The sequence below is a fragment of the Triticum urartu genome, chromosome 3A, assembly GCF_056163025.1.
Source record: "Triticum urartu cultivar PI428250 chromosome 3A, HENAU_Tu73, whole genome shotgun sequence".
Classification (NCBI taxonomy): Eukaryota; Viridiplantae; Streptophyta; class Magnoliopsida; order Poales; family Poaceae; genus Triticum; species Triticum urartu.
This window is the reverse complement of record NC_141875.1, coordinates 661,541,545-661,685,723: the sequence shown is the minus strand read 5'-3', so window position 1 is coordinate 661,685,723 and position 144,179 is coordinate 661,541,545. Positions and strand designations below refer to the sequence as shown.

Genomic DNA, 144,179 nt, shown 5'->3' with positions numbered 1-144,179 from the left:
GCTACCAGAATCTTCATCTTCAGATTCAGACACCGCCTTGGCCTTCAGAGCTCATGATCTGCCATAACTTGGTCCATAGAGATCTCTCTTCTCAACAAGCTGGAACTCATGAGTGTTTAGTCTCTCGAGGATATCAGTGGGATCAAGTGACTTATAGTCTCCACGTTCTTGTATCATCAATGCCAAGGTATCAAATGAGGAATCAAGCGATCTCAACAATTTCTTCACCACCTCATGGTCGGTGATATCAGTGGCACTAAGTGCTTGAAGCTCATTTGAGATGTCAGTGAGGCGATCGCAGGTTTGCTGAACATTTTCATTGTCAAGTCTTTTGAAGTGGTTGAAGAGATTCCAAAGAACGTCAACTCGAGAGTCACGCTGTGTTGAGACTCCCTCATTGACCTTGGACAGCCTGTCCCAGATAAGGTTTGCTGTCTCCAAAGCACTCACTCTGCCATACTTCCCTTTGCTCAGATGGCCACATATGATGTTCTTCGCTTGAGAGTTGAGTTGCTTGAATCTCTTCACATCAGCAGCGTTGATGGTGGGAGTGACAGAGGGAACACCATTCTCCACAATGTACCAGAGATCGTTATCAATTGCCTCAAGATGCATGCGCATCTTATTCTTCCAGTAGGGGTAGTCCGTCCCATCGAAGGTAGGACACCCAGCAGAAACCTTGATCATACCTGCGGTCGACATAACTAAAACTCTAGGCGGTTAAACCAAAATCACACAGAACAATGGAGTACCTTGCTTTGATACCAATTGAAAGTGCGCTATATCGACTAGAGGGGGGGTGAATAGGTGATTTTATGAATTCTTCACTGAGGAATTTGCAGGTGAGGAAATTCCTGAGTGAAGAACTACTTGCAGTGGAATAAGTACTCAGAAGTAAACATAACAGAGCATGAGTATGGTCTTCATGATGAAATGAAAACAAGCACAGAGTATAGAAAGCGTAATCACAGGATAAACATAACAAAGACAAACAGACTGAAGAAATTGAACTGAGGAAATTGAGAAAGTCTTCAGTCAAAGTCTTCAAACATATATGAACAAGCACACAACACAGAAATGAGGAAATGAAAGGGTTGAGGAAATGGAACTAGTTAGCTCGGTGAAGACAATGATTTGGTAGACAAGTTCCAACTACTGTGACAGTTGTACGTCTGGTTAGGGCCGCTAGGTATTTAAACCTGAGGACACACAGTCCCAAACACCCAGTCCTAAACACGTAGCTCAAGACACTTAGTCCTCACCATATTCCCCTTGAGCTAAGGTCACACACACCTCGCCCAAGCACTTGTGGTAAGTCTTCAGGTGACTTCCAAACCTTCACAGACTCTGTCACTCGGTGATCCACAATTTCCTCTTGGATGCTCTAGACCATGACGGCTAACCGTCTGTAAGATGCACAGTCTTCAAAGGTAACAAGCGTCGGATCCACGCAGGATCAATCTCTTCAGTGATGCTCAATCACTTTGGGTTTGTAGGTGTTTGGGTTCGGGTTTTCCTCACTCGATGATTTTCACTCAAAGTCCTTGGAGGATGGGATGCTCTCAAATGACAAGTGTCAATTTCTCTCAGAGCATCCAACCATCTAGTGGTTGTAGGGGGCGGCTATTTATAGTCTAGGGAGCAGCCCGACATGATAAGACATAAATGCCCTTCAATGATATGACTGTTAGGTGGGTAGATATTTTGGGACAGCTGGCGCATAGCACAACAACGGTCGGAATTTTGAGTATCAAATTCCTTAGGGCTATCATGTTCCTCACTGTGTAGGCAATCCGCACTGGCGAATTCCTAACTCCTCAGTGAAAACAAATTTCTCAGAGACCAGAAGAACATCGTCTCTGTCACTGAAGAAATTGACAGAGGTGTATGAGGTTTCTAATGGCTTCACTTGAAGGGATTGGTAGGTGTAGGATTTGAGTTGAGCATCACTTGGAAATTTTTCCTTAGTATTTCCTCGACCCCCTTTAATAGTACAGTGTTTCCTATGACTCAAGAAAGAGAAAATGAAACTACAAAAACAAAAGTCTTCACGCTTCATGTTCCTCGAATGAATACCAAGTCTTCAGGATCACACCAATTTCTTCACTTTCAAAGTCTTCAGATATCCAAAGTCTTCAGTCGAAGAAATTCATTTTTAGGGGTCAACTTTCTCTGTAAATATCAAACTCCTCATAGACTTATAGATCTGTGTACACTCACAAACGCATCAGTCCCTTAACCTATAAGTCTTCAATACACCAAAATCACTACGGGGCACTAGATGCACTTACACAAAGACTATTATCCCATATATTAATCTTTATCTCCGGACCATTCCAGAGTTCCTTATCATGTCCGTGATCTTATCCGGAACTCCGAACAACATTCGGTTGCCAACATACATAACTCATATAATACTATATCATCAACGAACGTTAAGCGTGCGGACCCTACGGGTTCGAGAACTATGTAGGTAAGGCCGAGACACTTCTCTGGTCAATAACCAATAGCGGAACCTGGATGCCCATATTGTCTCCTACATATTCTAGGAAGATCTTTATCGGTCGAACCGCATAACAATATACGTTGTTCCCTTTGTCATCGGTATGTTACTTGCCCGAGATTCGATCGTCGGTATCACAATACCTAGTTCAATATCGTTACCGGCAAGTCTCTTTACTCGTTCCATAATGCATCATCCCGCAACTAACTCATTAGTCACATTGCTTGCAAGACTTTATAGTGATGTGCATTACCGAGAGGGCCCAGAGATACCCCTCCGACAATCAGAGTGACAAATCCTAATCTCGATCTATGCCAACTCAACAAACACCATCGGAGACACCTGTAGAGAATCTTTATAGTCACCCAGTTACTTGTGACGTTTGATAGCACACAAAGTGTTCCTCCGGTATTCGGGAGTTGCATAATCTCATAGTCATAGGAACATGTATAAGTCACGAAGAAAGCAATAACAATAAACTAAACGATCAAGTGCTAAGCTAACAGAATGGGTCAAGTCAATCACATCATTCTCTAATGATGTGATCCCGTTGATCTAATAACAACTCATGTCTATAGCTAGGAAACTTAACCATCTTTGATCCAACGAGCTAGTCAAGTAGAGGCATACTAGTGACACTCTGTTTGTCTATGTATTCACACATGTACTAAGTTTCCAGTTAATACAATTCTAGCATGAATAATAAACATTTATCATGATATAAGGAAATATAAATAACAACTTTATTATTGCCTCTAGGGCATATTTCCTTCAGTCTCCCACTTGCACTAGAGTCAATAATCTAGTTCACATTGTCATGTGATTTAACACCAGTAGTTCACATCGTCATGTGACCAACACCCAAAGGGTTTACCAGAGTCAATAATCTAGTTCACATCGCTATGTGATTAACACCCAAAAAGTACTAAGGTGTGATCATGTTTTGCTTGTGAGAGAGGTTTAGTCAATGGGTCTGCCACATTCAGATCTGTATGTATTTTGCAATTTTCTATGTCTACAATGCTCTGCACGAAGCTACTTTAGCTAATTGCTCCCATTTTCAATATGTATCCGGATTGTGATTTAGAGTTATCCAGATCGGTGTCAAAGCTTGCATCAACGTAACTCTTTACGACAAACTCTTTATCACCTCCATAACCGAGAAATATTTCCTTAGTCCTCTAAGGATAATTTTGACCGTTGTCTAGTGACCTACTCCTAGATCAAAATTGTACTCCCTTGCCAAACTCAGGGCAGGGTATAAAATAGGTCTGTACACAGCATGACATACTTTATATAACCTATGGCTGAGGCATAGGGAATGACTTTCATTCTCTCTCTATCTCCTGCCGTGGTCGGGCTTTGAGTCTTACTCAACTTCACACCTTGCAACACAGGCAATAACTCTTTATTTGACCGTTCCATTTTGAACTACTTCAAAAACTTGTCAAGGTATGTACTCATTGAAAAAACTTATCAAGCGTCTTGATCTATCTCTATAGATCTTGATGCTCAATATGTAAGCAGCTTCACCGAGGTCTTTCTTTGAAAACCTCCTTTCAAACACTCCTTTATGCTTTCCAGAAAATTCTACATCATTTCCGATCGACAATATGTCATTCACATATACTTATCAGAAAGGATGTAGTGCTCCCACTCACTTTCTTGTAAATACAGGCTTCACCACAAGTCTGTATAAAATAATATGCTTTGATCAATTTTATCAAAGCGTATATTCCAACTCCGAGATGCTTGCACCAGTCCATAGATGGATCGCGGGAGCTTGCACACTTTGTTAGCATCCTTTTGGATCGATAAAACCTTTAGGTTGCATCATATACAACTCTTCTTCCAGAAATCCATTCAGGAATGCAGTCTTTACATCCGTTTGCCAAATTTCATAATCATAAAATGCAACAATTTGCTAACATGATTCAGACAGATTTTAAGCATCGATACGAGTGAGAAAATCTCATCGTAGTCAACACCTTGAACTTGTCGAAAACCTTTTGCGACAATTCGAGCTTTGTAGATAGTAACACTACTATCAGTGTCTGTCTTCCTCTTGAAGATCCATTTATTCTCAATGGCTTGCCGATCATCAGACAAGTCCACCAAAGTCCACACTTTGTGCTCATACATGGATCCCATCTCAGATTTCATGGCCTCAAGCCATTTCGCGGAATCTGGGCTCATCATCACTTCCTCATAGTTCGTAGGTTCGTCATGGCCAAGTAACATGACCTACGAGGTTCGGTAGTAACTTGATCTGAAGTTTCATGATCATCATCATTAGCTTCCTCACTAATTGGTGTAGGAGTCACAGGAACAGATTTTTGTGATGAACTACTTTCCAATAAGGGAGCAGGTATAGTTACCTCATCAAGTTCTACTTTCCTCCCACTCACTTCTTTCGAGAGAAACTACTTCTCTAGAAAGGATCCATTCTTAGCAACAAAGATCTTGCCTTCAGATCTGAGATAGAAGGTGTACCCAACATTTTCTTTTGGGTATCCAATGAAGACGCACTTCTTCGATTTGGGTTCGTTGAAACTTTTTCACATAAGCATCGTAGCCCCAAACTTTAAGAAATGACAGGTTAGGTTTCTTGCCAAACCACAGTTCATACGGTGTCATCTAAACGGATTTAGATGGTGCCCTATTTAACATGAATGCAGCTGTCTCTAATGCATAACCCCAAAACGATAGTGGTAAATCGGTAAGAGACATCATAGATCGCACCATGTATAATAAAGTACGGTTACAATGTTCGGACACACCATTACGCTGTGGTGTTCCAGGTGGCTTGAGTTTGTGAAACTATTCCACATTGCTTTAATTGAAGGACAAACTCGTAACTCAAATATTCGCCTCCACGATCAGATCATAGAAACTTTATTTTCTTGTTACGATGATTCTCCACTTCACTCTGAAATTCTTTGAACTTTTCAAATGTTTCAGACTTGTGTTTCATTAAGTAGATATACCCATATATGCTCAAATCATCTTGTGAAGGTTAGAAAATAACAACACCCGCCGCGAGTCTTAACACTCATCGGACAACATACATCAGTATGTATTATTTCCAATAAGTTAGTTGCTCGCTCCATTGTTCCGGTGAACGGAGTGCTACCTCTTGAGCACTGCGTTGGTTTTCCCTTGAAGAGGAAAGGGTGATGCAACAAAGTAGCGTAAGTATTTCCCTCAGTTTTTGAGAACCAAGGTATCAATCCAGTAGGAGGCCACACGCAAGTCCCTCGTACCTACACAAACAAATAAGAACCTCGCAACCAACGCGATAAAGGGGTTGTCAAACCCTTGACGGTCACTTACGAGAGTGAGCTCTGATAGAGATGGTAAAATAATATTTTTGGTATTTTATGATAAATATTAAAATTAAAGATTGCAAAATAAAAGGTAATAGAAATAGCTTGTTGACGGAAGATTAATATGATGGAGAATAGACCCGGGGGCCATAGGTTTCACTAGTGGCTTCTCCCAAAATAGCATAAGTATTACGGTGGGTGAACAAATTACTGTTGAGCAATTGATAGAAAAGCGAATAATTATGAGAATATCTAGGCATGATCATGTATATAGGCATCACGTCTGTGACAAGTAGACCGACTCCTGCCTGCATCTACTACTATTACTCCACACATCGACCGCTATCCAGCATGCATCTAGAGTATTAAGTTCATAAGAACAGAGTAACGCATTAGGTAAGATGACATGATGTAGAGGGATAAACTGAAGCAATATGATATAAACCCCATCTTTTTATCCTCGATGGCAATAATACAATATGTGTCGTTTCCCTTTCTGTCACTGGGATCGAGTACCGCAAGATTGAACCCAAAGCTAAGCACTTCTCCCATTGCAGGAAAGATCAATCTAGTAGGCCAAACCAAACTGATAATTCGAAGAGACTTGCAAAGATAACCAATCATGCATAAAAGATTTCAGAGAAGAATCAAATATTGTTCATAGATAGACTTGATCATAAACCCACAATTCATCGGATCTCGACAAACACACTGCAAAAAGAGTTACATCGAATAGATCTCCAAGAAGATTGGGGAGAACTTTGTATTGAGATTCAAAGAGAGAGAAGAAGCCATCTAGCTAATAACTATGGACCCGAAGGTCTGAAGTAAACTATTCACACATCATCGGAGGGGCCATGGAGTTGATGTAGAGGCCCTCGTGATCGATGCCCCCTATGGCGGAGCTCCGGAAAAGGCCCCAAGATGGGATCTCTTGGGTACAGAAGGTTGCGGCGGTGGAAATAGGGTTTCGTGGTGCTTCTGGATGTTTTCAGGGTATATGAGTATATATAGGAGGAAGAAGTAGGTCGGTTGAGCCACGAGGGGCCCACGAGGGGGGAGGGCGCGCCCAGGGGGGTAGGCGCGCCCTCCTGCCTCGTGGACTCCTCGTTTGTTTCTTGACGTCCACTCCAAGTCCTCTGGATCACGTCTGTTCCAAAAATCACGTTCCCAAAGGTTTCATTTCGTTTGGATTCCGTTTGATATTCCTTTTCTGTGAAACACTGAAATAGGCAAAAAAACAACAATTTGCACTGGGCCTTGGGTTAATAGGTTAGTCCCAAAAATAATGTAAAAGTGTAAAATAAAGCCCATTAACATCCAAAACAGATAATATAATAGCATGGAACAATAAAAAATTATAGATACGTTGGAGACGTATCAAGCATCCCAAGCTTAATTCCTGCTCGTCCTCGAGTCGGTAAATGATAAAAACAGAATTTTTGATGTGGAATGCTACCTAACATAATTCTCAATGTAATTCTCTTTATTGTGGCATGAATATTCAGATTCGAAAGATTCAAGACAAAAGTCTAATATTGACATAAAAATAATAATACTTCAAGCATACTAACTAAGCAATTATGTATTGTCAAAATAACATGGCAAAAGAATGTTCATCCCTACAAAATCATATAATTTGGTCATGCTCCATTTTCATCACACAAGAATGCTCTCATCATGCACAACCCCGATGACAAGACAAGCAATTGTTTCACACTTTAGTAATCTCAAACTTTTTCAACTTTCACGCAATACATGAGCGCGAGCCATGGATATAGCACTATGGGTGGAATAGAATATGATGATGGGGGTTATGTGGAGAAGACAAAAAAGGAGTAAGTCTCACATCGACGCGGCTAATCAATGGGCTAGGGAGATGCCCATCAATTGATGTCAATGCAAGGAGTAGGGATTGCCATGCAACGGATGCACTAGAGCTATAAATGTATGAAAGCTCAACAAAAGAAACTAAGTGGGTGTGCATCCAACTTGATTGCTCACAAATACCTAGGGCATTTGAGGAAGCCCATTGTTGGAATATACAAGCCAAGTTCTATAATGAAAAATTCCCACTAGTATGTGAAAGTGACAAAACAAGAGACTCTCTATCATAAAAATCATGGTGCTACTTTGAAGCACAAGTGTGGAAAAAAGGATAGTAGCATTGCCCCTTTTTATATCTCTTTTCCCCCTTTTTTGGGGGACAATGCTCTATTAATGATGATCATCACACTTCTATTTATTTACAATTCAATGATTACAACTCGATACTAGAACAAAGTATGACTCTATATGAATGCCTCTGGCGGTGTACCGGGAAGGGGCGCTGAATCAAGAGTGACATGTATGAAAAATTATGAATGGTGGTTTGCCACAAATATGATGTCAACTACATGATCATGCAAGGAAATATGACAATGATGATGTGTGTCATGATAAATGGAACGGTGGAAAGTTGCATGGCAATATATCTCGGAATGGCTATGGAAATGCCATAATAGGTAGGTATGGTGGCTGTTTTGAGGAAGATATAAGGAGGTTTATGTGTGACAGGGCGTATCATATCACGGGGTTTGGATGCACTGGCGAAGTTTGCACCAACTCTCAAGGTGAGAAAGGGCAATGCACGGTACCGAAGAGGCTAGCAATGATGGAAGGGTGAGAGTGCGTATAATCCATGGACTCAACATTAGTCATAAAGAACTCACATACTTATTGCAAAAATCTACAAGTCATCAAAAACCAAGCGTTACGCGCATGCTCCTAGGGGGATAGATTGGTAGGAAAATACCATCGCTCTCCCCCGACCGCCACTCATAAGGAAGACAATTAGATAACACCTCATGTTTCAAATTTGTTACACAACGGTCACCATACGTGCATGCTACGGGATTTGCAAACTTCAACACAAGTATTTATCAAATTCACAACTACTCAACTAGCACACTCTAATATTACCATCTTTATATCTCAAAAAATTTATCAAGTATCAAACTTCTCCTAGTACTCAATGCACTTTTTATGAAAGTTTTTACTATACCGATCTTGGATGCCTATCATATTAGGACTAAATTCATAACCAAAGCAAATTACCATGCTTATCTAAGGGACTCTCAAAATAATATAAGTGAAGAACGAGAGATCAACAATTTCTATAAAATAAAACCACCACCGTGCTCTAAAAGATATAAGCGAAGCACTAGAGCAAAATTATCTAGCTCAAAAGGTATAAGTGAAGCACATAGAGTATTCTAATAAATTCTGATTCATGTATGTATCTACCAAAAGGTGTGTACAGAAAGGATGATTGTGGTAAACTAAAAAGCAAAGACTCAAATCATACAATACACTCCAAGCAAAACACATATCATGTGGTGAATAAAAATATAGCTCCAAGTAAAGTTACCGATGGACGAAGACGAAAGAGGGGATGCCTTCCGGGGCATCCCCAAGCTTAGGCTTTTGGTTGTATTTGGATTTTACCTTTGGGTGCCTTGGGAATCCCCAATCTTAGGCTCTTGCCTCTCCTTGTTCCATAATCCATCAAATCTTTACCCAAAACTTGAAAACTTCACAACACAAAACTTAAAAGAAAATCTCGTGAGCTCCGTTAGTAAAAGAAAACAAACCACCACTTCAAGGTACTGTAATGAACTCATTCTTTATTTATATTGGTGTTAAACCTACTGTATTCCAACTTTTCTATGGTTCATAAACTCTATTACTAGCCATAGATTCATCAAAATAAGCAAACAACACACGAAAAACAGAATCTGTCAAAAACAGAACAGTCTGTAGTAATCTGTATATTTAGAATACTTATGGAGCCCCAAAAAATCTAAAATAAATTGCTGGACGTGAGGAATTTATCTATTAATCATCTTCAAAAATAATTAACTAAATATCACTCTCCATTAACAAATGGCAGCAAATCTCATGAGTGCTAAAGTTTCTGTTTTTTACAGCAAGATCACAAAGACTTTCCCCAAGTCTTCCCAAAGGTTATACTTGGCACAAACACTAAATAAAAGCATAAAACCACATATAAACAGATGCTAGATGAATTATTTATTACTAAACAGAACCAAAAAGCAAAGAACAAAAATAAAATTGGGTTGCCTCCCAACAAGCGCTATCGTTTAACGCCCCTAGCTAGGCATAAAAGCAAGGATAGATCTAGGTATTGTCATCTTTGGTATGCAATCCATAAGTGGCCCTCATAATAGATTCATAAGGTAATTTAATTTTATTTCTAGGAAAGTGCTCCATGCCCTCCCTTAACGGAAATTGGAATCTAATATTCCCTTCTTTCATATCAATAATTGCACCAATCGTTCTAAGGAAAGGTCTACCAAGAATAATAGGACATGAAGGATTGCAATCAATATCAAGAACAATGAAATTTACGGGCACACAATTCCTATTTGCAACAATAAGAACATCATTAATTCTTCCCATAGGTTTCTTAATGGTGGAATCCGCAAGATGCAAGTTTAAAGAACAATCATCAAATTCACGGAAACCTAGCAATTCACACAAAGTTTTAGGAATCTTGGAAACACTAGCACCCAAATCACATAAAGCAAAGCATTCATGATCTTTAATTTTAATTTTAATAGTAGGTTCCCACTCATCATAAAGTTTTCTTGGGATAGAAACTTCCAATTCAAGCTTTTTTCATAAGATTGCATTAAAGCATCAACGATATGTTTAGTAAAAGCTTTATTTTGACTATAAGCATGCGGAGAATTTATCACGGATTGCAACAAGGAAATACAATCTATCAAAGAGCAACTATCATAATTAAATTCCCTTAAATCCAAGATAGTGGGTTCATTGCTATGTAAAGTTTCCAATCCCACTTTTATCAATTTTTGCATCAAGATCTAAAACCTCTGAATCATTGGGACGCCTTCTAACTAAAGTTGACTCATCTCCAGTCCCATCATTATCAAGATTCATATTGCAAAACAAAGATTTAATAGGGGACACATAAATAACTTTTAGAACTTCATCATTATTATCATGGAAACTAGAAGAACACGCTTTCACAAAGCAATCTTTTTTAGCACGCATCCTAGCGGTTCTTTCTTTGCACTCATCAATGGAAATTCTCATAGCTTTGAGAGACTCATTGATATCATGCTTAGGTGGAATAGATCTAAGTTTCAAAGAATCAACAACAAGAGAAATTCTATCTATGTTCCTAGCCAACTCATCAATCTTAGACAATCTTTCTTCAATCAAAGCATTGAAACTCTTTTGCGAACTAATAAATTCTTTAATATTAGATTTAAAATCAGAGGGCATCTTATTATAATTTCCACAAGAACTGTTGTAGGAATTACCATAATTATTAGAGGAATTACTAGGAAACGGCCTAGGATTAAAATTACCTCTATACGCATTATTACCAAAATTGTTCCTACCAACAAAATTCACATCCATAGATTCATTATTATTCTCAATCAAAGTATACAAAGGCATATCATTAGGATCAGAAGGGACACTCTTATTAGCAAACAATTTCATAATCTCATCCATCTTTCCACTCAAAACATTGATTTCTTCTATAGCATGCACCTTTTTATTAGTAGATCTTTCAGTATGCCATTGAGAATAATTAACCATAATATTATCTAGGAATTTAGTAGCTTCTCCTAAAGTGATTTCCATAAAAGTGCCTCCCGCGGCCGAATCTAAAAGATTTCTAGAAGCAAAGTTCAATCCGGCATAATTTTTTTGTATAATCATCCAAAGATTCAAACCATGTGTAGGGCAATTACGTATCATTAATTTCATCCTCTCCTAAGCTTGTGCAACATGTTCATGATCATGTTGCTTAAAATTCATAATATCGTTTCTAAGAGTGATGATCTTAGCGGGAGGAAAAATACTTAAAGATAAAAGCATCTTTGCACTTATTCCACGAATCGATACTATTTTTAGGCAACGACGAAAACCAAGTTTTAGCACGATCTCTAAGAGAAAATGGGAATAGCTTCAGTTTAACAATATCATTATCCACATCTTTCTTCTTTTGCATATCACATAAATCAACAAAGTTGTTTAGATGGGTAGCGACATCTTCATTAGGAAGGTCGGAAAACGGATCTTTCATGACAAGATTCAGCAAGGCAGCATTAATTTCACAAGATTCAGCATCGGTAAGAGGAGCAATCGGAGTGCTAATAAAATCATTATTGTTGGTATTGGAAAAATCACACAATTCAGTATTATCTTGAGCCATCATGACAAACAAGCAATCCAACACACAAGCAAACAAGAAACAAGAAACAAGCAAAAAGAGGCGAACTGGAAAAGAGAAGGGGAACGGAAAAAGAGGGCGAATAAAACGGCAAGGGTGAGTGGGGGAGAGGAAAACAAGAGGCAAATGGCAAATAATGTAATGCGAGGGATAACGGTTTATGATGGGTACTTGGTATGTCTTGACTTGTGCGTAGACTCCCCGGCAACGGCGCCAGAAATCCTTCTTGCTATCTCTTGAGCACTGCGTTGGTTTTCCCTTGAAGAGTAAAGGGTGATGCAGCAAAGTAGCGTAAGTATTTCCCTCAGTTTTTGAGAACCAAGGTACCAATCTAGTAGGAGGCCACACGCAAGTCCCTCGTACCTACACAAACAAATAAGAACCTCGCAACCAACGCGATAAAAGGTTTGTCAATCCCTTCACGGTCACTTACGAGAGTGAGATCTGATAGAGATGATAAAATATTTTTTTTGGTATTTTTATGATAAAGATTAAAAGTAAAGATTAGCCGTCCTTTGGAGTCTGCGCACGACTCCAAACAAGTCAATCGGCTTCACGCCTTTCTTCCTCGTCTACGGTGCCGAAGCCGTCATCCCAACGGACATAGAGTTCGACCTTAGTTTTACCATTCGCCACCTAGCCTTTTTTTCCCTTGGGTTAGGCCAGCCCAAGGGTCATCTTTATTTTTAACCCCCCGGGGCCAGTGCTTGTCTAAGTGTTGGTCCGAACTGAGTAGACTGTGGGGCCACCTCGGGGAAACTTGAGGGCTGGTTTTACTCGTAGGATGTCTCATCTGGTGTTGCCCTGAGAACGAGATATGTGCAGCTCCTTTCAGGATGTCGGCGCATCGGGTGGCTTTGCTGGACTTGTTTTACCATTGTCGAGGATGTCTTGTAACCGGGATTCCGAGTCTGATCGGGTCTTCCCGCTATAAGGAATATCCTTCGTTGACCATGAGAGCTTGTGATGGGCTAAGTTGGGACACCCCTGCAGGGTTTTGAACTTTCAAAAGCCGTGCCCGCGGTTATGGGCAGATGGGAATTTGTTAACGTCCGGTTGTAGAAAACCTGAAGTTGATCTTAATTAAAATACATCAACCGCATGTGTAACCGTGATGGTCTCTTTCCGGCGGAGTCCGGGAAGTGAACACGGTGTTGGAATTATGCTTGACGTAGGTTGTTCTAGGATCACCTCTTGATCATAGTTTCTCGATCGTGCTTTGCCTTCTCTTCTCGCTCTCATTTGCGTATGTTAGCCACCATATATGCTAGTCGCTTGCTGCAGCTCCACCTCATACCTTTTACCTTACCCATAAGCTTAAATAGTCTTGATCGCGAGGGTGCGAGATTGCTGAGTCCCCGTGACTCACAGATACTTCCAAAACCAGCTTGCAGGTGCCGATGATACCGTGCAGATGACACAACCAAGCTCAAGGAGGAGCTCGATGGAGATCGTGTTCGTTATGTTGTTCCGTTTCCAGTTGATCAGTAGCGGAGCCCAGTTGGGGTCGATCGGGGATCTGTGTAGCATTTGGGGTAGTCTTCTCTTATTTTGGTTCCGTAGTCGACCTTGATTGTATTTGGATGATGTATTGCTTTATTCATCTAATTGTGTGAAGTGGCGATTGTAAGCCAACTATGTATCTCTTTCCCTTATGTATTACATGGGTTGTGTGAAGATTACCTCACTTGCGACATTGCTTTCAATGCGGTTATGCCTCTAAGTCGTGCTTCGACACGTGGGAGATATAGTCGCACCGAGGGCGTTACATATTCCCTTTTGCAGTAGAAGCACTCAGTTTCAGGCTTAGGTCTTTAGCTTTGGGCTTCTTCACGGGTGTCGGTGTCAAAACCGGCGGATCTCGGGTAGGGGGTCCCGAACTATGCGTCTAAGGCGGATGGTAACAGGAGGCAGGGGACACAATGTTTTACCCAGGTTCGGGCCCTCTTGATGGAGGTAAAACCCTACGTCCTGCTTGATTTATTCTTGATGATATGAGTATTACAAGAGTTGATCTACCACGAGATCAGAGAGGCTAAACCCTAGAGGTTAGCCTATGGTATGATTGTATGTATATAATCTATCGTCTAGCCTGGCCTTGGTTTATATAATGCACCGGAGGCCTAGGATAACAAGAGTCCTAGCCGAATACACCGGTGGGGAGGAGTCCTTGTCTTGATCACCAAGTCTTGTGGAATCTTGCATGTATGCGGCAGCTATCCGAACTGGCCCATGAGTATACGGCCACGGGGGTCCTCGGCCCAATCTAACAGATCGGGAGACGACGTGGTGAGTACCTCCTAGTCCAGGACACCGTTAGTAGCCCCCTGAACCGGTCTTCAAGTTAGGGACGCTCCTCGATTCTTCCGAACTGTTCTTCATCTTCGGTTGTCGGTCTTGAAAACTAGTTCAACAAATCTTCTCATCTTCGATCTTGAGGATCGCCGAAATACATTCGACGAGTTTACACGTCGGGTATCCGAGGAGCCCCTTTAAGTTTCTGGCCTTTATCAATGCCTTGTTATTTTTATGCCACACCTCGGGTTTGAAGTTGTTCCCGGGAGGCAGTGTCCTCTTGCGTCCGAGTTCTAACGCCGGACTGCATTCGAGGTATTTTTTGCAGCCGAGCACCAATGCCGGACTGCTTTCGAGCTCCAACGCCGAAATGTATCCGAGCTCCAATGCCGAAATATATCCGAGCTCCAAAGTCGGACTGTGTCCAAGCTCCAACGCTGGACTATATCCGAGGTGTCATATCACCTGGGTTCAAAAAAGTTGAAGGAGTTTAGCCGAGCTTAATGCCGGAAATGCCCTCTATGGAGCCAGCCACTAGCGCCTGAGCTTTATGCCAGACTGCTTCCGAGGTGGTGCACCACCCCGACTCTGGGCCGATTTTCTGTCAATATTTTTAATTGGTGCAATTTATTCTCTGCCGAGATATATAGCCAGTAGCCCTCAAGGTGTGTATCGGTTTAAAACCCGAGATGCACCTGAAGGATGACGTAAGACCGCTGATCCCAGTAGCCGCTGAGACTCAGGTTGATTTGCAAAATCGGCCTGAGGGTCAAGTCCTAGCTCGGCAGAATACTTCGGGACACAAAAAGCGGCGTGCTTAGTCCTCGAGACTCAGGTTGGGTGCGGCCGACCAACCTGAGGATCAAAATCTCCTCGGCAACTGTATTGCACTTAAAAATTTCTGCATTGGACAGGCAATGCAGTAGCCCCCGAGACACTGGTCGGGTGGAAACACGAGATTAGGGGATCGATGTGCCCCTTTAATATTTTTAAATAATAAGCCCGAAGCCCAGTAGCCCCCGAGCCTTAATGCGGGCATGGGTGGCCGAATTAAGGATCGATATCCATATTAAAATCACAAATTATGTGTAATGACTCTATGTATCCAAGTACTTTACGTCATTTAATGCTCGGATCCACATTGTGCGAAACTTTGTTGACCAACCATCGGCTTCCACCTCCTCGGCCAGTAGCCGAGGAGTGTTTGTCTTACTTTATAAAGCCTTTATGAGGGCAAAGATTTACGACAAACAAGGCAATCTGGCCATACGGTTTTATAAACAAAGGTACGCAGAGAGATATGTTATATTACTGTTTAACATAAGAAATGTCTTCCAAAGAAAATTGTCCTGCTATCGATCCCTTTCTTTGGGTTGTCATGCTAAGCATGATCATGAAACCTCAGCTCTAATGTAAGAGCAAAATATTGAGGATTTTAGTTTGGGGGGCTAGTTACTAGCCCCCGGTAGTGTTCAGCTACAATCGAGGTCAAGCCGTAAACACTTCGGCCAATGTTATGAATGGCCCATCATTTAATACGGTCATCGGATTGCTGACCAGTTTACGCTTATTGTGTCAGTCAGTTTTCGGCTTTCTCCACTGAGGTGCTTAACCAAGTGAGCTGGAAGCACAATCGCAGTGGTTCTCCCTTTGCACACCCAGCCGAACAGAGCAGAACGTAGGAGGCAAGCGCAGGAGCCGAGCAACCCAACTATTGACCGAAGACACAATTCGACACCGATGCATATATAGCAATATCCGAGAATGTTTTTGTCGAATCTCTAAAGGTGTCCGGCGTTGCACTGCGAGACTTGTGCTGAAAACACACAAATAGTTTAAAAGTGCCAAAAGCTTGAAAAACCAAAAAATGTCAGTAAAAACATGACGTCCGAACAAGATCAAGTGTTCGGTGCCAATCCGAAAATTGGAAGAGAAAGAAAAAATTGTGCTTCTGTCGTGTTTTGACAACGACCAAGAAGAAAACACGTTTACAACTCATATATAAATTTTAAGAGCCCCCAAGTGACTTGGGTAAGAATTTTATGTATAATGATTGTATGTACCAAAGTACTTGTATCATATTTGTGTTCACCCGAACTTTAAATGCGTCTTAACCGACCGTCGGCTTCTCCCTCTTCGGCCAAGGGCCGAAAAGTGTCATGTACTCCGCCTGTCGAGAGTATTGACGGTGTTTCCGATGACCAGGCAATCAGGCCATAAGGCTGTAACAGACAAAGCGCGCTCAGGGAACTTATACTATATTACTAACAAAGTGTAAGAAGCATCTTCGAAGAAAATAGTACCCCCCACCGATACCTTTCTTCGGTGCTCATTATTACTATGAGACTTGTGCAATAGATTTTTTATACTCATGAGTTCCGTTGTGTGCCGACCATGATTGAAAACAATAAGAGCGCTAGCTTTTGGCTTCACCCAGTCTGAGGTCACACCTCGGATGACCCGGTCGTGACAATCGCAGAGGTGCTCCCTTTACTCCCTAATCGAACAATCGGGAACGTAGGGGTAAGCACAGGAGCCAGGCAACCCAGCTTGCAAATCGCTTATGTCAATATGGTGCATATTCTGGCGTAATACACGAACAAGGAACAAAGCCGTACAAGTATAATCATATGCAAGAGGAAAAGCTCCGTCAAGGGAGCCCCCAAATAAACGGGGTATTTGAATTTGCATGTCACAAACAAAGTTTTGACAAGGAGATTTTTTACAAGCAACTTTTTTCCAAAAAAGTATAATGCTTGGTCGAACCGAACACAAGTTAAAAATTAAAACTTTGAGCATGAAAGCGACTTAGCTGGTTAATGTGTTCGGCATTGATGACACAGTCCGAGCTTGATGCGGGACAAGGTTCCATCCCCCAAGCCGGTCCCGAGGTGCGGAGCGGAGAGCTCGACACGCCGAAGTAGTGACATAGCACGGTCAATGCAGGCTGGCAGAGTGATGCCGAAGAGCCCAGCATGGGGTAATGAAGTGTTGACGAAGCCCCCCGTCTAGCCGAGGTGGCGTGGTATGTCAGTATGCTGAGTTGACGATACTGCCCAACCCGGATCATGTTTCTGTGCACAAAAATAATGCAAACCGGAGATAATAATAATAATGATGATGATAATAATAAAAAAATGTTGCATAATAAATAATTTATGCAAAGTGAGTAATAAAATAAATATGGCCTGGCGCCGAAGTCAAAGTCGATGCAGGGCGTCGGCGTGATGCGGTAAAGGCATGGCAAAGCCTGAATTCACAGGTCGGTCTGAGTTCCGTATGCGGCATTCGCTGGACTATGTACGGAGACTGACCGAACCACCATGCGACCGTCATTAATGCGGCCACCATTTGATAGACCTGTGTACATATGATGGACAAGTCAGAGTAATAATTCCTTGGAAAAAATGAACCCAAACAAGAAAAAATACTGGGATTAATAGCACCTGGTTTATTTGTTGTAGCAATCCGAAGGAAGGTGATTCCCAAAATTGGGACTCGATCCGCACACCCATTGCCTGATGGGCGATAACATGACGGCATGGCAATGCTGGCAAAGGTTGGCTCGCTGAGGCAAAGCCCTCGGTCCAGCTAACGTGACGGAGCTGGTCGGCTAGTGACGCCGAAGTGTCCGGAGTAGGTTGATGAAGAGATGGTGAAGCCCCCGGTCCAGCCGAGATGTCGAAGCCTCGATGTCAGCCGATGAGTCGAAGTAGGTCGGCGTGATGGACACCAGCTTGAAGAAGCAATAGTGCGGCCCTGCCGATGCAAGTTGTGACGTGGTCGATGCCGGCTTGATGAAGTGACCGTGCGGTGATGCCGGTATGCCCGCTCCGTGTAATCCGTGGGGCGGCGATGTTGGTGACGATTTATCCTTCGTGATGCCGGACTCTTGTTCGGCTTGCCGAGATGATGATCCGAAGAAGTTGAGCTCGGCTCAACAAAGTGACGACGTGTCTAGCGCAGGTCGGCAACCTTGGAGCAATATTGCCGAACTGGTTTGACACCAGCATGATGATGAAAATGACCTCAGGGGAGGCTTAAAATTTTACGGGCACGTGTTTAAAAACGACGCACAACACCCTAGAAGAGAACTCCTCTAAAAAGGTTGTCCAATATCACGTTCATAAAGAAACATGAATTCGGGTCGGATCCGTATTCGCGTAGAAAACAGATCCGAAAATTGGTCCACTCATGGGAAGATTCCCGGAGTTTGAACCGTCGGATCGAGCCGAAATTTGGAGGGGTGATAGATATGAGAATTCCACAGTAGATGAACGGTTGGATCTTCCAAAGAACCTCCGAGCTGGGCTCTGGAGACTACACCCTAAACTCACCCAGATTCCCGTCCAAATTTGACAGGGCTCCAGTATATCATAGATTGCTGGAGATTCCTCCATTAGAACTCGATGAAATTTTGCATGGTTGTTGTAGACTTAATTCCACACAATTCCACCTAAGGGATCGTCAAGGCGATGCTCAAAGAGGTGGTGGCAGCGAATAGAAGTTCGCTGTTCGGAAAAATAGCACGGTCGCCCGAGGGCAATGTTGACGTTAAGCCCCCGAGCTCCATGGATGATTCCTTCATGATCTTGAAAGATATCGGAGTTGATGTTGATGAAGGCCCTCATCCGAACATGATGATCGGAGGCAGGGCACAGTCCTCGGTCAAGCCAAGGTGACCAGTCGAGCCGATGACGAAGATGTCAACGTCGCAGTTAATCTGCAGACGAGCCATCGATCCTTTTGCCGATCACACAGCGGCCCTCTCAATGAAAGCACCAATGTCAGTGTCAAAACCGGCGGATCTCGGGTAGGGGGTCCCGAACTGTGTGTCTAAGGCAGATGGTAACAGGAGGCAGGGGACACAATGTTTTACCCAGGTTCGGGCCCTCTTGATGGAGGTAAAACCCTACGTCCTGCTTGATTTATTCTTGATGATATGAGTATTACAAGAGTTGATCTACCACGAGATCAGAGAGGCTAAACCCTAGAGGTTAGCCTATGGTATGATTGTATGTATATAATCTATCAACTAGCCTGACCTTGGTTTATATAATGCACCAGAGGCCTAGGATAACAAGAGTCCTAGCCGAATACGCCGGTGGGGAGGAGTCCTTGTCTTGATCACCAAGTCTTGTGGAATCTTCCATGTATGCGGCAGCTGTCCGAACTGGCCCATGAGTATACGGCCACGGGGTCCTCGGCCCAATCTAACAGATCGGGAGATGACATGGTGAGTACCCCCTAGTCCAGGACACCGTCAACAGGAATGACGACTTGCTTGCCATTTTTTTGAAGTTGCCTTTCTTTCCCTTGCCCTTTTACTTGAAACTAGTGGTCTTGTCAACCATCAACACTAGTTGCTTTTTCTTGATTTCTACCTTCGTCGATTTCAGCACCGCGAAGAGCTTGGGAATCGTTTCCATTATCCCTTGCATATTATAGTTCATCACGAAGTTCTAGTAACTTGGTGATAGTGACTAGAGAATTCTGTCAATCACTATCTTATCTGGAAGATTAACTCCCACTTGATTCAAGTGATTGTAGTACCTAGACAATCTGAGCACATGCTCACTGGTTGAGCTATTCTCCTCCATCTTGTATGCAAAGTACTATCAGAGGTCTCATACCTCTCGACACGAGCATGAGTATGAAATACCAATTTCAACTCTTGGAACATCTTATATGCTCTGTGGCGTTCAAAACATTTTTAAAGTCCCGGTTCTAAGCCGTAAAGCATGGTGCACTAAACTATCAAGTAATTATCATACCGAGCTTTGTCAAACATTCATAACATCTGCATCCGCTCCTTCAATAGGTCTGTCACCTAGCGGTGCATCAAGGACATAATTCTTCTGTGCAGCAATGAGGATAATCCTCATATCATGGACCAAGTCCGCATCATTGCTACTATCATCTTTCAACTTATTTTTCTCTAGGAACATATCAAAAAATAAAAACGGAGCTACATCGAGAGCTATTGATCTACACCATAGTTATGCAAATACTATCAAGACTAAGTTCACGATAAATTAAAGTTCAATTAATCATATTACTTAAGAACTCCCACTTAGATAGACATCCCTCGAGTCATCTAAATGATCACATGATTCAAATTAACTAGACCATGTCCGATCATCACGTGAGATGGAGTAGTTTTCAATGGTGAACATCACTATGTTGATCATATCTACTATATGATTCACGTTCGACCTTTCGGTCTCCAGCGTTCCGAGGCCGTATCTGCATATGCTAGGCTCGTCAAGTTTAACCCGAGTATTCTGCGTGTGCAAAACTGGCTTGCACCCGTTGTATGTGAACTTAGAGCTTATCACACCCGATCATCACGTGGTGTCTCAGCACGAAGAACTGTCGCAACGGTGCATACTTAGGGAGAACACTTATACCTTGAAATTTTAGTAAGGGATCATCTTATAAAGCTACCGCCGAACTAAGCAAAATAAGATGTATAAAAGATAAACATCACATGCAATCAAAATATGTGACATGATATGGCCATCATCATCTTGTGCCTTTGATCTCCATCTCCAAAGTACCGTCATGATCTTCATCATCACCGGCATGACACCATGATCTCTATCAATGTGTCGTCACATGGTCGTCGCACCAACTATTGCTTTTGCAACTATTCCTATCGCATAGCAATAAAGTAAAACAATTATATGGTGCTTGCATCATATGCAATAAAGAGACAATCATAAGGCTCCTACCAGTTGCCGATAACTTTAGCAAAACATGATTATCTCATACAAAAATTTATATCTCATCACGTCTTGACCATATCACATCACAACATGCCCTGCAAAAACAAGTTAGATGTCCTCTACTTTGTTGTTGCAAGTTTTACGTGGCTGCTACGGGCTTAGCAAGAACCGTTCTTACCTACGCATCAAACCCACAACAATTTTTTGTCAAGTATGTACTATTTTAACCTTCAACAAGGACCGGGCGTAGCCACACTCGATTCAACTAAAGTTGGAGAAACTGACACCCACCAGCCACCTGTGTGCGAAGAAAGTCGGTAGAACCAGTCTCGCGTAAGCGTACGCGTAATGTCAGTCCGGTCCACTTCATCCAACAATACCGCCGAATCAAAGTATGACATGCTGGTAAGCAGTATGACTATTATTGCCCACAACTCACTTGTGTTCTACTCGTGCATATAACGTCTATGCATAAACCTGGCTCGGATGCCACTGTTGGGGAACGTGTAATTTCAAAAATTTCCTACGCACACGCAAGATCATGGTGATGCATAGCAACGAGAGGGGAGAGTGTAGTCCACATACCCTCATAGACCGTAAGCAGAAGCGTTTATCAACGCGGTTGATGTAGTCGTACACCTTCATGATCCGTCCCGATCAAGTACCGAACGTACCGCACCTTCGCATTCAGCACACGTTCAGCTCGATGACGTCCTCACCTTCTTGATCCAGCAAGAGGGGCGAAGTACTAGATGAGTTCCGGCAGCACGACGGCGTGGTGTCGGTGTTGGTGAAGAACAATCTCCGCAGGGCTTCGCCTAAGCACTACAAAAACTATAACGGAGGATAAACTAGAGGGGATGGGGTTGCTGGCACACAGCTTGGTGTTTCTTGATGTGTCTTGGGTGCTATCCCCACCCCTCTATTTATATGTTGAGCCTTGGGGTCGAAACCTGGAGTAAAAGCCTCCACAAAGTCGGTTTCACCCGAAAGGCAAGAGTCCTTGGACTCCAGGGCCAGACGTCAGGGTTCCCGACGTCTGGCCCGGTCCCTGGCGTCTGGCCCCTGTACTCCGCAAAACTTCCTTTTGCGCTTTCCAAAAACCTTGTGGGCTTTCCCCTTTGGCCCAAATAAAGTGTTCTCGTACCCAAACATTTTGGGAAACATCCAGAACCCCTTCCAGTGAATTCTGGAACCCTTCCAGAGACCAAACACTATTATCCCACATATTAATCTTTATCTCCGGACCATTCCAGAGTTCCTCGTCATGTCCGTGATCTTATCCGGAACTCCGAACAACATTCAATTGCCAACATACATAACTCATATAATACTATATTGTCAACGAACGTTAAGCGTGCGGACCCTACGGGTTCGAGAACTATGTAGACATGACCGAGGCACTTCTCTGGTAAATAACCAATAGCGGAACCTGGATGTCCATATTGGCTCCTACATATTCTATGAAGATATTTATCGGTCGAACCGCATAACAATATACGTTGTTCCCTTTGCCATCGGTATGTTACTTGCCCGAGATTTGATCGTCGGTATCTCAATACCTAGTTCAATGTCATTACCGGCAAGTCTCTTTACTCGTTCCGTAACTAACTCATTAGTCACATTGCTTGCAAGGCTTATAATGATGTGCATTACCGAAAGGGCCCAGAGATACCTCTCCGACAATCGGAGTGACAAATCCTAATCTCGATCTATGCCAACTCAACAAACACCATCGGAGACACCTGTAGAGCATCTTTATAGTCACCCAGTTACGTTGTGACATTTGATAGCACACAAAGTGTTCCTCCGGTATTCGGGAGTTGCATAATCTCATAGTCATATGAACATGTATAAGTCATGAAGAAAGAAATAGCAATAAACTAAATGATCAAGTGCTAAGCTAACGGAATGGGTCAAGTCAATCACATCATTCTCTAATGATGTGATCCCGTTGATCAAATAACAACTCATGTCTATGGCTAGGAAACTTAACCATCTTTGATCCAATGAGCTAGTCAAGTAGAGGCATACTAGTGACACTCTGTTTGTCTATGTATTCACACATGTACTAAGTTTCTGGTTAATACAATTCTAGCATGAATAATAAACATTTATCATGATATAAGGAAATATAAATGACAACTTTATTATTGCTTCTAGGGCATATTTCCTTCACTGATAAGTACCCGGTACCCTCCGGAACACTTGCGGTGTCTGAATACCATCGTCCTATATATCAATCTTTACCTCTCGACCATTTCGAGACTCCTTGTCATGTTCGTGATCTCATCCGAGACTCCTAACAACATTCGGTCACCAAATCACATAACTCATATAATACTATATCATCATCGAATGTTAAGCGTGCGGACCCTACGAGTTCGAGAACTATGTTGACATGACCGAGACACCACTCCGGTCAATAACCAATAGCGGAACCTGGATGCCCATATTGGCTCCTACATATTCTATGAATATCTTTATCGGTCGAATAGTTATGACAACATATGTAATTCCCTTTGTCCATCACTATGTTACTTGCCTGAGATTCGATCGTCGGTATCTTCATACCTAGTTCAATCTCGTTACTGGCAAATCTCTTTACTCGTTCCGTAATACATCACCCCGTGACTAACTCCTTAGTCGTTTGCTTGCACAAATTTGGAAAAGGTTCATGTGGGTTGGAAAAAGTTTATCAATCTTTAAGAAAAAATCGCTAATTTGAAAGAAGAAAAAAAGAGAGATAAAGAAGAAAATAAAAGAAAGGAAAAACAATGAAAGGGAAAAAGAGGGGAAAACATGTATCAAATCACAGCAGGTGAGGTGGGAAGATGGTTATCGCATATTACATCGACCTTGCGCATCGTGGTTCGAATCACAACTCGTGCTTGTATTTTTGAAGTTTAGAAACCAAAAAAATGAAATGGCTGGCCCCTCACCGAGGGAGGTGTGTGCGCCCATCTACGAGATCTGAAGAAATGGGCACTAAAGACATCAAATAGCATTTGGTTAAACCATGATAGGAGGAGGATTAGCCACCTCCTGAAAAGCCTTCGTATGTTGTCCAGTAACCAGCGAGCCCGGGCAAGTACCCCGGGTGGCCAGGCGCTAGCTCCATCACTGGCTATAGTTGGTTGTGAGTTTGTAGCCCGCTTCTCTTCTCTCTCCTTTTCTCTCCCCTTTGATACGTCTTCAACGTATCTATAATTTACGAAGTATTCATGCCATGTTTACAACAATTTTATATGATTTTGGTATGATTTGATTAGAACTAACCCTAACTGACGTTGTTTTCGGCAGAACTACCATGGTGTCGTTTTTTGTGCAGAAATAAAAGTTCTCAGATGGGCTGCAAATTTACGGTGATTTTTTATGGACCAAAAGACACCCCAGAAGCACCGGAGCTGGGCAGGAAGTGGACGAGGAGTCCACAAGCCCTCTAGCCGCGCCCTACCCCCCGGGCGCTAGCTCAGGGCTTGTGGGCCCCTCGAGCACCTCCCTGACGTGAGACCGACGCCAAAATTCCTATAAATATAGAAACCCCCAAAAGAAACCTAGATCGGAAGTTCCGCTGCCGCAAGCCTCTGTAGCCACAAAAAACCAATCGGGAGTCCATTCCGGCACCCTGCTGGAGGGGGAAACCATCACCGGAGGCCATCTTCATCATCCCGGCGGCCACCATGATGAGAATGGAGAAGTTCACCCTCGGGGCTGAGGGTATGTATCAGTAGCTATGTGTTTGATCTCTCTCATGTTCTTGATTTGGCACGATCTTGATATACCGCGAGCTTTGTTACTATAGTTGGATCATATGGTGTTTCTTCCCCTCTATCTTCTTGTGATGAATTGAGTTTTACCTTTGAGGTTTCACTATTATCGGATTGAATACTTTATGGATTTGAGAACACTTGATGTATGTCTTGCATGGGATACCCATGGTGACAATGGGGTGTTCTATTGATTCACTTGATGTATGTTTTGGCACTCAACTCATGGATTCCCGAGGTGACATTGGGGTAATCTATGCATAGGGGTTGATGCACGTTTTCATCCTTGTTTCTCCGTTAGAAATCTTGGGCACTCTTTGAGGTTCTTTGTGTTGGATTGAATATTATGAATCTGAAGTTGTTTGATGCATATCGTATAATTGACCCACAGATATTTGTGGTGACATTGGTGTATCTAGGTGACATTAGGGTTGATTGATGTGTATCATATGGTGTTTTTGCCTATGAACTCTAGGGCTGTTTGTGATACTTATAGGAATAGCTCAATGGATTGATCGGAAAGAATAACTTTGAGGTGGTTTCATACCCTGCAAACAATTTCATCTTATGTTCTCCGTGATAGGAACTTTGGAGTGACTCTTTGTTGCACGTTGAGGGATTGTTATGTGATCCAAATATGTTATCATTGTTGAGAGACTTTGCACTAGTGAAAGTATGAACCCTAGGCCTTGTTTTCAAGCATCGCAATACCGTTTTTGCTCACTTTTGTTACTAGTTACCTTGCTGTTTTTATATTTTCAGATTACAAAAATCTATATCTACCATCATATTACACTTGTATCACTATCTCTTCGCCGAACTAGTGCACCTATAAAATTTACCATTGTATTGGGTGTGTTGGGGACACAAGAGACTCTTTGTTATTTGGTTACAGGATTGTTTGAGAAAGACCATCTTCATCCTACGCCTCCCACAGATTGATAAACCTTAGGTCATCCACTTGAGGGAAATTTGCTACTGTCCAACAAAACTCTACGCTTGGAGGCCCAACACGAGTCTACAAGAATAAGGTTGCATAGTAGACATCACTGTTCAACTAGGCAGAAATTTTGCATGGCATCACTTATAGCCCGCTTACATCACTCTATTCTACTTGCTATTAGGGGCAGCATGCTGAATCCATGAAAGCAAAACACATACATCACTTAGATACAAAAAAGTCATGGGATCCTCTGGGTGCTGTCGTCCGACACATGCCCTTCCCCATTCCTCCAATCCCAGAAGCCCAACACCCGACCACATCTTTATAAATCGCCCGCTAGTGTGCCTCTTGCCCTTGATGCCCACGACCAGATCCCATGCCATCTCAGCGCCTGATGGATGGGGGATTTGGCTGAGCTACACAAAAGGAAGCAAGCATGGGAAGAAGGAGAGAGACGAGAGGGGGAGCCCCTATGTCTTGCAATAAGCGAGACAGGAGGGAACCTCCCTGAAGGGAACCGCCAGTTGAGTCGGCCAAGAAGCGCGGGAAACACCAACCTTGTTTTCTGGTTTTTTTTCATTTTTTCTTTTTGTTTTTGCATTATTTTTTATTTTTGTTTATACTTCCAAAGATTCTAAATAAATATATTTAAAAATCACTCTTCATAACAACATTTGAAAAATGTTGACCACGCATTTGAAAAATGTTAAATGTGTATAGATAAAATGTTTATCACATTTATGAAAAACATATAAAAAATTAAATGTGTATGAAGAAATTTAATCATGTATTTTTAAAAAGTTAATGAATCATTTGAAAAAATGTTGAACAAGTGTTTGAAAAATGGTAATCAAGCATTTGGAAAATGTCAAATCTGTATAGAAAAAATGTTGACTATGTATTACAAAAATGATGAAAAAAAATTGATCATGTATATAAAAAATGTTAATCAACCATTTGAAAAAATTACTGAACAAGTATTTAAAGAATGTTAAATGTGTATAGAAAAAATATTGACCATGTCTTGAAAAAGGATGATTTTTTTATCATGTACATATAATGTTAATCAAGCATTTGTAAAAATGTTGACCATGTATTAAAAAATAATGATTTTTTATCATGTATATAATTTTTTTAACCAAACATTGGAAGAAATGTCGTAAAAATATTTGAAAAACGTTTATCAAGCATTTGAAAACTTTAAATTTGTATAGAAACTCTTTTTGACCTTGTATTTAAAAAAGATATTTTTTATAATGTATATAAAAATGTTAACCATGCATTTTGGAATATGTTGAATAAGTATTTGAAAAATGTTAATCAATCATTTAGAAAATGTAAAATGTGTATAGAAAAATGTTGACCATATGTCCAAAAAAGATAATATTGTATTTTTTAAAATGGTCAAGAAATTAATTTTTTAAATGTGCATAGGAAAAATTAATCTTATAATTTTAAAATGTTGATCAAGCCTTTGACTTTTTTTTAAATATGTATATAAAAATATGACTATGTATTAAAAATGTTAAACTTGTATTGAAGAAAATGTTAAAGGTGTATTAGAAAAATGTTGTTGACATATACAAACAATGTAGAATGAAAACAAAATAAAGAATGAAAATCCAGAAATAAAAACCGAAAAAGAAATAAAAGAAACAAAATAAACCAAAAATAAAAAACCAAAACCAAAGAAACAAATGTAGTAAGAATGAAAGCAAAAGAAAAAACCAGAGAAGAAAAAAGAAAAGAAACAAAAGAAAACAAAAAAACATTTAAACCCGTAGAAACAAATAAAAAAACAATAGAGATGAGAATGGAAAAGAAACAAAAAACTAAAAAGGAATAAAATGGAGAAAACAAAAAAAAATAGAAAACCTGTGAAAAACCAGTTCTTTTCCTTCTAAGGCCTTGTGTAATGGAAGGTGCTTAGAGAGATGCTTAGAAAAATAAACCGTTTTTTTTTTGAAGCACCGGTGCCTATTTCTACAAAAGAGGCACTTAGTTAAGCGTCTATCATGTACAAATAAGTACCGGTGCTTAAAAAAAGCCTGATTTATTTCTCTAAGCATCTTCCTTAAGCATCTCCCATTGTACAAGGCCTAATAAATTGCGCCCAAGTAGTTAAACACAAAGTGGATGTTGTCCCAGTAGCTATTAGTGCAACGAAACAACGTGCAGCTCCCAGATTCGATTCCATCGCTAATGGGCAGTTTGGCGAACGATTCAGCAAGAGAAATGCACGTGCATTTTGTCCGTTTTTATTCGTTTGGGTCAGCTGAATGGATGGCTGTATCAGTTTATTCATTTGAGTTGACACATACACGTAATGCTGGTTCGACACATTTTTCTGCACGCCAATTCATATAAAAAGACTTAACATAATTAAACATTTAACTGCCAGTCAACCACTGGCCAAAGTCTACTTTAAACATTAACAAAACTTAAGTTAAACAAAGAAAACTTTGAGCCTTCCCGCGCGCTGCCCTAGGCGTCATTGTCCTCCCATAGGCCGGTGACCTCAATCAACTCTGACATTGGTCCAGCCCATGAGAATGTCGCCTCCCATGACCGCGCCGCGTCCCGCGCCGGTGGTGGCGCCGACTACAATGTTGCGTCGCGGTGGGCGATCTTCCTCCCCCTTCAGTGCCCAGCGGGCAAGACGCTCCTCCTCCTCGCTCTGCCTGCATCCACCGCCCACCCTCGGCGTGCTCCTCCACCAGTGGGGGGGGGGGGGGAGGGGGCTGCATTACTGGAGGTATGCCACCTCTTGCTCCGACTCGCGCCCAACCACATGGGCGGCGTGCTAACCCACTCAGGAGCCGGTGGGTCCACTGGTTCCTCTTTGGCTCGGGCTCCATGGGCGGTGTCTCGACCTTGGGCTCGGGGAGCGCCGACCGCGGCGGGGAGTGTCGTCGTCCCCGGTCGCCGACAACGCGAGCGCCTCCTCCAGGCCCTCCCAGTGCGTGTCCTTGTCGCGCCCGCTCTCCTCTGGGGCGCGCTGCGCCGCTGCCTCCAGCATGGCTTGGTAGGCTGCCTCATCCTCCTCCGGCTTGACCTCTGGGAGTCGCTGCTGCTCCGACGTCAGGAGCTCACGGCGCCTGCCCACCTCCTAGGCGACCGCGGCATCGCAGGCACCAGGATGCGGTGCGAGTCCAGATGCCAGCCATGGGGCAGGTTAACATTTGGATAGGGCAGCGGCTAGCGGTACTGTCAGTGCCAACACGCCTCGTGCACAGGGATGTACAACATATCCCTTTCCCATGGCGGCCCGCCGTGTCGACGAGCCAGCGGCGATGGCAGAGGAGGCGCGCAGGACGAGCTGGCGCCGGGGTAGAGCTTCCCCTTGCTCTTGCTGTACAACCTCATGTCGAGCTAGGGTTTTTGCGGTCGTCGATGAAGGAGTATGCGTGGCCATATATGGACGGGGAAGGGAAGTGGATGAGGCCGGACCCCCGCACACTTGCATTAAAAAGGACGGCGACCCACAACTTTCATCCAGTGCCAAGCGGGCCCGAGGTAGGTGGCCGCGGTTAATATGACCGCATGCAGTGGTTGGGCGGCTGATAAATGGCCCCGCGGCGGACGCGCAGTGCGTCCTTCTCTTGTCTGCGTGGATGTAAACCGAACACAAATTTAGACCTGAAATGCATCCAAATGAACACCGAGAGAACGTGTTTTGGGTTTATATCCGTGCGCGTTGGATCGGTGTTTTGGTATGTTTCAATCCAGATAGACACGCGCGGTTGTGGATAGTTTGGATCGCCCGTTGGAGCTGTTCTAAGACAGTCGTGCGCATGCTTCTACTTAGAGTTTGCCAAAGAAGAGCAATTGGGGGGGAGGTGCCGCACTTAAAACGCATTATTGAGGGGATTAGTGGGGGAGTGACGTCCTTATAATTAATTAACGAACAACAATTTTATGTTAGCCCACATGTCCACCGCCGTTCACGAGAAAGGACAACATCCACCAGCCCTGCACTCACCCCACAAGGCAACGAGCCGTCCGCGAGCGGAGCTCCCCCAAATTCCTCGTCCTCTGACAATGACGGTTCCCACGCCGCACCGCCGGCTCCTGGCCGCCGTGGTGGCCCTGCTCCTCGTCTTCGCCTCGTCCGGCGCCTTCGCCATGGCGGGGATGAGCGGGCCGATCAAGACGGTGGTGGTGGTGGTGATGGAGAACCGGTCATTCGACCATATGCTGGGCTGGATGAAGCGGCTGAACCCAGCGATCGACGGCGTGACGGGCGCCGAGTGGAACCCGGCAAACACCTCGGACCCCTCGGAGGGGCGCGTCTACTTCGGCGAAGCAGCGCAGTTTGTCGACCCGGACCCGGGCCACTCGTACCCGGAGATCAGGCAGCAGATCTTCGGCTCCGACGACGCCACAGGCGCGCCACGGATGAACGGGTTCGTGCAGCAGGCCCACTCCGTCGGCGGCATCCACATGACGGACGCCGTCATGAACGGGTTCGCGCCCGACAGCGTCGCAGTGTACCGGGAGCCAGGGACGGGCCCAGGAATTCAAGACCGTGTATTCAAAATTTGAAAACTTTTTTCGAGGCAAAAAGCCTTCCTTTTGGTGCGTAAAACTGATTATAACAACGTATTGTACTAGTTCTAAACTATATAAAAGATATCACATAATATATTATATTCATAAAAAATGATCATAACTTGGTATTGTTTGACATATAGAAGTAAAAAATTGTTCGACATATCATGGCAAAATCTAAGATATATAGAGGATAGAAAATAGTAAATGATAAAAAAAGCTTACAAATTACATGATAACTTTGTGATCCTTGATGCTCTGGAAATGAGTGATGATGTCCTCATCCTTAACTTGCAAGAATGTATAAACAATTTCCCATCACAAACTTAAATGAAAAATTGCACATTCTGATGTCTAAACAATTCATAATTGGCTGCAAACTAGTCTTTACTTAACCTATAATTCAATAAGAAAGTCAAGTGGTGAAAATACTTACTTAGGAGCCAAACTATGCTCCTGCAATAGTGCAGCCTGCTGGACAGTGAGAAGAACCGTGCCTGTTGCTTACAAAATCAGAGTACAGAACCTACAGAAGTAAAAAAAGGAGACATAACCTGTAAAATGAATTCAGTGCCACTTCAGGTTCAGAGATGAGATTATTCAGAAATTCGAAGTTGGTTGTTCCTTACAAAATCAGTGCTTGTGTATTTGAAACTGAATCAATGCGGTCTGTTCGCTGTTGTCGTTGCCTGCTTCTGTGCTTCAGGTTCAGAGATGAGAAAATTCAGAGCTTAGAACAGAAGGGATGCAGGGAGAGGAAGCGAGGGGTTCGTCGCGGCGGACCGGCGGCGCGCCGTGCGCACGCGCGCCAGGCGACGGCGGCAACAGCCCTGCCGGCCGGCCGGCACAGTGGCTGTGGCGGCGGCCCGGCAGTTCGTGTGCGATCTGCGGATGCGGCTATGGCGGAGCAGCGGAGGGGAGGTGCCGGTTCATCTCGCGTCTGATAGATCGATCTATTTTTTGGCGACGATGTATCCGGGCGATGCGCTTCTGGGCCAAGGTGTGGACTCGAGGAGAAGGTGGGCTACTGGGCCAGCCTATGTTTTGGGCTTATAAATGTTTACCAAGCATGTTGGCGTACCAATTTCGTTTTTTCTTATACTGACACAGTATATATGCTATATATACCTAATTTTTTTGCCAAAAATAATGGGTATTCAGATGCATACCCTTGAATTGAGGTGGGCCCGAGCTCGTGGCGCAGTTCGCCGTCTGCGACCGATGGTTCGCATCTGTGCCGTCGGCCACCATGCCCAACCGTCTCTTCGTCCACTCCGGCACCTCCGCCGGTGCCACGAGCAACAACCCAGTGTACGTCGCGTATTAACTAATCACTTTAATTATGATTGATGATATGCTTGTTCTATGTACCCGGCAAATGCGTCTTGATTCGTCGTGTGTGTGACTTGGCCAGTCCTGGTCAATGTTTTTTTTTGACGGGCAGTCCTCGTCAATGTTTTGGACACCGAACTACTAGCTCCGTATCAAAATAGATGTTTTTTTAGACCTTTTTGGACGGAGGGGGTAATAAAGTTTTCCACCCACCGGCCGCTCGAAATATTTCATGACGTGCTAGGTGTTCATTGGCTGATCTTTTCTTTCTAGGGTACATTGGCTGATCTTTTTATAAGATCAATCGGGTTGTGAGCCGTCGGTCTGCGCCATCAAGTGACCAAGTGACGCCCTTCACGTTCACGATAAAGTGCAAGTTACAGGAACTTTTGCAACAGAGGTCATATTAAAAAAACTTTGCAACATGGGTTATATTTCAGAAAACTTTTACAACAGAGGTTATGTTTCAGAAAACTTTTGCAATAGAGATCATGTTGCAGCGAAATCGTCGCCCTCGCATTGTCGTACCATCGTGTTTCCACTATAATATTCTCCATTAGACCCCGATCCGGATCTAAAGCTCTACACTCGTCGCGCTGTCGACCTTGTGGTGGCCAGGGACGGGTCAGGAATTGAAGACTGTGTATTCAAATTTTGAATATTCTTTGGAAGCCTATAGCCTTCCTTTTGGCGCGTGTAACCAATTATAGAAACATATTGTACTACTAGTTATAAAATATACCAAGTTCAGACACTTATTTTGGGACGGAGAGAGTATAAAAGATAACGCAAAATATATTATATGCATAAAAATTGATCATAACTTGGTGTTGTTCAACATATCTATACCTATCTTGGTCTTTCATGCTATTTTGCAGAAAGCCCCTTGATGTTTCTGATAATCAATCTACAATCAATTTTAAGTCGGATTTTTACCTTTGAAAAAAAAACTCCCTGATGTTTTTGGTAATCATTACCATAAGCCAGTTATAAGTCAGATTTTTGCTTCTGGTGGAAACCCCTGATAATTGGTTTAATCAACCTCCATTAGATATCAAATGTTGTTTAAAAATACCCATATTTTTTAAATCATAACTTCAGTTTTAACATGTTTTATATGGAATTTGATTAGAAAAATATGCCAAATCTAAATATGATGTTATTTTACCTGTTAAACATTATAAAATGGTATTTAGGGTGCAACCTTAATCAATAGCCCATGATTCATCTTTCCTTCATACAGATGCCAATCCGGATCGGAAATGAACACTTCAGCAAAACCAGGATTATAGGCAAAGAAACCATCTATAATCACGCATGCATGCCTCAACAAAACCCTACTACAAAAAAGAAGATATTTCACTGACAAATTGTTCAACATATTGTGACAAAATCTAAATATATAGAGAATAGAAAATATCAAATGATAAGAAACCTTAGAAATTACGGGATAACTTTGCTATCCTTGATGGTCTGAACATAAGTGATGATGTCCTCGTCCTTGACTTGCAAGAAGAATTCCCTTTCAATGAATGTAACCAAGCAATCATTCAAGTATTTTTGCCCCATCATGTTTCTCAGCTTGTTTTTTCTATGTATAATTCATTGATGAAAAGACCCTCTCAACACTGGCTCTTGCAATAGGAAGAATTAGCACCAAACCAATTTGAGAAGTTTGTAAACAATCTCATACCGAAAAGGAAAACGCTCGCCTTCAGCCAGCGGATCGCAAGTGGGCGTCCGCCGTCTCGTACGCACGACGCGTGTCCTGTGAGGCTCACTTAGAATCATCTCTTGTGTTTTTGCAACTGAGCTCTTGTTGCAGTTTGCCCACTGCAACAGCTTGTGTGTTGCAGGATCTAGATCCTTGATGGTTGTTGCCCGCGCAGCCGAGGTACTCGCTGCCGCTCCCTATCTTCCTCTCGCTCCACTCGCCGCGCCGCCGTATCTAACGACACCACCCTTGCGACATCACCGATGCTGGCTCGAAGCTCCATGGAAGCGATCGGGCTCGCCCGTCGCCGGACTCTATCGCCGTTGTCGAGCTGTGCATGGCCGCCACCGCTTGGATCTGCTCATACCCAGCCCTTCTTTGCACCTCACTGTTCGTCCCGTGTTGCCGGCATGTGTGCTGCCGCTGATTACCAGTTCGCCGCCTCTGCCTGGGAAAAAAGAATTCTGCAACATCACCTTTGTTGCAAAAATATTTTTGCAACAAGAACTATGTTGCGAAAAAATTCTGCAACAAGTCCTCTATTGCAAAAAAAGAAATCTTGTTGCAAAATATTTCTGTAACAAGACCTTTGTTGCAAAAAGAAAAACTGCAACATCACCTCTGTTGCAAAGGTTTTTACAACATCACGTATGTTAGAAATGTTTCTGCAACATTACTCTTGTTGCAAGAGAGGTGACGCACATTGGTGAGTAGATCGGATGGCTCCCTGCATCAATCCAACGGCCAGTCAAGCGGTGGATGTATTCTAGTTATCCGCGGCTGACGCGTAGCAGCCCCCTACCGAAAAGCCCTCCCTGTTTTAACTTACTTTTGTATGCATGTACTGCAGCGATAGATGAATTCAATTGGACTAAGAAATAAGAATTGGAATGAGAGGAGAGGTCCCAATTTCAGAAGTGAAGGATTAATACATTTAATTAGCAATTAGAGCAACTCCAACGGGCCGACCCAAACGGACGGCGTTTTTGTCCGCTTTTTGTCCGTTTGGATCGGTCGTCCGCCCGCCGTCCGCCCTCTTTTAGTTTTGGATCGGCAGTGCGCCCAACAGGCCGCCCCATTTCATGACCGCGCGTGTTGCCGTCGCCCTGGTTTTGGCGCTCCAGCGCGCGGGAAAGGTTCGCACGCGCGGGGGAAAGCGGCCTAGCACGCGCTGGTTTTGGCGCTCCAGTGCGCGGGAAAGGTTCGCGCGCGCGCCGCGGCCGGCCCTCGCTATAAAGAAGGCGCTCCCTTCACATTCTGTCGGCCGCCCCACTCTCGCCGCCTCTGCGACATCATGTCGACCCGCCGCCTGGGCGCTTCGGATTTTCGCGGAGTCCGCGAGTGCCGCTCCGGCGGCTTCTCCGCTGAGATCTGGTTTCGCGAGAAACGTCTCGTCATCGGCAGCTTCGACACCGCAGAGTAGGCAGCCCGCGCGCACGACGCGGCGGCGTGGCGCCTGCTAAGGCCTCGTCGGGATATGAATTTTCCCAACGTGTCGAGTCAGCGGGCGCAGGATCTGGCGCCTCTCCTGACGAGGACATGTATTAGGGGTAGGGTAACAGGCCTGACCTAAAGGCCCTACCCATGGACACCGTATACTTTGTACTGGGCCCCTGGGCCAGATCGCCGTCTAGATGTACCGCGACTTGAAAGTCACTCGGGCGGCGATCACCACTCGGAGCACGGCACTTCACTCGACGAGCTCATTCCACTCGACCATGTAACTCACTCGGATATGCAAAGACCAACAATCAGCATGACGGTTTTGTAGTGGGCAGGCATTATGGCATTGATGCTCCACCGTGTAACATAAGGGGTGAGGGGGTGGCGCACTCTATATAAGCCACCCCCCATCACTAGACGAGGGGGCTCTCTTTTTTCATCTCTCTCTCTCTCTCTTTCTAGTCTCGGGACTTAGCTCAGGCATGGGGATCCGTTCTCTTCTCTCGCATACATTGTAATCTCCGGATACATACTCAGATAAAACAAAGCCTCTCCGGAGCACGGGACATAGGGTTGTTATCTCCACCATGAGAGGCCCGAACTCGCTAAAACCACCGTGTCACCCATATGCATCTCGATAGATCATGCTCCCTTATCCTACCCCTCTCTTATTGTCGGAATCGTTACCACGACAGTTGGCGCCCACCGTGGGGCATGGCGTCTATCGAGTCATGATGCAAATGGTTTTATTTCTTCGATCTTCGTCCGTCGATCAACAATCATCAATGGAGGGTTCGATCCAGGATGCTCCGGACATCACTCCATCCACAGGAGAGACATGACACTCTCCGTACAGAGAGATTAGGAAGTCCCATTCCATACTATCTTGTTCTTTACAATCGATCATTAATCTAACAATGGTTGTTTTTTCTTTTGTATGTACATGCACGAGCAAAGCATGGCAAACAGAGGAAACAAACATCCATCCAAGCACATACAAGGAGAACCATCCACCTTCAGGTTGACTTGCCTCACGTCTGCGTGAGCTGACCACCTGAATCGGCGTTCTGGACATCGCCAATAGCAGCAACGACGGCGTGAAAGCAGTAAACCGACTGCGCCTCCACGCACGGCCATCGGCACCGATCGCTTCATCGTCGTCCCTGACCTCGGCACCACCAACTGCGCCTCCACACACGTCCACCGGCGTCGTCCGCCTCTTCATGGTCACGCACGACCACCGGCGTCGTCGTCACGCACGGCCGCCGGAGCCGTTCGCCTCGTCGTCGACTTCGGCCTCGTGTTCGCGGCTGCTCGGCGACGACCTCCGCAGTGGAGGCGCAGGGCCGACGCAGCGTAGGCGTACAGTGCTTCTTCCTCCGGCGCCGGTCGCCGGCGACGGTCTCGGTGGCGGGGGTGCGCTGCAGCGACGGCCTAGGAAACGGCCTCGATCCGCAAGCAATGGCCCTTCATCCGAATTAAAGGAGTCAACGCCTGATAAGTGCATGCATAACGTTGGTTGTTTCCTCAATCAATTAACTGCATGCAGGGAAAAACAAGGAAACGGAAGGACGAGTCCCACCAATAGGCAACCCCGCTGGCTCCGCTTTGTCAAGGTATAATTGCCTCATTAAGCGGCCAATTGGTGAGGATTTACAACGTCAGTTACCTAATTATTGCGGCCAAAAGTGCGTTGCTTCAGCGCTAGTTAATTGGTGCATGCATGCATGCCGTTAACTCGGCGGCTATGCTGGCTATACTTGCTAACTTGCAGGGAAGCGCTGATACAACAAAATATATTTGTAGGTGTAGATGTACTTGCTAACTTGCAGGCACTGAGACGAATAACGTCGCCCCGTCGACTCATCATTTATTCCACTCGGCAGATGGCGTGGCGACCGGATTGCTGCCTAGCTGTGGTTCACTCGACCGATTGACCATTTCACTCGGCCGGTTAACGAACTGGTTCACTCGGCCAGCCAGACCGGAGATGATTTTTGCACTCTAGACAATTAACGTGTCGATTACACGGTTGGTTGGCTTCAGCGTGCGGCCATCGGCGCCGTCCGTCTCGTCGCCGTCTCTGGCTTCGTCTGCGAGGCCGTTATTGAACCTCCGCACACGGCCACCGGCGTCGTCCAGCTTGTCATAGTCTTCAGCCTTATCTGCAACGTTATCGACGAACCCTCACATACGGCTCCTCCGAACGCGGTGTCCGTCACCCCGCAGCAGCCTCCGTGATGGAGGCACTCGACAAAGATGAAACCAAAGAAAACGTCATCCACAACCACTCAGTTGGTCACCTCATAACCATTCGGCCGCCCCGCGCGTCGCCACTCGGTTGGTCACCTCATAACCACTCGGCCGCCCCGCGCGTCGCCATCGGTTGGTCACCTCATAACCACTCGGCCGCCCCGCGCGTCGCCATCGGTTGGTCACCTCATAACCACTCGACCGCCCCGCGCGTCGCCATTTGGTTGGTCACCTCATAACCACTCGGCCGCCCCGCGCGTCGCCATCGGTTGGTCACCTCATAACCACTCGGCCGCCCCGCGCGTCGCCATCGGTTGGTCACCTCATAACCACTCGGCCGCCCCGCGCGTCGCCATCGGTTGGTCACCTCATAACCACTCGGCCGCCCCGCGCGTCGCCATCGGTTGGTCACCTCATAACCACTCGGCCGCCCCGCGCGTCGTCATCGGTTGGTCACCTCATAACCACTCGGCCGCCCCACGCATCACCATCGGTTGGTCACCTCATAACCACTCGGCCGCCCCGCGCGTCGCCACTCGGTTGGTCACCTCATAACCACTCGGCCGCCCCGCGCGTCGCCACTCGGTTGGTCACCTCATAACCACTCGGCCGCCCCGCGCGTCGCCACTTGGTTGGTCACCTCATAACCACTCGGCCGCCTCGCGCGTCGCCATCGGTTGGTCACCTGATCACCACCCGGCCGCCCCGCGCGTCGCCGTCACCAAAATCCCCCAGTGGGTGACTTAGCTGCGAATCTGTTTCGCCTAAGTTCAAGAAATCCTACCGAGTGGAGAGCAAACCTCCCACTTGGGGGCTTAGCTGCAGTCCAGTACTCGCCTAAGTAAAAAAAAATCCTACCGAGTGGAGAGCAAACCTCCCACTTGGGGCTTAGCTGCAGTCCAGTACTCGCCTAAGTAAAAAAAAATCCTACCGAGCGGAGAGCAAACCTCCCACTTGGGGGCTTAGCTGCAGTCCAGTACTCGCCTAAGTTTGAAAAAAAATTCCCACCGAGTGGAGAGCAAACCTTCCACTCGGGGGCTTAGCTGCAGTCCAGTACTCGCCTAAGTTTGAAAAAAATCCTACCGAGTGGAGAGCAATCCTCCCACTCGGGGGCTTAGCTGCAGTCCAGTACTCGCCTAAGTTTGAAAAAATCCTATCGAGTGGAGAGCAAACCTCCCACTCGGGGGCTTAGCTGCAGTCCAGTACTCGCCTAAGTGTTTGAAATCCTACCGAGTGGAGAGCAAGCCTCCCACTCGGAGGCTTAGCTGCAGTCCAAGGACTCGCCTAAGTAGCCAAAATCCAACTGAGACAAGAGCAAACCTCTAATTCAAGGAGCTGCATCACAAGTATAATGTGCGCTCCATCCCTATCTGCAAGGACACCGAGACGAAAGTCGACTGTCACCATCGCCTCGTCACTACTCGGCCGCCCCGCGCGTCGCCGCTCGGTTGGTCGCCTCATCACCACTCGGCCACTCGCGCGCCTTCAGACAGCTAAGTCATTTTACATTCTGTTATTTCCGTCTTCCCGAGTATCCCGTAATTCACACATCACGTCCACTCGGGGGCCACGCCATCGAGTGTACCTCTACGCTCGGCTGTTTATTTTCACATACTTGCTTAGTACTGGTAATGTGACTCACGAGTCCAGCTTCCATTTTTTCGCATACATTATTCACGAACACCATGTGTCGTTCTTCATTTCGAGTTTGCATCGGTCCTCCGAGGCTGCAACTCAGTCGAAACACTACACTTCCACTTTATTTGAGCCAGTATTCTAATGAGTTCAGTCGGATCCGTCACTTCGACAAGTTCGAACGGATCCTTCGCTCTTTCAGACTCTTGCGGTTAACCAGCAAGTCACTTGCACTCCCAGCGGGTGTCTATGGGTGTTATAAACACAAATCATTTCAGCACACGTCAAATTTCCTCGAGAAATTATTTCGTTGACTTGTGCCATTTTTACACAAGTTATGCGATCACTCGACGGCCCTATGCGCCAACTTCATCGCTGCTCGGACTCGGTCACCGTACCGGTCCTAGCGCACCACAACACCGACCTTGTCACCTGTTGGCTTCAAACACATTTGGCCAACCCCTCAGAGGAATCCTCTTCATCATATCAATGACATAGACCTCGTCAGGCATGAGACTGATAAGTCCCTTTTATAATTAAATTGCACATTTCACTCTTTTGCGAGTTTGCCTCTTTCGAGCATCACTCGGAAATTTCTCCTCATCCTTACCCGAGTCCGACTCGATGGATTGCAAATTATCCATTCAACACTATATTTCCCGTATTCCGACATGTCCGTTGTTGAAGCCTGTAGTACGCTCGGGAGCTACGCCGCACTCGGGGGCTGCAACTCTTTTGGAATGACACTCTCCTGAGTGGTCGAGTGCTTCATCACCAGTTAGATCCTTCACTTCAACAAGTGCATTCGACCCACCACTTTGACAAGTTTTATAATCACCTAGACGCTCTGCGCGCCATCTTCATTCCTACTCAGACTCAGTTGTCACGCCGGTCTTGTTGCATCGCAACCACACTACATCATCCTCGTCGCTACATTAACTTCAAAAGCATCTGGCTAACTCCTTCGAAGACAATTTCATCCACTTGGCTGGACACGTAGTCCTTCACTCGGCCACCTCACGTATCTTCACTCGGCCGTCCCGCACGTCACCACTCGGTTGCGCACGTCTTCACCGCTTGGTCGCTCCGCGCGTCGCCTCTCAGTTGTGCATGCCTTCACCACACGGCCGCCCCGCGCGTCACCCGTTGGCTGGACACGTAATCCTTCACTCGGCCACCTCGTGCATCCTCACTCGGCCGTCCCGCACATCGCCACTCGATTGTGCACGTCTTCACCACTTGGCCGCTCCGCGCGTCGCCTCTCGGTTGTACATGCCTTCGCCACTCGGCTGCCCCGCGCATTGCCACTCGGTTGTGCACGTCTTCACCACTCGGCCACCCCGCGCGTTGCCACTTGGTTATGCACGTCTTCACCACTCGGCCGCCCCGCGCGTCGCCACTCGGATCTGCATGTCTTCACCACTCGATCGCCCCGCGCGTCGTCACTCGGTTGTACACATCATCGCCCCTTAACCACCTCGCGCGTCACCATCGGTTGGACATGTCTTTACCTCTACACCCCCAACATGGGAGCGACTAAGTTACTCATATGATCAAACCTCATATCACATTCTGTAGCAAGCTTGCCTCCTTCGAGCATCACTCGGGGGCTACGCACAGCCGTCGGCCATGCCGCCCTCAGGGGTTATGCCCATTCAATCAACCCATCGATCACATCAGGAATATCTTTCTGACCATACTTGCCCGGTCTGCCGAAAATCTATAAGGGCAGTACTGTCTGATGAAGCTATGTACCTGGGGTAGGAGCACGGACCCGTCCCAAAGAGTCCTACCCAAGGACATCCCTAGAAGAAATCACCCATCAATCGACTTGAAGGTACTCCACTCGACGGGTTCAAGACACTCGACCAAGAAGCTACCACTCGACCATGAAGCTATTCACTCGACTGCCAGGAGATCTACAGTCACTCCGTAGGCAAACGGTCAGCTGTTAAGTAGTCTTCATGGTCATTACATCACTTTATTAGAGGCGTTACCAGTAACGCCCCATCTTAAATGTACTTTAAAACCCTGCAGTACTGAGGGCAGGAGGGGGCCGGCGAACTCTATATAAGCCACCCCCCTCCTCAGTAGGAAGGGTTCGCACCCCTGTAATCTAAACACGCATAATCCAGTCGACCGCCTCCGGGCTCCGAGACGTAGGGCTATTACTTCCTCCGAGAAGGGCCTGAACTCGTAAACCTCGCGTGTAATGACTTCCCAATAGCTAGGATCTAGCCTCTCCATACTCACCCCCCTACATCACTGTCAGAGTTAGAACCACGACAGTTGGCGCCCACCGTGGGGCGGGAATCTTAGCGCTTAGTTGGAGAAGTTGTGATTTTTCTCGATCCCTTTGATCATGTTTTCTTGCGGAGTTTTGGTGGAGGACCGCAAGATCCGTCTCGGCGTGCTCACCTTCATCGTCGACGACTCCGCCTGGCTTCAGGAGGCACCGCTCGACATCGACGCGCTCCCCGCCCACGGTGCGACACATTTCCGCGCATGCGTTCGTGGCGTCCTCCTGCGGCAACCGTCGACCCAATATGGGTCGGCCCCCGTATCGTCTCCCCGCCCTGTCTCCCACCAGCGCAAGCGCTCCGGTCGGTCAAGACTTCAACGGTGGGTGAGGCACGCCGTGGCCCGCCAATCGGCGGCCCCGCAAGTCGCGGCCATCGAGCCCGTCGAATCCCTCTACGGCCTGTTCGACTGGCTCCGTGGAGACCGCATCCGAGTGCGACAGCAGCGATCCAGCGGCTGAGGTTCTGGCGGTCGATGGAACACACGGTCCCCCCGGTTTCCCTCGCACCGATGGAGGCGCGGGTGGGGGCGATCCGTCGCATCCCCACGATGAGTATCTCCCCGAACCTCTCACATCATTGCAGCGAGAGGAGCCTCACCGCCGGAACATGGACGCGCTCCGCACTCCTATCGTCGGAGAGACCCCCGAGGCCCGAGCCTTGGAGGACGCGCGTTTGGCCAACTTGGCCGAGCGCACTCGACTGGAGAATCTCCAGCGAGCACTCGACGAGCAAGCGCGTCAGCGGGCTCCCGAGTCTAGTCGACGCCAGCTCTTCCCGCCGACGCAAGTATATCGAACCCCAGTTCAGAATCTGGCCGCCGCGGTCCGTATAGCAGAATCGATTCAGCCCTCCCAGTCGGAGGCTGGCAGGGGCTTGTTACAGATCAGAGCATTGCTCCGGGCGGCGGGAGACCAGAATTCCGCAGTCTCTCAGTCGCGGAATAGGATCCACAGTCGGTCTGTCGCAACAGATACAGTCGAGTCAGCTCACAGCCCGAGATCGCCCCCGAGGCGTGAGGGACATGGTGGCCAGCATGATCAGTACAGGAGGAATGAACAATATGATCACCGATTCGACCGTGATGATCGACGTCGAGTGCCAACCCCTCCCCCGAGGAGTGGGTCATATGCGCCTCGACGGCAAGATGACAGATGCCCTCGTAGTGTTGGGCAGAGGATTCTAGTCGACCCCAGAGACCCAGGCTTTGATGCGAGATCCATCCTCGTTCAAGGCTTGGTTGACAGGAACAGAGCTCATCGAGAAGGCCACAACAGAGATGCGCCTGCCAGCAGCAGAGTACGCGCTTCAGGGCCAGAGTGTTTCAGTCGAGCCATTAGAGCCGCAGTGATACCTCCCAATTTCAGGTTGGCGACTGGAATCGGCAAGTTCACCGGTGAATCTAAGCCTGACACCTGGCTCAAAGATTACCGAGTGGCTGTACAGATTGGCGGTGGCAATGACGAGGTGGCCATGAAGCATTTGCCTCTCATGTTAGAGGGCTCGGCCAGAGCATGGCTAAATCAGTTGGCACCCAGCAGCATTTACACTTGGGAGGACCTCTCCCGAGTGTTTATCACAACCTTTGAAGGAACATGCAAGCGACCTGCAGGCCTAACCGAGCTGCGGTCTTGCGTGCAGAAGCCGAATGAAACTCTGAGGGAATACATCCAGAGGTGGATCATGCTGCATCACTCGGTTGAGAACGTGCCAGACCATCAAGCAGTTTGTGCCTTCAAGGAAGGTGTTAAATATAGAGAGTTGAATCTGAAGTTCGGTCGAACTGGAGAGATGTCTCTGAATCGGATGATGGAGATTGCCACCAAGTATGCTAACGGGGAAGACGAAGATCGACTCCGGAGTGGCAAGAAGAAAGCAATCGCCCAGGAAACTGGAGGCAATTCCAGTCGGAAGCAGAAGCGGAAGGCCGAGCCAGCCGCTCCTGGAGAGGCCCTGGCCGTAGCCCAGGGAAACTTCAAGGGAAAACCCAAGGGCACCTGGAAGCCCAAAAAAGTCAAGGATCAAGACGGAAATGATGTTTTGGATCTGCCATGTCACATCCACACCAAGAAGGATGAAGAGGGTAATTTTATTTACCCAAAGCATACCACTCGACAGTGCCGGCTCCTGATCCAGTAGTTCCAAGGAAAACAGTCCAAGGATAAGGAAAAAGAGTCGGACAGAGTCGAGGACAAGGAAGACAGTGACGATGGATACCCCCAAGTCAATTCCACCCTGATGATTTTTGCCGATGTCGAAAGCAAAAGTCGACTGAAAGTCATTAACCGAGAGGTGAACATGGTTGCCCCGGCAACACCCAGTTACCTGAAGTGGTCTCAGACTGCCATCACATTCGACCAGTCTGATCACCCGACACACATTGCCACCCCTGGGAGGCAAGCTTTGGTGGTCGACCCAATTGTTGAAGGCACTCGACTGACTAAAGTCCTGATGGATGGAGGCAGTGGCCTGAACATACTGTATGCTGAAACATTGAAAGGAATGGGCATTCCGATGTCCAGACTCAGCATCAGTAACATGAGTTTCCATGGAGTCATTCCTGGGAAGAAATCCCAATCACTCGGCCAGATCGCTCTTGATGTGGCTTTCGGTGATTCAAAGAATTACCGCAAGGAAAAGTTGACATTCGAGGTCGTGGACTTCCAAAGTGCTTATCACGCCATTTTGGGCAGGCCAGCTTACGCACGCTTCATGGCCCGGCCATGTTACGTGTACCTCAAACTGAAGATGCCTGGCCCCAAAGGTGTGATCACTGTCACAGGCAATCGGAAGAAGGCGGAAGAGTGCTTTCAGAAGGGCTCAAAGATTGCAGATGCTCAGATGGCAGTGGTCGAGCTGCAAGAGTACCAAAAGCCTGCCGACCCAAGCGAGTTGCTACGAGCCAAGAAGCCTGCTTCAGAATCAGCTTTTCAGTCGTCCGGTGAAACAAAAACAGTCGACATTCACCCGACCGACCCCGATGCTGCCCCGACTCACATCTCAACGACGCTTGACTCCAAATAGGAAGAAGCGCTCATCCAGCTCCTCCGTGAGAACTGGGACATCTTCGCATGGAAACCCTCCGACATGCCTGGAGTTCCCAGGGGGCTGGCTGAGCACCGTCTACGGGTCGACCCAAAATTCAAGCTTGTGAAGGAACATCTTCGACGGTCCGCCGTCCAGAAGAAGCAAGCCATTGGCGAGGAGGTGGCTCGGCTCTTAGCAGCAGAGTTCATCCGAGAAATTTACCACTCCGAGTGGCTCGCCAATGTCGTCATGGTCCCCAAGAAGGACAAGTCACTTCGCATGTGCATTGATTTCAAACATATCAATCGGGCCTGCCCGAAAGATCATTTTCCTCTCCCTCGCATCGACCAAATAGTCGACTCGACTGCGGGGTGCGAGAGATTGTCTTTTCTAGATGCTTATTCCGGGTACCATCAGATCCGTCTGTATGGACCCGACGAAATCAAAACAGCTTTCATCACCCCATTCGGATGCTTCTGTTATGTCACTATGCCGTTCGGCCTCAAGAACGCCGGAGCCATGTTCATGAGAATGATTCAGAAGTGTTTACTCACTCAAATCAGTCGGAATGTGGAGGCATACATGGATGATATTGTGGTCAAGTCACGCAAAGGTTCCGACCTGCGAGCTGACCTTGCCGAAACCTTTGCCAACCTCAGGAGGTATGATATCAAGCTCAATCCATCAAAATGCACATTCGGAGTTCCAGGCGGAAAGTTACTCGGTTTTCTCGTTTCCGAACGAGGGATCGACGCCAATCCTGAGAAAATTGGCACCATACTCCGGATGAAGCGTCCTGTACGCGTGCACGATGTCCAAAAGCTTCCAGGCTGCTTGGCCGCTTTAAGTCGATTCATTTCTCGCCTCGGTGAAAAGGCGTTGCCTCTCTACCGACTGATGAAGAAGTCTGACAAGTTCGAGTGGACTCCAGAAGCTGACGCAGCGTTTGCAGAACTTAAAGCTCTGCTCTCCACCCAGCCGGTGCTTGCTGCCCCAATCAGCAAAGAGCCTCTGCTGCTGTACATTGCGGCCACGGGACAAGTTGTCAGTACAGTACTCACGGTCGAGCGGGAAGAAGAAGGAAAGGCCTTCAGAGTTCAGCGCCCAGTCTATTATCTGTCTGAAGTTTTGACCCCTTCAAAACAAAGATACCCTCACTACCAGAAGCTTGTATATGGGATTTACATGACCACGAAGAAGGTTGCACATTACTTCTCTGACCACTCCATTACAGTCGTCAGCGACGCCCCACTGTCAGAGATACTGCATAACAGAGATACAACTGGTCGAGTGGCCAAGTGGGCGATTGAACTCCTTCCCTTAGATATCAGGTTTGAAGCAAAGAAGGCTATTAAGTCCCAAGCAATCGCAGATTTCGTCGCCGAGTGGATTGAACAGCAGCTTCCGACTCAAGTTCACTCGGAGCACTGGACCATGTTCTTCGATGGATCTAAGATGCTGAATGGTTCCGGTGCTGGGGTAGTTCTAGTCTCCCCCCGAGGAGAAAAGCTCAGATACGTCCTCCAGATTCACTTCGATTCCTCCAACAATGAAGCAGAGTATGAAGCACTTCTGTATGGGTTGCGCATGGCCATTTCACTCGGCGTCCGTCGCCTCATGGTCTACGGCGACTCAGATTTGGTGGTTAATCAGGTAATGAAGGAGTGGGACGTCAGAAGCCCGGCTATGACTGGTTATTGCAACGCAGTGAGAAAGCTAGAAAATAAATTCGAGGGGTTAGAGCTTCATCACATCCCCCGACTCAAAAATCAAGCAGCAGATGATCTGGCAAAGATAGGCTCCAAGAGAGAAGCCATTCCCAGCAATGTGTTTTTGGAGCACATCCGCTCGCCGTCAGTCCAGGAGGATCCTTTCACAGAAGAAGCCCCACAACCGAAAAGTGCCACAGATCCGACTGAAGTCGAAGTTCCTGCTGTGGTCGACCTGATCATGGAAGTCTTGGCCATCACTCCCGACTGGACGATACTATACATCGCGTATATCCTAAGGAAAGAGCTCCCAGAGGACGAGGAAGAGGCTCGACAGATCGTCCGCCGATCCAAGGCCTTCACAGTCATAAAGGGGCAGTTGTACAGAGAAAGCGCGACTGGAATCGGTCAGAAGTGCATAACTCCGGAAGAAGGTCAGATGATCCTTGATGAGATCCATTCGGGGACCTGCGGTCACCATGCGTCCTCCCGGACCATTGTGGCCAAAGCATACCGGGCGGGATTTTACTGGCCAAGAGCAAATGAGATGGCAAAGGAGATAGTTGACAAGTGTGAGGGGTGTCAGTTCTACTCCAACATGTCCCACAAGCCCGCATCAGCCCTGAAGACCATTCCACTCGTCTGGCCCTTCGCTGTCTGGGGACTGGACATGGTCAGTCCTCTGAGAACAGGCAGGAGCGGTTTCACCCATGTGCTTGTGGCATTCGACAAGTTTACCAAGTGGATTGAAGCTAAACCCATCAAGAACCTCGATGCTGGCACTGCTATTAGTTTCGTCAGAGGACTAACATTCAGATATGGAGTCCCTCACAGCATCATCACTGACAATGGGTCAAACTTCGATTCAGACCAGTTCAAAGCCTTTTGTGCCTTTCAAGGCACTCGTGTCGACTATGCGTCAGTCGCCCATCCCCAGTCGAATGGACAAGCTGAAAGAGCAAATGGTCTGATCCTCAAAGGACTAAAGCCTCGGCTAATGCGTGATCTCAAGCACGCAGCAGGTGCCTGGGTCGACGAGCTTCCGTCAGTTCTGTGGGGATTAAGGACCACCCCTAACCGGTCGACTGGAAGAACCCCATTCTTTCATGTTTATGGAGCCGAAGTCGTTCTGCCAAGTGATCTCCTTCACAACGCTCCCCGAGTCGAGCTTTACACCGAAGATGAAGCAGAACAGGCTCGGCAAGATGCAGTAGACCTCCTGGAAGAAGAAAGAGAGATGGCCATGATCAGATCGACCATTTATCAGCAAGACTTGCGTCGATTCCATGCCCGACATGTGAAGAGTCGAGCCTTCCAAGAAGGAGATTTGGTCCTCCGAGTGGATCAACAGAAACCACACAAGCTTGCTCCTACTTGGTAAGGCCCCTTCATCATCACCAGAGTCCTCCACAACGGAGCATATCACCTCTACAATGTTGATCGCCAGATTGACGAGCCGCGAGCTTGGAATGCGGAACTACTCCGCCCCTTTTATACTTAAGTTCCTTCCCATAAAGATGTAATAAGAGAAACTTCCGCAGTTCATTTTTATCAAAGTCAAGAGTGTCCCAATGATTGCTGTCACTTCTGTTTACATACGAGAACCCCCAGTGGGTGACTTAGCCGCGAACCCGTTTCGCCTAAGTTCAAAAAAAAATCCTACCGAGTGGAGAGCAAACCTCCCACTCGGGGGCTTAGCTGCAGTCCAGCACTCGCCTAAGTTCTTCTACGAAGAGACTTAGTTGCGGTCAGCACTCGCCTAAGTTTGAAAAATCCTACCGAGTGGAGAGCAAACCTCCCACTCGGGGGCTTAGCTGCAGTCCAGCACTCGCCTAAGTTCTCCTACGAAGAGACTTAGCTGCGGTCAGCACTCGCCTAAGTTTGAAAAATCTTACCGAGTGGAGAGCAAACCTCCCACTCGGAGGCTTAGCTGCAGTCCAGCACTCGCCTAAGTTCTCCTACGAAGAAACTTAGCTGCGGTCAGCACTCGCCTAAGTTTGAAAATCCTACCGAGTGGAGAGCAAACCTCCCACTCGGAGGCTTAGCTGCAGTCCAGCACTCGCCTAAGTTCTCTTACGAAGAGACTTAGCTGCGGTCAGCACTCGCCTAAGTTTGAAAAATCCTACCGAGTGGAGAGCAAACCTCCCACTCGGGGGCTTAGCTGCAGTCCAGCACTCGCCTAAGTTCTCCTACGAAGAGACTTAGCTGCGGTCAGCACTCGCCTAAGTTTGAAAAATCCTACCGAGTGGAGAGCAAACCTCCCACTCGGAGGCTTAGCTGCAGTCCAGCACTCGCCTAAGTTCTCCTACGAAGAGACTTAGCTGCGGTCAGCACTCGCCTAAGTTTGAAAATCCTACCGAGTGGAGAGCAAACCTCCCACTCGGGGGCTTAGCTGCAGTCCAGCACTCGCCTAAGTTCTCCTACGAAGAGACTTAGCTGCGGTCAGCACTCGCCTAAGTTTGAAAAATCCTACCAAGTGGAGAGCAAACCTCCCACTCGGAGGCTTAGCTGCAGTCCAGCACTCGCCTAAGTTCTCCTACGAAGAGACTTAGCTGCGGTCAGCACTCGCCTAAGTTTGAAAATCCTACCGAGTGGAGAGCAAACCTCCCACTCGGGGGCTTAGCTGCAGTCCAGCACTCGCCTAAGTTCTCTTACGAAGAGACTTAGCTGCGGTCAGCACTCGCCTAAGTTTGGAAAATCCTACCGAGTGGAGAGCAAACCTCCCACTCGGGGGCTTAGCTGCAGTCCCGCACTCACCTAAGTATGAAACACTTCTCATTTCCCAAGGACGACGAGGGGCAGGTCGACCGCCACCTTCTCCTTCGGAGCTGCACCACAGACACAAAGTTATTTCGAGTGAAGATCAAATCCCACTCGACGGGTCATCCACAAAGAGATTCAACGACAAATCAAGTTCAAATAAAGCCTAAAATATCCGAGAGACCTCAGATCAAAGTACTCGAGCCCACAGCTCGGCAGAGTTTAACTGTTACACTTCCACTCGGCATTCCGAGACAAATTTAAGGCAGAGTTTAACGGATTACAAAATACACTCGGCATCCTGAGGCAAGTTTTTTCATTCCTCAGGAGGAGGAGGACTGGCAGGGGCGACAAACTCATCCAAGTCGATCCCATCTGCGATGCGGGTAGCAGCAGCAATAAATGTCTCCATGAAGTCCTGGAAGTTGTGCTTCCTCGTGTTGGCAACTTGGATGGCGGCCAGCTTCTCCTCCCGCACCTCCTTGCAATGGACGCGGACCAGAGACAGAGCCACGTCGGCACCACACCGAGCTGAAGACTTCTTCCACTCTTGCACTCGGTCAGGGATTCCGTTGAGTCGAGTCATCAGAGACTCGAGATCGTTCTAGAGCGTGGACTCTGGCCAAAGCGTCGGGTCGATCCGCGTCATGGCGACCTTTAGTCGAGCCAAGTAATCCACGACGCCGTCAACGCGGGATTCCAGTCGGAGCAGGTTCATGGCAGCTTCGTCTTGCACCGGAGAGTTGATTGGATCCAAACCTGTTTCGATCCGCCCGGTCTCCTCTTCGATGTTCTGGCAAAGTTCTGCATGCATGACCCAAGGATAAGTCAAATTTCATAAAACTGAGTCGACACAAAAAGAACCAGTCGGAACTGATTGTGCACCTTCGAGCTTGATGTACAGCTTCTTGGCAAAGCTCCTCAAGTAGCTCTCCAGGTCGTCTCTCCTGCGAGCGATGCTTTCCATCTTCTCGCTCAGGGTGAGGTGCTCCTTCTTCCAACGCGAACACTCCCTGTTGGCTTCCTTCAGAGCGGTCTTCAACTTGGTGTTCTCCCCTTCTAATTGGTCGACCGAAGCCAGCTTCTGCGCGGCCAGAGCGGTCTTGTCATCAGCCTCCTTACGGGCAACAGCCAAGTCCTGATCCTTCTTCGCCAGAGCTTCTTTCAGTTTTTCTGCAAAAATGATGATTGAGTCAGAGAAAGCGAAGAGATACTCAAGCCTGAAAACTAACCAGTCGACAAAGGCGTCTTACCTGCGGCGCCGTCTCTGACCTTCTGCAGCTCCGTCCTGGCCAGCTCCAGATCGAGGTTCATTTGAATTTGCTGCTTGTCCAGGTCAGCCAAGCGGGTTCCAAGATCACAAGACTTCTGAAGTCGAAGGGGAGGAGTTGCAATCTCAGTAAAAAAGAAGAAGAAGAGCAACAAAGACAATAAATACTAAGACTACGGTCGACTGCCAGCAGTCCACCATAGTCTCGGGGACTACACCCAGTGGGTGCACTTAGCGTGCCCCCACCGGTTCCTATCCCGCCCGACCGACCCCTGAAGTTGAGTCAAAGACAAGTTGCTTCCGAGCAGCTGAGAGACAATAAGCCTACACCCAGTAAAAAAAAAGAGAAAGACGTCGACTGCCCGCAGTCGACTTCCATTCGACATGGCCCGATCAGACAGAGCGAAGAAACTCAACTACGACTCAATTTAAAGACTACAGCCGACCGCCAGCAGTCGACCGTAGTCTCGGGGACTACACCCAGTGGGTGCACTTAGCGTGCCCCCACTCATCCAAAAAAAACACCCAGTGGGTGTACGAACTTAAAGATCTTCAGAAAAGAGATTCTTCAAAGAACATACCAAAACAGACCAAGTGTTGAAGTCGACTGACCTGGACATTGCTCTGAAGAGCCGAGCTTGCGTCGTAAGCCACCTGGCAAGCCTCCCGAGCCACTTTTACCTGCTCCATCATGACTCCAGCCTGGCGTACAGCCTCCTTCGCAGCAGCCGCTTGGTCCTCAGGGACGGGGTACGCAGCAAAAAGCGAAGATGGATCTGCAGTCGACGCTGAAGGCTGCACACTCGTCAAAGGAACAGCGAAAGTCACGGAAGCCCGAGTGGGTTCGCCATCATCCCGAACTGCAGCCTCAGGCGCGGGAGTGGATTGCGGAGTCTTGCCAGCCAACACCTTCTTCTTCCTCTTCACCCTCAGTGGTGTGTTGTCGTCGTTGTCCGGGAGGTCGATAACATGAGGAGGAGCTGCAAGGAAAACATTCAATCGACCAACGCTTCAGTCGACTCGTAAGCAGGACGGCAGTGATCGTACCAGGGTTGGAGGTGACAGCGTCCTCCATCTCTTGGTCGTCGTTCCTGGCGGAGACCTCAGAAGTTGCACCACTGCAAATCTCGAAAGTTAGTCAGTTGGCCTAGTGAATCGACCAAGGATCCGTCCACAGTCGACAAAGGAAAGCAAGTGTTGTTGTTACCCCGAAATGGTGGGAACAACTATCTTCATCTTGGGCAAGGCCTTGGGCGGCTTAGATGGCGCCGTTCGTGGGTGCTTGGGAGCCTTCCCGGTCGGCGGAGGAGAAGAAGTCCGAGGGCGTTTCGACGACTGCCCAACAGGAGCGGCCGCCTTGCCACGTTCCTGCGCTGGATCGTGGGCGAGCTTGGACCGTCCCTCCGGGCGGGAGGGTTCAGCCTCCTCCTCCTCCTCACTGGAGAAGATGTCGTCGCCCTCCTCTCCCTCACCGTCGGACTCCCACTCGACCTGGTCGTCCCCGCTCTCGCCTCCGCTCCCCTCACCTTCCTCGGTCGGCCCTTGTGCCCCGTTGGGCGTCGAGTACATCTCAGTGGTAGCCTGGAGGACAACGGACAGGACGAAAGTCAGTCGACTTACACAAAGAAGACTAATACAGAAAGCCAGATATCCGACACAAAGACATACCTGATCCACTTCATATGAGTTGTCGAGTGGAATCACCCTTCTGGCTCCTCGGGGGTTGTCTTTGTTCCCCGTGATGCTTGACAGCCACCCCTCCAGCATCTCATCGGTGACCTCCTCCGGGTGGATCCGAGTGGTGTCGTCAAGGCCAGAATACAGCCACATCGGATGGTCTCGCGCCTGGAGCGGTTGGATGCGCCTCTGGAGAAAGACCTCTAACAGGTCCATCCCAGTCACCCCCTCACGGACAAGTTCAACCACTCAACCCGCCAATACCTTGACTTGGGCACTTCCCTCCGGCGTGACCTTCAGAGAGATAGGCTTCTCGGCTCGGTCGAGTGAAAAAGGAGGAAGACCGGTCGACTGCCCGGGGGTCGCCTGGTCCTGGCAGTAGAACCAGGTCGACTGCCAGCCGCGGACCGACTCCGGGAAGGTGATAGAGGGGAAACAGCTCTTCCCCCTCGTCTGGATCGCCAGACCCCCGCACAACTGGATGACTTGCGTCTTCTCGTCACTCGACTTGGCCTTCTTCACCGACTGGGAGCGGCAAGTAAAGATATGCTTGAAAAGCCCCCAATGCGGACGGCAACCCAGGAAGGCCTCGCACATGGAAATGAACGCGGCAAGGTAGACTATGGAATTGGGGGTAAAGTGATGGAGCTGCGCTCCGAAGAAATTCAAGAAGCTCCGGAAGAATGGATGGGGAGGCAGAGAAAACCCTCGGTCGATGTGGGTGGCGAGGAGCACGCACTCACCGTCGCGGGGTTGCGGCTCAATCTCCCTCCCCGGGAGACGCGCGGCCTCGTGGGGAATGGCTCCTCCCTCGACCATGTCGTCGAGATCTTCCTGCCGGAGCACCGATGGCATCCAATCGCCCTGAATCCAACCCTTGGGCAGGGTGGTCCGGGAGGAAGATCCACCTCGCGAAGACTTCTTTCCTTTCCCCGCCGCCGCCGCCTTCTTCGCGCGCTCCAAAGCAGTGGTCTTGCCCTTCACCATCGTCGCCGGCGAGGTCTCGCACGGGCTAATGGCGCTAGGGTACAACCGAGGGTCGCAGGAGAGCTGGCGAAGGGATAGAGGAAGAAAGAAAGAAGGAAGCAGAAGAGAAGCGCGCGGCTTGGAAACCCCGAGCCGGCAACTTATAAGGGGTTGCTCCCGAGTGACTGACCGGTAGGCCCAGGCAGCCCAGTCAAATCCCGCAACAGACGTGCGCACAGTACGTGGCGAAAAAGGCGACGCGAGGATCGAGGAGTTTCCACTTTTTCACTTCCGATTACTGCGGCTACTCCCGTCCCGCGCGCTTCCCAAAATCCAAATCCCGTGAGATCCGCGGGCCACAGAACCGCTTGCCAAAAACAGAGTATCCCGCTCGTACCAACACTCGGCATGTCGCAAGCAAGGATTTTCACTCGACGAAGGGCCTGGAATGGATCAAGGCGACTGAAAGAGGTTGGTGACGTCGTCCGCGACAACTGACCCTAAGCGAGGCACTCTTACAACCCCGAAGAACCGGTCGGAAAGGATCCCCAACTCTTCCCCCACTCTAACCTCGATCCATTCGGGGGCTAATGATGAAGCTATGTACCTGGGGTAGGAGCACGGACCCGTCCCAAAGAGTCCTACCCAAGGACATCCCTAGAAGAAATCACCCATCAATCGACTTGAAGGTACTCCACTCGACGGGTTCAAGACACTCGACCAAGAAGCTACCACTCGACCACGAAGCTATTCACTCGACTGCCAGGAGATCTACAGTCACTCCGTAGGCAAACGGTCAGCTGTTAAGTAGTCTTCATGGTCATTACAACACTTTATTAGAGGCGTTACCAGTAACGCCCCATCTTAAATGTACTTTAAAACCCTGCAGTACTGAGGGCAGGAGGGGGCCGGCGAACTCTATATAAGCCACCCCCCTCCTCAGTAGGAAGGGTTCGCACCCCTGTAATCTAAACACGCATAATCCAGTCGACCGCCTCTGGGCTCCGAGACATAGGGCTATTACTTCCTCCGAGAAGGGCCTGAACTCGTAAACCTCGCGTGTAATGACTTCCCAATAGCTAGGATCTAGCCTCTCCATACTCACCCCCCTACATCACTGTCAGAGTTAGAACCACGACACTGTCCACTCGGACGATCGCCCAAATCATTACCTAAAGTCATCTTCAAGACTGCAAAAGGGTGAAAACAACGCTCCTCTCCGGATAACTTGGCCCTATCCTAGGTTCCAAGGCGTCAGTTTCACAAACTTGGACTCAGAGATGGCACGTGCTGGTGTTCCCCCGGGATAATGAGTGGCTTCTCCCCGGAGAGTTAGCCTACACACTAGCCTCGTCACTCGGGTTTCATGGCACGTCCATGTCAGACCACTAGTCTATCTCATCCGGGAGACATACAAGTGCCACTAAGTCTTTCCTTGCAGTCAACATACCTCGATCAGTCGGGAAGCATGTCCACTCGGACAAATACCCCTTTCATGCAAGAGGGTGAAAATGAAGCTCCTCTGCGGATACAATGTACTATTACAAATCCCCCTTTCATGCAAAATTTAACTGTAGAAGTACTAATGGAAAGATTACTCCCTGGAGTGTCTAGCTTTTTTCTACAGTCGGCAGTTTCAAAGCCGAATTCATTCACCGTGCCGAGAGCATGAAGATTCACCTGCTTGACCGAGTTCCAGGCTGAATTTATTCCGTGCCGAGTGCATGATGATCATTCCGACTGACTCGGCTCCAGGCTGAGCTTATTTACCATGTCAAGCACCTGAAGATGCATCCGATTGACTCAATTTCAGACTAAAAGTTATTTACCGTGTCGACTGCGTGGAGGTTTACCAGGAGACTTAAACCCTCTGCCCGACTCATCTAGTCCGACAGAGGCTCGGGGACTACACCCAGCGGGTGCACTCAGCGTGCCCCCACTGGAAGAGAACTAAGAAAGAAACATTTTGGCTCGATGCAAAACCAGCTCCAGAATTACTCGACCTTCGAGTCAGAGAAGAACAAGTTCGACCACTACCATCTAAGAAGAGTTTTAGTTCTCTCAGACCCCCGCCGACTGCTCGCAGTCGACGGTGGTCTCGGGGACTACACCCAGTGGGTGCACTCAGCGTGCCCCCACTGGAGTAATCTCCACTCGGTACGGCCTGACCAGTCCGAGTGATGAACACAACAACAAAAAAGACACGCTCTAAGACTCCCGCCGACTGCCCGCAGTCGACGGCAGTCTCTAGGACTACACCCAGTGGGTGCACTCAGCGTGCCCCCACTGGAATGGTATCCACTCGGAACGGTCCGCCCGGTCCGAGTGATGGCCAAACAACAAAAAAAGACACGTTCCAGGCGTGAAGAAATTCTGAGTAATCAGTTACTCAATGCAGGACCAGCTCCAAATCACTCCAAAAAAATTGCTATAAGCTGAGTTTAACGCTCCTCCGCGGACCCGTTTGAGCTCATTTCACTCGGGCACCATACAGTCTGGAATCCGTCAAGGCAACATGCGGAGATAAGATCGCCGGGTGACCAGAGGGAGTTCATAAGGGCCTCCGCAGCACTCGACTCATCTGGGAATTCACCTCGACTCGACCCGCTCAACCTCGACCGATTCGGGGGCTAATGACGAGGACATGTATTAGGGGTAGGGTAACAGGCCTGACCTAAAGACCCTACCCATGGACACCGTATACTTTGTACTGGACCCCTGGGCCAGATCGCCGTCTAGATGTACCGCGACTTGAAAGTCACTCGGGCGGCGATCACCACTCGGAGCACGGCACTTCACTCGACGAGCTCATTCCACTCGACCATGTAACTCACTCGGATATGCAAAGACCAACAGTTAGCATGACGGTTTTGTAGTGGGCAGGCATTATGGCATTGATGCTCCACCGTGTAACATAAGGGGTGAGGGGGTGGCGCACTCTATATAAGCCACCCCCACCACTAGACGAGGGGGCTCTCTTTTTTCATCTCTCTCTCTCTCTCTCTTTCTAGTCTCAGGACTTAGCTCAGGCATGGGGATCCGTTCTCCTCTCTCGCATACATTGTAATCTCCGGATACATACTCAGATAAAACAAAGCCTCTCCGGAGCACGAGACGTAGGGTTGTTATCTCCACCATGAGAGACCCGAACTCGCTAAAACCACCGTGTCACCCATATGCATCTCGATAGATCATGCTCCCTTATCCTACCCCTCTCTTATTGTCGGAATCGTTACCACGACATCTTCCGCGGCTTTTCACCGACGAGGATCGTCGTGTCCACCGGAGGCGGCAGCGTCGCCTCGCCATTGTAGAGAAGGACGTGGAAGCCTTGGTGGTGTGGCGCGGAGGCTTCCCGCAAGACATCGTCGACGAGCGCCAGTTCTACAAGCAATTGAGATCGGAGAGGGACGCGAGAAGGAGGGAGCGAGCCGCCTATCGGGAGGACAAGCGTTTGCGGAAGCTGGCAGCTCAATTGAAACTGAAGCTACGAGAAACGGCTGGTTGGGATTTTGAAAACGAGACGTATGCTGACGCCTACATTCAGACATCGGAGGAAGACATTACCAAGTCGGAGTCAGAAATCGACGAGTAGTGGTCTTTTCTTTTTATTTGTGTACGCTAGAATTATCTATGTATCCATTTTTATCTGAAAAAATGGTCGGCGGCGTCGGCGACGTAGCAGGCGGGCGAGGGTGTGAATCCAATGTGCCACCGACCAGCGGGCTCGGTGAGGAAAGAGGGCGAGCGCGCGCGCGTCCGTCTTGTGTCCGTGCCGATGCAAATCAGACTCAAAAATTCGCGCCGACCCAAACAGACGGCCGCAGATGAAATATGACGCCCCATTGGAGTTGCTCTTATACCTGAATCCGTGGGTTGTGGCTTTGAAACTGAATTAATGTCTGTGGGTTGCTGCCCGCTGCTAATTGCAGGGATCAAAACCAATGTGATCGGGGGATGGATTCGTTGTGCCGTCGGCGCCGCGGTGCACACGTGTGATCGCCGAGCAGGCGATGGCAATAGCCCTAGCCGGTTCGTCTCCGGCCGTCTGATCTGATCAACTGATTGATGGTCTGCGTGAGTGCGCTACAGTCACTGGGGCCAATGGGCCAAGTCATGGAGTTTTGGCCTGAAATGCTTAACTTGCAGCTTTTAGTGTACAGTTTCGTTTTTCCATTTCCTCATACGTACACAGTATCTATACAATATATATACCTAGTATTTGGCAAAAATAATGAGTATTTAATTGAATACCCTTGAATTGAGGTCAGCCGCCCTTGGTGGTGGCATGGGGGAGTTGTCAAGAGAAAGCTCTGTGTTTTGTCGTAGACAATGACATCATCATTATGCTCCTCTGCGTGTCTAGATTTCGGAAGAAAAACTTTATCTAGTATGGACTCGGCAGCGGCGACGCTCGGCCCCGTTCTCCCTCCTGGGGTGTTGTCACGGAGCTTAGATGATATAGGGCGTAGCGTGGCGTTATACTAAGTTCTTTGTATCATTTGTGTTAGTAGCATAATTTCGCGCGTCTTGTGTGATCGGGTTTCCTGAGATCGACATTATATAAAGACTGCCTCACCATCATGCATCATTCGACCGTGTGAGATGATATTGCTTTATACTATAAAGCAAGCGAAAACCTGTATCAAGAACGACACGCGCGCTCCTTCCTCTTCCAGAACCCACGATCAAGCTCTAACCAACAACAATTCTACTGTGCCTTGTGCCTTGTTACAGCCCATCCCAATTGGCTGGATTGAGTGCGAAACTGCATAATTCAGAGCATATGTGCTTTTCCTTGTTTTAAAAAAAATGATGGAAGCTGTTTTGAGTAACCAGAACGACATTGCTATTCTCATCTGAACTGAGGAGAGCACTCTTTGACTCTTTTGGGACCTGAACATGACAACGAAATTACTCTTTCCGTTCTTAAATATTTGTCTTTTTAGAGATTTCAAATGGACTACCACATATAGATGTATATAGACATATTTTAGAATGTAAATTCATCCATTTTGCTTTGTATGTAGTCACTTGTAGAAATCTCTAGAAAGACAAATATCTCTCCGTCCGGAAATACTTGTCCTCGAAATGGTTGTATCTAGACTTATTTTAGGTATAGATACATCCATTTTATCCATTTCAAAGACAAGTATTTCCGGACGGAGTGAGTATTTAGGAACGGAGGGAGTAATTCTCATTGCACGATGTTGCAGGTCGCTGGCCAAGGGGTACCCGCAGAGGACGATCTTCGACAACGTCCACGACGCCGGCCTCTCGTTCGGTGTCTACTTCCAGGACGTGCCAACGGTGCTCTTCTACCGCAATCTGCGCAAGCTCAAGTACATCCTCAACTTCCACCACTTCCACAACGCGTTCCGGGAGCACGCCCGCTGCGGCTCCCTCCCAAACTACGCCGTCGTCGAGCAGCGGTACATGGACTCCAAGGAGCACCCAGCCAACGACGACCACCCCTCCCACGACGTCTACCAGGGCCAGATGTTCGTCAAGGAAGTCTACGAGACGCTCCGCGCCAGCCCCCAGTGGAACGAGACGCTCATGATCCTCACCTACGACGAGCACGGCGGGTTCTTTGACCACGTGCCCACGCCGGTCGACGGCGTGCCTAGCCCCGACGATATCATCGGGTCGCCGCCATATAACTTCGCGTTCAACAGACTGGGTGTGCGCGTCCCGGCCATCATGATCTCCCCGTGATCGAGAAGGGAACAGGTCAGTTGGCGGACACTGAATGCTAGTTACTACAGTGCTTATTGCTCACTCTATGTTGTTTTAGTATAATACTCTCTCCTGTCCTTTTTAATTCATATATAAAATTTGTCTAAAGTCAAGCCTCGTAAAGTTTGGTTCACTTTATAAAAAAATACCAACATTCACAACATGAAACCAATATCAATAGATGTGTCATGACTTAAATTTTCATATTGTATAACTTTAGCATGCTAGATGTTGATACTTTTTCATATAAATATGGTCAAACTTTATGAAGTTTGATTTCAGACAATTTTTATATACGGAGTAAAAAGGACTGAAGGGAGTAATTTTTTTTTAATCTTTTAGTTGTCCACGGGCCGAACGGAAGTCCAACCCCAACATCACAATACGAGCATTCATCGATCCCCGCGACCGTAAAGAAACTATTCAACCTGCCACAGGATTTCCTGACCAAAAGGGATGCATGGGCCGGGACCTTCGAAGGCGTTGTGCAAACAAGAACCGAGCCAAGGACAGATTGCCCAGGTAGGACAAATGTTTTTGATTTACATACTACTCCCTCCGTTTTAAAATAGATGACTCAACTTTGTACTAACTTTAATATAAAATTAATACAAACTTAGACCATCCATTTTGAAATGGAGGAAGTACTTCCTTCGTCCCATAATCTAAAACCATTTTACAAGCATGTTAGCAAAATTGTTTTATATTATGAGACGGAGTCATAGCTTACAAAATGGTCTTATATTATGAGACGGAGAGAGTATATTATAAGACAACAACATCGTAATGTCTAGAAGTTTGTTCAGTACCAGACACAGTTGATATGATTTTGCACCTAGGTTAATTTGATTATCTATCGTTCCATTATCATATGTAGAACAACTCCCGATGCCGAAGAGGATCCGGCAGATGGAGGCGAATGAGGAGGCAAAGCTAAGCTCGTTCCAGCAAGAGATCGTGCAGCTGGCGGCGGTGCTGAATGGGCACCACCGGCTAAGCAGCCTGCAGGAAAGGATCAAGGAGAGAATGAACGTGAGGGAAGGAACCTCCTACATGAGGAGCGCCATGAGGCGGTTCTTCGAGGCCAGCATGTCGGCCAAGAAGATGGGTGTCACTGACAGCGAGCACATCATCAAGATGAGGCCCTCCCTCACCACAAGGACCTCCTCCTCCGTCCAAGATGATCGTGTGTAGAGAACATACATATATACATACATAGGAGAAAATTGATGTTTGAGATCTCCAAAATTACTAGCACTACATACACTAGCTGAATGTCCTTGCATTGCCACGGGCTGTCACATTTTTTTTCTTCGATGTCCATTACGCTATGTGTCTCTCCCTATCCCATTATGTTGTCTATCTCTCTCATATTTGATGTGTACAACATGTTGAAGGTAAATCTAGAAGAGACTCCGCGGGCAATCTGCATCAAGTCAACGCTAGCAAAAGGGCCCATACATTGCAACGGGTTGATATACAATTATGGCGTTCAAATCAAACCACTGAGAACATTACACTTACAATGATTGTGTACTATGAATGCCACATCATGTAACAAGGTAAGCGGAGATGAAGGGATTGCCACACCGTTGATGGACAGGTCATTCAAGGGCAGGTTAATGATGGCGATCATCCTCTACTTCATGCTGCCTCGTCTCCTCTAGGGCTGCCTGTTGTGTGTTCGGTGCCAATGGACGAAGGGGTTAAAAGCAGTACGATGGACGATATTTAAGAGTCCGATGCAAAAACGTATCATATGTTCCTGATAGAAAATGAAAAATCCCCTGATTTTATCACATGGACCTCCCAGCGAGGTCAATGACGAGATGGCATCGGCACCGCCATTAAACCCACTAGAGGAGTGGCCCTCGCAAATGGGAGGGCACCGCCTTTATTGTTTTGGAAATGTAGGAAAACTTATGTTTTTGATATTCTACTGTGACTACTACATTTTATATCATAAGAAAACAAAATTGTTAAAGGCCTCTTTAGGATGCAGAATTTTAAAACATAAGAATTTGATGCAAGTTCAATGTTATTATTTCTTCTATACATATTGTTATTCTTTTCTCCATAAAATCATCATAGGAAATCCAATCGAAGGTTTATATATAAAATTTCAGAATATCATGTCCCAATATTGTTTTATATTTTATTGAAAAGTTAATCTCATATATCCTTTAACTTAGGATATTCATAAGCATTTATACTAAGGCTAAAATAGTAATATGTGCATCGGACTACTAATTTTGGATCTTTTACTATTGAATAATTTATAGAAGTGTCATATATATGGTTATATCCTCGAATAGCCGGGTAATTTATTTTTTTTGGGATCATTCGAGTTGTATTCTCTCAAATTTTTGGATTGTCTATATGCGTTGGTATATATATATTTGGAATTTCGCATGTATTCTAGTAGAATAAAGTATGTGCTGTATATATGCATATCTTCTTTAGTTGCTTCATAGTCAATAGTGTAATCATGGCTAAGTTATAACAAATGCAGGCAGTATATATGTCTTAAAATGCATACATATTTATGAATAAATGCATGCAGTATACATGTCTTAAAATTTCATGATCAACTGAAGTTTAACCATTTTGGAGAATATATCGTTCTGTTCGATTCAAATACCTAAACAAGTATTGTAATCCCATGGGTCCACCAAATTTTGCCCATCCGGTTATGACATATTTCCTTATCCTTCTATTTGTTCATGATACTGAACATTCTTCATATTTTTCTTATGAATCAACTGAAAATAACAACATTCTGCTTACTATTTTTTCTTACCCACTGAATGTTCATTTTTTCAATCCTTCATTCTATATTTTCTATTTTTTCTATATTTGTAGTCATCAATTGGGCCATCGAGGCCTTCGAGAATCTCATCGGATGTTCACCAAGTTTTCTCTTTTCTTACACATCTACAACCCCTTTTAAAATCTTGACTACATTTCTAACATAAAAAATATTAGTGTGTGATTTTTTAACCCATAGAACATGTTCACACAATGAATACTATACCAATAAATTGAGAAATAAAATAATGTCATAAGGTAATGTTAAACCTCTTAGTTTGAAGTTTGAGTATGAATGAACATTACTCAATTAGAAAACCCTAATTCGCCTTTTCGTAGGTTGGGTTCAAAACCTAGTGTTGACAACTACGCAAAGCAGGGACGTTCGGTAGGAAATAAGTTCATGGCCTTATTCTCGGGCCTGTCCTACCCTTCCTATCTCTAGTTTATGTGCTGTGCAGGCCATTGCGTTTTTTTACACACAATCCTACACCACAATGTCAGGTAAGCAATCGGCACAGAATGGTGATGGGATGTTCAACTACGATCCTGTTTTCTCGTGTTTCGTGAGTCATTGTATAGGGGGTCCTTAGCGTCGTCAACTATCATATCATTGCCTACCAAGTTCACTATTTTTTTGGTAACTCTATAATAAGTTGCAACAATCTTTTAAAACCTGGTTAACATAGCTCGCCTAATTAAGAAAATGTCAGTCTATGATTTGTGAACATGAAAGCAAATTCACATACTAAGTGATGAAAAAATGAAAGTTTTCTACATGATCATGAAACGTCAAACTCTTTGTTTGAAGTTTAGAAATGCAAGGACATGAAGTAGGAAAAATGTCTCACCTCTTGGTGGAGTGGGTTCAAATGAATAGTGCCCAGTATCCCAAACTTGTGGTGCGTGTGAAATAATAAAATTTTGGATTATTCTCGGTCTCCATCAATTCTATTTTTTGTTTGATACAGGTGTTAGTGTGCACCTGTGACGTCTATGTACTGGTGTGCTCGTGGACATGCATCTTGCATGTATAACCTCAAAGGAAGTTTTAAACTGCATGAACGCACATTCTGTATGCATATGTGTGTAATTCACATGATGAACTCCAGTCTTGCTAATTCATGCAAATATCAAGCCTAAGTTGAAGCACATTCGCTTTTAATATACCTGACTTAGATCGCAAATACTGCTCATGCAGATGCAGTTGTGGATGATGATGATGTTTGACTGTAAGTCCACACCGGCTTCTCTAGCTCATATTAAGAGATGCATGCAGGGGCCAATGATGGCTTGCTCATCCATATCGACATACATACACCAATAATAGTTCGTACACATGTGTGGAAATTGGGTCTGTCCTAGTCACTGCACCTACTGCAACATGTCTCGAGCACACGACCGGACAAGCGTATTCCTTCATCTAATGACCACACGTACACGACTGGCAGTAAATTCCGGCGACAAGCCAGGCACAACACCATGGCATGCTCGAACAGGCTGAGTCATGTCAGTTCGCAATAATCCGTAGGATTTATATATGACAACTGAAATCAAGCAAAATATTTTGTAGGAATTTCTAATTTTCATCAGCGATGTTGATCGCTTGATGCATTTTTTTTAGAAATGGAGGTATACCCCCGGCCTTTGCATCATGATGATGCATGCGGCCCTCTTATTAAAAATCCAGAAAGTATCATCGTAAAGGTCTTACAGCTAGCAAACAGAGCAAAACAAAGTACATAAACTGGAAAATTACAAGCGGACAAAAACAACTGATACGGTAATAATAAGGATAAGCTCTCTAGACTCCTATCCTGTTATGCGAACGCCATCCGAATCGGTTAAATATAACCTGAGCCACCATCTCCCATTGGTTGCACCCAGTAACCAAAGGCTCCCTGAAATCCATAGGAGTGAGTAAGGACCACGTACGGATCCAAGCTGTAGCTCTGAAGATAAGTTGCAAAAAAGTTAATTTGTGTTGTCTGTTAAAAATCATATCATTTCTGCAGTTCCATATAGCCCATAATAACGCACATATTCCAATCCGAATACGAGCTGCCATGATCTGTTCAACCCCAGCTAACCACGTCCCAAACAAAGACGCAATATCTACTGGAGGGTTGATATTAAAAGCTATATGAATCGTTCTTCAAAGTAACTTGGCAAGTGGGCGTTCAAGGAATAAATGTGGTATTGTCTCATCTTGAGCACAAAAACAACACCGCGAATTGCCTACCCATCGCCTCTTAAGTAAGTTGTCCTTTGTGAGTATTACTTGCTTGTGGACAAACCACATAAAAATTTTAATCCGCAAAGGAACCTTAACCTTCCATATATGTAGTGACCTTGAGAGGGGGCCAGAATTAATCAGATCCGTATAAAAAGATTTCACTGTAAATATCCCATTTTTAGTTAACCTCCATTGTGTTGAGTCCGACATGTCGGAGAGTCGAACTTTAATCAATCTCCGAACCAAGTGCATCCAGGCTGTCCATCTCTCATCCACTAACGTACGTCTGAACGGGATGTTCAAGGGAATAGTTTGAAGGACGATACCTATGTAATCCTTCTTACGTTGCACAATATTGTGGAGGGTGGGATATTGTAAGGCCAGAGGCATCTCTCCTAACCACGTATTCTCCCAAAATCTTGCTGACATCCCGTTACCAACCAAGAATTTGACCCTACGAAAGAACATATCCTTCGTTCTCATAAGTCCCTTCCAGAACGGCGAATCAGTCGGTCTGATGGTAACATGGGCTAGCGTTTTCGAGTGCAAATACTTATTGCGCAGGATTTGAGACCACATTCCCTCCGGCTCTGTCTCTAACCTGTACAACCATTTGCTCATAAGACATTTATTCTTAATTTCCAAGTTCTCAATACCGAGGCCCCCTTGGTCTTTAGGTCGACAAAGGATATCCCATCGCGCGAGAAGGTATTTCCTCTTGGCCTAATTAGACTGCCAAAAGAAACGAGATCTAAAGAAATCAAGTCGCTTTCGGACCCCTTTCGAAATTTCGAAGAACGAAAGTAAAAACATTGGCATGCTAGTCAATACTGAGTTAATCAAAACTAGCCGACCTCCATATGACATCAGCTTGCCCTTCCAGCAGCTGAGTTTTTTTTTTCTCAATTCGTTCTTCAATACATTTCCATTCTTTATTGGATAGCTTACGGTGATGAATCGGAATGCCCAAGTAATTGAAAGGTAAGGCACCTAATTTGCATCCAAACAATTGTCTGTATGTATGTTCTTCGTCTTTGGCCTTCCCAAAACAGAACACCTCACTCTTATGAAAATTGATTTTTAAGCCAGACAATTGTTCGAATAGACCATGTTACGTGCCTTAGCCATGCCATGTTCCATGAACAGAATAGTGTTATCGGCATATTGTAGAATGGACACCCCTCCATCAACTAGATGAGGAACTATACCCTCTACATGGCCATGCTGTTTGGCCCTGCCAATAATTACGGCCAACATATCTGCCACAATATTGAACAGAAGAGGTGACATGGAATCCCCTTGTCTCAACCCCTTATGCGTCCGGAAGTAGTGACCGATGTCATCGTTCACCTTAATTCCGACACTACCTTTCTGGACTTGAGTATCAACTTGGTTCCTCCAGGTTTCACTAAAACCTTTCATGCGCATTGCCTGCTGAAGAAAAGACCATTTTACTTTATCATAAGCCTTCTCAAAATCCACTTTGAAGATAACCCCGTCTAGTTTCTTCGAGTGAATCTCATGGAGTGTTTCATGTAAGACGGCCACTCCTTCTAGTATGTGTCGTCCCGACATGAAAGCTGTCTGACTAGGTTGAATCACTGAGTGAGCAATTTGTGTCAATCTATTGGTTCCTACCTTTGTGAATATTTTAAAACTCACATTCAGCAGGCAAATGGGTCGGAATTGTTCGATCCGAACCGCCTCATTCTTCTTAGGTAACAACGTTATCGTACCAAAGTTGAGGTGAAACAACTCCAAATGGCCATCGAAAAAATCGTGAAACATAGGCATAAGATCATCTTTAATGATATGCCAACATTTCTTATAGAATTCAGCTGGAAACCCATCTGGTCCCGGAGCTTTATTCGGCTTCATTTGGGTTATGGCCAGATGAACTTCTTTTTCAGTAAACGGTGCAGAGAGAACATCGTTCTCTACTACATGTAATTGAGGTATATCATCAATAACAGACTCATCAGGAGACACCGTGGATGTATTCGGGGGTCCAAATAGGATTTTATAATAGTTGGAAATATACACTTTCAGATTTTCATGCCCCACTATTGTCCCCTCATCCTGTTCAAGCTGTATGATCTTCTTCTTCCTATGTTTACCATTTGCAACCATATGGAAGAACTGTGTGTTGTCGTCCCCTTGGACCACCTTAAGCGTTTTTGCACGCAACACCCACTTTAGCTCCTCCTCTCTCAGGAGAGCACGTAGGCCTTGCTCAGCCTCAGACTTCGTTCGATGCTCATTAACAGAAAGGAGAGTGGTTTCAGCCTTTACATCTAGTGCTTCAATGAGTTGAGTTAGACGTTATTTTTCCTGTTTATAAATCCCACTCTCATTTCTGGCCCATCCTCTTAGAAATTGTCGGAGGTGTCGAATCTTATTCTGCCATCTCTCGACATGTGTCCTTTCCGTAACCAGCTTAGCCCATTCGCGTGCAATCAACTCCATAAATCCTTCTTGTTCAAACCAACTTTGCTCGAAGGGGAAGATATTTTTATTTGCAACATGTGTAGCCTTGCCCGAATCTAAAAAGAGTGGTGTATGATCCGAGATCGCTCTCTGCATCGCATGGACCGACACCAACGGATATTTTTATTCCCCCACTAGCAAATACCCTATCCAACTTTTCATAAGTCGGAACAGGTAACGAGTTGGCCCATGTAAACTGTCTACCGGTGAGCTCAATTTCTCTCAAATTGAGGCTCTCGATAATCATGTTAAACATCATAGACCAACGTCCATCGAAATTGTCATTATTCTTTTCTTCTCTCCTCTGAATGATATTAAAGTCCCCCCGACTAGTAGTGGCAGATTTTCATCTCCACAAATCCGCACTAGATCGGCTAGAAAATCAGGTTTAAATTCAGGTTGTGCTGCCCCATATACCGCAACTAGCGACCATCAGAACCCATCCAATTTCGATCTTACCCTGAATTTAACCGAAAAGTCTCCCTGAACCACATTAAGCACCTCTAACGTCTCACATCGTACTCCTAGTAAAATCCCGTCGGATCTTCCTCTAGGAGGTAGAATGTGCCAGTCAAAATCGATACCACTGGAGAGGGTTTGAAGGAATTGGGATGTGAAATTATCTCATCCAGTTTCCAAAAGTGCAATGAAATCTAAGTGATGTTCTAACGTTGTCTCTGCTAAGAATCTTTGTTTACCCAAGTCTGCTAGACCTCTGCTATTCCAAAGGAGTCCTTTCATAGGTCATCATGAATTTTTTTCTTAAGCTTAACTCTAGCACTTCTGCGTACTGCCGAAGTGGGACAAATTTTCCGCTTCCAGGGTCATTTGGGCTTCTCCTCAACACCCCGCGGGACGATAGTATTATCTATGCCAGACACTGCATCCTCCATCAAGAGAGGCTCTACCGTATCTGTGTTCTCAACATCCTCGTCATCCTCAGCCTCGACACTAGGCAACAGATTATTACATATATTTGCAAGATCATTAATTCCTAAATTATTCATGTCATTGTCATTCATAGGTTGGACAGAGGCAAGATTACGAATTATTTCAGAAGCCCTCTTCGCTTCCAAGTCTAAAAGATCATTAACGAATTTGATGACCTCGGTTTCATTGGATCCCAAAGAAATTCCTAAGTCGTTTGCCTTATCAACTATTTCATTCCCAGAGAAATATAAAATTGAACAACTTTTATCAAAAGACGTATTGCAGTAGTCTCGGCATGACGAAGCATGGCACACACGCTAGCTGCAGGTCATCCGCATCCGGCTATCCCTGGATCCAGTTGCTGACACGCCTGCCAGCCGACACCGGATCCGCTATCCCGCCAAAAGCTATGAGATCCTCCGTTGTCCTCTAGCGAGGGGTACGGTCAGGACTCCCATGCCCCTCCCTTATTGTCGGTGAAGGAGGGTAGGGTGTAGAGGAGCGGACCTCACTGGTCCTGTCCCCCTTATCTCCCGCGGAAACCGTCGTCCCCCGGCGAACCTGCTCGGCGCAATCCTGCGGAGGTGTTACGACACGGGATTCCTTCCCGCATCTCACCCCCGGCTCGCCACTCTGGAAGGTGCGGTCCTGTGGAGGGGTTATAGTACGGGACTCCTTCCCGCACCTCACCCCCAGCTCGACCGGAGATGTCGAAGTGGGAGGAACACCATAGACCTCCTGTCCAAGCGCCCCTCCCGCCAAAGAAAAGCTGGGCTTTGGTATCTGGGTGTTATGCGCTTCCTGCCCACGGCCCCCCAAACCCGCGGCGAACCCAACAGGGTCCACCCTCGCACCGGGTGTATACTCTGCGGTCGTCACCTCACCAACTAGACTCAGCACTGGTGGCAGCTCAAGCTCCGCCGGGTCGTCTGCCTCGACCCTGGTGCTCCATAACCGACTAGGAGCGGACCCCGGCACAAATGAACCAAAGCGAAGTGTGTTCATCAGAGTAGTGGACGGGGGCGCCTCTTTGGTAGAACTAGCTACCTTATCTGGCTATCTAGTAGGCCCCTTATCCGACTCCGACAGTGTATCATCGGCCCCCTTATCCTGATTCCCGGGCGCGCCGCCTCCCTCAGTCGTATCCATGTCCTGTGCCCCATCCCCATCCTCGGAAACTGCATTATCCTCAATCTCAAGCTCTAAGACATAAGTGACTCCAGCATGTGTCCATTTGACCACATCTGGTATATTCTCAACACTCACAACACTGACCAACAACCTCGCAGTGTTTTGTGCGCGAGTAAATGGCATATCAACCTTTTCCTTCTTACCAATCATACCACCCAAACTCCAAGCAATCAAAAAATGCTTTACAAATTTAGGTGGCACGCCATAGAAACGAACCCACACCTTCTCCAAAGGTGTACCCTCAGGTTCTTCCTGCTTCCACTCGTCAAAAGCGATCACAATGTTTGTGCTTGTAACTCTGCATAAACCCCACTTAAGAAAATGCATTCGATCCTCTTTAGTGGGAAAGTCCACCTTATAAGTTTGACCTTCTAACTGCTCTAGATGCCATTGATAATTACCCGGCACTAAGTCACGTAGCTGTCTCACAATCTGAGCCTCGGTCAACTGTCCATTAGTAACTCTGATTACTGCCGGGAAGGAACTCTCAACCATCTGCGGTAGAGGGTCCACCTCCGGTGTCTCAAAGAACATCAACTCCTTACAGCAGACCCCAAAAATGTTAATACCAGGCTTCGGACCGGAGAGGAGAGGGCAGTCCCCAGTCACATGCTGGGAGCGGAGGCAATAGTCACATAGCTCATTCGTACACTCTTCCACGAAATGACCCGGTTCACCACATCTATAGCAAGGCAACTTTTTCTTCTTAATCGCCCACTTAGAGAGTTTTTCTCCCTCCACTTTCTCCGACCCTTTGTCAGACGTACCCTCCCTAGATTTGGTCCCTCCAGAAGTCACAGGAACCTGCACTGCTGCCAAAGCCCTAACCGCGTCAACTGCCGCTGTGGGTAGCGTGGCTGGATCTCCCACCTCAGCCGCTCCGTGCTCGAGCTCCTCTCCCGAAGCCATATCTATAGCAGGCGGTGGTGGCGGTGGGTAATGTCGGGGCGGTGGTGGGCGTCTCCCTCTCCCACCGCGACGATATCCACCTCGGAAGCGATCCCTGGGTCCGGCGACACCTTCAACAAAATTACCGGGCGGACCTTGAAAATGTCCGGTGTCCTCATCATCATATCGGTTATATCCCCGGCCGCCACCGGACGAAGATCCACGGTGCAGTCCCTCACCATATGCATCATAGCCATCATCTCCCCACTGGCTGTATCGGTTGAAATTCTGTCCATCTTTGCTGTAGCCACTGTATCCATCTCGCCCGTGCACGCCGCGACCCCTTCCTAGGGCCGGTGCCTTAGCTACTGGTAGCTGTGCTGCTGCATCCGGCTGTCGCATGTTTGGTCTGGGCACATGCGTCGTCACCATAGAACCCGCTGCATCACCCCTGCCGCGTAGATGATGGAGCGCCCCGGCCGGTCCCGACCCGGGGTTGTACTCCCGCCGCCGCCGGCCTTGGAGGAGGCAAGCCGCCTCGACCAACATCGCCAACCACACCACCAGGTGGAGCACCTCGGCCCACAGCACCCATAGGCAGGGCACCGCGGCCAGCAGCAACCGCGCCAGTGATCGGCAGCGCATCACGACCGGCCGCGCCCGTGGCGGCAGCCCCGTTGGCCGGCAGAGATCCCCGACAAGCCCCTCCGGGATTGCCAGCGGCGGGAGTTGGCCCTCGCTTGACGGGCGGCAACCCTCGTCCTGTCATGCCGCCGGCGCTCGCGATCCTCCGTGCCCGTCCTGTGACGAGCGAAGGAAAACCCGGGTCCGGAACCCCAGACTCACACGTAGAGGCGACAGGCAACGGCGATACATGCACGTACGTCCGATCGGGATGGCACGAGGCTTGGACCTCTGGCTGGGCCTCGCCCGCGCCTGGAGGACCCACGACCATCGTACGTCCGATGTTGCATCCAACTCCGGCCCACGGCCCAATAACTTATTCAAACGAGCCCGTCTGGCCGCTCGAACAACGCTCGCCGATCTCGCTACAGGCGATCTAGGCGGCGGCGGTGGACGACCAATCTTGCCTTTCTTCTTCTTCCACGTGACAAGAGTCCAGTTTTCTGGCAAGAAATCTGACAACGTTACCGGTTCTCTCGTTACCTTAGGAATCGGTCCACTCCACGGCTTCATGGCCAGTTTGGAAGTTTGAATTGTTGAGCGACGCCGATCGGTCGTGATCTTGGGCTCCGGCAACGAAACGACACTCTGCGAGGCCAGGGGCATTCTGGCATTCTTTATAGGGACATGACCCTCCACCTTCTCATCGTCGTCGCTTTCCAGAAGCGCCCAAAACCTTCCTCCCGGTCGTGCATGAACCATCGGCTCCGTCAGATCGATCATCTCCGGTGTCTTCGGTTGTACATCTACCTGCACACATTCGCCAACAACCACATCATATAAATCAAGTTTGAATTTAAAACCTACCTCAATCATGTCGCCGTCCGGGAGAAAATCGCCAGCAAGGATGTCATTCTCCAGATCAAGAAGAACCATCCATCGCGAACGCGGAGTAAATCGAAGACGTCCTTCGATCCAAATGGCCGGATCCATCCCATCGGAGAAGATCGCCCGCCATTTTACCCATCGTGCCTCCTCCCGTTCGATCTCTCCATCCGGCAAGTCGCCGCGGTCGCCATCCGATCCCGTCGGCCCCTCCTTTTCCCTCGACGGCGCCGCCGCTAGGGTTATAGGAGAGCACAGGTGGATCTGATGTGCCCCTACTCCTCCGTCCGGCGAGGATCGAGGGAGCGGCGGCGGTGGTCCGGCCGCCTCAGGTGGCCTCGTCTCTGCCTCGCCCTCTCGCATCGGTCCCTCGTCTCACAGGGCGAAAGGCGATGATCGCTTGATGCATAATGATTAGAAAGATGAAAAAAGGCTTATATTAAGGACGTCTTATTTCTTAGTGATTTAAACACCAAAGTCTTTAACTAAAAATAGAAAAGGGTGAGAAGGTACCTAGCTACACCATATTTCATAGGCTGGAACAACTTGATCACTACCATAGCCAATCTTCTTTGTTACATCAGCCAATAAAGTGGGGTTCTTGTTACATTAGCGTAGATATTAGATGAACTTAAACTGCACCTATAAGAATACAACAGAAATAATACTGTAAAGAAGACAATGTGAAACAAAAAAAAACTGGGGTCAAAGAATAATCAATCAAACTCTAGAATATATGATGAGCCATCTCTCGTTCCTGCCTCCATATGTGTGCCGTAGTATTTGTCCAAGTTTTGGCTTTTTTTATCACACTGCAAAATCTCCATAGAAAGGCACCAGAGAAAATTGTATTTTCTGAAATCTGAAATACAGTACGATTTTGAATAGCTCTAACTGGTAGAAGATGTGAGACAATTGGTCTCATATACGTAGTAGTGAAGAAGCGGGTAATAGTTGAGAAAGAGACATTGGATCACCCGAAGCAAGACTGGCAGCGGCGCAAGGTATCGAGGACTTCGGGGAGGGCGGCAATGCTTGTAGGAGGCCCAGGATCACCCGTACATGATGGCTACGACAGCTGCTGTGATTTTGATCCATGAATCGCATGCCTGCAGCAGCGAATAGGAGGGAGATCTCGATGTTTCAGCGAATAGGAGGACGTCGGGGAGGGCGACAGTGCTTGTAGGAGGCCGGGGATCACCCGTTCATGATGGCTATGACAGCGGCTGTGATTTTGATCAATGAATCGCATGCCTGCAGCAGCGAATATGAGGGAGATCACAATCTTTCAGCGGTCATGACTTAAACCGGAGTTGCCAATGGTGTCGGCGGCTGCAAATTCTTTTCTGCAATCTAGGGCAGCTCGTACGGGGTGAAGGAGAGGTGCGCTGGCCATGGCTGCAATTTCTATTCTGTAATCTAGGGCAGCTCGTATGGGTGAAGGAGAGGTGCGCTGGCCAGTTTTTTCTCTCGTAGGCACGTTTCTATAATGGCAATGGTGGGTAATTTTCTATCACTTAAAGTTAAATCTAATGGCTATTAATTTTTAATCCAACGAATATACGGTTGGATGTTTTCAATTATTATGGGATTTTCTAGCTTATTTCTCTATTTTTTGGTTAACCCGTAAAGTACCTTATATATATATATATATATATAAATAGATTAAGCGTCGTGTGAAGGGCGGCCAACCAGCTATGCCACGTGGCGCAAGCTGGTTGGCCGCGGTGAAACAACTTTTGGGATATTGTTTTTAGATGGAGATGAGGAATTTTTAAAACATTTTTTTCCTTTTTAGATGAAGCTGATGACTCCACACTTTTTTTTAAATGAAGGGCTACGCAAAGGGGGGCTCGCTGGTAGCTAGGTTGTGTTAGTGATTGTTTCTTTTTCTTTTTACTTTTTTTTTCCAGATGAAGGTGAAGATTTTTTAATATTGTTTCTAGATAAAGGCGAGGACTTCATGTATTTTTTATATGAAAATATGCACGCGACTTTTTTTAAAGGGCGTCACAGGATGAAGCCCCAACCACTAGTGGCGGGGATTAAGGTACGCGACATCAAGGTCGGCATAGTGCCACCGGGATGTTTAGAGGATGCTTAGCTCATTGGCAACTAGCATAGAGATACTTGCGAGGGAACCACCTGCGATGGCGTGAAAATCGGAATTTGGCAGGGTGAATAGCTTGGTTGGTACATGCACCAGTGGCGACAGTATTAACATAGACCTCCGCTTCTCAATCTACAAGAATAGAGACATATGTGTAGTTATCACACCTTGCGTAATATCACACCTACATCAAATCACATGAACTACCCAAATCTAAGGCACACAATGTAATATCACACATGCTTGTCTTTGGTAATCCATAAGTATATGATAAGAGTGTCGAACCCAACGAGGAGCTAAAGGTAGAATAAATATCCCCTCAAGTTCTATCGATCATCGATACAACTCTACGCACACTTAACGTTTGCTTTATCTAGAACAATAATAAAATTACAAGTACTTTTGCGAGAATAAAACTACAAATAAATTGCAAAATAATAAAGTTAGTTATTTAATAAAAAGGTTTTTGTCACACAAGAAAGTTATTTGTCCCTAGGCAATCGATAACTAGACCGGTAATCATTATTGTAATTTTATATGAGGGAGAGGAATGAGCTAACATACTTTTCGTACTTGGATCATATGCACTTATGATTGGAACACTAGCAAGCATCCGTAACTACCAAAGATCATTAAGGTAAAACCCAACCATAACATTAAGTATCAAGTCCTCTTTACTCCCATACGCAACAACCCCCTTACTCGGGTATAAGTTTCTGTCACTCTCGCCATCCACTATAAGAGAATCATGAACGTATTGCAACACCCTACAACAGGAATCCCTCATGTTTGCGCGACACGGAGGGCACCATAGGACAGCACCAAAATAAAATATACAACTCAAACCAATCATGATCATCAATTAACTCATAGGACAAAATAGATCTACTCAAATATCATAGGATAACTACATATCATTGGATAATAATATATAGTGTTGAGCATCATGTTTAAGTATAGAATTACAGCGGGAATAGAGAGGTTACACCGCTGCATAGAGAGGGAGAAAATTGGTGTTGACGGTAGCAAGGTTGTTGACATAGATCGTAGTCACGATACTTGCCCCATCGGCACTCCGGTGCCACAGGGAGAGAGGGGTAGAGAGCCCCTCCTCTTCTTCCTTGGCCTCCCACCTAGATGGGAGGAGTGTTTCCCCTATGGTCCACAGCCTCCATGGCAGTGGAGTGGTGAGAGCGCCTTCGAGATTGGATCTCTCTCTCTCCCTCCCCCCCCCTCTCTCTCTGTTCTCTTCTGTTCCACGTTCCTGTTTTCTAGTCGAAAACTGTTTCTTAAATATCCGGAGAACTGTAACTCCGATTGCGCAAAATTTTTAACATAACTTTTTTTACGGATATAAGCTTCCTTGCGCCCAAAGAAGAGCCCCAACCGATTTACGGGGTACCCACTAGGCACCACCGCGCGCTAGGGGGCCCAGGCGCGCCCTGGTGGTTAGTGGAGGTCATGGGCCTCAGTTTGCATTGATTCCATCTCCCAAAAATCACATATATTCCAAAATAATTCTCCATAAATTTGTGTCGCGTTTGGACTTCATTTGATATGAATATTCAGCGAAACAAAAAAAATGCAACAAACAGAAACTGGCACTGGACACTGGATCAATATGTTAGTCCCCAAAAATAATATAAAATGTTGCCAAAAGTGTATAAAAGTTGTATAATATTGGCATGGAACAATAAAAAATTATAGACATGACGGAGATGTATCAGTCTTGAAGCACGATGCCACCAGGGCGCTGCTAGGTGTCATCCGACTTACGTGAGGCAAAAAATCAACCGCCCCGTGGGTCGTTGGATCAAGAATTGTGTAGCCGTATGATGACCCACAAGTATAGGGAATCAATCGTAGTCCTTTCGGTAAGTAGGAGTGTCAAACTCAACGAGGAACAGAAGGAAATTATAAGCGGTTTTCAGCAAGGTATTCTCTGCAAGTACTGAAAGTAGCGGTAACATATAGTTTTATAGCAAGGTAATTCGTAACAAGTAGCAATAGCTATAAATGTGCAACAAGATGGCACCATCTATTTTATAGTAAAGCACAAACCGGAACATTCTCCTATAATAAGTAAAGCGTTCTTGTGGACACATGGGAATTCTCGAGGACAAGCGTTTGCTACTTTGAAAATTTGATATGTGGGTGGAGTAGTGCCAGAGTGTTGTTCTTACTTGAACAAACAACCCTCTTATGATTACCCCATCTCACAAGCATCCGCAACTACGAAACAAGAATTAAGATAAATCTAACCATAGCATGAAACATATGGATCCAAATCAGCCCCTTGTGGAATAACACATAAACTAGGGTTTAAACTTCTGTCACTCTAGCAACCCATCATCTACTTATGAACCCACAGTGCCATCCCTTAGGCCCAAGTATGGTGAAGTGTCATGTACTTGACGTCCACATGACACCACTAAAGTAAGAACAACATACATATCATCAAAATATCAAACGAATACCAACTTCACATGATTACTTATAACAAGACTTCTCCCATGTCCTCAAGAACAAAAGTAACTACTCACAAATCATATTCATGTTCAAGAACAGAGGGGTATTGAATATGCTTAAGGATCTGAACATTTAATCTTCCACCAAATAAACCAACTAGCATAAACTACAATTTATAATCAATACTACTAGCAACCCACAAGTACCAATCCGAGGTTTTGGGACAAAGATTGAATACAAGAGATGAACTAGGATTTGAGAGGAGATGGTGCTGGTGAATATGTTGAGTAAGATTGGTCCTCCCACGATGAGAGGATCATTGGTGATGTCGATGGCTTCGATTTCCCCCTCCTGGAGGGAAGTTTCCCCGGCGGAATCGTTCCACCGGAGAGCAAAAGTGCTCCTGCCCAAGTTCCACCTTGAGACAACGGAGCTTCGCCCCTAAAGTCTTCTTCTTATTTTTTCTAGGGAAAATAGCATCATATAGCAGAGGATGGGCAATAGAGGCCTGCCAGGGGCCCATGAGCTCACAAGGCGCGCCCCCCTGAGCTCGTCACTCCCTGGTGGCTGCCTCCTGGTATTTCTTCCATCAACATTTTTTATATATTCCAAAACAATTCTCCAAAAAATTTCAAGTCATTTAGAGTTGTGCAGAATAGATATCTCTGTTGTAGCCTTATCCGATCCAGAACTCCAACTGCCGGTAATCTCCCTATTCATGTGAAACTTGCAAAATAAGAGAGAAAAGGCATACGAATTGCATCATAAAGTGAAATGATGGTTAAAAATATAATAAATAACAGTAGGAAAGCATGATGCAAAATGGACGTATCAACTCCACCAAGCTTAGACCTGGCTTGTGCGCAAGCAAAATCCAAAGTCGATAATCATGACCACATGTTTAGAGAGAGAGAGAGAGAGCTGTCGATAAAACAAAATACATACATGAAAGCATCATGATCATTATCATAGAAACAATATATCATCATAAAATTCTCACGATCAAGTAAACATTCGTTCACAAACTAAAGTGCGAACCATAAACTTCATTGAAAACTAACAAACTCTGATCTTAGTGATTGAAACAATTGCAAGTTATCATATTATCGGAAAGAGTCTATGTAAGAGCTTTGATTAGCAAGTTCAGATACTCGATTATCATTTAGTATTCTATGATTGCTGACACTCAAAGTATATTCAAGGAGCAAAAGTTCTAGTCAAACACATAGGAAGATGGGGGCTTATAGTTTTGCCTCCCAACTTATTTACCTTGGGGGTAATGTCAACAATAATAACTCATGATTACCTACATCCAATTGGATATATGTGCCTGAATCTTTCCCCACCACATGATGCTTGCCAAAAGAAAAATAAATACAGAATAGAGATGAACACTATTGACACTCGCATAAAAGTAAATACTGAAAAGTAAATGATAGGCCCTTCGCAAAGGGAAGCAGAGGTTGCCATGCATTTTTTATTTCTGGATGTTCAAGCTCTTAATGTAAAGGACGCCACTTTATATTGCCCCTTGTGATAGCAACCTTTATTATGCATTCCATCACTTTTATTTCTTTACCATCACAAGTTTGTACAAAGGTTATTTTTCCTTACAATAAAAGATCATACATATTTTGGAGCAATTTTTATCTTATTTAATTCATAGGTATATATGGTGGACTCTCATGACATGAAACTGGGTTCAAGGATTTTCGGATGCACAAGTAGTATCTTTACTCAGTACGACTTTTGGATAGCAAAATATCTACAAGCAAGCACCACATATTGGAGGATTCGTGACAATATAACTTCTATTTGAATATAAGAAAACATAACTCATTACGTTGTCTTCCTTGTCCAATGTCAACTATTTGATCAAGCATAAAATATTTAATGGGGGATCATAATGATAAAAGGTGTCCAAGATAGTAGGTTTATATGTGAGACCTCTCTTTCTTCATTAATTTTCATGAATTGCACCAATGACCAATGCTATGGTTGTTAACTTCCAACAAATTTCACTAATTATACTTATTCTATGTGAAGTCATCACTCCCCATGGGGTTAGCATATGATCTTTTTATTCTCTTATTTGCTAAGAATTAAACAGGAAAGTAAAACAAGTAAACTCAAACTACTCTTTATTATATAACTATCACACTCGGTTGCATAGATAGATCACCAAACAAGCACTCAAAACTATATCATACTAAAACCTTATTCTTCTAAATCACGAAATAACTAAGGGTCGAACTAAAAAAGATAATCATGGTAAAAGTGATGGTGATACGATACAGGGACACATCACCCAAACTTGGAACAAGCCAAGGGTGGTGCGCATACTCGTGTACTCAAGTGTCTTTCTTCGGTGATGATGGGGGAGTAATTTTCTTGGCGACGATTCCCCTTGGAGTGTGATTCTCCTCCTTAAGCTCATTGACTTCCTTTTTAAGATCCAAACTCTCCTTGCGGAGTATGTTGGTGATGGTTAGTGCACCATCAACCAAGGGGTGCAATTTGGTTGTGGAGCAATAAGCAACATCACCCTGCGCATGACAATAAGGGGTAAATCGAGTAATGGAAGGTTTAACATTATTTGGCAAACTTGCCTTTTTGAACTCCACATGCATATCTCCTGGCTGAGGTAGGGGTGTTCCCATTTCTACTTTGCTCTAGGACTCCATCCTTTTCAGATCGACATCCTCCTCCTCATCTGTAGTCCATCCATATGAGTCAACCTCCCCGTAGATTCTATGGTCGGTAGTGAAGTGCGAGACATAGTTGTCTGATTCTTGAGACGACATATTGATCTCGGTCTGCCAGAAAAATAACCCAAAAACAAAAATAGAGGATAAACTTGCGATACGACGGTCAAAACATCCATGAGTATATATAATGAATTTTTCCCATGCAGGACAAGTAATCCGCAAGATAACGGAGTCGAGAAAGTCCACGGGGGAGTCACGAGCTCACACAACGCGCCCCTTGATCTCATCGCTCCCACGTGCACTTTCTTGATTGTTTATTATTTTCCTATTTTTTTATATATTCTAAAATGAATAAAAAGTACTTTTATGGAACTTCTAGAGTCGGTTTACTCACCGTACCACATACATACTCCTTTTTAGAGTTCCGAGCGTTCTGGAAGGTTTCTTTTATGTGTTCCTCCAGTGTCATTGTTTGAATAATATTAGTTTCAACATTAATGGGCGCACCTGAGATATAATGTTTAATTGTTTGCCCATTAACCACACTCAGATTAGTGTCCTCGGCATTGTTTATCTTGATAGCTCCAGAGCGATAGACTTCCTTGATGATATATGGTCCTTCCCATTTAGAGAGAAGTTTTCTTGCCAAGAATCTGAAACAAGAATTCCATAATAGAAGTTGATCACCTACTTGAAATTCCTGTTTTTGGATTCTTTTGTCATGGCATCTTTTAACTTTGTCTTTAAATAACATGGCATTCATAAACTTGTGTCCACCATTCATCTAGAGAACTAATATTGAAAGTGCAACTAATCCCCGGGTGGTTTCGGTAATTCATAACAACATATAGCTCATTGAACTAATATCCTTTCAAGATAAATATTTCAAGAAGTTCAAGGAATGGCATGGCATGGACTAGAGATGTGGACCCCTCAAAATGCGAAGGACACATATTGGAAAAAGCTCAAGACTCTTCATCTTTGTTTTAGTGATCCAAGATCACGTTGAGTCCATAGGAAAGATAATACTATTAAAAGGGTATGAGGTGTTGCTTAATGGCTTGCTTGCTCAAATGCTTAGTGATATTGCTCCACAACCCTCAACCACTTTCTCCATCCAAATATGTCCAAAACCTAAAGTCAAACTCGACCCCACCGATTCTTTCTATCCGGCGCCACCGAGTTCATATGACATAGCCACTACCAGAAACCCTAACAGTTCAGTCACATCGATACGGATCTCGGTCCCACTGAGATGGACTTGCCAACTCCCTGTTATCTGTTGCAATTATTTCGGTCTCACCGAAATTGCAACCGCTCTTACCGAGATGGCTTGACCAATTCTCTGTTGCCCTATTGCTTCACTTTGGTCTCACCAAGTTGATGCAGTCAGCGCCACCGAGATGAGGTTTTCCCTAAGCCCTAGCACATCAATCACACCGAGTTGTTCCAGTTGGTCCCACCGAGATTCCTAACGTTCACATTTTGAACTAAATTGGTCTCACTGAGTTCATCTATTCGGTCTCACCGAGTTGGGTCAAATGTGTGTAACGGTTGGATTTTGTGTGGAGGATATATATACCCCCTCCACCCCCTTCTCCATATGTGAGAGAGCCATTAGAATGTGCCTACACTGCCAACATACATTTTCTGAGAGAGAACCACCTACTCATGTGTTGAGATCAAGATATACCAATCCTACCACAAGAATCTTTATTTCTAGCCTTCCCCAAGTTGCTTTCCACTCAAATCATCTTTCTAGTATATCCAAATCTGTGTGAGAGAGTTGAGTGTTGGGGAGACTATCATTTGAAGCACAAGAGCGAGGAGTTCATCAACACACCATCTATTACCTTTTGGAGAGTGGTGTCTCCTAGATTGGTTAGGTGTCGCTTGGGAGCCTCCGTCAAGTTGTGGAGTTGAACCAAGAAGTTTGTAAGGGCACGGAGATCGCCTACTTCATGAAGATCTACCCGAGTGAGGCAAGTCCTTTGTGGGCGAAGGCCATGGTGGGATAGACAAGGTTGCTTCTTCATGGACCCTTCGTGGGTGGAGCCATCCGTGGACTCGCGCAACCGTTACCCTTAGTGGGTTGAAGTCTCCATTAACCTGGATGTACGATAGCACCATCTATCAGAACCACGCCAAAAATCTCCGTGTCTTCATTGCATTTGCACTCTCGAAACCCTTCCCTTTACCTTCATATGCAATGTTTTACTTTATGCTGCTACACTCTTAGAATTGCATGTGTAGGTTGATTGCTTGACTTATGCTAATTGTTAAAATATGCCCACAACTAAAATTGGAAAAAAGTTAGATTTTTATTTGGTCAAGTAGTCTAATCACCCCCTCTAGACATACTTTCGATCCTACAAATATTTGGTCAAGTTTTGTGTGGATGAAGACTTTAAGATTTAGGGAAACCGTGATATAAAAGGAATTAAGGAGACACAAAAGCTCAAGCTTGGGGATGCCCAAGGCATCCCAAGATAATATTTCAAGATGTCTCAAGCATCTAAGCTTCGGGATGCCCCGGTAGGCATCCCACCATTCTTCTTCAACAATTATCGGTTAGTATCGGTTGAGTCTAAGTTTTTGCTTCTTCACTTGAGTTGTGCTATTCTTGGAATGTCATTTTATTTTGCTTGCTGTTTTAATAAAATACTTAGATCTAAAAGTTTTTAAATAAGAGAAAGTCCTCAAATAGCTACCAATTTACATAACTACTCACTTGATCTTCACTTATACCTTTTTGTAGTAGCTTGTCATTTACTCTTGTGCTTCAGTTATATCCTATGAGTAAATTGTTGAATGAATTGAATATCATGAAGTTGAAATTATATCATGCCTAGTGGTAGATTCACATTGGGTTTAGAAAGTGAAATCTTTTGAAGCTTGACAATCACAATATTGGTCATACAAGCAATTCATGAATAATTAGTATAAGGAAGAGAACTTTCACATGCAAATACACTATCTTGGAAATCTTTTGTGATTGTGATCCCCCATCAAAATATTATATGCCAAAATTGTTGACGTTGGACAAGGAAGGCAACGTAATGGTTTATGTTTGTTCATGTTCACATAGAAGTTATATTGTCATAGATCCTTCAACATGTGGTGCTTGGCCCCCATCCTTGCTAGCCAAAAATTCCGCACCAAGTAGAGATACTACTTGTGCATCCAAAAACCCTTAAACCCAAATCTTATTTTCAAGCGTCCACCATACCTACCTAAGGATTAAGCAAGATCCTTCAAGTAAGTTGTCATCGGTGCAATAAGGCAATAAAAATTGCTTCTAAAAGTGTTAGATCATTTAGTGTAAGTGAAAATTGAGCGTTGTACGAACTTGTGATGGCAAAGAATAAAAGCGACATACTGCATAATAAAGGTTGCTATCATAAGGGGCAATATAACATGACGGTATTTTGCACTAAGGGGTTGAGCATACAAACAAATAAGCGCATGGCAACCTCTGCTTCCCTTTGTGAAGGGCCTATCTTTTACTTTTATGTATTTACTTTCATGCAAGAGTGAAAGTTTTTCTCTCCATTCCTTTTTATTTTTCTCTTTTGGCAAGAATCATGTGGTGAGGAAAGATCTAGGTACATATATCTAGTTGGATATGGGTACCAAGAGTTATTATTGTTGACATCACCCTTGAGGTGAATATGTTGGGAGGCGAAATAATAAGCCCCTATCTTTCTATGTGTCTGGTTGAAACGTTTTGCTCATGTGTATGTGGTGAGTGTTAGCAATGATGGAAGACTATATGATGGTTGAGTATGTGGAGCTCTTACTTAGACTCTGTTGAATAAGTTGAATTGCAATTGCTTGGTGACTGAGAACATAGATTGTTAAGTTTTAAGAGGATTCATTATTTGAACCTTAACATGTGAATTGGTTGCTACTTTAACACGAGAAGTTTTATAAGAAAGAATTGATGTTATGATGCTAGGAAAAGTGACTGAAATTGTCATTGATCAAACTTGTGCACTTTGCTAGCATTCACAATTCATAAATTAAGCCCAGTGCCAGTTGTTGTTTTTTGCTTGTTTTTTAAATCGCAGGAAATCAATATCCAACGGAGTCCAAACACTGTGAACCTTTTTGTGGATTTTTTATGGGCCAGAGCAGCACCTGGGGGGTTGTGCCCACCTCGGTGGCCTCATGCGCCCCCTCTTCACCCTATAAATTCCCAAATATTCCAAAAACCCTTGGGGTAACCCTAGATCAGAAGTTATGCCGCCACAAGGCTCTGTAGCCACGAGAAATCAATCTAGACCCCGTTCCGGCACCCTGCCAGAGGGGCGAATCATCATCGGTGGCCATCTTCATCATCCAGGTGGCCACCACGATGAGGAGGGAGTAGTCCACCGTCGGGGCTGAGGGTTTGTACCAGTAGCTATGTGTTTAATCTCTCTCTCTTTCTCTCTCTCTCTCTCTCTCTCTCTCTCTCTCTCGTTTTCTTGATATGTCACGATCTTGATGTATCGCGGGCTTTGTTAATATAGTCGAATCATATGGTGTTTTCCCCTCTCTATCTTGTTGTGATGAATTGAGTTTTTCCCTTTGAGATTTCGTTGTTATCGGATTGAATACTTTTATGGATTTGAGAGCACTTGATATATGTCTTTCATATGAATACTCGTGGTGACAATGGGGTATCATATTGATTCACTTGATATGTGTTTTGGCATTCAACTCGCAGATTCCCGCGGTGAGATTGGGGTAATCTATTCATAGGGGTTGATGCATGTTCTCGTCTTTTGTTTCTTCGAGAGAAATCTTGGGGCACTCTTTGAGGTTCTTTGTATTGGATTGAGTATTATGAATCTGAAATTATTTGGTGTTCTTTTAGTATGAACTCTTGGATAGATCGATCGGAAAGAATAGCTTTGAGGTGGTTTCATACCCTACAAATGATTTCTTCCTATGTTCTCCGCTAGATAGGAACTTTGGAGTGATTCTTTGTTGCACGTTGAGGGATGATTATATGATCCAATTATATTAGCATTGTTTTGGATTGCACTAGTGAAAGTACGGACCCTAGGCCTCATTTTCAAGCATTGCAATACCGTTTTTGTGCCCGTTTACTATTTGCTACCTTGCTGTTTTTATTTATTCAGCTTATAACAATATATTTCTACCATCCATATTACACTTTTATCACCATCTCTTCGCCGAAGTAGTGCACCTATACAAATTACCATTGTATTTGGTGTGTTGGGGACACAAGAGACTTTTTATTATTTGGTTGCAGGGTTGTTTGAGAGAGACCATCTTCGTCCTACGCCTCCCACGGATTGATAAACCTTAGGTCATCCACTTGAGGGAAAATTGCTACTGTCCTACAAAACTCTGCGCTTGGAGGCCCAACACGTGTCTACAAGAATAAAGTTGTGTAGTAGACATCAGTCCTCCATGGACTCGTGATGCGTCCATTTTGCATCATGTTTTCTTCCTGTTATTTATGATGTTTTTATCCATAATAATGCTTTTTGGAGTAATTCTAATGCCTTTTCTCTCATAATATGCAAGGTACACACAAAGAGGGAGAAGGCAGCTGGAAATCTGGACCTGGAAAAGCTACGTCAGGCTACCTATTCTGCACAACTCCAAATGAGCTAAAACTTTACGGAGATTTTTATGGAATATATGAGGAATATTGGATCCAATAAGTACCAGAAGGGGCCCACCAGGTGGGCACAACCCACCTGGGCGCACTAGGGAGCCTAGGCGCGCCCTGGTGGGTTGTGCTCACCTAGGCCCTCCTCCGGTGCCCATCTTCTGGTATATAAGTCATTTTGACCTATAAAAAATAAGGGGAAGAATTTTGGGATGGAGCGTTGCCGTCTTGAGGCAGAACTTGGGTAGGAGCACTTTTGTCCTCTGGTGGAGCGATTGCGCCAGGGGAACTTCCCTCCCGGAGGGGGAAATCATCGTCCTCATCATCACCAACAACTCTCCCATCTTGGGGAGGGAAATCTCCATCTACATATTCAACAACACCATCTCATCTCAAACCCTATTTCATCCCTTGTGTTCAATCTTGTTACCGGAACTATAGATTGGTGCTTGTGGGTGACTAGTACTGTTGATTACATCTTGTAGTTGATTACTATATGGTTTATTTGGTGGAAGATTATATGTTAAGATCCAATATGCTATTTAATACCCCTCTGCTCTTGAGCATGATTATCATTTGTGAGTAGTTACTTTTGTTCTTGAGGTCACGGGAGAAATCATGTTGCAAGTAATCATGTGAACTTGATATGTGTTCGATATTTTGATAGTATGTATGTTGTGATTCCCTTAGTGGTATCATGTGAACGTCGACTACATGACACTTCACCATATTTGGGCCTATGGGAATGCATTGTGGAGTACTTATTAGATGATGGGTTGCGAGAGTGATAGAAGCTTAAACCCTAGTTTATGCACTATTCCGTAAGGGACCGATTGGATCCAAAAGTTTAATGCTATGGTTAGGATTTATCCTTAATACTTTTCTCATAGTTGCAGATGCTTGCGAGGGGGTTAATCATAAGTAGGAGCTTTGTTCAAGTAAGAACAACACCTAAGCACCGGTCCACCCACATATAAAATTATCAAAGTAGCAAACACGAATCGAATCAACATGATGAAAATGACCAGATTAAATTCACGTGTACCCTCAAGAATGTTTTGCTTACTTGTAACATCCCAAATTTTCAATTTGGAATGTTATACATTAGAGCATCATGCATATCATATTTTATTTCTGCATTTTGGTTGATCCTAGAAATTCTACGCAACTCAATGACCCACGGAGAGAGTTGGGGATTTCGTTATTTTCATATTTGAGTTTTCTCAAATTTGGAGAATAGGATCATTTGATTTTATTTATTTTATCATCAATTATTTCTATTACAAAAATATGAGAGAGGGAATAAAATGACTTTCCCAAAATAAAGAAATATTGAGGATTAAATAATAAAATCAAATAAGATTTTATTTCGGAGTTTTTCGGTGTTTTATTTGAATTTAGGAAAAAATGCGTTTTTCAAAATTGCATTTAGGTCCCAAATAAATGTTCACCTTGTGCGGCTTGATTTTAGAGGCCCGTGAAAATTTATTTCGGAATTTTTGGAGTCCGTTTAGTATTTCTTTTTATTTTTCTTCCGAGCGGAATAAATTAAAAAAAATGCGAACCGACTTAACGGGCCGTGTCCGACCTGGACACCGACCCGGGAGGCCTTTATAAGCCGGGGGGGGGGGGAGCCAGCCGAGCCCAGCCACCCGCGCGCCCCCAAACCCTAGCTCGCACGCCGCCGCCGGATCCCGCCGCCGAGGTTCGTCGCGCCTCGTTTTCTGTGTCAAAAAAAGAGAAAAAAATCGGCTTTCGTCGTTTTTCTTTTTCTCGGATTAAATCCGCGATTTTTCTGATCGCGATTCCTGATCCGATTTTCGTTTTAGTATAACTTTTCGCTCGTTTATCGGAATCAGGCGATTCAAGCTCCTAGAGTTTCGTCTCGAAACCCTCTATCCGAATAACCAACTTAAACAAGATTTTTCTACTGTAAAATTTGCCCTAGATCCAGATTACTAGAACGAAGTTGTTTTCTTTCGCCGTTTGACTTTCGTTGCTTCGTTCGAGTTGATTCTTTTTGCCAACCGGAGTTCTTAAGTTGAACCTTCTGGTTAGATCTCTTATTTGAGTTTTACCTGTGCATTAGATGAGTACTTATTGTATGCTTGTTTGTTTGTCTGCGATAGAATACCCGGAGTGCGCCGCCTATTACTACGAATCGTCAGGTTTGGCGGATCATCAGCAAGGCAAGTAACACTTTGATCATACTTTTCTACTACCTAGTTTTATTGCATTAGATCAATCCTCACACATTGCATGATTAGGATCTAATTAAATTGTGGGATGGGAAGTAGATGAGGTAGTACCTATTACCTGTTTATTATCAAACCTTTGGGAGTTACTTCTACGTTTGGTTATTATGCTATGCTATGCTAGTAGACGTGGATTGGGTGAGTGACATCCATGACAGATGTGAGATTGTTAATTAATGGTTTATCTAAGGTGGCAACTTAAACACACATCTGGGTGGATTGAGGCACCTGGGTATTCCAGGACTTGCCTGTTTTCTTTTGGACCGCCACCCAGGCTCAAAGGGATCATGAGACTATTCATACTAGAAACTTCCGTGTGCAGCCACAAGCTATTATGGGCTCTAGCATAGTTGACTAAGTTGTGCGAACTCTTACAGTGGTAGACTAGCAGATGTAGGGGATGTAGGTGGTACGGTCTACCCGATCGTAAGGTGCTAGCGCTTCTGAAAGACTATGTCTCGGTCATCCGTCTTCTCAAACACCATGTAGTGCGAGAAACCAAATGGAGGCGATCGAGTCTTGTGGGGAAAAGTGCGCAAACCTCTGCAGAGTGTAATAAACTAATCATGGTTAGCCGTGTCCCCGGTTATGGACAATCTTGAGTATCTAGTACTTGGATTATCATGTGAATCTCAACATGTTACTCTAAAATTAATTTTGTTGGGTTTTGTTAATGATGATGCTTAATTGGGATTGAGGATGCTGTCAACCATTCTCAATGTTTAACAACCACCATGATAGTAATTAAATTTATTCCTTTGAAGTAGGGAAAAAATGGCTTTACGCAAAACTGTCACCATAGAGCTTTCCATCAGCCAAATATGCATATAGTATAGCTATTTCATTCCATTACTCTCTATGTGTTACATTGCCAGCATATTCCATGTGCTGACCCATTTCGGGCTGCAACGTTAATGTTGTAGACTTTTCAGACGACGATTAAGGAGTTTTTAGGTCGTGGCTCTATACTTAGTGATGCCGTTGGAGTTGGTGGACTCACTTATCTTCCAAGCCTTCCGCTGTTATCGTTATTAGATGGCCTTAAGCTATATTTATTGTAATAAGTTCTCTTTTGAGACACTCTGTTATAAATCCTCCGAGTACTGTGTGGTGTCAGCACTACTGATCCAGGGATGACACTGGAGCACAGAGATCAGACTGTTTGAGGTCTGGTCGCTACAGAGATGGTATCAGAGCACACACTGACTGTAGGACACGACCACTAAGCACAAGACCTAGATCACTATTCACTCTCTTCTCTTCTGACCTCTCATATTTTCTATTCTTTAGGATGGCGGATGCAAGGAACAAGTTCACGCAACCGATGAAGATACACCCTTTGGACGACACTTGAAGGAAGTCACTAGATACCTGAACATAGGAGTACCAAGTTTCACCGGAACCTACAACACCACTTTACCTGAAGAAGAGCGCTGGATGATTCAAGTTCAAGTTCCAGGAAGGACGTTCATGCCAGTCACTGAGCCCATAGAGTTTTCTTTTGATGCACCAACTTGGAGTCTAGGAAAGAGCATGGCAGCTCACATCGCTATGGGACGCATTGGAGAAGTCTACCGCAAGGATCTCAAGGATACTATCTACCAGATTTGTGGGCGCCGAGATGAGCACTGGGAGATGATCAACACTAGGAAGGATAGATCAATCGCAGCTTTTATCCAGGAGTTAAACCAGCACATTCAACGACAGGAGAACCAGATGTGCGCCGACATGATAGATCTGAAGAAGGCTAAGACTAGAATCAAGGAACTGGAGGAAGAACTCAAGGCTACACGTGAAGATTATGAAGAAGAAATTGAAGTATTGGTGGAGAAGAATGACGACCTAATCAAGAAGATTGGAATATTTATGGAAGGCCCTACGCCAGTAGATGAAGACGAAGAACCCCAGGAGATTAGCCCGGAAGACTACATCATCATCGACGGCACCGACTTGGAAGCAGATAGTAGCGATGATGACTATGTTGATGAAGCTGGAGCAGATATCATGGAGTCTGCAACCGAAGAATATTTCTAGTAGACCACCTCATCAGTAGTAGTAGTCCACCATGTAAATATAGTAGTCCGAGCACTTTTGCGATAGATAGATCGATTGTATACCCTTGTTTGATTGATTGAAGTGAATTGTTTGTTTTGCCTCATGTGCATATGGGTAGTGTTTTCTCTTTAGACCCCCTCTATTCTTATATCTCATCATTTCTAAAACCCTCAGATGCCTCCGAGACGTGACCCTGGATTTGCCTTTCCACCGAAGCTCACCCAGTTGATCCAGCAGCAGAACACATTGATGCAGTTGCTAGTCCAGAATCAGAATCATGGGAACAACAACAACCCACCACCACCACCACCACCTGTTGACCACTTAGCCCATTTTCTTAGGCTGAATCCGCCAGTGTTTTCCAGTAGCAACGAGCCGATAGTAGCAGATGATTGGCTCTGCAAGACAGCTAGGGAGTTGACCACAGCAGGATGCACAGATGCGGAGAAGGTGAAGTTTGCCGCACATTAGCTAGAAGGACCCGCAGCATCATGGTGGGAGAATTTCACAGCCACTTTCCCAGTCGACACTGTCACATGGGACCAGTTTCAGCAGGCTTTTCGTACTGCCCATGTTTCAGCAGGAGCTATGGCCATGAAGAAGCGTGAGTTTCACAACTTGCGCCAAGGAGGACGGGCAGTTGGCCAGTATGTGGAGGAATTTAGTAAGTTAGCATGTTATGCACCAGATGACGTCGCTACGGATGCAGCTAAGCAGGAGAAGTTTCTAGAAGGACTGAATGATGAGTTGAGCATGCAGTTGATGGTAGCAACCTTCAACAACTACCAGGAGTTGGTAGATCGTGCTCTTATGATTGAAGGAAAGCAACATCAAATTGAAAATCGCAAGAGGAAGTATGGACAAGGAAAGTACAATTCAGGAGCTCAGCAGAAGCCACGTTTTACCCCTAGACCGGGAGGACATTTTCAGCATACCCATGGAGTAGGTAGCTCACACAATCACAATGGCACCAAGAATGTTAATGGCAACGGAGGAAGCAACGGCCAGAACCACACCAACCCCTCAACCCCAGCCAAGAAGGACTTGAGCCAAGTCACTTGCTTTAAGTGTTCGAAAACCGGACATTATGCCAATGAATGTCCTGAAGGCCAAAATGGCAATGGAAGTTCTGGGAAGAAGCCGAACCCTTTTAACAGGGGACAGGTGAACCACGTTAGCGTGGAGGAGGTTGAAGCACAGCCCGATGCAGTAATAGGTAAGTTTTTGGTTAAGTCATTTACTGCACTCGTTCTTTTTGATACTGGCGCATCACATTCATACATCTCAAGGGGATTTGTGGATAAGTATAACCTACTAACCCAAGCCCTTAGGTCACCCATGTTAGTAACCTCGCCCGGAGCAGAGTATGTGGCTAGTCTATGGTGTGATCGGTTACCATTAAGGATTGCTAACTATGTTTTTCCCTCAGACCTAATAGTATTGGAATCTCAAGGATTGGATGTGATATTAGGCATGGATTGGTTATCAAAGTATGAAGGGAATATTGAATGTGATAGTAAGTCAATTTTCTTATCACCCCAGAAGGGAGAAGGATCAAGTACGTATCCCGGCATGTGCCAAAGAGGACTCAAGTAAATTGCTTAACAGGAGTTGTGCAGGAGGAAGTACCAGTGGTAAGGGATTTTCCTGATGTATTTCCAGAGGAATTGCCAGGCATGCCACCGGATAGAGATATTTGAGTTTTTGATTGAGCTATTGCCATGCACAGGGCCAATATCAAAGAGACCATATAGGATGCCAGCAAAGGATTTGGTGGAAATTAAGAAGCAGATTAAGGAGTTACTGGATAAGGGATATATTCGCCCAAGTTCTTTGCCTTGGGGATCGCCAGTACTTCTAGTGGAGAAGAAGGATGGATCGTTAAGGATGGTTGTTGATTATCGAGGATTAAATGAAGTAACGATCAAGAACAAGTACCCACTACCAATGATCAACGATCTGTTTGATCGATTGCAAGGAGCTAAGGTATTTTCCAAGATCGATCTGCGATCAGGATACCACCAGTTGAAGATTAGAGAACAGGATATTCCGAAGACAGCTTTTACCACCAGGTATGGGCTGTATGAGTATACCGTTATGTCATTTGGTCTGACTAACGCACCTGCCTATTTTATGAACATGATGAACAAAGTGTTTATGTAGTTCTTGGATAAGTTCGTCGTAGTGTTCATTGATGATATCCTGGTTTATTCGAAGAATGAAGAGGAGCATAAGGAGCATTTGCGTTTGGTACTTGGAAAGCTCAGAGAACATCAACTATATGCCAAGTTCAGCAAATGTGAGTTTTGGTTGAAGGAAGTAGGATTCCTCGGACACGTTATATCTGGAGAAGGTATAGCAGTAGATCCCGCTAAAGTTGAAACCGTGACCAAGTGGGAAGCCCCAACAACAGTTGGAGAGATCCGGAGTTTTCTTGGACTCGCAGGATACTACCGGAGATTTATTGAGAATTTCTCAAAGATTGCGAAGCCTATGACTGAGTTGTTAAAGAAGGATACCAAGTTCATATGGACAGAGGAATGTGAGGCTAGTTTCCAGGAGTTGAAGAAACGTTTGGTTACCTCACCAGTGTTGATTTTGCCAGACCAGACCAAGGATTATGAGGTGTATTGCGACGCTTCACGTCGAGGACTTGGAGCAGTGCTTATGCAGGAAGGGAGAGTTGTTTCATATGCCTCAAGACAACTGAAGCCTCATGAATTGAATTATGCCACGCATGATTTGGAGTTAGCAGCCGTAGTACATGCATTAAAGACATGGAGACATTTCCTCATTGGAAATCATTGTGAGGTGTACACGGATCATAAGAGTTTGAAGTACATTTTCACACAGAGGGAGTTGAATCTCAGACAAATGAGATGGTTGGAGCTTATCAAGGATTATGATATGAAATTGCATTATCACCCTGGAAAGGCTAATGTAGTAGCAGACGCATTAAGCCACAAGAGCCATGTCAATACGTTAATGACGGGAGAAATACCAAGGGAGTTAGCCGAAAATCTTCGTGAACTATGTTTGGAAATAGTTTCGAGAGGCTATGTAGCAGCATTGGAGATTCAGTCAACTTTGATGGATAAAATCAGAGAAGCTCAGAAAGCTGACAAAGAGATTGCCGCTATAAAGGAGAAACTTAGCAAAGGAAAAGCTAAAGGATTTTGTGAGGATGAACACGATACCCTATGGTTTGAAGACCGTGTTTACGTGCCCAATGACCCGGAGATCAAGAAGTTGATTTTGCAAGAGGCCCATGATTCACCGTATTCGATTCACCCAGGAAATACCAAGATGTATATGGATTTGAAGGATATTTTCTGGTGGACCGGAATGAAGAAGGATATTGCGGAGTATGTAGCAGTTTATGATGTATGTCAGAGAGTAAAGGAAGAGCATCACGGGATTGTTACAACCATTGCCGATACCCGAATGGAAGTGGGATAAGCTAGGCATGGATTTTATCAGGGATAACCCAGGACTCGTTCAGGCTATGACTCGATTTGGGTTGTAGTTGATCGATTGACGAAAGTAGCTCATTTCATCTCAGTAAAGACCACTTATACCAGTGCTAAGTTGGCAAAGATATACATGACCAGGATCGTATGTTTGCATGGAGTTCCAAGGAGTATCGTATCAGATAGAGGAACCCAGTTTACCTCAAAGTTCTGGAAACAGTTGCACGAAACCTTGGGAACCGGGTTAGAATTCAGTACAGCTTTTCATCCATAGACAGATGGATAGACTGAGAGAGTCAATCAGATTTTGGAGGATATACTGAGAGCTTGTGCGCTAGATTATGGATCTAGTTGGGACGATAATTTGCCATATGTAGAGTTCTCTTACAACAACATTTATCAAACCAGTTTAAAGATGGCCCCTTTCGAAGCTTTGTACGGAAGGAGGTGCAGGACACCGCTGTCATGGGACGAAGTTGGAGACCGCCAGTTGTTTGGACCTGACTTGATTAAAGAGTCTGAACAGAAGGTGAAGTTGATTCGAGATAGGCTCAAGGTAGCCCAGTCCAGACAGAAGAGTTATGCGGATTCTAAACGCAAGGAGACAGTTTATGAAGTCGGAGATAGAGCTTATCTTCGAGTATCACCACTTCGGGGAACAAAGCGTTTTGGAGTTAAAGGGAAGTTAGCACCACGATTTGTAGGACCATATCGAGTTTTGGAGCGTATGGGAGAAGTAGCCTACAAATTGGAATTGCCCGAAGGATTGTCAGGAGTTCATGATGTGTTCCACGTTTCTCAGTTAAAGAAATGTCACGCGGAGATGGCTGACATACCATTGAGAGACACAGTGCCCTTGGAAACTATTCAGTTGGATAACGATTTGACCTACGAGGAGAAACCAGTCAAGATTCTCGAGTTTGCCAACCGAGTTACTCGCAACAAGATTATCAAGTTTTGCAAAGTTCAGTGGAGCCACCACACGAAGGATGAAGCCACCTGGGAGCGAGAGGAAGATTTACTCAAGGACCACCCTCACCTATTTTCTAGCCAACCCGAATCTCGAGGGCGAGATTCATCTTAAGGGGGGTAGGTTTGTAACATCCCAAATTTTCAATTTGGAATGTTATACATTAGAGCATCATGCATATCATATTTTATTTCTGCATTTTGGTTGATCCTAGAAATTCTACGCAACTCAATGACCCACCGAATGAGTTGGGGATTTCATTATTTTCATATTTGAGTTTTCTCAAATTTGGAGAATAGGATCATTTGATTTTATTTATTTTATCATCAGTTATTTCTATTACAAAAATATGAGAGAGGGAATAAAATGACTTTCCCAAAATAAAGAAATATTGAGGATTTAATAATAAAATAAAATAAGATTTTATTCCGGAGTTTTTCGGTGTTTTATTTGAATTTAGGAAAAAAATGCATTTTTCAAAATTGCATTTAGGTCCCAAATAAATGTTCACCTTGTGCGGCTTGATTTTAGAAGCCCGTGAAAATTTATTTCGGAATTTTTGGAGTCCATTTAGTATTTATTTTTATTTTTCTTCCGAGAGGAATAAATTAAAAAAAAATCGGCGTTCGTCGTTTTTCTTTTTCTCGGATTAAATCCGCGATTTTTCTGATCGCGATTCCTGATCCGATTTTCGTTTTAGTATAACTTTTCACTCGTTTATCGGAATCAGGCGATTCAAGCGCCTAGAGTTTCGTCTTGAAACCCTCTATCCGAATAACCAACTTAAACAAGATTTTGCTACTGTAAAATTTACCCTAGATCCAGATTACTAGAACGAAGTTGTTTTCTTTCGCCGTTTGACTTTCGTTGCTTCGTTCGAGTTGATTCTTTTTGCCAACCAGAGTTCTTAAGTTGAACCTTCTGGTTAGATCTCTTATTTGAGTTTTACCTGTGCATTAGATGAGTACTTATTGTATGCTTGTTTGTTTGTCTGCGATAGAATAACCGGAGTGCGCCGCCTGTTACTACGAATCGTTAGGTTTCGCGGATCATCAGCAAGGCAAGTAACACTTTGATCATACTTTTCTACTACCTAGTTTTATTGCATTAGATCAATCCTCACACATTGCATGATTAGGATCTAATTAAATTGTGGGATGGGAAGTAGATATGGTAGTACCTATTACCTGTTTATTATCAAACCTTTGGGAGTTACTTCTACGTTTGGTTATTATGCTATGCTATGCTAGTAGACGTGGATTGGGTGAGTGACATCCATGACAGATGTGAGATTGTTAATTAATGGTTTATCTAAGGTGGCAACTTAAACACACATCTGGGTGGATTGAGGCACCTGGGTATTCCAGGACTTGCCTGTTTTCTTTTGGACCGCCACCCAGGCTCAAAGGGATCATGAGACTATTCATACTAGAAACTTCCGTGTGCAGCCACAAGCTATTATGGGCTCTAGCATAGTTGACTAAGTTGTGCGAACTCTTACAGTGGTAGACTAGCAGATGTAGGGGATGTAGGTGGTACGGTCTACCCGATCGTAAGGTGCTAGCGCTTCTGAAAGACTATGTCTCGGTCATCCGTCTTCTCAAACACCATGTAGTGCGAGAAACCAAATGGAGGCGATCGAGTCTTGTGGGGAAAAGTGCGCAAACCTCTGCAGAGTGTAATAAACTAATCATGGTTAGCCGTGTCCCCGGTTATGGACAATCTTGAGTATCTAGTACTTGGATTATCATGTGAATCTCAACATGTTACTCTAAAATTAATTTTGTTGGGTTTTGTTAATGATGATGCTTAATTGGGATTGAGGATGCTGCCAACCATTCTCAATGTTTAACAACCACCATGATAGTAATTAAATTTATTCCTTTGAAGTAGGGAAAAATTGGCTTTACGCAAAACTGTAACCATAGAGCTTTCCATCAGCCAAATATGCATATAGTATAGCTATTTCATTCCATTACTCTCTATGTGTTACATTGCCAGCATATTCCATGTGCTGACCCGTTTCGGGCTGCAACGTTAATGTTGTAGACTTTTCAGACGACGATTAAGGAGTTTTTAGGTCGTGGTTCTATACTCAGTGATGCCGTTGGAGATGATGGACTCACTTATCTTCCAAGCCTTCCGCTGTTATCGTTATTAGATGGCCTTAAGCCATATTTATTGTAATAAGTTCTCTTTTGAGACACTCGATGTAATAAGTGTGTGATTGCTACTCTATTATAAATCCTCCGAGTACTGTGTGGTGTCAGCATTACTGATCCAGGGATGACACCGGAGCACAGAGATCAGACTGTTTGAGGTATGGTCGCTACATTACTATAAGAGACTGTTTTGGCCTGTCCTTTGCCTCAAAAGGATTGGGATACCTTGCTGCCCTTTTTTGTTACTATTATCATTACTTGCTCATTACAAAATATCTTGCTATCAAACTACTCTATTACTTACCATTTCAGCACTTGCAGACATTACCTTGCTAAAAACCACTTGTCATTTCCTTCTGCTCCTCGTTGGGTTCGACACTCTTACTTATCGAAAAGAGCTACAATTGATCCCCTATACTTGTGGGTCATCAAGGCTATTTTCTGGCGCCGTTGTCGGGGAGTGAAGCGCCTTTGGTAAGTGGAATTTGGTAAGGAAACATTTATATAGTGTGCTGAAATTTATTGTCACTTGTTACTATGGAAAACAATCCTTTGAGGGGTTTGTTCGGGGTATCTTAACCTCGAACGGAACCACAATTAGCTATCCCTCAACCTACTGCGCCTACTGAAAATATTGAATATGAAATTTCTTTGGGTATGGTAGAACAACCGCTAGCTAATCCTTATGCAGCAGATGGAGCCGAACATCCTGATATGCACTTGATATATGTGGAACAAATTTGTAGATTGTTTAAGCTTGCAGGTTTACCCGGAGATGAAGTTAATAACAAGGTTTTCCCTTTATCTTTGAAGGGAAAAGCATTGTCATGGTATACGCTATGCGATGATATTGGATCTTGGAATCAGAATCGATTGAAATTGGAGTTTCACCAAAAAAAATATCCTTTGCATCTAGTTCATCGTGATCGGAATTACATATATAATTTTTGGCCTCGTGAAGGAGAAAGAATCGCTCTATCTTGGGGGAGGCTTAAGTCAATGTTATATTCATGCCCCAATTATGAGCTCTCAAGAGAAATTATTATTCCGAATTTTTATGCTCGGCTTTCTCGTGATGATCAATCCATGCTCGATACTGATACGTCTCCAACGTATCTATAATTTTTGATTGTTCCATGCAATTATATTATCTGTTTTGGATGTTTTATATGCATTAATATGCTATTTTATATGATTTTTGGGACTATCCTATTAACCTAGAGCCCAGTGCCAGTTCCTATTTTTTCCCTTGTTTTAGAGTTTCACAGAAAAGGAATACCAAACGGAATAAAACTTTCGCGATGATTTTTCTTGGACCAGAAGACACCCAGGAGACTTGGAGTGCAAGTAAGAAGAGCCACGAGGTGGCCACAAGGGTGGAGGGCGCGCCCATGACGTTGTGGGCCCCTCGGTGACCCCCTGACCTAGATCTTCCTCCTATATATTCTCAGATACTCTGAAATCTTCCAGGGGTGCCACGAAACCACTTTTCCACTGCCACAACCTTTTGTACCCGTGACATCCCATCTAGGGACCTTTTCGGGCATACTGCCGAAAGGGGATTCGATCACGGAGGGCTTCTACATCAACACCATTGCTTCTTCTCTCTCTTTGATTCTCAATACCATGTTCTCCTCGATGTTCTTGGACATCTATTCGATGTAATACTATTTTGTGGTGTGTTTGCCGAGATCCGATGAATTGTGGATTTATGATCAGCTTATTTATGAATATTATTTGAATCTCCTCTGCATTCTTATATGCATGATTTGATATCTTTGCAAGACTCTTCTAATTATCGGTTTGGTTTGGCCAACTAGATTGGTTTTTCTTGCAATGGGAGAAGTGCTTAGCTTTGGGTTCAATCTTGCGGTGCTCGATCCTAGTGACAGAAGGGGAAATGACACGTATTGTATTGTTGCCGTCGAGGATAACCAGATGGGATTTTCATCATATTGCTTGAGTTAATCCCGCTACATCATGTCATCATACTTAATGCGTTGATACATCTCCAATGTATCTACTTCTTCTCACGCTTTTCCTCTTGTTTTGGACTCTAATTTGCATGATTTGAATGGAACTAACAAAGGACTGATGCTGTTTTCCGCAGAACTACCATGGTATTGTTTTTGTGCAGAAATAAAGAATGGAACGAAACTTTTTGAGGATTTTTATACCAATAATAAGAATTTCTGGAGCCAAGATCTGCCGGAGAGGGACACCTGGGGGGAACAACCCACCAGGGCGCGCCCCCCTCTCCTGGTGCGCCCAGGTGGGTTGTACCCACCTGGTGGCCCCGCTGACGACCACCCTGATACTATAAATTCACATATTTGCAGAAAAAAATTAGGAAGAAAGAATTATCACGATCCACGAGATGGAGCCGCCGCCAAGCCCTGTTCTTCCTCGGGAGGGCAAATCTGGAGTCCGTTTGGGGCTCCGGAGAGGGGGATCTTTGATCTTCGTCATCACCAACCTATATCCATCCCTAATTCCATGATGCTCTCCACCGGGAGTGAGTAATTACTTTGTAGGCTCGCTGGTCGGTGAGGAGTTGGATGAGATTCATCATGTAATCGAGTTAGTTTTGTTAGGGCTTGATCCCTAGTATCCACTATGTTCTTAGATTGATGTTGCTATGACTTTGCCATGCTTAATGCTTGTCACTTTGGGCCCAGGCGCCATGATTTTAGATCTGAACCATTTATGAATTCATCATTATATCCATGTTTTTGATTTGATCTTGCAAGTTATAGTCACCTACTACGGTTATGATCCGGCAACCCTGGAGTGACAACAACCAGGCCCACTCCCGATGATGACCGTAGTTTGAGGAGTTCATGTATTCACTATGTGTTAATGCTTTGTTCCAGTTCTCTATTAAAAGGATGCCTTAATATCGCTTAGTTTCCAATATGGACCCCGCTGCCACGGGAGGGTAGGACAAAAGATGTCATGCAAGTTCTTTTAATAAAGCACACATGACTACTGAATACATGCCTACATTATATCGATGTACTGGAGCTAGTGCCGTATCGCTCTAGGTTATAACTGTATCATGATGAATATCTTCCAACAAGTCACCGATCCAATGCCTACGAATTTATCTTATATTGTTTCTGCTAAGTTACTATTGCTATCATCACTGTTACACTTGCTACAAACTACTGCTATCACTGTTACTGTTACCGTTGCTATTGTCACTACTATCAAAACTATCAAACTACTTTGCTACTGATCACTTTGCTGCAGATAATTAATCTCCAGGTGCGGTTGAATTGACAACTCAGTTGGTAATACCTTCAAATATTCTTTGGCTCCCCTTGTGTCGAATCTATAAATTTGGGTTGAATACTCTACCCTCGAAAACTGTTGCGATCCCCTATACTTGTGGGTTATCAATACCTTTTTCTGGCACCGTTGCCGGGGAGCATAGCTATATTTGTTGAGTCACTTGGGATTATTATCATATTATCATTATGAAGATCTAAAGGATCCAAAGACTAAGATTTATCCCTCTAAGACGAGGGGAGGTAAGGAACTGCCATCTAGTTCTGCTTTAGATTCACCTTCTGTTATGAGTAAATTTGCAACACCACCACATCCTATAAATTCTGATATGTCTCAAGTTATTGATGATGCTACTTCTACTATGAATGATGCTAGTACCTTGCTTGATAATGATAATGTTCCACTTGGTGAATTTCTTGATAAACAAATTGCTAGAGTTATACAACATGATGTTGTTGAATCTGATGATGAGCTTGAAACTGAAACTCCTGAAACACCTGCTAGAACTAGCCTTCCTAGATATGAAATGGCTAAGATACCGGAAGGTTATGTTATGAGTGAAGAAGCAACTAGGGATATTCTTGCTTGCAATGATAGAGATGATCTAGATAAATTACTATGCTAGTATAAAGAAAAATCTTTGAATGCTAGAATGAAACGTGATCCTAAGTTTGCTACTTCACTTATTTGTATTGCTGATAAGGATTATGAATTCTCTGCCGACCCAGAGTTAATTACTTTGGTTGAATCTGATAATTCCCATGGTTATGAAACTGAAACTATTGTGGCACATCTTACTAAGTTGAATGACATAGCCACCCTTTTTACTCAATATGAGAAAACTCGTTATTACTTTATCCTCAAATTATTTCCTTTCTCATTAAAGGGTGATGCTAAAGCTTGGTACAATACTCTTGCTCCTGGTTGTGTGCGTAGTCCCTAGGATATGGTTTATTACTTCTCTGAAAAATATTTCCCTGCTCATATGGAACAAGTTGCCTTACAGGAAATATTTAACTTTGTGCAAACTAAAGAAGAGAGTCTACCACAAGCTTGGGGGAGGCTTTGCTAGTTACTTAATGCTTTGCCTGATCATCCTCTTAAGAAAAATGAAATACTTGATATCTTCAATAATGGACTAACCGGTGCTTCTAGGGACTTCCTAGATAGTTGTGCTAGTTGTGTTTTCAGGGAACAAACTATTGCTCAAGCTGAAGAATTATTGAATAACATATTGAAAAATTATGATGATTGGACTATTCCTGAACCACCGCCTAAACCCACTCCAAAGAAGAGGGGTATATTATATCTCAGTCCTGAAGATATGCAAGAGGAAAAGAAATCTATGAAGGAAAAAGGTATTAAATCTGAGGATGTTAAAAATTTACCTCCTATTGAAGAAATACATGGGTTTAATACACCACCAATGCCTAAGGTGGTAGAGGTAAATTCTCTTATGAAGTTTAATGAAAATGATAATCCTCACAATATGCATCCTAGTCAATGCCTTTATGAGTTTGAAAACTATATATAAAACAAGATCACTTCAATGCAAATGTTATGAAACAATTGAAATACAATTCTGATATGATTGCTCACTTGAGTGACTTGTTATTTAGAATATCAAATGATGTTAGAGGTGTTGGAAAACATGCTTCTATGGTTCAAACTCAGTTAGAACAAGTTGCTAAACCACAAAGAGAATTGCTTGATTAAATGGATAATAATATGCATGACTTTGCTATTAGAGTTGCAACTAGAGGAGGTAAAATGACTCAGGAACCACTTTATCCTGAGGGATACCCAAAAATAATTGAACAAGATTCACAAAGAGTTAACACTAGTGCACCTAGTCCTTCTAGAAATAAAAAGAAAAATGATAGGACTTTGCACACTTCTAGTGAACCTGAAATAGAGTAAAAAGATAATGATGAGGTTCATGAAGACTCTCAACCAATCAATGATAAGGAACTAGATAATGATGTTGAGATAGAACCACCTGTTGATCTTGATAACATACAACCTAAAAATAAAAGGTATGATAAAAGAGACTTTGTGGCTAGAAAACACAGTAAAGAAAGAGAACCGTGGGTTCAAAAAGCTACGCCTTTTCCACCCAAGTCAACTAAAAAGAATGATGATGAAGAATTTGAACACTTTGCTAAAATGCTGAGACCAGCCTTTCTGCGCACTTGCTTGACTGATATCTTGAAAATGCCTCCTTATGCAAAGTATATGAAAGACATCATCACAAATAAGAGAAAAATACCAGAAGCTAAAATCTCCACTATGCTTGTAATTATACTTTTAAAGATGGAGTACCTAAAAAACTTGGAGATCCGGGAATACCAACTACACCTTGCTCTATCAAAAAGAATTATGTGAAAACTTCTTTGTGTGATTTAGGAGCTGGTGTTTGTGTTATGCCTTCCTCTTTATATAAAAGACTTGACTTGAATAAACTCACAGCTACTAAAATATCTTTGCAAATGGCTGACAAATCAACTGCCATACCTATCGGTATCTGTGAGGATGTGCCCGTTGTTGTTGCTAATGTTACTATTTTGACTAACTTTGTTATACTTGAGATGCCCGAGGACGACAACATGTCGATTATACTTGGTAGACCCTTCTTGAATACTGCAGGGACTGTTATTGATTGCAATAAAAGTAAGGTCACTTTTCATATTAATGGTAATGAGCATACGGTGCACTTTCCGAAGAAACAATTCCAAGTGAATGGTATTAATGTTATTGAAAAATCTCCGACAATCACTATTGGAAGTTTTCAAATACCTCTACCTACTATCAAAAAGAAATATGAAATGCTTATTGTTGGGGAAATGCATATCTCCATTGAGGTAACTTAGTGATTTTCGAAGTTCTTCGGTTTCATGTGAATCAAAAGTGGTTGTTAATAAGACTTGATCAACCTTATTAATGGATCATTTTTGAACGGTATGAAGTTGCTGAATTTAGTAAGCACTACTTTCTGTCCCTACCTTTTATTTTCTGTTTTTATTTGTTAAATAAAATAAAATGCCATGTTTTGTCTGTTTTCTGAGTTTCCCGTGCAATAGAAAATGACCCAAAAATAAAAGTTCTCAGAATGCCTTGAAAATTTTATATGAATTTTTTCTAAATATTTAAGGATTTTTAGTGCAAAAATAACCAGAGGGGGGTGCACCAGGTGGGCACAACCCACCTGGGCGTGCCAGCACCCCCTGGCGCGCCCTGGGGGTTGTGGTCCCCATGTGGGGCCCCTCACTTATCTCTTCATCCCACATTGTCACCTACCTCCAAAAAAATCACTCACCCTCTCTCTCCCGAGTTCTTGCTCATTTTGCTGCCAAATTCGATCTCTTTCCTCGAGGCTCCATTTCCGAAACTGTTTCGGGAGATTGTTGCTTTGTATGTGAGTCCACCATTTTTCCAATTAGTTTTTGTTTTAGTGGTTTATACTTTTAATAATTAGCTACTCTTGGTGCTGTTGTGGATGTGCTTGCATGTTGAATTCTTAGTGTTCTAAGTAGTTTGAAGCTTGCTATGGCCTCTATGCATTCCTATGAGTAGTTGCTATCAATCTTACAAAGTTTTGTTGAAAATTTTTGTCACTCTAAAATTTTTATTTTCAGAAAATTGTACGCGGACATGATGAACCTATTTGGAAGGAGTTCTTCGAGGAGACGATCCTCGGGGGCATCCTCTAGTGGCAGTTCTGCCCGCCGATCTTACGTTGAACCAAGTGAAAGTTCCACGCGAGATGCAGCCACCAAAACATGCTTATGGCCTTGCGATGACTATATGATGCAGGTGGGCATTAAGGTGGAATTTGAGCAATATGTTCACAATGCCGGCCTCGTTCCCTACCTATCAGATAAGTGTGCACAAGACCATATTCTCACTAAATCATTTGTCAAAGGATTTAAATATTTTCCACGTGAGTCTAGAGTGTCGTTTATGCTTTATGATGAACCATATACCATTTCACTGGAGAACTTTGCTCACCATTGCAAACTTCCATTTTGGGGTTCGCTTGATGAGCCACCAAAGGCTGAGTATGAGTCTTTCTTGACTAGCCTTTGCTACGGTGAAAATAGGGGAGTGAGACAAGGAAGAATAAAGAGCATTCACTTTCCCGCAATTCAGTACCTTGCATTATTTAACGGGAAATGCATAGTAGGCAAGCAAGACTGTAGCATACTTTGTTCGCCGGACTTGAGCCTCATTCACACAGCTCTCACTGGTGAAAGGAATTATAACTTTGGAGCGATTGTTGCACGTAGACTTCAGAATAACGCCAAAAGTGGCTGGTTCTATGGTGGAATTTATGCCACACGTTTAGCATGAGGACTGGGTGTCGGTGTACTAGAGTAGGGGTACCCTAGTATCCTGAACTTGTGCACAGGCAGTCGCAGCATCCCGTGGCAAGGCTTGCCGGGTGACCGCCAAGATCCTCCGTGGTTCCTTTGGAGCCATTCAAGAACAAAGTGTCCAAGTCAAGAAGACAAGACCCCGGCAAGAGGAGCTTGGCGGGAAGGTTAATAAAAGCATCCCAAGACCCCGGCAAGAGGAGCTTGCCGGGAAGGCCACTCAAGGCATTTCAAGGAACTTGCCGCGGCGCACCACGCGTTCCGGCAAGACCCGGTGAGTGACAAGCTCCCGGACGCGACAAGACAACGACCGCGGCAAGGCGCTTGCCGCGGCAAGCCACCTCTCCGCGCCCGCGCTCCAGCGCATCCACCAACGTGTCGCTCTGGGGCCCTTCCAGGCGTACGTGGCGGAAGGCTGTGCAGCTAGGGACGTGCGGTGGCAAGCGGCGCTGACAAGATCGCCATCGTGGCGAACGGTGGCATCCCTGGCGGTCCCTTTTCGCACTGTTTAGGTGACACAGACGGGCATTTAAGACCCTTGTCCCCTGCCGTCAGGGTTAGGTATGATACACTGTAGCAGGTAGCTGTGCCTACCACAGCACCTTTCCATTTTTGCCCTTTACCTCCGTTGCCACCTGTCGGTAGCCCCTTGAGCATATAAAAGGAGGCCCGTGTTTAACGTAGAGTGGGGGGAGCCAGTTCGAACACTCACGCTCGGTCTTGCTAGTTGCTGGTGGGTACTGTAGCACTCCGCGCTCCCGAGCTAGAAATCAATACAAAACCACAAAGCAGGAGTAGGGTTTTACGGATCCGTGCGGCCCGAACCTGGGTAAATCGCTCGCGTGCATCGCCTCGATTTGCTCTTTGCACGATCTCCGCCCCCGCCGAACCGAAAGGGACCCGGCCCGCCGGTCCCATAGGTGTCCGTGGATCAGTACCCCGGCATCTTTGGCGCGCCAGGTAGGGGGCGTCGAAGTTGTGTGAACCAGATCCGGCATTCCCGCGAGCTAGATCTTCATCATCTTCATCAACATGCCGCCAAAGAAGAAGGTTTCGGAGGCAGCTGCTCCGTCCGCGCCGAGCCAACCACTGCCGGAGCAAACGGTTGGTGGGGCAGACGGCGGCGGAAGAACGGGCGTCGACGAGGGAGCTCGCGGTGCTGCCAGGTCCAAGGACAAGGTTGTGCCGCCCATCAGCGGCGTAGCCGGCTCCCACAACGACCCGGCGCACTCCAAGACCTCGGCGTCCGTGCATGCACCGCGCCCGTCTCAGGAGGCGCGGGACCGGCAGCGTCATGGTACTCACGGTACCATGCGTTCGCTAGACCAAGATCGAGGTGGTGGGTCTCGGAGCGCTCAGGACCACCATGCACGTCAACCCGCTGGCGCGAGCGAGACACGGTCGCCTGGACGGGATACTGCTCCTTCTAAAGTAGTTAGAAGTCCGAGCATATCCCGCTCCTCGCACCGCTCGCCACCGCCGCCCGCCACTGCGGCAGAAGCTTTGGCGCGAGCTCAGCTGCTCCTAGATTACCCTCCAACGGCGGACAAGATCGACGACTGGAGGGCCACCATCCAGAGTCTCATTGGCCTCGCCAACGGCGACTCTCCACGGCAGCCGAGCACGTCTCAGCCGCGGCAAGCCAGCCAGGCACGAGCCGGAGACGACAAGACCGGTGGGGGTGCAACTACTGTGCACTCTCCACCCCGAAGGCCAAGATCGCCGACTCGCCGGGTCCACCTCGACAGCGACTCCACCGCGTCGTCAGATCCGCGAGCTCGTCGCGATCAGCGCCAAGTTCTTCAAGAACGACAACAAGAAGACGCTCGTACTCGCATCGAGCGCCGAAGAGAAGCGCGACGTCAATCAGACCAGCGCGCTGGGCCCTCTGTTGACATGCATGCGCCAGGGGAACCAGGCGACTTGCCGTACGCGGTAGGTTGCCCTGCGTTCACTCGTGAGCTGCGGCAAGTCCAGTGGCCCAGTACGAAGAATTTCAAACCAGATGTACCAGAGAAGTACGACGGCAAGTCGCATCCGTCGGAGTTCCTCAGCATCTACACCATCGCGGTGCAGGCTGCTGGGGGGCGGGACGACAAGATCCTTGCCAACTACTTCCCGTTGGTGCTCAAGCCCAACGTCAGGTCCTGGCTCATGCACTTGCCGGACAACTCCATATCCTCCTGGGCTGATCTATGCCATCAGTTTGTCGGCGCCTTTACAGGCGGCCACAAACCTCATGGCCAAGAGAGTGATCTTCATCTACTCGTCCAGAAGGAAGGAGAGCCCCTGCGCAAGTATATTCAGAGGTTCAGCCGTGTACAGTACAACATCCCAGACGTCCACCCCGCCGCGGTCATCAGCGCGTTTCATCAGAACGTGCGTAACCGCAGGATGCGGGAGGAGATGGCGATGTGCAGGATCAGAGACGTCAGTGAGCTATATGCCCTGGCCGACAAGTGTGCACGCGCTGAGGAAGGGAGGAGACTCCCCAGAGAGAATGCAGGAGCAGAAGGATCTGACAGTGCGGATGCTGCCCCGGCAAAGAAAAACCGGCGGCGGAACAGGAAGAAGAAAGGCAAAGAGGTGCTAGTCGTTGAGCAGCCCGGCAACGAAGGTGGCGCCAAGAAGGCCAAAGTTGGTAGCTCCGGCAAGGAGATTGCCGCGTGCGCCAACTGCCAGGCTGTGGCAGCCGCCGACAAGCAGGACGGCTCCGACAAGCAATACTGCAAGATTCACCGCACCAAGGGCCATGACCTCCAGAGCTGCAAAAAGGTCGAGCAGCTTGTCCAGCAGCAAAAGGCTGAGTACGAGCTGCGAGACAAGGAGAGGGCCCAAGGTGGCGCTGCAGAATCTGGCAAGAAGCGCGCCGGCCGAGGAGGACGCCGCGATAAGGCCAAGAAGCGGCAAGGAGACAGACCTCCCCGCGGCCGCAACAACGATGAAGACGACGACGACGACGAAGACATGGATGATGTTGAGACCAGTGAGCAGGAGTTTCAGAAAGCCACAGAGGTCTTGTGCGTTGACGGCGGTGCTTCTCTGCATACCTCGCACCGCCAACTCAAACACTGGGTGCGGGAAGTTAATGCAGCAGAACCACCTATCGAATCACGCAAGCTTCTGAAGTGGTCCAGCACGCCTATCATCTTCGACATTGAGGATCACCCTGATCGCACAACTGCGGTCGGGTGTTTGCCGATGTTGGTATCACCAACTATCCGCAACCTCAAAGTCACCAAGATGCTAGTTGACGGCGGGGCCGGCTTAAACCTGATCTCCTCCGCTGTACTCCAAAAACTCCAAATCCCTGACAGCGAGCTCGAAGAGACCGGCACATTCCAAGGAATCAATCCAGGAAGGAGCAAGCCGAAGGGGAAGGTCACGCTGCCGGTAACATTTGGCAGCGAGCTAAACTTCAGGACTGAGAAGGTCACATTCGACATTGCCGATATTCCATTGCCTTACAATGGGATACTTGGCCGTCCAGCACTCGCCAAATTCATGGCAGCCTCTCACTACGCATATAACATGCTGAAGATGCCAGGCCCGATAAGCGTCATTTCTGTCCCCGGCGACAAGAAGGATGCTCTTATCTGTGCCGACAAGATCTACCGGGAAGCAGCAGCCACAGCAGATCGCAATCCACTTGCCGCTGAAGCCCCCGGGGGGAAGAAGACCAAGTTCGGCAAGAGTTCTGATGCCCACTCCGGCAAGCGCACCTCTTCGGAGTGCTGCGCTGCCGTCGAGGACGCACCATCGAGCTCCACCGGCAAGTGCAAGAAGACGATGGCAGCTCCGCCAGAGACGAAAAAGGTGTCCGCCAAGGAGGACGGCACTGGTGGTACCTTCACCATCAGTGCCACTCTCGACCCTAAATAGGAAAGCGCGCTCATTGCTTTCCTGCGGGCGAATGTCGACGTGTTTGCGTGGCAACCGTCTGACATCCCCGGTGTTCCCAGGAAAGTAATTGAGCACCACCTTGCCATTTGTCCTCATGCGCGGCCCGTCAAGCAGAAGGTCAGGAAGCAGGCGGTGGAGCGCCAAGAGTTCATCACAGAAGAGATCAAGAAGCTGGAAGCAGCAGGCCTTGTCAGAGGAGTGCTCCATCCCACGTGGTTTGGCCAATCCTGTAGTCGTGCGCAAGGCAAATGGGAAATGGAGACTTTGTATCGATTTTACTGATGTTAACAAAGCTTGTCCCAAAGACCCATTTCCTTTGCCGCACATTGACCAGATTGTTGACTCCACAGCCGGATGTGATTTGCTTTCATTTCTTGACGCATACTCAGGATACCATCAGATCTTCATGGCAGAAGAGGATGAGGAGAAGACCGCATTTATTACTCCATGTGGCACGTACTGCTTCGTACGAATGCCTTTCGGATTAAAAAATGCTGGTTCAACATTTGCAAGAGTAGTCCATGTCGCTCTCGAGCCACAAATACACAGAAATGTGGAAGCCTACATGGATGATATAGTGGTCAAGAGCAAAGACAGAGCAACCTTGATTCAAGATCTAGACGAGACCTTTGCAAATCTGCGCAAGATCAGCCTCAAGCTCAACCCAGAGAAGTGTGTGTTTGGAGTTCCCTCCGGCAAGCTTCTGGGGTTCTTTGTGTCTCAGCGAGGAATTGAAGCCAATCCCGACAAGATCAAGGCCATTGAGCAGATTGAAGCACCAAAGCGCGTCAAGGATGTACAGAGACTTGCCGGTTGCGTGGCTGCTCTCAGCAGGTTTATCTCTCGGTCTGCTGAGCGCGCCCTGCTATTTTTCAAATTATTGAAAAAGGCAGTTCCAATGAAATGGACTCCGGAAGCGGAGGCTGCGCTGCAAGACCTGAAGAGATACCTGTCCTCCCCTCCAATACTTGTCGCACCTAAGCCACAAGAGAAGTTGCTGCTGTACATAGCGGCAACCAATCAAGTGGTTAGTGCTGCGTTAGTAGCAGAGAGGGAGGCAAATGATGAGCTAGCAACCGCGGCAAGCGCATCCAGCGACAAGCAGGGAGCTTCCCCGACAAGCTCTGGTCCCGACAAAGATGGATCTGCGCAGATACACGACGAGATACACAAGAAGATGGTGCAGCGCCCAGTTTACTTTGTCAGTTCCCTTCTGCAGGGGGCTAGGTCAAGGTACTCTGGTGTGCAGAAATTGCTTTTCGGCCTTCTCGTGGCCTCGAGAAAGCTGCGCCATTACTTCCAAGCACATGAGATCACAGTTGTCCCTCGCTTTCCGCTGAAGAGGATACTGCAGAATCCAGAAGCGACAGGCAAGATTGTTGAGTGGGCACTGGAACTGTCAAGCTTTGGCCTCAAGTTTGAAAGCACTTCAACTATCCAGAGCAGAGCATTGGCAGAATTCATAGCAGAATGGACGCCAACACCAGATGAAGAAATTCCAGAAACGAGCATCCCCGACAAGGAAGCAAGCAAAGAGTGGCTGATGTACTTTGATGGTGCCTTTTTGCTGCAAGGCGCCGGCGCTGGCGTGCTGCTTGTCGCACCCACCGGTGAGCACCTCAAGTACGTAGTCCAGATGCACTTCCCCAAGGAGCAAGCAACGAACAATACTGCAGAATATGAGGGCTTGCTTGCCGGTCTCCGGATCGCGGCAGACCTTGGGATCAAGAAGCTCATTGTCAGGGGTGACTCACAGCTTGTCGTCCGCCAAGTAAACAAGAGTTATCAGAGTCCGTTGATGGAAGCTTACATCGACGAAGTGAGAAAGCTAGAAGAACACTTTGACGGCCTACAAATGGAGCATGTTCCAAGAGCTCAGAACGCCATTGCAGATGGCTTGTCAAAGTGTGCCGCACTTAAGTTACCTGTGGAACCAGGGATCTTTGTGCTCAAGCTGACTCAGCCGTCCGTAACGCCATCAACTGGACAGAGCAAGAAGAGGAAGTTGGTTTCTGGTGACTATTTGCCGGCAGAGCTTCCCGAAGCCGCCGCCAAGAAGGTCCCCAAGATCAACGCCAAGAGTGCTGAGGAGCAGTATGCTCCGGCAGACCCTAGGGTTTGTTCCGTTGAAGCAGGAGCTCCCGACAAGTTTTGCTCCGGCAAGCTTGCCGGGGAAAGTCACGCTCCGGCAGAGCCACAGGTTCTTGCCGTAGAAGCGGATATTCCCGCAGCAGTCTCCAAGATCAACACCAAGAGCGCTGAGGAGCAAGATGCTCCGGCAAGCCCTAGGGTTTGTTCCGTTGAAGCAGAAGCTCCCGACAAGTTTTGCTCCGGCAAGCTTGTCGGGGAACGTCAAGCTCCGGCAGAGCCGCAGGTTCTTGCCGAGGAAGCGGATGTTCCCGCAGTAGCAGATTTGCCTTTAGTCCTTGTTGTCGAGCCACAAGCTCCAGCATGGGCACAACAGATTGTCCATTTCCTTCAGACAAGAGGACTTCCCGAAGAGCAAGAAGAAGCGAAGAGAGTAGCCCGGCAGTCAAGTATGTACCAGTTTGTCGACAACACTGTACAGAAGAAGACTCAACGGTGTGAAATTGAAGTGTATTCCCCGGGAAGATGGACAAAAGCTGTTGGCAGAAATACATGGAGGCATATGTGGTCACCACATTGGCGCAAGAGCACTTGTCGGTAAAGCTTTCCGGCAAGGTTTCTTCTGGCCAACGGCCCTCCAGGATGCAACTGCACAAGTAACCAAGTGTGAAGCGTGTCAGTTTCATTCCAAGCAGATACACCAACCAGCTCAAGCTCTCCAGACGGTCCCTTTATCCTGGCCATTTTCGGTCTGGGGGCTCGACATCCTCGGCCCCTTTCCCCGAGCTGTCGGGGGCTTTGAGTACTTGTACGTTGCAATCGACAAGTTCACAAAGTGGCCGGAAGTGGAACCAGTGAGGAAGGTGACAACACAGTCAGCAGTCAAGTTCTTCAGGTCGATTGCTTGCCGCTTCGGGATCCCTAACAGGATAATCACCGACAACGGCACACAATTCACGAGCCGCACCTTCATGCAGTACGTCTAAGTTCTTGGCGCCAAGGTCTGCTTCGCTTCTGTTGCTCACCCGAGAAGCAACGGTCAAGTGGAGAGGGCAAATGCTGAAGTGCTGCGCGGGCTCAAGACCAGAACTTTCGACAGGCTACACAATTGCGGAAGAAACAGGATCGAGGAGCTATCGGTGGTTCTTTGGTCGATCAGGACGATGCCAAATCGAGCCACTGGACAGACACCTTTTGCTCTAGTCTATGGAGCAGAGGCAGTTATCCCCATGGAACTCGTATACGGGTCACCTCGAGTGCTCGCTTATGATGAGCTCGAGCAAGAGCGGCCGCGACAAGATAATGCGCTGCTCCTTGAGGAAGACCGTCTTCAGGCTGCTGTGCGAGCTGCTCGCTACCAGCAAGCTTTGCGCCGCTACCATAGCCGCAAAGTTAACGCCAGAAGTCTCGAGGAAGGCGACCTTGTTCTTCGGCGCGTTCAGTCCGCCAAGAATTCCAACAAGTTGACGCCGAAGTGGGATGGCCCTTACCGGGTGAAACGAGTCACTAGGCCTGGCGCTGTCCGCCTTGAGACCGAAGATGGCATTCCGGTGAGCAACTCCTGGAACATTGAGCATCTTCGTAAGTTTTACCCGTAAGGCGCGGTTGTCGGAACCTGTTCCGGCAACCACCTTTTGTACAAGTCTTGCCGCTGTTGCATGTAATCCTTTGTACAAAGCCGGGCGCAGATCCCGTGCATAAGTAAAGCTCATGTGCTCCGCACATTTTGTCAATTTTATGCTTTCTATTTTCTGGCATATATGATCTGACACTTTGTGCAGCACCTACTCCACGGTAAGCAATAACGAGCCGTAAAGCTCCATATCTGTATTGTCTCTTCTTCCTTTTGAAAGCAAGGTTCCCCTCACCCACAAGTTTGCCGGGGGGGAAAGGAGAAGACGATGGATGGTATGGGACAGGCGTCGTTCAAGAAAGTTTTGCCTTGCCGGGAAGCAAACAACAGAAAAGCTAAGTTGCCAAAGTTTGAGAAATCAATTTTTTTAAATTTTAAGTTATCTCCCTTGAACGACCACACTTTGTATGGGAAACCTGTGTGCGGAGGAACCAACTCGTAGCTAGTTGCGCCTCTACTTTGTTTCGAGTCCGCTCAACAACTTAAGTGAGCTGCTAGCGCCCTTACTTTGCTTCGAGTCCGCTCAGCAACTTAAGTGAGCCGCTAGCGCCCTTACTTTGTTTCGAGTTCGCTCAGCAACTTAAGTGAGCTGCAACTAGTTGCGACAAGGTTTCTTGCCGGTAGCGGCACCGCCAGCAGGCTGCTGACGTTCCGCACTCAGCGCTCGCGGCTCAGGTGCCTGCACCGGCAAGTTCCCTAAAAGCGTAGGGCAAAAACATACAAAGGGAGGAATCAAGTAAAGGGAGTAACGTTGCAATCATTGCCCAGAATCAAGTTGCATTACAAAGATAGCTTGTCGCAGCTCTAACAGATTGTTTTCATGACATGATGGGTAGCGACAAGAAAAGAAGAAATGGGCGGCCTAATCTACGCGATCGCCTTCGACCCGCTTGATCCCGCTCACCTTGTCCACAATGGGTGCGACAAGGGCCTTGAGCTCCTCCAGATCAGCTTCTGGCGGCAAGGACCTGAGGATGTTGGTGAGGCGGAGGCCCGGATTGCGGAAGGCCACCTTCATCAACACTTTCTCGAGGGCTCCTGCGCAGATCTCGCGCGACTCGTCAGCTAGTTGCTTGGGGATCCTCTCTCGGAGTCGCTGAAGGGCCGTCGCCACGCCCTTGAAGAATAGGACGAGCTTGGCGCTGGGCTGGAGGTTGTCGTCGGAGGGATACCCAAGATCTTTCATCCCCAGCTGCGCCAGCTCCTTGTCGATATCTGTGGCGGCGTTCACCAGACTCTCCGTCCAGTGCGTCACAGTCTCCCTGAAGGTGTTCTAGGCGGTGGCAGCGCTCTCCAGCAGCGCCTTGTCGGCCTTGATTTCCTCCTTCAAGGCCGCCTCCCGCTTCTTGGCGCTGTCCAGAGTCTTGGTCAAAGTGGTTAGCTTCAACTCAAGATCCACGTTGGAGACCTTGGCGGCGCTGAGCTCCTTGCCCTTCTCGGAGAGATCGGCCTCCAGCGACGCCACCTTCGTCTTCAACTCCTCCTTGGCGGCCTCGGCGGCGGCAGCGTCCTCCGCTTGCTTGAGGGCTCCGCGAAGCTTCTCCTCGCGCGAGGCAAGCTCCTCCTCGTGGGCGTCGAGATTGACCTTCCGCTGCGCCAGCTCGCCCTCTTCCGCGGCTAGCTTCACAGCGGCAAGTCGCTGGCGCTCTTCGGCTTCAGCCTTCTCGAGGAGAAAGACCTTCCGCGCTTCAGCGAGCTGCTCCCGCTCCTCCGCCAGGGATCGGAGGGCTTCCCGGTGGAAACCCCCGAGCTCTTCCGCGCGCTTTTCAATGTCTGCTCCCGCCTTCGCGACAAGCGCCTCGCGGGACTCCAGCTTGGCTTGTCGCGCGCGGTAGAGCGACATCAACCTGCGCAGCAGCCGCTCTTCTTCGGGCTCGTTGCTGCTGCTGCTTGGCGCGTCGACCAGCTTCAGCCCCGCGGAGGCGAGCACTTCTCCGTCGAAGACCTCCCCCTCGACCGGCGCTCTGGAGCTTGATGCCCAGGGAAGATTGATGAAGACGTCATCGCCGGCCTTCAAATAAACGCCCGGCTGGGGCTCCTTGGAACTTGGCACTGCGGCTTCGGTGGATGGGTCGGCGGTCGGCGTAGCGCCTGGCGCTCCTGCGGCCTCTGGGCTGTCAGTACGATCGCCAGATTCCTCGCCAGTTGCTGCGGCGTCAGCCTTGGCGGCCTCTGCGCCGGCGGCGTCTCCAGCACCGGCTGCTTCGTCGGTGGTGACCTCTGTCTCCATCTGCTCCGCAGCGGATGGATCTGATGGCCGGAAAAGGGGAGAAGAGTCAAACAGAATCCAGCAGAAACCCATAAAGATCAAGAAAAGAAGGATCCAAGAGAAGTTTTGAAGCAAGGGGAGTACCTGCACCAGGCTCTGCGGTCGTGGTCTCCGTCGCCGGGGGGCCACTGGCGCTGTCCCTCGCCGGAGAACCCTCCCTTGCCGGAGACTTCTCCCTCACCGGGAAGCCTTCCCTTGCCGGAGAATTCTCCCTTCTCGGGGGATTCTCCCTTGGCTCCTGGTGGGGCTGCTCGGCTCCTACACAAGTCAACAAGCAGATATCAGCAAAGACAAGTACCCATGCGCGCCTCACCGTGGAAAATAATTCACACACTTACGCTGGGGGCTGCCATGGAGGAAAGTCGCCGGCTCCGGCAAGGTTGTCTCGGGCGCGCCACCTGTTGTCGCAGTGGGCTCGTCCTCGATGATGATCACCGGGGCCTTAGCTCTCTTTGCCGCTCTCTGGGCCAGAGTCCTAAAGAGGAACAGATTCAGGGAAAAGCAAGTGAGAAACAAGACCAACAGCAAGAACTGAAGAAATGCAAGTACAACAAGAGAAGCTTACTCTTCTTCTTCTTCCTCGTCGGAGCTTAACGCGGAGAAGTCGAAGCCCGGCGCGCGCCCGGCGCGAGGAGGCGGAGGAGAAGCTTCCCTTGGCCGCTTGGCGGGAGCAGTGGCGGTGGTCTGAGACGACCCCGCTCCGGCTGTCGGCGCGGCGTGAATAGCAGCAGGGACTGAAGCGGTGGTCCGGCTAGACTCCGCTCCAGTTGCCGTCGTAGCATGAGGCGCTCCCGCGGCAACGGTGTTTGCCGTGGTCGAGCGTGTCACGCGGCGTGGCGACTGTTGGCCCGCTTGCCGCTCCGCCACATCACCAACCTTGCGGAGACGCCTTCTTGGTGGGGATGGAGGCTCTGCTTCTGGTGGGCTGTCTGAAGACGAGGTGGAAGAAGAGTCGATTTGCAACGAGCCGCTCGTTTCCTTAGCGGGCTCGCTCGGCTCGGTGTCTTGCCCGGCAAGCCCCTTCTTGCCGGCAGGCTCCCCTCGCTCGGCACGGCTTGCCGCTTCTGCTGCATCGGCCTCCTCCACAGTGAACCCGAACTCGCCCGCGGCTGCGGCTGCCGCTGCCTCCTCCAGCCTAGTGGCGATGAGCGCCATCTCCGCATCCGTGGTGTCGCGGGTGAGGCCGTCCTTCTCGTCGAGGCGGATTGGCACTTCCACCAAGTCGTCGAAGAATTGCTGCACGACCTCGTCTGCAGGCTCCTGCCAAGTTGGCACAATCCCGTGCGAGTCGCACTCCGGCATCATTGCACGGATGCGGTCGAGCGCGGAATTGTTGCACAAAGGCACGACGCCCCCCGGCAACCTGAACACCTCGGGATGCTGGGGGTCATATTTGAACAGCTCCTGCAGCATCGCGTTGAGCTCCAGGACTGTGAAGTTGTAATTGAGGCCTGGCCGCAGCCTCATGATGTCTGCCGCGTTCTTGAACTCCCAAGTGGGCCTCCCCCGTTCCTGCAGGGGGGCGATGCGGCGGCGAAGGAAGTCTGCGCCAACAGCGCCAACAGTGAGCCCGGCAAGCCTCAGGCGCAGGATCCTGGTGACAGCAATCTTCAGCCTGGCATCCTCCGGAGCCATGTCACTCCAATCGCTGCCGCGTGCTACTGGGGTTCGGCGTCGGATGGTAAATGGCTGCGGGCTCTCCTCGTCAATCCAGCACCAATCAGCTCTCCACTCCTCCCACTTGTCGCGGAATTCTCCCTCCAGATAGGTCTCTTTCTTGCCGGACCTTGAGATCCAGGCAATCCCGCCGGAGAGGCTCTTCTCTCTCTACTCGGGGTATGAAAAAGTGGCAGAAGAGGGCTATGTTGGGAAGGACTCCGACAAAGTTTTCGCAGAGGTGTGCGAAAACTGCCATTGTCAGGACGACGTTGGGGGTGAAGTCAAGGAGATGGAATCCATAGGTGTTCATGATGTCGCAGAAGAAATCAGAAAAGGGCGGGCAGAGCCCGCAATAGAAGAACAATGCGAAGAAGGGGTACCCATTCGGAGCCTTCTTCCAAGCGGCGGCGGGGAGAACCTTTGTGCGCGGATGCGCGCGCGTCTCCGCCGACCAGAACAGATAGTAGTTCTCCCTCAGCTCCTTCGCGCCGAGCTTGGGGGGGGGGGGGGGAAACGGACCACTCCTTCTGCAGCGCCGCGAGCCGCTGCGCCTCGGTCGTTTTCACGGTCTTCCCCTTGTCGGCTTTTGGAGCCATGGCGGAAGTAGTGGAGGAGGTCGACGGCGTTGGTGGTGCTAGTGGCGATGGGGGGCGGAGCGCTTCTCTCTCTCTCAGCTTTGGGGAGGCAAGGGAGCGGCGGAGATTTCTGAGATTGGGAACGGCAACGGGCGAGTGGGCCAACTACCCCTGTTTCCCCTGCTTATAAAGGGGGAGGGGGCGGACGTTCCGCATTTCCGAATAAAGAAACCCCCACGACCTCTCCCACGATGCTGCATTCAACGCGTGCCGTTCGGGGAGGGCGCGGTGGATACGGAGTGAGATACGGCGTAACCTAGGCCGCGCGTGCCCGTGCCCTGTTTTGGGCCTGGCCCAACAGCGCTCGGCACCGTGTATGGCCCAGGCCCGGGGGCTCCTGTCGGTGTACTAGAGTAGGGGTACCCTAGTATCCCGAACTTGTGCACGGGCAGTCGCAGCATCCCGCGGCAAGGCTTGCCGGGTGACCGCCAAGATCCTCCGTGGTTCCTTCGGAGCCATTCAAGAACAAAGTGTCCAAGTCAAGAAGACAAGACCCCGGAAAGAGGAGCTTGCCGGGAAGGTTAATAAAAGCATCCCAAGACCCCGGCAAGAGGAGCTTGCCGGGAAGGCCACTCAAGGCATTTCAAGGAACTTGCCGCCGGCGCACCACGCGTTCCGGCAAGACCCGGTGAGCGACAAGCTCCCGGACGCGACAAGACAACGACCGCGGCAAGGCGCTTGCCGCGGCAAGCCACCTCTCCGCGCCCGCGCTCCAGCGCATCCACCAACGTGTCGCTCTGGGGCCCTTCCAGGCGTACGTGGCGGAAGGCTGTGCAGCTAGGGACGTGCAGTGGCAAGCGGCGCTGACAAGATCGCCATCGTGGCGAACGGTGGCGTCCCTGGCGGTCCCTTTTCGCACTGTTTAGGCGACACAGACGGGCATTTAAGACCCTTGTCCCCTGCCGTCAGGGTTAGGTATGATACACTGTAGCAGGTAGCTGTGCCTACCACAGCACCTTTCCATTTTTGCCCTTTACCTCCGTTGCCACCTGTCGGTAGCCCCTTGAGCATATAAAAGGAGGCCCGTGTGCAACGTAGAGTGGGGGGAGCCAGTTCGAACACTCACGCTCGGTCTTGCTAGCTGCTGGTGGGTATTGTAGCACTCCGCGCTCCCGAGCTAGAAATCAATACAAAACCACAAAGCAGGTGTAGGGTTTTACGGATCCGTGCGGCCCGAACCTGGGTAAATCGCTCGCGTGCATCGCCTCGATTTGCTCTTTGCACGATCTCCCCCCCGCCGAACCGAAAGGGACTCGGCCCGCCGGTCCCATAGGTGCCCGTGGATCAGTACCCCGGCACTGGGTGTTTCACCTTTGCCCTTTGACTCTATCCCACCCACCCGATATTTAGATTTTGATGCTTTAAAAGAGCATAAGATTCTCTCGGGAAGGGCTGATAACTTCACTTATAATTTGTTGTTTAACCAATCACATGTTGTGGACACATATTTGCCTGCGCTTGCTCTCTTTGATTATCACAACAAGGAAAGATATTTTGTTCTTGAGAGCGAGGCCCGACCTCACAACGCAACAGTGTTGGCAACACGACGTGCTGAGGCCTCCGCACCTAGAGCCTCCATGAGCTACCATGCGGACTACTACCCTCCACGCTACTGATTCACTACCAACTTAGGCCAAAAGCCTAAGCTTGAGGGAGTACGTGTTTCTCACCGACATTATATTCATGCTCACATATCATTCTATCTGTCGGTGTTCACACTTTTTCATTGTATTATCCATGCTTAGATTTACATTTCTTGCTTTCTTCTTGTGTGTTTGAAAAACTTTAGAAAAACCAAATAATTAGTTGTAGTAATTTACTTTCTATGCATGTTTAGTAGTAGTACTAAAAAGAAAATCCAAAAATATTTCCTTGTTCTTATTTTGCTTTTTGGGAGCTTTCCCGTGTAAATAGTTTTTCTCGTTTTTGTTTAATTGCTGAAGAAAACCAAAAACTCCAAAATTATTTCAGTGTGTTTCTCTGAAATTCTTTTCTTTTTATTCGAGTTGTACCAAGGAGAAGACCATGATGAAAATGTTGACTGGCTCTCATATGAATAACCGTTGAACTAATTAGAGCCCATTTTACCTTGTCTTCTCCTGTTGAATAAAATGTTTGCAGATTCCAGCTTAGTCCATGGCACTCTCGCACTATTATTATTTTCATATCATTCGGTTGTGCAAGTGAAAGGCAATAATGACGCTATTCGATGAGCTGGCCGTGGCAAAGAGAAACTGGTATGAACTCGACTTGTCTTGTCTGTGTAAATATGTTTAACCTAGTGCCCATGATTTAGCCCGTTATGATTAAACATGTTTGCAATGACAATTAGAGATTATAGTTTTTCATGCCATGCATAAGTAGCTGGGAGTGCATAATGATTTATCTTGGATATCAACATAGAGTTAAAATGATTGTGATGTAGTATGATGATATGGTATCCTCCTCTGAATGTTCGAGTGGCTTGACTTGGTACATGTTCATGCATGTAGTTGAATCAAAACCAACATAGCCTCTATAATATTTATGTTCATGGTGTTCATATCCTACTCATGCTAGTGTCCAATGTTACTTATGCATAATGCCTGGTTATGATCGTTGTTGCTCTCTAGCTGGCCGCTTCCCAATCTTAAATTGCTAGCCTTCGCCTGTACTAAGTGGGAATTCTTCTTGTACATCAAAAACCTTGAACCCAAAGTTATTCCAGATGAGTCCACCATACCTACCTATATACGGTATTAGCCTGCCGTCCTAAGTAAATTTTCATGTGCTACCTCTAAAAACTTCTAAAAATTATCCTTTTTGTGTGCCTACATCGTTCATGGAACGACAGGAGGTGATCGATATCTTCCGTGCTAAGCATGTTATCCTCAGGTCTAGTGTTTATTCACTTGTCATCGCACGAGGAAATGGGCGGTAATAGGGATGCCCAGTCCCAAATTGCAAACATATAAAAAGATTTCATCTCTTGAATAATCAAACAAAAACTCCCAATGGAGTCAAAACCTTTACTTTCCGCTTGGGGACCGCCACTAGCATGCTTAACATGGAAGATGTTGATAACTGATAGTCGTGAAGTGAATAAGAAGGGTGCATGTCTCAAAATACCATTTATCTATGTTTCAAAAATTGAGCTCTGGCACCTCTGCAAATCACTGCTTCCCTCTGCAAAGGGACTTTCTATTTACTTTTATGTTGTGTCATCACCTTCTATAAATAAGCGCCAGAAACTGAGTAGAGCACAACGGTCATGATTGATGCATTGTGTATAGCTAATGTTGGGTGCATCATGACTGGATCTTTTCTACCATGAATTACAATGTTTAGTCGCTGCTTGAACTTCGGAGGTGCTCTGCATTTATGTTTTGCGGTCTCAGAAAGGGCTAGCGAGATACCATTATTGTCATATTATATCATGGTTGTTTTGACAACGTGTTGCTATTTGAGATATCTTATTATTGCTCGCTAGCTGATTATGTCATTGATATGAATCATTATAATCTTTAAGAGTTATTGTCGACATGGTTAGTTATAATGTTGGCTAGAAACCTGGGTGCTGTTTAAGCTTATTTATGCAAACAAGAGCAAAAGAGTTCGTAAAAGTTTTTCTTTCTCACTTTCAGTTTATCAACTGAATTGCTTGAGGACAAGCAAAGGTTTAAGCTTGGGGGAGTTGATACGTCTCCAACGTATCTACTTTTTCTCATGCTTTTCCTCTTGTTTTGGACTCTAATTTGCATGTATTGAATGGAACTAACCCCGGACTGATGCTGTTTTCAGCAAAACTACCATGGTGTTGTTTTTGTGCAGAAATAAAAGTTCTCGAAATGGAACGAAACTTTTTGAGGATTTTTATACCAATAATAAGATTTTTTGGAGCCAAGACCTGCCGGAGAGGGGCACCTGGGTGGGCACAACCCACCAGGGCGTGCCCCCCTCTCTTGGCGCGCCTAGGTTGGTTGTGCCCACCTGGTGGCCCCGCTGATGACCCCACTGATACTATAAATTCACATATTTCCAGAAAAAATCATGGATAAAGAATTATCGGGATCCACAAGGCGGAGCCGCCGCCAAGCCATGTTCTTCCTCGGGAGGGCAGATCTGGAGTCCGTTTGGGGCTCCGGAGAGGGGGATCTTCGATCTTCGTCATCACCAACCTATCTCCATCGCCAATTCCATGATGCTCCCCACCGGGGGTGAGTAATTCCTTCGTAGGCTCGCTGGTCGGTGAGGAGTTGGATGAGATTCATCATGTAATTGAGTTAGTTTTGTTAGGGCTTGACCCCTAGTATCCACTATGTTCATAGATTGATGTTGCTATGACTTTGCCATGCTTAATGCTTGTCACTTTGGGCCCGGGTGCCATGATTTTAGATCTGAACCGTTTATGACTTCATCATTATATCCATGTTTTAGATCCGATCTTTCAAGTTATAGTCACCTACTACGGTTATGATCCGGCAACCCCAGAGTGACAGCAACCGGGCCCACTCCCGGTGATGACCGTAGTTTGAGGAGTTCATGTATTCCCTATGTGTTAATGCTTTGTTTCGGTTATCTATTAAAAGGAGGCCTTAATATCCCTTAGTTTCCATATGGATCCCGCTACCACGGGAGGGTAGGACAAAAGATGTCATGCAAGTTCTTTTAATAAAGCACATATGACTATTCACGGAATACATGCCTACATTATATCGATGAACTGGAGCTAGTGCCGTATCGCTCTAGGTTATAACTGTCTCATGATGAATATCATCCAACAAGTCATCGATCCGATGCCTACAACTTTATCTTATACTGTTTTTGCTAAGTTACTATTGCTATCATCACTGTTACACTTGCTACAAACTACTGCTATCACTGTTACTGTTACCATTGCTACTGTCACTACTATCAAAACTATGAAATTACTTTGCTACTGATCACTTTCCCGCCGATAATTAATCTCCAGGTGTGGTTGAATTGATAAATTTGGGTTGAATATTCTTGGGCTCCCCTTGTGTCGAATCTATAAATTTGGGTTGAATACTCTACCCTTGAAAACTGTTGCGATCCCCTATACTTGTGGTTATCATGCGTTACTCTGTTCTTATGAACTTAATACTCTAGATGCAGGCAGGAGTCGGTCGATCGATCTGTGGAGTAATAGTAGTAGATGGAGAATCGTTTTGGTCTACTTGACACGGACGTGATGCCTATATTCATGATCATTGCCTTAGATATCATCATAACTATGCACTTTTCTATCAATTGCTCGGCAGTAATTTGTTCATCCACCATAATAATTTCTATCTTGAGAGAAGCCTCTAGTGAAACCTATGGTCCCCGGGTCTATTTTCCATCATATAAGTTTCCGATCTACAATTTTAGTTTCCGATTTACTTTCTTTTGCAATATTTTACTTTCCGTTCCATAAACCAAAAATATTACTTTACCGTTTACCTATCTATTTCAGATCTCAGTTTGCAAATAACCGTGAAGGGTGCTACCTCTTGAGCATTGCGTTGGTTTTCCCCGAAGAGGAAGGGATGATGCAGCAAAGTCGCGTAAGTATTTCCCTCAGTTTTGAGAACCAAGGTATCAATCTAGTAGGAGGCGACGCGCGAGTCCCTCGTACCTGCACAAAACAAATAAATCCTCGCAACCAACACGATAAGGGGTTGTCAATCCCTACACGGCCACTTACGAGAGTGAGATCTGATAGATATGATAAGATAATATTTTTGGTATTTTTATGATAAAGATGCAAAGTAAAATAAAAGCAAAGTAAAAGCAAAAGGAAATAACTAAGTATTGGTAGATTAATATGATGAAGATAGACCCGGGGGCCATAGGTTTCACTAGTGGCTTCTCTCGAGAGCATAAGTATTCTACGGTGGGTGAACAAATTACTATTGAGCAATTGACAGAATTGAGCATAGTTATGAGAATATCTAGGTATGATCATGTATATAGGCATCACGTCCGAGACAAGTAGACCGAATCCTTCCTGCATCTTCTACTATTACTCCACTCATCGACTGCTATCCAGCATGCATCTAGAGTATTAAGTTAATGAAAACAGAGTAACGCCTTAAGCAAGATGACATGATGTAGAGGGATAAACTCATGCAATATGATGAAAACCCCATCTTGTTATCCTCGATGGCAACAATAAAATATGTGCCTTGCTGCCCCTACTATCACTGGGAAAGGACACCGCAAGATTGAACCCAAAGCTAAGCACTTCTCCCATTGCAAGAAAGATCAATCTAGTAGGCCAAACCAAACTGATAATTCGAAGAGACTTGCAAAGATAACCAATCATACATAAAAGAATTCAGAGAAGATTCAAATATTGTTCATAGATAGACTTGATCATAAACCCACAATTCATCGGTCTCAACAAACACACCGCAAAAAGAAGATTACATCGAATAGATCTCCACAAGAGAGGGGGAGAACATTGTATTGAGATCCAAATAGAGAAAATAAGCCATCTAGCTACTAACTATGGACCCGTAGGTCTGAGGTAAACTACTCACACTTCATCGGAGGGGCTATGGTGTTGATGTAGAAGCCCTCCGTGATCGATGCCCCCTCCGGCGAAGCTTTGGAACAGGCCCCAAGATGGGATCTCCTGGATACAGAAAGTTGCGGCGGTGGAATTAGGGTTTTGGTTCCGTATCTGATCGTTTGGGGGTACGTATGTATATATAGGAGGAAGGAGTACATCGATGGAGCAACAGGGGGCCCACGAGGGTGGAGGGCGCACTTGGGGGGTGGGGGGGGGGGGGTAAGCACGCCCCCTACCTCGTGGCCTCCTCTTCTGTGTCTTGACGTAGGGTCCAAGTCTCCTAGGTCTTGTTCGTTGAGAAAATCACGTTCCCGAAGGTTTCATTCCGTTTGGACTATGTTTGATATTCCTTTTCTCCGAAACCCTCAAATAGGCAAAAAAACAGCAATTATGGGCTGTGCCTCCAGTTAATAAGTTAGTCCCAAAAATAATATAAAAGTGGATAATAAAGCCCAATAATGTCCAAAACAGTAGATAATATAGCATGGAGCAATAAAAAATTATAGATACTTCGGGGACGTGTCAAGCATCCCCAAGCTTAATTCCTGCTTGTCCTCGAGTAGGTAAATGATAAAAACAAAATTTTTGATGCGCAGTGCTACTTGGCATAATTTTAATGTAATTCTTCTTAATTGTGGTATCAATATTCAGATCCGAAAGATTCAAGACAGAAGTTCATATTGACATAAAAATAATAATACTTCAAGCATACTAACTAAGCAATTATGTCTTCTCAAAATAACACGGCTAAAGAAAGTTCATCCCTAGAAAATCATATAGTTTAGTCATTTTTCATTTTCGTCACACAAGAATGCTCTAGTCATGCACAACCCCGATGACAAGCCAAGCAATTGTTTCATACTTTAGTAATCTCAAACCTATAAACTTTCACGCAATATATGAGCGCGAGCCATGGACATAGCACTATGGGTGGAATATAATATAATGAGGGGGGTTATGTGGAGAAGACAAAAAAGGAGAAAGTTTCACATCAACGAGGCTAATCAGTGGGCTATGGAGATGCCCATCGATTGATGTTAATGCAAGGAGTAGGGTTTGCCATGCAACGGATGCACTAGAGCTATAAATGTATGAAAGCTCAACAAAAGAAACTAAGTGGGTGTGCATCCAACTTGCTTGCTCATGAAGACCTAGGACACTTGAGGAGGCCCATTGTTGGAATATACAAGCCAAGTTCTATAATGAAAAATTCCCACTAGTATATGAAAATGAGAAAACAAGAGACTCTCTATCATGAAGATTACGGTGCTACTTTGAAGCACAAGTGTGGCAAAGGATAGTAACATTGTCCCTTCTCTCTTTTTCTCTCATTTTTTTGGGCCTTCTCTTTTTTATGGCCTTTCTCTTTTTTTGGGCCTTCTCTTTTTTATGGCCTTTCTTATATATATATATATATATATATTCCTCACTTGGGACAATGCTCTAGAAAATGATGATCATCACACTTCTATTTATTTACAACTCAATGATTACAACTCGATACTAGAGCAAAAGATGACTCTATATGAATGCCTCCCGCGGTGTACCGGGATATGCAATGGACAAAGAGTGACATGTATGAAAGAATTATGAACGGTGGCTTTGCCACTAATACCATGTCAACTACATGATCATGCTAAGCAATATGACAATGATGAATGTGTCACGATAAACAGAATGGTGGAAAGTTGCATGGCAATATATCTCGGAATGGCTATGGAAATGCCATAATAGGTAGGTATGGTGGCTGTTTTGAGGAAGATATAAGGAGGTTTATGTGTGAAAGAGTGTATCATATCACGGGGTTTGGATGCACCGGCGAAGTTTGCGCCAACTCTCAGTGTGAGAAAGGGCAATGCACGGTACCGGAGAGGCTAGCAAGGATGGAAGGGTGAGAGTGCGTATAATCCATGGACTCAATATTAGTCATAAAGAACTCACATACTTATTGCAAAAATATACAAGTCATCAAAAACCTCGGCACTACGCGCATGCTCCTAGGGGGATAGATTGGTAGGAAAATACCATCGCTCGTCCCCAACCGCCACTCATAAGGAAGACAATCAAATAACACCTCAACGAGACTTCTTGCAATCCCTGCTACGATGTTCCTGCCCGAGCAAATCATCCATATCCTCATTAGCATGATGATAGCCCGATTCATCATATGGTTGACTCATCATATCTAAGTCATCCTCATATGTGTTTGTATTGAGGAAAACCATTAGGTCCTCCATCTCCTCCGTCTCATCATCCATTCTCTGTTCTATGGGACTAGTTACATCAGCCAGTACTATTGCACCCCCTTCATCACGTCGTCCGCCGCTCTCACTTGGCACTACAGGAGCTGGTAATTGTGTAGGCGGGGTGGTGGTCTTCATACATGCTTGTTGATGTGTGGTTATTGGTGTGCTCTTGGCCGGCTCCAGACTAAGAAGATTCTTTGGCCATAGCAGCACCTAACCCTTGCAGCTTCCAATCTATGGCGGGGTCTCGTCGTCCTCTCCCCCTAGGCATAATGGAGGAGGCAAATCCTCGTGCCCAGATGTCACACTCAACAAGGTAACCCTAAAGTGCCTAGTAGGCATCTGCTGGTTGTGGAACATGAGATCCAAGGGCTTCGTTATCACCCCCTTTCCCACGTCCACCTTCTGGCCTTTGATCAAGTAGAGTACGGTGCACGGGGTTTCGTCGGCCTGCAAACACATGTCTGCAGCGTAAAACATCAGAAAGGCAACAAAAATGGAATATTCTAGATATATATGTTCGTGTGACATGTAATTACTGTGAGGGCGTCGAGCTCAGCCAAAGACGAAGGCTTGCCTAGCGCGCCATAGACTGAGGATGGGCTGCTATGAGCGGGTGCGGGTGCGAGAGGAGGCCCGGTTGCGTGAGAAAGTCATGGTGCGGTGGTGTTGTTGTTCATGGAGTTGCTCGTGACAAAACTGGGCAACGGGAAATCATGTACCGTCTTGTTTGGATTTTTCTTCATCCAGTTGATGATAGTCGGGACCAAGTTAGTAGCGAAATCATTTCTGCATGTAGTTATAGCTGCATTGACTGCCTGCTGTAGCAACTCATTTTTCTCCTCGGTTGTTTTTTTTGCGTCCTCAGCTGCTTTTTTCTCAAACACAAGCTTCACCTTCTTGTCGATGTCCGCCTGACTAAACTTCCTTTTCTACTTCTTGGCCTCCGGGCCCTCGTTGTAAAACGCCTTCCACATGGCGTCGTTTCCTGCGTCGTGCGCACGATCATATTGCGGCCGGTGGCCCAAAGGGAGTCCCTTATGTTCGTTCAAGGCCTGGTTGAGAGGGGTGTCCCACTTGGGCCTCATCGGAGAAGTAGGGTTTTCGGTTGCAAGCTGGTGTTGCTTCTCCCGCAGAAGGAACGTGAATCGTTTAGGAATGTGTAGTCGACTAGATCTGGAGCTAAATGTAAGGTGGTAAAAGAATAATTACCAGTAGTCTAATCAATTTCCTCGTGATCTGGTCCGTGTAAAAAACCTTCTTTTCCTTGTCCCACTTGTAGCGGGCCCTGATAAAGTCTGCTCCAAGGTGTTGGTGAACTTCGAGAAGGGGTCTGGGAGACCCGCGGCTTCATGTTTCGTGTCCTCCTTATCCCATATGGGCCTTTTACCGAGGTAGCCATGACTTCCGAGGCGATGCTTCCCCGTGTTCCTTTGCTGAAGGCTCTTGAATTTCATAGCCTTAGCCTTGGCTGCCTCGGTAGCACAAGTGTCCTTGAACTCTTCAAACTCCTCTTCCGTAAGTGTCAGATTTTCTTCCAGAATCTTGGACAGAGGTTCCTCAGCCTCAATAGCTTGTTTCACCCTCCCTTTCTAGGAGGCCAAATCATTGCTGAACATGCCCATGGTGTGATTGTTAATCTTTTTCATCTTCGGATCATCCCACGGTTGTTCTATGTTATCATCCCGGTCGGGGAACTTGAATCTCTTGTGCAACTTCGTCAGGAGCAACTGCCTCAAATGTTCTTTACTCCTTAAGTCATCATCATTGATGCTCGCGCATTCCCGTAGGATGCATCCTACTTGGTTCTCATAGCACTTGCAAGGTTCTTCCGGCTCTAATGGCTCAAACTTGCCAGGTGCCATCGTTGTGATCACCAGTCGTCCAATGCCTAGTTTGTTAGGTTTTCGTATCCTCTGCTTCTTCTTTCAGTAGCGGCATCGGCGCCGGTACCTTCCCCGTCGGTATCTTCCCCGCTGGTACCTTCCCTGCCGGTCATGGCGTCACCGTCGGTGTCGATGTCGACGTCAGTACCTTCATCGTGGCCGACCTGCAAACCTTGACGTTACTTAGCAGACAAAATGTCGAGTTACTCTTGTTCACCCTCATAATCCATCTCGTCTGCATCTTGGTCAGAAGGCTAGGTTTCTTCGTTGTTCGACATTGTTTCCTATGATTAAGTCTCCTCGTTTAATTCTAAAACTATGTAAAAAATGAGAAATGACATAAAAAGATCTATGTTTGTCGGAATGTCGTTTCCAGCAACTCCCGACACTCGATATGCCTACTATCTAGCACAGGTCATGCCAAAATTCATGGAAAATTTCAGCATGAACTTTGCTAAAAAATGGACATATCGAGCGTCTGAAATTCACCGGAACGGAAATGAATCAACATTCCAGCATAACATAGGCCACTCGGATCATTTACCCTGCACATAGTCATCATTTTCCAGATATGACATGTCCAAATTCCAAATATGACATGTCCAAAACATCACATGTCCACATATCACATGTCCACTTCAAATTTGCATATAAAAGGAAGAAAAATATAGAACTTGAAGAAAAATGCAAGAAGTCATAACAATATTTGAAAGTAAAATTCAGCCTGCGTAAATTTGCTTTAACAATGGATATTGATTTGGACAATGCTTAAACTAATTCTGTTTTTTAAATACTAATTCTAATTAACTAACTAAATTCATAACTAAATAAATAACCTAATTAACCTGCTGCCCTAAATAAACCTAAGCAAATTAACCAAAGAACCCTAGCTAGCAGAGAGAGGAGGATCGGTGGGCGGCTTACAGAGAGTGCAGGCCCGACGACGGCCAAGGTTGGGAGGGGTCGGGGCCGGGGTCGGAGTCGGGGTCGAGCGCCGGGGTCGGGGGCGAGCGCCGGAGCCGGGGTCGGGGTCGGGGCCAGGGTCGGGGTCGGAGCTGGGGTCGGGGTCGGGGGCGAGTGCCGGGGTCGGGGGCGAGCGCAGGGGCGCGGCGAGGGCAGGGCTCCAGCGGCACGATGGGGGAAGAGAGAGTGGGGATTTGGGGGGAAAAGAGGCGGCATGAAGCATAGAGAGAAGGTTGTTGGGGGTTAAGTGGACATAGTAGTAGCACGTTTAAACCTACACGCTACTGCTATTACATGTAGCTATAGCGGTTTTATGAGGAAACCACTACTGCTACTTTGACTAGCTATAGCTCTTTTTTAGAAAAGCGCTACTGCTATAACTAGTACCTATAGCAGTTTTCCTCTTTGTTTTCTTTTATTTTCTTTCCATTATTTTCTTTAATTTTTTTCCGAGAGCAGTGAACGAAGGGAAGGCGATATATATTCATTTGACGGTTAAGTATGTATACAAAATAGGAACATATATATTACAACATTGGACCCATGCATAATGGCTAAGTGTGTATACAAAATAGGAACATATATATTACATCATTTGACCGATAACATACGGTTCCTCAGCGTTGATGTTTTCGTTTTTAAGTGAGCTTCTTTCCCTTCTTGTTCGTTGAAGAATAATTGAGCCCCTCATTGTCACTTTTCCTTTTCCTTTGTTAACGGGCAAACCAACACCAACACCAGCGGTTGGTCTGCGCCATATAGAAAATTATCGCAGAAAGAGATGCACTCTTGTGTCAGATAGCCCTAGACGATGCTTCCATCTGGATGGGACATGTTACGAACGAATCCTTTGATGATCCCATTCATCCTCTCAAACGGCATCATTTTGTGCGGGAATGACGGCCCCGGGTCTATTATGTCATCCACAATATGGACACACAGATGCACCATGACGTCAAAGAACGCGGGCGGGAAGTACATCTCAAGCTCATTCACTATCACAATGATCTCTTCATGTAGCCTTCGGAGTTGCTTCACACTAGTCGACTTTCGAGAGATGGCATTGAAAAAGTTGCAGAGACCAATAAGCGTGTCACAGACGTGCTTGTCCATTATCCCTCTAAGGGCAACAGGTAGTATCTGTGTCATGATCACATGACAGTCATGGGACTTCATCCCGCTGAACCTTTTCTTGTCCGTGTCTAGATATCTGCTTATCTTGCCACAGTAACCGGAACTAACGTTGACTCTGGTAAGGCACTTAAAGAATTGATCGATCTCAGCCTGACTTAAGGTGAAGCAAGAAGGGGGGCAATAATCCTCTTCCTTTACTTTCTTGCCCATCTTCTCTCGCGCCTCTATCTCGTATGACTTTTTATGGGGCAGCATGTGCAGATCTTCCTGGATATCCAAATCTTGCAAGTCTTTTCTTTCCTTCGGCCCATCCTTGGTCTTATCTGGCATGTTCATCAGTGTCGTGAGCAAGCTCTCAAGGACATTCTTACAGATATGCATTTGATCAAGTCAATGAGGTTTGTCGAGTTTGTGCCAGTACTCCAAGTCCTAGAACACAGACCTCGTCTTCCATACCATCAGCAGCGGCTCCGGCGCCTTTTTCATCGTCTTTCCCGGCGCGGGTTATTGTTCCCAGTTTTTCAACAGCTCATCGATTTCTGTGCCGCTCCGCTAACGTGGAGGTCCTCGATGCTCAGCGTGACCATTGAATAGATCTCCACGGTTTCTCCACGGGTCGTCCGGATCGAGCCATCTTCAATGCCCCATGTACACGATTTTCCCAGACCCACCATCTTTCCTTGACATTAGCTGGTGAGACGTCGTATCATCCATGCACCGCATGCATCCGCAATATCCATGGCACACCTGGCTTGTGATATATCCGTAACCGAGATAGTCGTGCACCGTCATGATCAGCGCGACTCTCATGTAGAAATACTCGCCTTTGCTAGCATCCCATGTCTTGGACGGTGTTTTCCATAACATGTATAACTCCTCTTGAAGTAGCCCCAGATACAGATTAATATTATTTCCTAGTTGTTTTGGCCCTTGAATCAGCATGCTCATGTGAATGTACTTCGACTTCATGCATTTCCATGGGGGGGAGGTTGTACATCCATACAAACATGGGCCATGTGCTATGGTTGGTGTTCTGGTTGCCAAACGGATTCATGCCATCGATACACGCGCCGAGCACGATGTTCCTTGCATCACATTCGAAATACCGACAGAAGCCGTTCAACGCTCTACACTGGCTTCCATCCTTGACGTGTCTCAGCTTCGGATCATCTCCATCACCGGGCTTCTTCCTCTCCGTGTTCCATCGCATGAGCTTTGCTTCCTTGGGATCTATGAACTACCGCTGGAGATGGGGAGTGATCGGTAAGAACCATACAACATTTGTTGGGGAACGTAGTAATTTCAAAAAAAATCCTACGCACACGCAAGATCATGGTGATGCATAGCAATGAGAGGGGAGAGTGTTGTCCACGTACCCTCGTAGACCGAAAGCGGAAGCGTTAGCACAACGCGGTTAATGTAGTCGTACGTCTTCATGATCCGATTGATCAAGTACCGAACGCACGGCACCTCCGAGTTCAGCACACGTTCAGCCCGATGACGTCCCTCAAACTCCGATCCAGCCGAGTGTTGAGGGAGAGTTCGTCAGCACGATGGCATGGTGATGATGTTGATGTTCTACCGACGCAGGGCTTCGCCTAAGCACCGCTATAGTATTATCGAGGTGGACTATGGTGGAGGGGGGCACCGCACATGGCTAAAAGATCAAATAGATCAATTGTTGTGTCTATGGGGTGCCCTTGGCCACGTATATAAAGGAGTGGAGGAGGGGAGGGCCGGCCCTCCCTATGCCGCGCCCTAGGAGGAGTCCTACTCCCACCGGGAGTAGGATTCCCCCCCTTCCAAGTAGTAGGAGTAGGAGTCAAGGAAAGGGGAGAGAGAAGAGAAGGAAGGAGGGGGTGTAGCCCCTCCCCCTAGTCCAATTCGGACTAGGCCTTGGGGGCGCGCCCAGCCTCTCCTCTCTCTTTCCCCTAAAGCCCAATAAGGCCCATATACTCCCCGACGAATTCTGGTAACTCTCCGGTACTCCGAAAAATACCCGAATCACTCAGAACCTTTCCGATGTCCGAATATAGTCATCCAATATATCGATCTTTACGTCTCGACCATTTCGAGACTCCTCGTCAAATCCCCGATCTCATCCGGGATCCGAACTACCTTCGGTACATCAAAACACATAAACTCATAATATAACAGTCATCGAACTTTAAGCGTGCGGACCCTACGGGTTCGAGAACTATGTAGACATGACCGAGACACGTCTCCGATTAATAACCAATAGCGGAACCTGGATGCTCATATTGGCTCCTACATATTCTACGAAGATCTTTATCGGTCAAACCGCATAACAACATACGTTGTTCCCTTTGCCATCGGTATGTTACTTGCCCGAGATTCGATCGTCGGTATCTCAATACCTAGTTCAATCTCGTTACCGGCAAGTCTCTTTACTCGTTCCGTAATACATCATCCCGCAACGAACTCATTAGTTGCAATGCTTGCAAGGCTTATAGTGATGTGCATTATCGAGTGGGCCCAGAGATACCTCTCCGACGATCGGAGTGACAAAACCTAATCTCGAAATACACCAACCCAACAAGTACCTTTGGATACACCTGTAGAGCACCTTTATAATCACCCAGTTGCGTTGTGACGTTTGGTAGCACACAAAGTGTTCCTCCGGTGAACGGGAGTTGCATAATCTCATAGTCATAGGAACATGTATAAGTCATGAAGAAAGAAATAGCAACATACTAAACGATCGTGTGCTAAGCTAACAGAATGGGTCATGTCAATCACATCATTCTCCTAATGATGTGATCCCGTTAATCAAATGACAACTCATGTCTATGGTTAGGAAACATAACCATCTTTGATCAACGAGCTAGTCAGGTAGAGGCATACTAGTGACACTCAGTTTGTCTATGTATTCACACATGTATTATGTTTCCAGTTAATACAATTCTAGCATGAATAATAAACATTTATCATGATATAAGGAAATAAATAATAACTTTATTATTGCCTCTAGGGCATATTTCCTTCAACTTTCTGGGGACATTTCTTCCCGGCCTTCTTGTATCAGCAAGCATTGCACATCGGACAACTTGTTTTTTCCGTGTGCTCCTTCAGATAAATTTTGCAATCATTGATGCATGCATGGTATCTAACCTGCGGCAGATCAAGAGGGCACACAATCTTCTTGGCCTCATCCACACTAGTAGGACATAGATTCCCCATGGGAAGAACATCCTTTAGGTACTTGAGATGCTCATCGAGGCTAGTGTCGGTCCATTTGTTTTTAGCCTTCGTCTTCAGGAGTTGGAGCGTGAAACTCAAGCGGGTCACCTCAGGATTGCAACCATCATACAATGGAGTGTCCGAGTCTTCCATGAGTTGCTGCAGCTTAGCCTCCTCTCTAGAAGCAGCTCTCTCAGTACTCGTCTCCTTGCGAAGCAATGCTTGAACATGAGGGTCCCACACGATTGAACTTAGTACCGACGAACTCTGCAGTGTGGACTCCATGTTCTCTCCTCTGCCATGTCCAACCCCTTATCCTCCGCCATGTCCGCCCCCTTCTTCGCCGCCATGTCCGGCCTCTTTCCCGACGCCATTATCAATCATCTCTTCGGCTTGCCCCGTGTTGTCATTGCCTGCCCCGTCGGCGTCATCAACATCATCATCCTCATCTTCAATTATCCACCGAGTATGGCCACCCATGAAACCAGTCATGAGCAGGTGCGCTTCGACATGGCCTTCGTCATAGGGGTCGAGCCAAACTATTCCTTTGCATCTTCGACACAGACATAAAACCTCTGTCAGGTTATTTTCTATCATGTCCTGCACCACCGACCACAACCACCTGTCCACCATCGTTCCACTGACCATCATGAACGCCTGCACGGTAAGAATAAACAAATTGATTATAAAAATGCATGCATGCATCAAAGTCATACAAAAATTCGGCATGACCTTCCCTAAAAATAGGACATATAGATCTAGAGAGTTTCCCGGAATTCGTCGAAACAGAAATAAATCGACATTTCGGCAAAACATAGGCAACTCACAAGCACAATTCGGTGCCAACTCATGCCACACACACAATTTCCATCATATCGCCCAATTATCATATCGCACTCACATACACATATTATCTTTCTTGCAGAAGTATGAATTTTTAATCACACCTATCTCGAGATCGAGCACACGGTGGAGATGATCATGTAGTAGGGATCAGAGATCAAAAGTGGACAAAGCTCTTCTTGGCAAAGCTAGATCTAGTTAGGGGGCACATAGGTCACTTCACTAAATGCTGCATCTACCTAGCTAACTAATTTGGGAGGAGACAACTTCAACTAGTGGAGGGGGAAGGAAAAAGATAAAGGAGATGCATTAATGGAGGTGGTGTAGTTAGCTAGGAGTAATAAAGAGAGAGAAAGGTAGGTAGAAGAGGGAGATTAATGGGGGGAGAAGTATTGACGAAGAAGCAAAGTGAGGGGGAGAGGAGGCGGGAGGTAGGGGAAAGTGGGGAAGAGAGGAGATGGGGGAGGGGAGGGAAAAGGTGGCATTGTGCTGCGTCTTAGCAGTAGCGCGGGTGGTTAAGCGCGCTACTGCTACGAGCCATGTGGCCAGTTTCAAAATTAGCAGTAGCGACAAGAAAAAAATGCGCGCTACTGCTATAACTTTAGCAGTAGCGCAGGTCGCAGAAGGGCGCTGCTGCTAAACCTAGGTTGGGGGGTACTGTCGGTCGCTTTTAGTAGCAGCACAGTTCGGCAAGGCCGCGCTACTACTAACTAAGTAGCAGTAGCGCGTGTTTTGAACACACGCTACTGAAAGTTAGTAGTGGCACCTCTTTTTGTACCGCGATGCTGCTAAGATTCTATGTATAAGGTTTTCCCTAGTAGTGTATTCTTGGTAGACCTTTCCTTAGAACGATTTTCGTTTGGATGAAGATAATGTTGGTTTGGCACTTGAATCAGCCATTGGTGGATATTGTTCTGCACTCAAGGTATCTCAACTACATGATCGTGTTTTCTCCTTCAATGTTTCTTGCAAAGAAGTGGATTTTTTATATTGCACCAAAGGAGTTTTGTTTGCCCGCAATTTAAAAGCTACTTCCATCTCTGGGGTCATGGCGGCCCCGATTGGGAGAAGGAGTTTCGTCTCTGGCAAAAAGAATCTCAGGAGGATTGGACCTTAGTCAGTCCATCTAAACGCCGTGCTGCCCTAGGGCTCCTAGCCATGCAAAAAAGCCTAAGAAACCAGATGTCCTGTCATCTACTTCTTTTAGATCTAACAAGAGCTTACGTTTCGCCATGTTCCTTAATTACGAGGCATGCAAGGGCTATCATTATCCGGCCACTTCTGATGATATTCGTACTGTCTCCGAAGCGTTATACACTATTGATGAACATGAGAGCCTGTCGGCCTCGCTGCCGGTGATAGCATCTCCAGTGACATATCTCTTTCCTAGCATTCAGTTTGGATCTCTGCCTCTATCTCCGGAAAGTTCATTTTTGGCAGGCGGCAACTCTAGATCTCCTGGGACATTCAAATCTATTGTTGGGCCGACCTTTTCTCAAAATACTTCGCCAAGCGACTGCTCTAGCCCACCTGCTCGTTTTTTGGGCTCGGTTTCTCAGCCCATTATCCTTTCTGATGACGAGGAGGGCAGCCCATTGACCATACGAATTGCCAGCCCAGCACCCCCAACTACTCCGACTACTCCGATTCCTTCTCTTGAGAAAATCATCGAGGACTTGCAGAGTTTTGATGAATTGGTGGAAAGTTGGGCTGCAACCTATTGGGACTACCAAAAGTGTTTAGGCATGGGCCACCAATCACAGACTTGCACGAGGGTGAGATGCCGTAATTGTTTTCGTTTGGGACACATTAAAAAGAATTGTACTGGGCAACCTCCCGTCTCATCCGTCTGGGTACCTAAAGTCCTATCGCCTGACTTTGGGACACGAGCCAAGCCAAAGCCCCCCTTGCCTCTCCGGCTTCTCTTCAAATAGAGCACGCAGAAAAACCCCAATCCCCTCGGTTTAGCCCTGCTCCACCTCCAAACCAATCTACTCCACCGCTGTCGCCGCCTGGTCCTGGCCCATCCACAAGCTCGCCTGCAACCGCCACGCCTTCTTCGAGCTCATCTGCTGCTTTGACAATGGCAGCTTTCGCCATCGACCCACATCGCTTCCTGCCTGTGAGGTATGCAATTAAGGATGGAGGTGCGGATCGTCTGCCCAGGATCTTCTACACGCTGGCGGTGCCACCTTCCCGCTTGCACGAGCAGTTCATGGTCACCATTGTTGAGCCACTCCCACCTGCTCACCTTGTGGGAGTTCGCCGCGAGCAGGTTCTCCAGTTTCTGATCCAAACTCTGCATGTTCCTGTGATTTCTGTTCAGACATGGTTTCAAGGTGTTGGTCTTTTTGAGATGGAAGATCCTATAGTGCGGGGCTCGTTCACCCAGCACCCACCCTTCCCCCTTGGTTTAGATGAAGATGGCAATGAGTTTTTTTGTTAGGTTTATCCCACACAATGAAGGTGAAGATTTTCGTGCTATTCATGGCCACCGCACTGGATGGTTAATGTTCATTGGTGTTCCGTTGGATTACCGCAATACTCAATGTCTGGCGGATATAGTTGGCACTTTCGATCAATTCCACTATTAGAATAGTACAGATCGCCGCAAAGTTTGATCCCTGGTGCGAGCCTCTTTCCCTGATAATGCCTTGGTCCCGCGTAGCATGGTCTTCAAAGAATTTGCTAATTGGGGAGGAACTGCCGTCTCTTGGACAGCTGGTTGTTACATTCTCACTGCTGAATTTGCTGAAGTAATGATTCCTGCTGATGAAGATCCCATGCCACTAGATGGGAATCCTCACCCAATGCCCGACATCAACCCACCACAGCCGTTTTGGGCCATGCCACCATACCCTGCCCTGGGTTGGAATGCTGTTCCCCCAAACCATCAGGTTAACAATGATGCAGCCAATGGTAATGTGTGGGGCAATGATATGCAAGATGCTGCGGGATGGGAGCCATGGAACGAACCAGAGCAGCCTGAGTAGCAGAATGAGCCAGCTATGCCAGCCCAAGACCAGAATTCGATGGTTCTCAATCCATCTTTGGACTCCAGCTAAGACATGGATCTCGACCAGGAGGTTAATCAGCCTATGCACAACAATGTTGTTGCACCTTTGGACCCCATACAATTGGGCATCTTCAGAGTGGTTTATGGGCCGATGCTTCCCCCGGAGATGATCAGGGAGAGATCTTTTAGGTCTCTGATGCCTGATATTCTACTATCTCGCATCCCTGCATATATGCCCACACCAATGCTCCCACCGTCTGTTCTCCCTCGCGGGTTTTGGCCATATTGCTATGAATCCAAGTTTATTGCTCTGCTCTACAGTTCTGGGATTATTTCACGTCCAGTGCACAAATCATCGGTGGTTATTGAGGAGTTGCCCTCTGATATGCCCTCTCAGCTGCTTTTGGGAGAGATCTAGGTTTTGCCTAACAATGCTGCAGTGTCTAAATCCTTTGAGTTTACCGCCACACCTCCCCCTGTGCTGGGCAAGCGAACCCGTGGGCATGGTAGTCCAATCTCTGTGCTGATTGAGACTACGCCAGATTTCAGCAACAGGAGGGTTACTAGGGGTTGTGCCAAAGCAAATGGTTTCAAACCTTCATCTGATGTGCCTGTCAAGCCCTCTCGGCTTCGTCGCCCTCGTGCTAAGAAGAGCAAGATCATATCTGAAGTGGATCCCATTACGGAGGAGAACCAAGGCCACCAAGTGCCACCTCCAACACCAATTCAGGCCATGCAAGAGTTGGGCGCGTCGTTGGGCATCGCTACTGACAAGTTATCGATGGAGAAGCTTATGGCATCTCCAAAGACTTCTGCTTCTGATGATTCAACCAAATGATGATGATGCTCTTCATGTTTATTTTATTGCGCCTGCATTGCCCTTTTGTTCTTTCGTGTTACTGTCCTCTGTCATCTGAACCTGGGTCTGTTATGTCTTGGTTGGCTGTGAACCTGGAAGCTTTTGGGTGTCTGAACTGTTATGCAGTTTGGTCTATTTATATTTTGTTAGTGTTGCATCATGAATAGTTCATATTATCGTAATTGGAAAGTGTTGTGCTGACATGTGAGCGGTCTTAACTCTGAGGCTAGACAACGTCATGTACGTGGCAAAATTGAGGAGAGTCAATGTTCTATCATTTGTCTTCAGGAAACCAAATGCTCTGATTTTGACGTCAGAGCCATCCATAAATTTTTTCCATGCGGGTTTGACAGTTTTGTTTTGCACCATCTTCTGGCGCCTCGGTAGGAATCTTAGTGGTTTGGAATTCTTCCATTTTCAGTGGTCAGTTGATCCAAATTGAGAGTTTTGGCATTGTTATATCCTTTACCTCTGTTCATAATGCCGAAAAGTGGACCTTGGTTTTAGTTTATGGGCCATGTGAAGGGGAGCGCCGCGATGATTTTGTTCATTGGTTGTACCATCTTCAAATACCTCTTGATGAACATTGTCTTTTACTAGGCGATTTCAATTTTATTCGCTCCCTCAACAACAGAAACTTGCCTGGTGGGGATGTCAATGACATCTTCCTTTTCAATGAGATCATTGGTCACCTAGGACTGTTGGAATTACCTTTCAAAGGATGGCGCTTCACTTCATCTAACATGCAGGAAAATCCACTGTTGGAACAGTTGGATTGGTTCTTCACAACTTCTGACTGGATTTCTTATTATCCAAATACAGTGGTACTTCCACTAGCCAGAACCTCTTTAGACCATGTGCCTTGCGTCGTCTCAATTGCCACAAACATACTAGCTGCAAGAGTGTTTTGTTTTGAAATTTTTTGGGTGGATATGCCTGGTTTCTTTGAGTGTGTCACACAGTCCTGGGGTGCACCAGTTTTTGCTGACTTGACAACAACTGGGGTCATTTCGAAGAAATTTAAGAGTCTACGGCAAGATCTCAAGCGATGGAGCAAAAATCTATCCTATATCAAACGGCTAACTCTAGAATGTAACAAGGTTATATTATACTTCGATTTTCTTGAAGAAAGGATGCCTCTCACCACACCTGAGTTTAATTTCAGGAAGATAGTGAACTTGCATCATGAGGACCTCTTGAGGATTCATTATATCTATTGGAAGCAGCGTTGCACAATCCTCTATAACAAGGTGGGGGAGGAGAACTCAAAGTTCTTTCATGCGATGGCTATAGAACGGATGAGAAAGAATTCCATAGCCAGCCTCACGGTTGAGGGAGGTGCCCCAGTGTCTGATCATCAGCAAATGGCGGGAATCCTGTGGACCTCATTCAAAAATAGAATGGGCCAGGCCCATGGAATTTCCGTGGGCTTTGATCTGCATCGCTTAATTCTTCCCGTGCCCCACCTGGATGAGCAATCCCGGCCCTTTTCTGCTGATGAAATTGCCAAGGCTTTAAAGGAGCTACCAGTGGACAGGGCACCTGGGCCTGATGGTTTCAATGGTCTCTTTGTCAAGCGATGTTGGCCCATCATCGAGCCTGACTTTCTGAGGCTGATCAAGGACTTTTATGAGGGAAATCTAGCCTTGGAGAACATAAATGGGTCTCTGGTCACCCTCATACCCAAAATGCTCTCCCATGAAAGCCCTAATGATTTTAGGCCCATATCCCTCACCAACACCTGCCTCAAATTCTTGACAAAGCTTCTGGCCAATCGTTTGCAAAGTGTAATCCTCAAATGTATACACAAAAACCAATATGGATTTCTTAAGAGCCGGTCAATCCAAGATTGTTTGGCATGGACTTTTGAGTACATACACCAGTGCAAGCAATCCAAAAGGCCCAATTTTATCCTTAATCTCGACTTTTTCCAAAGTTTTTGATACGATTGAGCATGAGGTTATCTTGCAGATGTTAAGATTCAAAGGATTTGATGACAAGTGGATCTCCTGGATAAATGAAATCTTATCATCTGGCAGTTCTTCTGTCATGTTAAATTTTGTCCTAGGAAAGCAGTTCAAATGTAAGTGTGGAGACAGACAAGGTGACCCTCTCCCACCTCTGCTTTTTGTTTTGGCTATGGATGTGCTACAAACAGTGGTTAATGACATGCTAGCTCAAGGAGTCATCTCTTTGCCTATTCCCTCTCATGATCTAGACTTTCCTGTTATTCAATATGCTGATGACACAATTGTCATTCTGCCTGCAATTGAGGAACAGTTGGTGGCAATGAAAAACATGCTCCTCACCTTCCAGGAGTCCACTGGTCTGAAGGTAAATTTTAGCAAATCCTCTCGGATCCCTTTGAATATGGATAATGAGTTGGCTACAAGATTGGCTGCAGTCCTGGGTTGCAAGATTGGCACTACTCCATTTACCTATCTGGGCCTACCAATGGGCACCACAAGACCTAAGATTGTTGATTTTATGCCTATGGTCGACAGAGTAGAAATAAGACTCTCTTGCAGCTCCTCAATGCTTAATCAAGGCTCCAGACTTCAACTTCTTGCTTCAGTCTTGACCTCTATGCCAATTTATTTTCTGTGCTCTTTGAATATCCCCCCTGGGATTATTAAATAGCTAGACAGGATCTTCAGACAATGCCTTTGGAGAGGCAACAGTGACACCCCAAAACAATCCCTTGCTGCATGGAATTTGTTCTGTAGGCCCAAAGATAAAGGTGGTCTTGGAATAATCAACCTTAATATTCAAAACCAGGGGCTTCTTATCAAACATCTGCACAACTTTTATAATAAAGTGAACATTCCTTGGGTTTCCTTAATTTGGAATTCGTATTATCAAGGTGTGGTGCCCCAAGCTACAGTGAAGGCTGGATCCTTCTGGTGGGGAGATGTTTTTAAGCTTTCTGACACCTACGGAGCAGTTGCCTCAGCCCATGTACACATGGGAGACTCTGTCATGTTCTGGTTAGATGCTTGGCGGGTAGGGGGCTCCAAAGTGCCTCTGTTCAGAAGGCTCCCAAGATTGTTCTCTTTTGTTAAGGATGATAAATCATCTGCTGCTGAAATCCTTAGCTCCTCGGATCTCTTCTCTTTGTTCCACCTGCCAATATCTCATGAAGCCACTGTGGAACTAGGAATTCTTGAATACTGGATATTGCATCTTCAAAGGGATCCACTCTCTGCTGATGTCTGGATCTGGGTAGGGAAATCTGGTGCTTACTCTACAAAAAGCTTCTACACCATAATGCATTCTCACATGCCCACAATTCAGACATGTAAATGGCTTTGGAGGAGCAAGTGCACCATGAAAATCAAAGTTTTTGGATGGTTGTTATTCTTTGATCACCTAAACACCAAAGACATGCTTGTGAGAAGATACTGGAGGCTGCCTGATGATGAAAATAATTGTGTCATTTGTACTGCCCAGACTTATGAAGACATACTGCACCTTTTCATGAATTGCACCTTCAGCAACAGAGTCTGGAGCTACCTGGGAATTGACCGGACTGGTGGGGAAGACATACAAGATTGTATCTCTCATGCAAGGAGATACTTCAGACACAACTTCTTCTTTGAAGTTATGCTTACATCTGCTTGGAACATTTGGATTTTGCGAAATGGCAGAACTTTTAGAGGAGAGGCAACCTCCTTTGCTAGGTGGAAGTGTAATTTTGTACATTATTTAACCTTATTATCTCATAGGTTAGCTAGTACTACCAGGGCCTCTCATTTGGCTTGGGGTAATTCCCTCCCTTAGTCTATAGGTAAGTTTGGGGTAGGTTTTCTCTTTCCTTTTGTATATACGACTAACTATAACTGTATTCTTTCTTTGAGGTTGGAATAAAAGACTGTGGGGCTTTGCTCCACAGTAGATAGTTTCAAAAAAATATTGATATGAAAGAAGGAAACATTAGATTTCCATTCTATTAAGGAAAGGCATGGAACACTTCCCTAGAAAGAAAATTAAATTGCCTTATGAATCTATTATGAGAGCCACTTATGGATTCCATGCCAAAGATGACACTACTTAGATCTATTCGTGTTTTATGCCTAGCTAGGGGCGTTAAACAATAGCGCTTGTTGGGAGGCAACCCAATTTCATTTTTGTTTTTGGGTTCTATTTTGCAATAAATACTTCTTCCAGCCTCTGTTTAGATGTGGTTCTAGATTTTAATTAGTGTTTGTGCCAAGTAAGACCATTGGGATAGCTTACGGTGATAGTTGATTTGATCTTGCTCAAAAACAGAAACTTTTGCGCCCAGGAGATTAGTTTTCATTTTTTACAGAAGCACGATAAAATACTGATTCTGTTTACAGATGATTAATAAAAAAATTTCCTAGGACTTCCAATTTCTTTAGATTTTTTGAGTTACAGAAGTACTCGAAATACCTAGATTGCTATAGACTATTCTCTTTTTGACAGATTCTGTTTTTCGCGTGTTGTTTGCTTATTTTGATGAATCTATGGCTAGTATCGGGGGGTATGAACCATAGAAAAGTTGGAAAACAGTAGATATTACACCAATATAAATAAAGAATGAGTTCACAACAGTACCAAAAGTGGTGATTTATTTTCTTATACTAACGGAGCTTACGAGATTTTCTGTTGAAGTTTTGTGTTGTGAAGTTTTCATGTTTTGGGTAAGGATTTGATGGACTATGGAATAAGGAGTGGCAAGAGCCTAAGCTTGGGGATTCCCAAGGCAACCCAAGGTAATATTCAAGGAGGCCAAAGGGCCTAAGCTTGGGGATGCCCCGGGAAGGCATCCCCTCTTCCGTCTTCGTCTATCAGTAACTTTACTTGAGGCTATATTTTTCTTCACCACATGATATGTGTTTTTCTTGGAGCCTCTTGTATTATTTGAGTCATTGCTTTTTAGTTTGCCACAATCATCCTTACTATACACACCTTTTGGGAGATACATGCATGAATCGTGATTTATTAGAATTCTCTATGTGCTTCACTTATATCTTTTGAGCTAGGAAATTTTGCTCTAGTGCTTCACTTATATCTTTTTAGAGCACTTCGGTGGTTTTATTTTATAGAAATTGATGAACTCTCGTACTTCACTTATATTATTTTGAGTGTCTTTAGACCAGCATGGTAGTTTGCTTTGGTTATAAAATTAGTCCTAATATGATAGGCATCCAAGAGGGATATAATAAAAACGTTCATATAGAGTGCATTGAATACTATGAGAAGTTTGATTCCTTATGATTGTTTTGAGATATGAAGATAGTGATATTAGAGTCATGCTAGTGACTAGTTGTGAATTTTAGAAAAACTTGTGTTAAGGTTTTTGAGTCCCGTAGCATGCACGTATGGTGAACCTTAATGTAACGAAGTTGGAGCATGAGATGTTTTTTGGTTGTCTTCCTTATGAGTGGAGGTCAGGGACGAGCGATGGTCTTTTCCTACTAATCTACCCCACTAGGAGCATGCGTGTAGTACTTTGTTTCGATGATTAATAAATTTTTGTAATAAGTATGTGAGTTCTTTATGACTAATGTTGAGTCCAGGGATTATACGCACTCCCAACTTTCCACCATTGCTAGCCTCTCTAGTACCACGCAACTCTCGCCGGTACCATAAACCCACCACATATCCTTCCTCAAAACAACCACCATACCTACCTATTATGGCATTTCCATAGCCATTTCGAGATATATTGCCATGCACACCCACTTAGCTTTCTTTTTTTGAGCTTTCATAAACTTATAGCTCTAGTGCATCCGTTGCATGGCAATCCCTACTCACTCAAATTGATATCTATTAATGTGCATCTCCATAGCCCGTTGATACGCCTAGTTGATGTGAGACTATCTCCTTCTTTTTGTCTTCTCCACGACCACCGTCTATTCCACCTATAGTGCTATGTCCATGGCCCACGCTCATGTATTGCATGAAAGTTGAAAATGTTTGAGAATATCAAAAGTATGAAACAAATGCTTGTCTTGTCATCGGGGTTGTGCATGATTTGAATATTTTGTGTGATGAAGATGGAGCATAGCCAGCCTATATGATTTTGTAGGGATAAGCTTTCTTTGGCTATGTTATTTTGAGAAGACATAATTATTTTTTTAGTATGCTTAAAGTATTATTGTTTTTATGTCAATATTAAACTTTTGTTTTGAATCTTATGAATCTGAACATTCAAGCCACAATAAAGAGAATTACATGGATAAATATGTTAGGTAACATTCCACATAAAAAATTCTATTTTTATCATTTACCTACTCGGGGACGAGTCGGAATTAAGCTTGGGGATGCTTGATACGTCTCCAACGTATCTATAATTTTTTATTGTTCCACGCTATTATATTATCTGTTTTGGATGTTTTACATGCATTAATATGCTATTTTATATGATTTTTGGGACTAACCTATTAACCTAGAGCCCAGTGCCAGTTCCTATTTTTTCCTTGTTTTAGAGTTTCGCAGAAAAGGAATACCAAACGGAGTCCAAATGGAATAAAACTTTTGCGATGACTTTTCTTGGACCAGAAGACACCCGAGAGACTTGGAGTGCAAGTCAGAAGAGCCATGAGGCGGCCACAAGGGTGGAGGGCGCTCCCAAGGGGGTACGGCGCACCCCCGGCCTTGTGGGCCCCTCGGTGACCCCGTGACCTAGATCTTCTTCCTATATATTCTCAAATACCCCGAAAACTTCCAGGGGAGCCATGAAACCACTTTTCCACCGCTGCAACCTTCTGTACCCGTGAAATCCTATCTAGGAACCTTTTCCGGCATCCTGCTGGAGGGGGATTCGATCACAGAGGGCTTCTACATCAACCCCGTTGCCTCTCTGATGAAGCGTGAGTAGTTTACCACAGACCAACAGGTCCATAGCTAGTAGCTAGATAGCTTCTTATCTCTCTTTGATTCTCAATACCATGTTCTCCTTGATGTTCTTGGATATCTATTCAATATAATACTCTTTTGCGGCATGTTTGCCGAGATCCGATGAATTGTGGATTTATGATCAGCTTATCTATGAATATTATTTGAATCTCCTATGAATTCTTATATGAATGATTTGATATCTTTGCAAGTCTCTTCGAATTATCAATTTGGTTTGGACAACTAGATTGGTTTTTCTTGCAATGGGAGAAGTGCTTAGCTTTGGGTTCAATCTTGTGGTGCTCGATCCTAGTGATAGAAGGGGAAACGACATGTATTGTGTTATTGCCATCGAGGATAACAAGATGGGGTTTTCATCATATTGCTTGAGTTAATCCCGCTAAATCATGTCATCTTACTTAATGCGTTACTCTGTTCTTTTGAACTTAATAATCTACATGCAGGCAGGAGTCGGTCGATGTGTGGAGTAATAGTAGTAGATGCAGAATCATTTCGTCTACTTGACATGGCCATGATGCCTATTGTCACACCCTGATTTTCATGCCACAACACTTATGCTAATAAATCATGGTAAAATGTGGTCTGACAAAAACTTTTGAGTGTTTGGTGTTTGTTTGATTGGATTTGCTTTGCTGTTTGCAAGTGCTCTAAAAATCAAATAAATCCTCCAACACCTATACTTCATCTTCTTGATCCAAAACTTTGCCCAATGATCATGCCATGTGTATAGGTCAGAATATAATTTTCTTGTAAAAATATTTTGGCCAAAAAGTATTTTTCTAAATTAGGTTTTCCAAAACCACCTGAATTGAGACTTGAACTACAAGTACTTAATGAAGGGTGTGAAAAATCTTTCAAAAATTATGTTTGACTCCTATTAGATATAGGACACCTAGAAACCACAAAAATATAATTTTAAAAGTTATCTTCCTATTTTATTTAAAGGATTTTTTAAGGCCAGAAATGGTCTTTAATAGGTTAAAATTATTTTAATGTTTCAAAAATATTTGAGGAAATTTAGGGAAGCTCAGTGGACATATATTGTCCATATATAAGAGTTTCAACACGTGGTCATGTTCAAATTATTGGTCAAATCCCTCAAAAACTATTTCTGGATATTTCAAGCTTTTGAAATATTTACAACGGAAATATTCTCCATTAAATCCCAGAAAATTCTATCATGTCTAATATGACCTACTTAAGGATCCTACAAAGTCTCAAGTCATGGGGAACAATGTAGCACCACCAAACCCTCTCAAAACCATTTCTGTCCTTTTCCAAGTTTGAACAACTTTGCACTACCAAACATGTCCAAATGATCTCAAAATTTGTGCACATGCTCATATGGTCTAATAATTCACCTAGGCCAAGTGACACAAGTTGGAGAATAGTATAACTTGATCAAAGTGCCTCAAAACCCTTTTTGTCCAGAACCAAATTGGAGCAACTCTACAATGCCAAGTGTATCCTTTTGATCTCAATTTTTTTGGACATGTTTAGAACCTCAAATGATGACACTACACCAAGTGGTGCATCAAGGAGAATAGATTTGCATGACTAAATCTTGGAAAGTCCATTTCTGTTGATTTCTAGGATTTGCCAAAGTTACATTGGCAACTTTCTTCAAATGGAAGCAAACTTGGTGATCATCCTCAATTATATATGTCATTTGATCCTGTTGATTCATGTCAAGTGGAATCCATTTGCTTGAACAAACTAGCATCAAACACCTTCTGACAGAATGGCAAAATGCATGTTTCAACCCCTTCCACTAATCTCCATGAGCTGAACTTTTTCCCACATCCTCATCTGCTCCTCCTATACCTCCTGCATGCTTTGCTGCCCAAGGTGCAATGATTAAGGGGGGCAGAGACCCATTTTTCCTCTCTGGACAGCCACTTTCCCCTCCCTTTCTCATCTATCTATCACTCCTGGCAAGTTCCAGAGCATCCAAAGCCTCCCTTCCTCTTGTTTATTCTTCCTGCAGACGCCAGACACAAGTGGACGCGCGGGTGCGCGCGAAAAGCCGCGGACACCAGCCATTTGCGTGCTCTGGAGCGCGAGGCAGAGCAGGAGAGCGTTGACGCCGCGTTCCCCAACCACCTCGGGCCTCCCCCGCACACAGTCGGCCCTCGACGTCCCCAACACGACAGCCGTGCAGGCCCCCTTCTCTCGCCCACTCTCTCACCCCCTGCTGCCCATGCCCGACCCCGCCCGGCTTGGCCAGTGGGCGCGCGAGCTCGGGTCTCGCCAGTAACTCGCCCTACTTTCCCTTTCCTCCTCCCTTGACCTGGTACACGCCCACGAGAGCCCCAGACACGACCAGGGGCGCCACACATGGCCCTGGTATTGCCCAACTCGAAACCATGGATGCGGTCCGCGGCACGCCTTCGCCCCCACCTCATCTGGCCTTCCTGACCCCCTTCAAGCTCATAATGAGACTCACCGCCCTCCCAGCCTTCTCCCGAACCACTCACTTGCCCTCCAGAGCCACCCCTCGCTTCTCAGGGCCGCCATGGCCGCCGCTGCCCTCCCCTTGAATTCAGTCGAGCCCGAGCTCCTCTCCCTCTACTCTATCCACCGGGAGGCTCCTTGGGCAAGGCGAAGCTCCCACGCTATTCCCCTCGCCCGAGGGCGCACCGTAGCGCCG

The 144,179-nt window shown here is 46.0% G+C and overlaps 1 protein-coding gene and 2 pseudogenes across 1 annotated transcript; 1 reads left to right on the top strand and 2 right to left on the bottom strand.

The window, feature by feature from the left end:
- Positions 1-29,737: 29,737 nt before the first annotated feature.
- LOC125527906 (non-specific phospholipase C2-like) lies at positions 29,738-59,406 on the top strand (annotated as a pseudogene).
- A 3,418-nt stretch (positions 59,407-62,824) lies between these two features.
- Positions 62,825-70,624, bottom strand: LOC147981168 (uncharacterized). Its single transcript, XM_087515885.1, has 2 exons — positions 70,243-70,624; positions 62,825-62,982 (listed from the first exon to the last, which is right to left on the bottom strand). The coding sequence occupies exons 1-2, from the start codon at positions 70,622-70,624 to the stop codon at positions 62,825-62,827; spliced, it is 540 nt and encodes a 179-aa protein (XP_087372011.1).
- Positions 67,730-69,949, bottom strand: LOC147981169 (uncharacterized; annotated as a pseudogene).
- Positions 70,625-144,179: the final 73,555 nt, after the last annotated feature.

Coding starts and splice junctions, on each gene's coding strand:
- LOC147981168 (XM_087515885.1), bottom strand. CDS start 70,624: ATGCGAGAGGGCGAGGCAGAGACGAGGCCACCTGAGGCGGCCGGACCA. Junction 62,983..70,242: donor GGACGGCGACATGATTGAGG/TAGGTTTTAAAT, acceptor CTTTTTTGCAAC/TTATCTTCAGAGCTACAGCT.